The sequence below is a fragment of the Pelobates fuscus genome, chromosome 6 (assembly GCF_036172605.1).
Source record: "Pelobates fuscus isolate aPelFus1 chromosome 6, aPelFus1.pri, whole genome shotgun sequence".
In the NCBI taxonomy this organism is placed as follows: Eukaryota; Metazoa; Chordata; class Amphibia; order Anura; family Pelobatidae; genus Pelobates; species Pelobates fuscus.
The window spans coordinates 258045774-258189952 of record NC_086322.1 but is presented as its reverse complement, the minus strand read 5'-3'; the positions used below and the strand labels follow the sequence as shown (position 1 = coordinate 258189952).

At 43.8% G+C, this 144179-nt stretch overlaps 3 protein-coding genes across 6 annotated transcripts in view; 1 reads left to right on the top strand and 2 right to left on the bottom strand.

Moving 5' to 3' along the window:
• The window catches only part of ACOX1 (acyl-CoA oxidase 1), a 45497-nt gene extending 42998 nt beyond the window's left edge, over window positions 1-2499 (bottom strand). For all 4 annotated transcript variants that reach the window (XM_063459027.1, XM_063459028.1, XM_063459029.1 and 1 more), the window contains exons 1-2: window positions 2356-2499; window positions 1423-1582 (exon numbers count right to left, since the gene is read on the bottom strand). In XM_063459027.1, the coding sequence (XP_063315097.1) occupies window positions 1423-1582; window positions 2356-2464 (269 nt within the window). In that variant the 5' untranslated portion in view covers window positions 2465-2499. The remainder of the gene's footprint in view (window positions 1-1422; window positions 1583-2355) is intronic.
• A 126-nt stretch (window positions 2500-2625) lies between these two features.
• On the top strand, window positions 2626-31270 carry TEN1 (TEN1 subunit of CST complex). The gene is made up of 5 exons (XM_063425412.1): window positions 2626-2681; window positions 3924-4099; window positions 22040-22144; window positions 30724-30875; window positions 30956-31270. Exons 3-5 carry the CDS (start codon window positions 22056-22058, stop codon window positions 31084-31086), a joined length of 372 nt encoding a protein of 123 aa, XP_063281482.1. The 5' UTR covers window positions 2626-2681; window positions 3924-4099; window positions 22040-22055; the 3' UTR covers window positions 31087-31270.
• An 11207-nt stretch (window positions 31271-42477) lies between these two features.
• Window positions 42478-115609, bottom strand: EVPL (envoplakin). The gene is made up of 23 exons (XM_063459023.1): window positions 115386-115609; window positions 102665-102805; window positions 98175-98426; window positions 81760-81859; window positions 77462-77616; window positions 77088-77211; window positions 76004-76126; window positions 73743-73772; window positions 71544-71705; window positions 70520-70627; window positions 69745-69840; window positions 58957-59220; window positions 58226-58380; window positions 58005-58102; window positions 57501-57703; window positions 56935-57113; window positions 55954-56092; window positions 55365-55558; window positions 54260-54410; window positions 53779-53862; window positions 48774-48884; window positions 46593-46685; window positions 42478-46057 (listed from the first exon to the last, which is right to left on the bottom strand). The coding sequence occupies exons 3-23, from the start codon at window positions 98249-98251 to the stop codon at window positions 42608-42610; spliced, it is 6096 nt and encodes a 2031-aa protein (XP_063315093.1). The 5' UTR covers window positions 98252-98426; window positions 102665-102805; window positions 115386-115609; the 3' UTR covers window positions 42478-42607.
• Window positions 115610-144179: the final 28570 nt, after the last annotated feature.

Genomic DNA, 144179 nt, shown 5'->3' with positions numbered 1-144179 from the left:
ATCAGTGTGGAGACAGACTGATGACTGCATAACTAACATCCCTCGTCAACATCATCAAGATGATGATTCCTGTTCAAATCCAATGCAATGTTCCTCATACAAGCACAGTAAGAGCCACAAAATGAAACCAATGACTGACAGTCACTAGGGGCATGGGTATTGAAACGTGTGATTTCTCAGGAATTGCATCGTTTTCATCTGCAAAGGTGCAGCAGGATTGTCCCAAAATGAGTTTATTAAGATGAGGCAATTTTGGAGCCCAGCGTCCATAAGTACCATAACCACTGCATCTCAATGTAGGGCTTACTCAGCACTGTCAGGTGGCACCTGATGTATTAATTGAAGTGTACCCTGCTAAAGAACCCTAATGTTAACAAGTCACAAAACATGATGATAAATGAGATCCAACAACTATAGCCCGTTGTCAACACACCAATTTCAGAGAACCCAAGACACGATAATGATGTTTATGAAATAAATGTCTCTCAGCATAAAGTCAACATTGACTTCTAATATTTGATGATAGTGACAGAAACAAGAAAGCGTTTAGGTTTTGCTATGCCCACAGACATGAAAACAAGATTAAGATTAAACAATGGCAACTTACTGAACCATTTAAAAAAAAAATTATTTTTTTTAGTAAGTAGAAGATAATTTTAGTTTAACACATGTGACAATTTAAATAGGAATCTTAAAGTTAAATTGTCACAAATTCCAAGTGATTTTTTATATTTAAGGCCAATATGGTTGAACCATACTTACAATTGAACTATTTTGGCCTTAAATTTAAAATCCACTTAGAATTCTTAGCAATTCTCACTTTATGTTTGGTTATTGTCACATGGGATACAGAAATAACACATGTGGTGGAGATTCAGAGACGTGTCCCACTTATTCTGAATAACGTATGGAAGTAATTTTACAGGTTTTTAGAAAAACAGGAATTCAAGTCAAAAAGCATAAAAATAAAATCTAGGCTTCACACAAGATTTCTCATTTAAGAAACTCATACAGCTCTTTAAGTAGAATTGGCAGTGACATTTTAAGGGTAAGAGGACAATCTAGTTGAACGATTTGACCAAATATATGTGTGGCAAGGCTGTTCAACCTTGGTTTATCCAGCTATTGTGTAAACTGCAATTTAACAAAAGCTGGAGGTCCAAGGTTGGACACGCTTACTGTATGACCTTTTACCTCTAGAATGTGCTCACGGACTATTGATCTGTATTCATTTTTCCCCAATATGTTTATTAAAGACGGGTAAAGCAATAACACTGATGTGCATTTCAATACACTGTTTGTCCAAAATCAGTTTCTTTATATCCCTGATTATGATGCTTTATATCCCTGATTATGATGCTTTAGTCAAAAAGTGGGTATATCATCCAAGTACTCAGTATATTCATTTTGGAGTCCTGTTACCTCTTGAACCAGTAGATTTCTTCAGGGTCCGATATCCCATGCTCCCTCATCTTTTGTATCATTTGTGCACTTTTCTTAATGGCCACTTCGTAGCGTTCGCTGCGAGACAGGAAATTGGGGTCCTCATGTTGAAAATCGGGGTCGTTGAGCACCAGACTTTCTGTACGGTTAAAATAACACCAAAATTACAGTAGATAGAAATATAAGCTACTTAGAAGGTCTAAGTGGGACAATTGGGAAAATTACACAAAACCTCAAATGTCAAATTGAAGTGCAGTGACGTTGTTTATATAAATACATAGTACATTCCCTCAGACAAAAAAAAATCTATACGATAATCAAATCACTTTTATATTTTGGCACAACTGTCACCTGGTATTTAATAAACCAATTACACATTTTCTCAATTTTTTTTTCTTATCCTGAACACCCAATGTACAATATTCAAGAAATGCAGTTCTGAAGGTGAAGTTTAAACCTGGAGTAATCACTATGGCAGGGGTCAGCAAACTTCTGCACTCCAAATGTTGTGACCTACATCCCCCATAATGCTCTTACAGCCATAATTCTGGCTCAGCATCAAAGGGACATGTAGTCCAGAACATCTGGAGGGCAGAATATTGTCTTCCACTGGCACTGTGAAAATCAACAATATATTTGCAGAGATAACTTCATATTTATTACTTTATCATATAACTAATATTTAAAACCTAAAACTCGAAAGTTTTAGCATCAGATTCTAAATTATTTAAGAATATGCCCCAGTCAAGTTTGTCCCAGTATTTGCTGTAACTCTATCTGGTTCACTTATGGTTAACTTTGCATAGACTACAAATCTCATCATGCTCAGCCAGCCTGATAGATCTTAGTCCACATCAATTGGTAAAGGTTAACTATCCCTGATTTAAGGTATCTCCCCACCCTGACACTCACCAATCTCTCTCCTTCTCCTGGTTCTCTCTGGGGACCCATCCAGGATGTATGTGATGGTTTCTGGGTTGAATGAGGCTGCAGCCCGCTCTCTGCTCAGATCTGGGTTCATGGCTGAACTGTCACCTGGAAGTGGCCAGAGGAACCTTTGCCTTGACATGTGATAGCATTAGCCACGCCCCCGTTTCTGCCATAGAACTGTGATTGGTTGTTCAGGCCTGGGAGCTGCGGACTACATCTCCCGGCGAGCCTAGCAGCCAGGTACTGGGACTGACAACTCCCGGCATGCCTTGCGCGCTCATTTTCACACATTGTATGAATATGGCTGGGTGAGTTACAAGAAGGGAACTGGGAGGCCAGAAAAAAAAGCAGCTTGTAGTACTTGCCTCAATTATTATTATTATTATTTTTCTTTACAGAGACAGTAAACAGAAAACTTATATTTTATATTATTTCAGTGTCCAAACAATGTCTATATGCAATCTGTGTCAGTGTTTCCAAGTACAGGTATCAATTTACTTAATTTCCAAGAAATAATGTCATTTCACATGTGTATCTGCCATTTGTAAGGCTCATTGAGAAGGGGGGGAGGCAGGCGCATTCCTAGTGGTCCTTACACTCTGCGCAGCTAACGAAAGCAGAAGAAAACCTCACCGTCTGTCTGATTTCACGCCAGGGATGGCGTTTCTTCCCCCAATTATAAGAGTTCAGAATTGCATAGAAATCGTCGCTTTTTATAAACTGTCAAAAATATGACGGACATATTTTTGTGTCTGGAGTGTTCTTTTAAGGGACACTATAGTCACCAGAACTACAGCTTAATGTAGTTGTTCTGGTGAGTATAGTCAGTTCCTGCAGGCCTTTTCACGTAAACACTGGCTTTTCAGAGAGAAGACCGTGTTAACATTGCTCCCTAAGGACACCTCAGGTGGCAGTCACTCAGACGGCCGCTAAAGGTGCTTTCTGGGTCGTGCATTGATGCATTGATTTGATTAGATGCTGATTGGAAAGGGTTGTGTTAGGCTCCGCCCTCCACCTCCTTGGCTGAGATCATCAATATTGACGATTTTATCCAATCCAATGCTTTCCCAAAGGAAAGCATTGGATTGGCTGATATAGTCAATACTGATGTTCTTAGCCAAATAGGCGGGATGGGGACCAAGCCAGTGCCGGGGGATCCTCGCGGTGCTGGAATAAAGGTTAGTTTTACAGCATTTTAAGGTAGGCAAGGGAGGGGGGGGGGGAGGGGGCAGTAACTTAAATAGTGTTTTTAACACCATAGGGTCAGTAATACACATTTGTACTCCTAATCCTATAGTGTTCCTTTAATGTACATACTGACTTTAGTGTGGTTTACATTAGATGTATTCAGCAGTATGCCTTGAGGACTGGGTTGAGCCCAATTGAGCTGCACCTTACTGATGAACAATGAATGCTTGCAGTGAACATGTCAAGCACCATAACTGCTACAGTGGTGCCTCTCGGTGTAATTTGTCAAACCGTTTTAGAACAGTTTGAAAATGTATCTGGGTTCTCTGGTCGCCAATGACACATTCGATCTTCTCTTGTAGGTGAAGAAGGGTGTCTTCATAAAGCTAAACCTATCTAAACCAGGACCGTGCTCAACTGGCACTCTCAGCAAATGAACACAACCCTGCATGGCCTTGCCTTGCTCAGTGGAGCTAACTGGATTTTACTGTAAGGAGAATCCAGGAAGCAGGAGCTGCAGGTGCCAAGCAAGACCCAGGTAAGTGTTCAAACTGTTCTTATTGACAAACTATAATGAGAGGGCAACAGAGAACTTGCACTGTAACCACTACGGATTCTCTGGGTTTGCTCTTTTATGCAGACTTGCCAGCATTTCAGGTCCAGACTACCCTCGTGAGTGGCATTGGGCTTTTATGCAAATTACATATTTTCCTTCTCTGTTGGCACAAGTAAGCTAAAACCGTGTGTGGTACCTGAGCTGGTACTAACCAGAGGTCAAGCTACAGAGTTTTTGCCAGTTGCCAGTATTTATGAATTCTGTTTTGACTTATGTCCATATCACCAAGATTACCATGAGTTAAATGGGTAAATCAGATGTGAACCCCTTGCTTACTATCTCCAGGATGGTATTAGCTCACTGAAGAAGCCCATAGAAGACCAAAAAGACTATCTCTGTATCTCCTGTACAGACGGCACTTACTGATATTTTGTGTTTATATTGCTCATGTGGATGGGATCATTCCAATATGCAAATATTTTACACTAAAATATCCAGTCTGTGGCCCACTATTCACATTAACTACTGGCTATTGTAGTAGTACAGTTAAAATATACTATTATGCTGGCCTTATAGTAGAATGCCTCAGATGCCCACAATATCTCCTAACTTCTTTTATCTCTGCCCGGTGCTCCACCTTGAGGCTTTCCTGTTGTCAAAAGTATAATTTATTTCTCAATAAATCAATGATGAGACTCTGTCTTAGTAATTTGGTGCAGTTTTGGATACACGTTTTAAAGAAGGATTTTACAGGAAAACATAAACAAACTTAGTATAGAAGAGTTTAGTTGGGGGCGTGGCCTGACCAGGGATCGAACTGGACGTGGCTGTGTAGAGCTCCGGCCCCAACGCACAATCTAAAGCTTACTTTAGCAGTATTTTAGATACTATTGCCAAGCATGGATAAACGGAACCTCAAGAAACAGCCCAGGAAGGGAACCGAGGGGGGTACGTCGGTCCTGGACCTGATGACGGCCCATAAAACCGGGTCTCCGGATCCCCAAGATGGCGCCGGACGGAGCCCCTCACACCGACCATCCTCACCACACGAGGCACTGGGTGAAAAAAGAAACAAGGGCGAAACGTCGCAAATCTTGGACCGCCTCGCTGAAGTCCAGGCTTACCTGGCAGGCGAAATCGTAAACTCCACAGCGGTCCTCCGAAGTGAGATTGCGGCCTTGGGTACACGCACCGCCCAACTCGAGGAGCGGATGGAGGCCACAGCCAAGGCCCATAATGCGGCGGTGACCCACCTTAATGGCCTGGCGGCCTGGATGACTGACGCAGAGCTGGCTATCGAAGATATGTCCAATAGATCGAGGAGAAACAATCTCCGTGTTCGTGGCCTACCGGAGGGTGAAAAGGAGGGCATGCTGCCGACCATCCTTATGGCGTTGTTTAGACCCCTTTTGCCGGATCTCTCCGAAGATAGATGGCACATGGAAAGGGCTCATCGTGCCCTCCGAACGAGAAGAGCTGAAATCAACTCCCCTCGGGATGTCATTGTCCGCTTTCTGTTCTTCCAGACGAAGGAAGCACTAATGCGCAAAACCAGAGAGGCCAAGTTAATGCATGACGGCAAGGAACTACAGGTATACCAAGATTTAGCCCCCAGCACGCTGCAGAGGAGGCGAGAGTGGAGGCCCGTTACGGAAGCCCTGCGAGGGGCGAACATACAGTATGCTTGGGGGTTCCCATTTCGCCTGATGGCTTTTAGAGGGGGGAAGACCCTTACCCTGACCCCTAACGGAGACCCGAGAAGCTTCTTGGATGCCCTGGGAGTAGCTGCACGAGGGGACCTGCCAGATATGAGGCCTACGCAACAGGGGCTGGACTCTCTTCCGATTGAATGGCAGGAGGTGGGAGCTCGTCGGCGATGACTTCGGAGGCCGGTATAGTATGTTGGCCCTGGGATAAATCTCCTCGAACCAGAGGCCCTGTGGGGGGGGGGACCGGGACTGTGCTTGGGTGGGTTTTTGGGCATGCGGAACCCTGGACCTCCCTGGTCTCTCGGTGCTGGATTGGTGAGCGGGGGGCTCCTGGCGGTACTGGGGAGGGGGCCCTGGGTGATTTGTTACGGCCATCCAGGCAACTGATGCGGGGGCTGGGGACTGTCTCCCATATATGATCGCTTGGCCTCCCAGTGTGTGTGAGAATGGGAGCGAAGTTTCGCAGCAGGGAGCCTCGGACTCTTCCATACAGGCCCCCGGGTGGCTTACAGTTGCAGGACTGACACAAACTCTATGGGCTCTTTGATAGCTTTATCGCCCAAGCAGCCCCCTAGCCTGATGTACCCTGTTTATAGTTTCACTCTTGCTTGTTTTATGCACGAAGGCAGGGGTACGGGATTTTCCTACCGCTTTAGGGGGGCCGGCACGCTGGGTAATCTGCACGACAGGTTGACCGGGCCCGGCATACTGCCGGGAACCATGTCTTCTACGCAAACCTGTGCAGAAGTTGCTGTTATTTTTTTCTTCAGTTTCGAATCAAAAGAGGGGGGTATGTCTTAGGAAGGAATAATGGTGGCCGGGGTACAATCGTACCGTCGGAGATAATGGGACAAGGTGACAAGAAATAGCTAATAACCGTAGTCGCCTCCCGACGACGACTATAAGTATTCACAGAATTTTACACGTTAACACAAAAATGTACTTAAAAAAAAAAAAGGGGGAGACGGTATAATTAAAACGCAAAAAACAAAAAACAAAAAAAGGGAAAAATCACCATTACATTAAAAGTTCTCTTTGCACCATGTATGTAGATTAGTTACAAGTAATGTTTATCTCATGGAGGGAAAAAAGGAGTAAAAACAGAAAAATTTAAAATATTAAAAAAATATCGATTTCTAATTAATAACGCAGGAACTAAAGAAAATAAGTGAAATGTTAAACAGATAAGATCGCAAAGGGCAGGTTGAATGCATGCCGCCATTATTGTATAATTAAGACCTGAAGGCGAGAACTTAGTGTGTGACCCTGCCTGGGACGTCGACGGAGACCCCGGACACCCCAAGGGCCGTAGGGGCATAGTTGCAGTGCCTATCCCATGTGGATAGCCGCTGGGGGCTGCATAGCGGCACTAGGATCCTGGGGGGTCGAGGGGGGAGGATGAGAGTAGAAAGGGACACAGATTGGAGGAGTGAGGGCTACAGCCCTTTTTAGGGATAGGAAGTCCCAAGTCGTACGGCCATACCACTGTTTTTAGTCCCCTTTCTTTTGAAAAAAAATTTCTTTGAAATATTATGTTGTCAAGTTGCTACATGCCTAAACGAAAAACAAAAAATGGGAAAAACAACCAGTACGTTAAAAATTCTCTTTGCACTATGTATTTAGTTTAGTTACAAATAAAGTTTATTTCATGGGAGAAAAAAGGAGTAAAACAGAAAAATGTGAACTATTTTAAAAAGACTATCGATTTCTAATTAATAATGCAGGACCTAGGAAAATATGTGAATTGTTAAATAGATAAGATCGCAAAGGGTAGGATGATTGCATGCCGCCATTATTGAAGGCAATTATTGAAGGCAAGAACTTAGTATGTGACCCTACCTGGTACGTCGACGGAGACCCCAGACACCCCAAAGGTCGTAAGGGCATGGTTGCAGTGCCTATCCCATGTGGATAGCCGCTGGGGGCTGCATAACGGCACTAGGATTCTGGGGGGTCGGGGGAGGATGAGAGTAGAAAGGGACACAGATTGGAGGAGTCAAGGCTACAGCCCTTTTTAGGGATAGGAAGTCCCAAGTCGCACGGCCATACCACTGTTTTTAGCCCCCCTTCTTTTGAAATATTTGTTGAAATATTTGTTGAAATGTTATGTTGTCAAGTTGTTACATGCTTACACACTTTGTTTTACCTGTCGCAGAGCCTTAGGGCGGGCGAGCACTCTGTACGGCGCCCTAGTTGCTCCTATTGGAGAGCAATTTCGTTGCCATGCTGTGTATTTTACAATGTCTATGTACAATTTCTGTAAACACCATTGTGCTGAGGGGGATGGGCTCGTGATCCCGCATCTTCCTCCGACGCTGGACGCGGTTGGAATGCGGGGTCTTGACCCCACTGACGCCTGGCGGAGAGTAAGACCAGGCAATATTGGTGGAGCGCCAGATGTGCACCACTTTCTCTTATTTGATTCAATTTCCTTTTTTTTGTTTCCCTCTTATTCTCTCTTTCTTTTCTTCCTTTTCCTGAATTTCATTTTCTCTCTTTTTCCCTGTTTTATCCTGGGGGCGTCGCGGAGGAGATGGAGGGCGGGGGCGTGGAGGAGACAGAGGTGGGCGTGCACTGCAGCAGACCGAGTGGAACGGACTAATGGCAGTTAAAATAACTTCCCTGAACGTTAAGGGGCTTAACTCCCCAACCAAACGGAGACTATTATTTAGAGAAATTAAGAGAATGAGGACAGACATAGCTTTTATTCAAGAAACGCATCTTCCCCGACAGGCTAAATTTAAACTTAAAGACCACACATATAGCTCGACCTATGAAGCCAGGGCTTTATGCAAACGCAATGCAGTGGCGATCCTGATACGGAATAGCTGCCCCATCAAGGTAGTAGCCACTGAATCCGACACGGAGGGTCGTTATGTGATAGTCTCAGGCACCATGCTTTCCCACCATGTCCATTTAGTTAATGTATACGCTCCAAACCGCCCAGAGGCAGCCTTCTGGGAGTCACTACAGTCCAAACTGCAGACACTACCTCATGGGATGATCATTGTAGGGGGTGACATGAACGCGACACCTTGTCCAGCAGTGGACAGGAAGACAGACGGTGGCATGCATAGGTCCCAGGGCAGGGGGAGCCAGGACAAACTGCTACAAACTTTCATTGCGGGCTCGGGGTTGGTGGACGCGTGGAGAGCACATCATCCAAGTACAAAAGACTACACCTTCTTTTCGGCCCCGCATGGATCCTACTCCAGGATCGACATGTTCTTGGTCAATACCGGGTGCCTACCGAGGATACTTGGCACGGACATTGGGACCAGGCCCGGACTGGCCATCGGGCACACCGGGCAAATGCTGTGTGTCTCCATCAAAGATCTCCCTCACCGGCCCAGAGACACTGTAACACTGCTATGCCGTGTGGGAGGGAGGAGAGAACCGGCGGAGCTCTAGCCAGCAGGATCCTCTCGCGAGGTCTGAGCGTTGCCGCGGTTACTGCGGCAACGCTCAGATCTCGCAAGAGTGAACTCTAGTCTGCAGGGGGCTAGAGTTCACTCTCACCACTGGACCACCAGGGAAGGCAGCATGGTCCCCCTCCCACGCAGAACGGCTCCCCACACCCAGGCAGACCGCGCCAGGCTAAGGTAAGGAGGGAGGGGGATATAATTTTTTTTTTTTTACTTATTAATAACAAACATATTTAAATTTAAATTAAAAAAAAATCCCTAAGCCAGGGGGTCCCTCAATCCTTCCTTAAACTGACCCTTTAGCATACTTGAGGCAGCAGTTTCCTTATGTTTCCCCATGTTTTCTTTTATGCTCTTGTGTTTGCTTATGTCTGCTCTCTGCATAACAACAGTATTCCAGTCAGTACCAGTGGTATTATCTCTCCTGTTTCATATAACTACCTAACTATTGTTCTATCTGAAAAAATATGCATCCAGATAACATGTCTAGCTTGTATATCAGCTTTTCTATATACACTGTTATGTCTGCCTTTACTCATGACAAAAAAAAAGAGGCTGTTTGTTCACGGAGCCTATCTTACTTGACTGCATTTAATGTTAACGTGCTGATTGCTCCTACTGCTATTTTCTGTTGTTCATAACGTCTCAAATAAAATAAAGAATTAAAAAAAAAAATCACACTAACAGCCCCCTCACATACACACACACACACACACATCACCCCCAGACACACACAGCACCCAGACACACACATCACCCCCAGACACACACAGCACCCAGACACACACAGCACCCCCAGACACACACAGCACCCCCAGACACACACAGCACCCCCAGACACACACAGCACCCCCAGACACACACAGCACCCCCAGACACACACATCACCCCCAGACACACACACACATCACCCCCAGACACACACACACATCACCCCCAGACACACACACATCACCCCCAGACACACACACACAGCACCCCCAGACACACACAACACCCCCAGACAGTGGTGTATCTTGGTTTTGTGCTGCCCTAGGCAGGACAAAACTCAGACACCCCCCCGCGCGCGCGCCACCCCCACCCAACCCTTCCCCGCCTTCTAAATACACACACATTCACTGACAGATACGCATACACTAGCTAACAGACAAACACAGTCAGACACACACAGTCGGACACACACACACTAACAAACACACACAGTCGGACACACACACACTAACAGACACACACAGTGAGACACACACACACTAACAAACACACACAGTCGGACACACATACTAACAAAGACACACAGTCGGACACACACACACTAACAAACACACACAGTCGGCCACACACACACACTAACAGACACACACAGTGAGACACACACAGTCGGACACACACTAACAAACACACACAGTCGGACACACACACACTAACAGACACACACAGTGAGACACACACACTAACAGACACACACTGTCGGACACACACAGTCAGACACACACAGTCAGACACACACACAGTCAGACACACACACAGTCAGACACACACACTAACAGACACACACACTAACACACACAGTCACAGACACACACTAACAGACACACACACACACACACACTAAAACACACACACACACTAACAGACACACACACACACTATCAGACACACACAGTCAGAGACACACACACACACACACACATTAACACATTTTTTTTTTTTTATTTACTCCCCCCCCCCAGCCTCCTTACCTTTGGGAATGCTGGGGGTGGGGGGGTTCTCCCATTCCCTGGTGGTCCAGTGGCTGCAGGGCGGCACTGGCTGGCAGGCTGGGCGGCCGGCGAGGGAGCTCTTCCCCTGAGCTCTCTGCTCAGCTCCCTCGCGCGCCGCCCGCAGAGTGAGACTGGGAGGCGGAACCGGAATATGACGTCATATTCCGGCTCCCAGTCTCACTCTGCGGGCGGCGCGCGAGGGAGCTGAGCAGAGAGCTCAGGGGAAGAGCTCCCTCGCCGGCCGCCCAGCAACCAGCAACCAGCCTGCCCGCCCGCCCGCCCGCCCGCCCAGCAACCAGCCCAGCAGCAGGTCTGTTAGCCGCAAGGCTAACAAGACATTTGCCCTGGGCATTTGGGGGCGGCGTTTTTTGCCGCCCCCTGGAAAATGCCCCCAAGGCAAATGCCTTGTTTGCCTCGCGGATAATACGCCCCTGCCCCCAGACACACAGCACCCCCAGACACACACAGCACCCCCAGACACACACAGCACCCCCAGACACACACAGCACCCCCAGACACACACAGCACCCCCAGACACACACAGCACCCAGACACACACAGCACCCCCAGACACACACATCACCCAGACACACACATCACCCCCAGACACAGACAGCACCCTCAGACAGACAGCACCCTCGCTCACACACACATATATATTTGTCTGTTAACTCACTGAGGGTTATTATATATATATATATATATATATATATATATATATATATATATAAAATAACCCTCAGTGAGTTAACAGACAAAGAAAATTAGAAACCTAGAATGTGACGGCAGATAAAAACACCCTCAGACACAGCACCCCTCTTACATACACACACACTGCACCCCTCACACATACAATACGTCCAAATATATATATATACACACACACACACACACACTACAGCACCCCACACACTGCACCACTACACACATTACGCTCCAGATACACGCTAGATCCCTTACCCTATATGCACTCTTAATCCTCTCCTACACACACACACACAATCTCCTATACACACTCTGGGTCCTTTACACACTAGATCTCCTACACACACACACACTGCACCACATACACACACACTACATTCCTTGTCCGCAAACACATTCAACATTCTCTAAACACACCCTCTCTACAACCCCTACACACACTACGTCACCTATACACACACACTACAGCCCGTATGCACACACTCGCTACATCCCCTATAACACTATGCCCCCTATACGTACTCTCTCTACAGCCCCTAGCCACACATTACACCACAAACACAAATTTAATTGACCTATTTACACAATACCACACCACACTCTACACACACGCAATCCCACAAGCAGGCTCCAAACGCATGCACCATACACTTTCCTGGCCCTTTTGTCCTCTGGTATCCCACTTGCGGAGACACCAGAGACAATTTATAAGCAAACACAGCGCAAGCATGTTATTAAATTTGCTTGCGCTGCGCAGCACAAATACAGGGCCTTTTTCTAATGCCAGAGCTCTTCAGCGGGGCTCTGCGCATTGAACCAACTTGCTCACTTTGAGAGGGGGCTTGCTTGTCATTAGTGATGACAAAACACACCCTCTCTGGCCCCGCCCCCTTCTTAGGGGGCCGCTCTGATTGAAAAATGCCCGGGCCTAATTTTTTTCCCAGTCCGGCCCTGATTGGGACTATCTCCTGGTCGGATCATGCCGACATCTCACTAACCCTGGGGAGGCTATGCGAAGCGACCCCGTGGACGTGGCGTCTCAACACATCTTTGCTGAAAGACCAGGATATAGCAAGCCAGATTAGGGCAGAGCTCGATCAATTTTTCGAGACCAACACAACCCCAGATGTGACACTAGCCACCGTGTGGGCGGCCCATAAAACGGTGATAAGAGGCACACTCATAAAAGTAGCGACAGCCAGAAAGAAATTGAAATTCCAGAAGCTGGAGGGCCTCCTGATAGACCTTAAGAGGGCGGAACAACAAAACCAGGGTAACCCGACGGAGCGCACCGCAGAGCGCTTGCGAGAGGTAAGGTTGGCAATACGCCAGCTGCTCCTCGACGACACGGCTAGATCCCTTACGTGGTCCAGAAGGAACTTCTACGAACATGCGAACAAAATGGATACCCTATTAGCCAGGGTCCTGAAACCTAGACACTGCGGGGGACACATTACGTCCATAAGACACAACGATGGCTCGACTAAAACTAGTCCACGGGATATCGCAGAGGTCTTCACGGACTATTATAAATCTCTGTACAATCACTCCCCGGGATCCGAGACGCGGGAGGCTGGGGACGAGGCTCGGACGCGGCGTTTCCTGGCAGACTTAGGGCTGCCCAAACTAGATCAGGCAGGGGCGGACGTACTAGCGGCAGAAATCACAAATGAGGAGGTAGCACAAGCTATAGCCGCCCTAAAGGGGAAGAAAGCTCCGGGACCTGACGGGTTCGACGGGAGCTACTATAAGGAATTCCGTGAGGAGCTGACCCCTCGCTTAACGGCTCTTTTCAACTAATTTAGATTGGGAGGCGATCCAGATTTAGATATGTCACTAGCGACCATTGTCCTAATACCGAAGCCGGACAAGGACCCGGGCCTCCCGAGTAGCTATAGGCCAATTTCCCTTATTAATCACGGCATGAAGATTTTAGCAAAAATTCAGGCGACGAGACTGAACCCCTATTTGACCACTTTGGTGGACGCGGATCAAGTGGGATTCGTGCAAAACAGACAATTATTCGAGAACACCCGCAGGAACATTGACATCATTTGGAAGCAGAAAGTTGCACGCACCAAAACTATGCTAGTATCTTTGGACGCTGAAAAAGCGTTTGACAGGGTCACATGGACGTACCTATTCACACTACTATCTCATATTGGTTTCCCCGATCAAGCGATGACCCTGATCAAAGCCATGTATAGCAATGCGCGAGCGCAAGTAAAAATTTCTGGAGCCCCGCTGACCCCTTTCAGGCTGTATAATGGCACCAGACAGGGCTGCCCCTTGTCCCCGCTCCTATTTGTACTCTCCTTGGAGCTGTTGCTCCAGGCCCTCAGGAAACACCTGGACATTCAGGGGGTTCGAGTGGGGGGCAGGGAATTCATAGTATCGGCATATGCGGATGATGTGCTCTTGACGCTCACTGACCCCATCCACTCGCTGCGGGCCTTGCAAAGGGTCCTGGAGGACTTCGGAGCTGTGTCAGGCTTCAAAGCCAACATGTCCAAGTCTAGCGCCCTTCCTATTGCGATCTCAGAGGTAGAGTTGGCTGCTCTTCAGAGGGAACACCACATACACATAGAGCGACAGTCGATTAAATATCTAGGCATTAAATTGACAGCAGACCCGGACCATCTACTGCAACAAAACTACACACCACTCATAAAACAACTCATTAGGGAACTGGAGGCATGGAATGAAAAGCCTATATCTTGGATAGGGAGAATACATGCAGTCAAAATGAATATACTACCTAGGATTCTATTCCTTTTTCAATCTCTGCCCATACATCTCTCCAAGTCGCACCTTGCGCCCCTGCAGCAGGCGATAGGGAATTTCGTGTGGCAAAATAAACGTCACAGAATCTCGAGACACACCCTATATAGGCCAAAGAATAGAGGAGGCCTGGGTCTACCTAACTTATATGGCTACTACTTGGCAACACAATTGTCGCAGATAGTTTTATGGCACTCTCCGCCTGGAGAACGGAAATGGGTAGACCTGGAGTCGCTGATGGTGGGGGCAGATATACTGCAGCTACTAATTTGGGTTCCCAAAGATAAAAGACCAATTATTAGGGCTACGTGCCCAGCTATATTGAATTCTATGCACGTATGGGATAGGACCCAGCAGAGGTATGGTCTAGCGTCTGCCCCGTCTCCGTTGATGCCTTATTTGCGAAATAGGGCATTCCCGCCGGGTATGTTGGCAAGGAACTTTAGGAATCTAGAACGCATAGGCCTGCAGCGCATTCACCAATTAGTGCAGGGCTCAGAGGTGATAACATTTGACGACCTACAACAAAGGGGTCACCTCACACCTGCAGATTTCTTCAGATACCTTCAAGTAAGGGATTTCGTAAGACTCCCATGGGTCCGAGCTGCGGCCCAAACACCCATGACTTTTTTTGAACGAATCTGCCTTCGAGACCATATGCCTACGGGTCTGATAACCCAGTTGTACGCTCACCTCTGCTCTGTGTCCACTGTAGAGGGCGACATGGCCTATATCGACCAGTGGGAGAGGGACTTAGGGGAGCACCTAGAGGGGGTGGAATGGCAGGAGATCTGGGAAGCCAATCATAGATCTTCTGTGTGCGTAACAATGCAGGAGCAAGCAGTCAAGACGATGTTTCGTTGGTATACAACCCCTGTTAAGCTATGCCACATGAAAGTGTCCTACAGACTTCTGCTGGAGAGGTTGCGGGATGAAAGGGACCTATATCCACATGTGGTGGGAATGCCCCCTGATGGTACGCTTTTGGCAACAGGTTAGAGATATGATGGCCCAGGTATTTTCCAGACCCCCTCCCCTGGACCCGTGGCTTTACCTGCTCAGTCGAACGGTAGAAGGGTGGACGAGACGTGAACAAAAACTCATTCATAAATTTACGCTGGCAGCTAGGAGAGCAGTGGCGGTTGATTGGCTTAAACAGACCACGCCGGCCATAGCGGGGGTAATTAATAGAATAAGAGAGGTATACGTGATGGACGACCTGACGGCACGGGTTAGAGGAACACAGACACAATTCCAAAAAATTTGGGCGCCCTGGGAAAATAGCCCCTGGTGTTAGGACCAGCAGCGGTATCGAAAACTGTACTTACTTAGACAGACGACAGTGAGCCCCTGATGGCTCCCTCCCCACCCCGCCCCCCACCCTACCCTTCTCTCTTTGACCTCTCTCTTTCCTCTTTTTCTTGTTTTTTTATGGTTAGCATATATTTGCCAGAGGCTGCTGGGTGGGATCTACCCGAGAGACGTAGTCACTACTGTTGTGCCTGGGCTAGGCCCTATCGGGAGCCCCACTTACCACAGGGGCCTCCTTGCTAGGGGAGGGCACGCGCTACTGCTGCTCTTAGGCCCGTATGCACTAAAGATGCATGATATGCCTCAGACTTCATGTAGCGTTCTGATTATTTCTGCGAATTGACAAATGGCTGCTGGCATTACCATCCAGATCTCGGGGGATCACTACAACAGCCTCTGATACGAGAGTGGGTTGTCATTGACCACCTGTATAGCTCATGTTTACAGATGCAGTTAGGTTAAGGCTACCTGTGTATGCTAGGGGAGTCGCCCTTGGCCTGCCGACAAGAAACACTGAATGCATAAATAAATAAAGGGGATGGTCGGCCAGGAAAACTCAACTACAGAGGGTCATACACACCCGCTGTCTATGCTTTTTCTTTTACTAAAATATAAAATTGTGCAATATGTTTTCCTATGCCATGTATACATTGTTTTGATGTTTGCCGCCTACGTCAGCTGTCATGGCTACGTAAGCTCGTTGTTATATCATGCACAACTATAAATAAAGAATGATAAGAGATAAATATTTCCCTGGATTCTATGCCCAACCATCAAAGGAGGTCTAGAGTCAGGGGAAAAGGTCAGGGTGGTGGTACCAGTTCCACCTAATATGGGCTTGAACCCGGAAAATGTGAGTACAGAAAAAACACTGAAATCGGGTAGTACCCCTTTAAGGAGTACTCCCAATTAACTGGTATAGATGTTAGTGGACATGCCTAAAACAGACAGGAAAAGGTAATAAAAAGATATACCAATAAGCTTAATATGAGAGAATTAGGAAATAGAGGAAAGGGTTGTAGCAACTATCAAAAACAAGGTACACTGAGTGTATGATAAGCTCCCAAGTATCATGGCCAAACAAATGTTACAATTAAACTTTATTAGCTGTTGCCCAAATGATACAGTTGCCTCAGTGTACTTTTGCAGATATTGCTGCTAATCCCTATAACGTTACTGGGAGACTGCTTCAAGGGCTATAAAACGGTAAAATTAATTGTCCTTGGTATTGGAGCGATTTAACAGCCGAAATGAATATTATGACCCTATTGAAGCAGACATGCCAGTAATGCAGGTGTAGTAAAGTGGGGAGAGAATAAGGTAATGTTTCCTCCCCTGCAGCCACCTATAATGAATATACAGGTAGATAAAGGGAGATAGGGGGGGGGGAACCTGTGTGAGATTGTCCCTTAAGTGCATAGTGAGTGCACGGTGAGTGCTCTAGTGAGGTGTAGGGATATCCTAAGGCAAAGGGCCTTTGCCTTAGGATATCCCTACACCTCACTAGAGCACTCACCGTGCACTCACTATGCACTTAAGGGAATCCGTTATCGCACTTATGTTTTGTATTATTTTGTAAGCCGATCATATTATGCTTTATTGAGAATAGGAATTTCAACAGGTAGTTCATCTTTATAGGGACTTTACTCCTAGCGCTAGTGTTAGCATAGAACACCCACGAAGGTGTTACAAGGAGTTTGCAGGGAACCAGCATAGTAGTGCTTTCAGCCATTATAGGACTCAGATAGATATTCCTCGGCTTTTGAGTTAGCACCTTTAGCTGCCCTCATCGACTAGGGGACAATCTCACACAGGTTCCCCCCCCCCTATCTCCCTTTATCTACCTGTATATTCATTATAGGTGGCTGCAGGGGAGGAAACATTACCTTATTCTCTCCCCACTTTACTACACCTGCATTACTGGCATGTCTGCTTCAATAGGGTCATAATATTCATTTCGGCTGTTAAATCGCTCCAATACCAAGGACAATTAATTTTACCGTTTTATAGCCCTTGAAGCAGTCTCCCAGTAACGTTATAGGGATTAGCAGCAATATCTGCAAAAGTACACTGAGGCAACTGTATCATTTGGGCAACAGCTAATAAAGTTTAATTGTAACATTTGTTTGGCCATGATACTTGGGAGCTTATCATACACTCAGTGTACCTTGTTTTTGATAGTTGCTACAACCCTTTCCTCTATTTCCTAATTCTCTCATATTAAGCTTATTGGTATATCTTTTTATTACCTTTTCCTGTCTGTTTTAGGCATGTCCACTAACATCTATACCAGTTAATTGGGAGTACTCCTTAAAGGGGCACTACCCGATTTCAGTGTTTTTTCTGTACTATAAATAAAGAATTATAAAAAATAAAAAAAAGAGTTTAGTTGAGGTGTAGATAACATGAATTTGGTTACTATAAAAAGAATGTGTTTCAGAAGTTATAGTATTATATCCTGGTCTTTAACAGGACTATGCAAATGACAAGTGGTCATCCATCGAGTCTTGAAGAAAGGCAATTGGAACAGATTTTTGATCCCAACCCTCTCATCTCTGCTATTATTGGGTCAAGAAGGAAAACTTAGCATTTGAATTTTTTAGCACAATCAGAAATGCCTCAAATCAAGGGTTTTCTTTATCAATCAACAGTGAAAGCAGATGTTTCCAAACCAGGCTTTTTTGTAACTTGTCTAATATAGACTTTTTCGTTTATTAATTTGTAAAGGTAACAGTAAAGTTAAAGGGGCACTATAGTCACCATAACAACTATAGCTTATTGTATTTATTCTGAGTTTAATCTGTCCCTTCAGGCTTTTTGCAGTAAACACTGTAATTTCAGAGAAAAGGCAGTGTTTACATTACAGCCTAGGGATACCCCCACTGGCCACTCCTCAGATGGCTGCTAGAGGTGCCTCCTGGGGCCATTCTGCACAGTTTGACTGACATTCTGTGTCTCCACCCTCTACATGGAGACACTGAACTTTCTTCATAGAGATGCATTGATTCAATGCATCTCTATAAGGAGATGCTGATTGCCCAGGTCTGTGTTTGGCTTGTGCTAGCTCTGCCCCTGATCTGCCTCCTTGACAGTCTCGGCAAATCCAATGCTATGGGAAAGCAAATGTAGAACAAAATACAAAATCCTTTCACTGTATAGCTTTGTGATAATACAATTTCACCAATGTGACATAACACCAGGTGTTGTAAATGAATAAAAAGACTTTCCTCTAAATAGTAGATTTTAACCCGAAGATATCCTCAGATCTTCCATATAAACATGAAACCAAAATATGGGTCAATCCAACTATAGGGAAATAAAAAGTAGCATAGTGCAACTCTGTTTGATATATGTATAATAGTGATATGTGCCAAATGGATCACTCACACTTTTTCTGTGAAAACAGGGCGTATCACAACTCCTTGTTGTTCTCAGGTATTTCTCTGATTTCAAAATTATTCAATCTCATTAATGGAGAAAAATACAAGAAGAAAAGACATCCAGAATGAAAAAGTAGAAAGGCTTGTGTAAAGTACAAAAAGCATTTATTACTTACACATAGGTAAGAATCAATCAGCATAGGATAAAAACTGCCCACAATGTGTCCAACGCGTTTCTTCCCACTTCAGGGACTTCCTCAGGGACCTTGCAGCAGTGTGACAGGTTTAACAATGAATAAAAAACATTCCCTCTCCCTCCCTCTTAAATACACCCCACAATCAATAAGTAACGTTCATTCATAGGTTCCACCGATGAAGTTCAGCTGTTCGCAATCGGAATGCGATCACTTCCTGGTTCCGGGTATATGACGTCATCACGTTCCGTTGCGTTTGTGCGTTCCAATTGCGTTCCATAGATGTTTTTCTTGTTTTTTTCGATGGATCTTTATTACTTATGTTTCACAATCAGTCTGTCACAGTGGGACCGTTCGAAATCGATATTTTATGCATAGTATAAGCATGGAGGGGAGAATGAAACCATGTTTTAAAAGATACTTTGCACATTTCCCTTTCTGTACATAAAAATATGCAATAAAAGTATGCAATATAAAGTTCCTACAAGTAACCACACATAAACTTACAAAGAGCAATTATTTTATTATTTAAAGAGATATACTTGATATATTTCTGACATTCAATTTATTATGATGTAAATAAATTTTTTTGTCTGTATCAGTAAAGTTGTTTAATCTATAACCAGAATTATATATTAGTTTGTTGATTCTTTTTTGTTTTCTTTTTCTCATGTGTATATATATATATATATATATATATATATATATGTGTGTGATTGTAAGGCGGAACTCTTTACATTAAAAAGAAGGACTGAAGCAAGAAAAAAGTATATGAAAATAAACATTCAATACAAAAAAATCCCCACACCATAGAGATAAAATGAAAAAAATAAAAATAAAATAAAAATAGAATATGAAAGAGACAAAATTGGAGCAGACAATTCGTGTCTACCCACAATAAGCTAATTCTAATCCAAAAAACACCATAAATCAATGTCTAGATTTAGTCCCCTTGGTTGTAGGGTTTTAAGTGTATTTATCCAATATGTTTCCCGTTGAGACAGTTTTTTAATGAGGTTGCCACCTCTCCAATAATTATCTATTTTTTCTATCCCTATGAAATAAAATTTTTGCCAGTTAAATTTATTACAGGTATTACAATTAATTGGGACTATATGTTTATTGAATTTTTTTCGAATGTTATTTTGGTGTTCCAAAATGCGTTCCTTTAATTTCCTATGGGAAAGCATTCTGATTGGCTCAGATCAACATTTCGGATGATGTCAGCCAAGGCGGCAGAGTACTGTATCTGCTTGATGCCCTTACTCTTGGGAATGCCAAATTATGGCAATTTATTTCCCTTTCTTCTACTTTTATCCATTTTGGATTTCTTAGATTTTCTGCTGCATCTCTCTAGTTCTCTGTGCATATCCTGACAATATTTAAGTTTTGTCCTTCTGTTCTTTGTACTCCAGCTGTCATTCAATGGAAATCCTATGCCTGAAACAAATCTGACCTTACCGGTGTATAATATTAATTACCTGGTGTATAAGGCAGCACATTATTAAGGTGGATGTCCTCCATCCCTAACTTACCCTCCATATTGTTATATAATGTTTTTAAAATAACTAATGTGACCATATATTGCAAAGACCCCAATGGTGACATTGCCACCAGGGGTGCAGTAGAGGTGCTGATCTCCATGGGCACCGCCAAAATTGATCATCAACTCCTGACATTTCATCGGCCAGGAGCCGACATCAGTACTGTGCTCTTGCGCATGCGTGATAGGACAACACTGATGTCCGTGGAGGAACCTGCAATCCCGCGGGAGTCTCCGTAGATATTAACTTATGAGTGTGACAATACCTTATTTCAACAGCTGTGGCTAGCGATGGCTGTAAGAAGTGACGAAACTTGGCGGTGTTAGCTCTGCCATTTCTCAAGTTTTGCCAATAAAACTTATGTTTTATGATAGCTTTTGACTCAATTGGAATCTCAATGAAATTCAAACAAAGTTATGAGCTTTACATTTAAGCTATACATTTTATCTTTATGAAACGATAACATTTTATTGGGGGTGGGGGAGTTCCAAAGCCACCTTAAGACAACATTTTACCATTTCAGGGGCAAATTGCTGGATTTGGAGCAATCTATATACCATCTATTGAAATATGTAACTGGATTACCCAGCATAAACTTACCCTCCAGTTTTTCCTTGATATTAATTATTTAAAAGGTTGCTTTAAGCACCATTACTCTTGCAGTGATTTGAAGTGGTCATGGTGTTGGGAGTCTGTATGTTCAGGATTTTACTATGAAAGGCTGCCCATGCCTCTGCTGCAAAAAAGTGTAACACTATTATTATTATTGTATCTTATTGTATAAATGTTTACATTGTTATTTGAAAAATCTTCAATAAAAAATATTTTAATAATAAAGTATGACACCACCCCTGGTAGCATAGGGCATCATTAGCCAGCCTGTAATAAGAGTTCCATGTAACTAATATTAATTATGTGCATATTGGACATCTGACGTCAGCATACTGGTAGCAGGTGACCACTGATGAGATGCCCTCCCTGACATACCTCCAACAAGGGGTAACCCATCTGATAACATGTTCAGAAAAATGGCTCGTTTGGGATACAGGTGTCAATGGAAATAAACCTAATAATCAATAAATAATTAAACTCTGTGTTCTAACTTTTTTTCAGAGCCCCCTGACAAAAAATGCTTCCAGCAGCTGCAGAATATAAATACCTTTGGGAAATAAGTTCTGGAAAAGTGTCTGGCGGAGCAACTGTGCGAACGTTTGGCAGGTTTGTGCCCTAATATTTTCCAAAGCTAAAATGTCTTTGCATATTGATATAGAGATATCTGTTTAGGTTTATTCAACAATACACAAACAGTTCCATAATGGTTTACCCTTTGTAGATATATTCACTAAAAAGCCAGTGCTAAAATAAAAATGAATTTGCATCATTTAAACCGAAATAGCAGAGTTTGGAAAATGCCTCACCGTTTGGCATAAATTAGTATTTATTGAATGATTACAATTATTTATATAGCACCGACACATGCTGCAGTCTGTACTATAAGTAAAGAAGACAAATTTTTGATTCTAAGAAAACCTAAGGGAACAGAAGGTGAAGGAGGCCCTGCCCAAACGAGCTTACAGTAATGTCTCTATTAATATGTTTTTTTCATAAATGTAAACTGATATCTGAAACCATGAACGAATCTATACAAGTCAGTAGGAGTTTGCATATCATCACAAAAAGAAGTGAAATGTCCAACAATCCGGATAGTTTCAGTGATATACCTTTATTTGTGGTCGTATACAATAAGCCAAGTTATAGTAATGGTGTAAGTCCGGTGTGCCGGAACCAACGTTCGGGTAGTCCTGTTAAAGAGGGCCCCACAAGATGAACTACAGGTTTTGCCTAACGGTTCAGCCTTCTCATTTGTGGTCGGATACAATAAAAGTTATAGTAATGGTGGTGTAAGTCGGTTGTGGTGTGCCGGAACCGACATTCGGGTAGGCCTGTAAAAGAGGGCAAAAAGTTTAACAGTTTAACACTGAATACGTGTTGACAATACATAACCAATACTTCAATGCATGTCTCAATTCCTCTCAGGTTCAGGGATATATATGGCATATGCAGATGACTCTACTGTCCCAGCCATTAGGTGGTAGGAACAGCGCATATTCTTTTAGAATGACCTGAAAATGTTAACGGTTGTATTCGAGTAACTTTAAGGTGTTGTGAGCTCGATAAAGGTTGAGGTGGCAAAATATATGTGAACGCCTTCATGGAATCAAATGAGTATGGTTTGATGATTTCATATGTGGAAGTGAGTTTATTAAAAATGGCCAGAGCCCAGCGTATCAACAGGTGGCATTGACAGAGAGTGTTGCGTGTGCCAGCAACTAAATCCTGGAATGCAGGGGCTTGGTAGCACAGTTGGCCACCGTGGGAAGAGTTTAGAAGAATACGAAAAATTTAAGATTATGTTAGCTTTAGTGTACTAATAATCTTAATTTTAATAATGACAGGAGGTGAGTATTTTGCATAATCTTTCTTTACTAACTCTATAGCAGCAAAGAAAAGTAATGAGAAAACTGAGAACCAATCACAAACAAGCATAGGTTATAAGAGGCATGTCTCACTGAAGGGCTTCCTCTTTAAACTGCGACATCACAAGTTCATTAATCAACAAAACAATAGAAAAACACGATGTAATATACTTCTAACACGAACATGATGAATAAGGTCCCATAGAACAGGCATCTTGGGTTTAACTGTAGGTTACAATTAAACTGAAAAGAGAATATAAAACGTTTTAGTCTCCAGAAAGGGTTGTATAAAAATGTTCACCCTGACTGTCTATTCAAAGTATGATACATATAATACAATCCAGTCCTTCCCCAGGTAGTGTAACTAACTAAAACAAACAATTCCCGTACAAACCTAACTACAAAGTCCCAAGGGGAAAAAACACCGTTAGTGTAGGCAATAAATAGTACAGACATATAATATTATGATAAAACTATATACAAAAGTAGTAAAAAAAAAGTGGACGGAGAACAGTAAGAGAAGAGAAAAGGAGGGAAAATACTCATTATTAAAATTAATATTATTAGTACACTACAGCTTACATAATCTTCAATTTCACCACATGACAGGAGGCTTCATATTTTGCAATTTTAACGCTGAGATAAGAGAGAAAAGGCTAGAAATAGAACGTCCAATCCGCAGCCCGTAAAATGTCAGGAAGTGAGGCCCCCGCCGATGAGGCTGCAACCCCCTGCACGAAGTGTGCTCCAAAGGCCTGATCTATCCCAGCGAGAGAGAGCAGCCAACGAACCCATCTGAAACTATAACCATAAGGGCAGACGTAAGAGATGAGAAGTTGTCAGGACGAAGGAGATCGCAACGTCACAGTAGCTTCCTCATAGCAACGTAGGGTTAATACCTCACAAAGTTGTTGGCAGAAGGGAAAAAGGGCTAAAAAAAAAAGTGGAAGAATTTGATTTGGTATGGCATAAGACCTGAAAGGTAACCCCCCCCCCCCCCCGGGCAAAAAAAAAATGCGTCGGAAAGTGCGGACATCCGAGACCCATCGAAATGAGACCAAGCAGAGGAGAAAAGTGAATTTGGCCATAAGCTGGCGAAGGAACAAATTATCATTTGGAGGCCAATCTCGCAAAAATTGTAGGACGATACTGACGTCCCAGAGTCTCTTGTATTTGGGTTCCGGATGGCAGCATAGCCTCATGCCCCGAAGAAGTCTACAAATGAGGGGATCTTGTCCAACTGGAATCCCTTGGAGTGGGATATGAGCCGCTGAAATGGCTGACTGTACCACTTTAATAGACCGATACGTTTTTCCAGGCAAGAAAGTTTAGGATAGAGGGAACAGGCGCAGTAAAGGGATCAAACACCAATTGGCCCAAGATTACCATGCAGATAGGTAACATCTCCTAGTTCCCGGTGCCCAGGAGTCCCAGAGGAGGTCCTTAGCCTCCTGCGATACGTCTCCAACGCCCCAGGAACCCCAGAAAGTGTCCAGGCCACCAGGGGGAGGCGATCTTCCACGACTAGAGGATAGGGTTGTCCCATCGGGCTCCTGAAGATCCTTGGGTCGGACAGCAGGAGAAGTGGATCCCTGCATGATAGTTCCGGGAACAAGGGTTGGCCTTGCCATAGAGGTGTTAGGAGCGTCAGCACCACTCTCTGTAGTCGGGTCCGTTGAAGAACTCTCGTTATCATTGCGAAGGGCGGGAAGGCATAGGCTTCACACTTCGGCCATTGTTGCAGAAATGCGTCCACTGCTATGCTCTCCGGATCTGGTAGCCAACTGTAGAAGTCCTGTGTATGTCGGTTGTTGCGAGAAGCGAACAAGTCGAGGGAGAAGGGACCTCGTTCAGAGAAGCAAAAACTGCCATTTGCTGGCGTCTCGCCAGTGGCGTGAATACCAATCTGCTGTATGGTTGGATTCCCCCGCCAGATATTCCGCTAGTAGCGTAATGTTGCGGGGTAGGCAGTAGTCGAAAATCTCTTCTGGGAGTTCTACTAATGCCTGAGAGCGTGTGCCTCCAAGGTGGTTGATATAACACATTGCCAAAATATTGTCCATCTGAAGCAGGATGCAACAATTGGATTTTCCTTTTGCCAGACTGCAGAGGGCGAATGAGCCTGCTAGGAGCTCCAAGCAGTTTATGTGCAACGACAGTTCTTTGGAGGTCCAGACTCCTCCCGTGGAGGTGTCGCCGTCCGTCGTTCCCCACCCTTACCGGCTGGCCTCCGATTCCAATACAAAGTCCGGTTGGCTTCCGAATATGGCTTGGCCATTCCAGGCCTGCATGCAGTTCAGCCACCAGTGCAGTTCCACCCGAACGTCATCTGACATCGGGACTGGTAGAGCGTAAGTTGGATTTTGTCGTAGGAATTTGATCTTGAGGCGTTGCATGGCCCTGTAGTGTAGGGGACCCAGGAATATAGCCTGCATGGATGAGGACAGAAGACCTACTATATGTGCCAGTAGGCGCAGATGTATGGACGTCATGTGAAGAACCTTCCAGATTTCCCTGCGGATGGAGGTGACCTTGCGGCTGGAAGACGAAGAGTACAAGATCTGGAGTCTATTTTAAAGCCCAGAAATTGGACTGATTGTGCAGGATCCAGTGCTGACTTGACGCGATTGATCACGAAGCCTAGTGATTCCAGCAGGTGTACTGTATAATCAGTGTGGTTTCGGAGTTCTTTTGTTGAAGATCAGTATGTCGTCGAGATTATGCTACATCTTATGCCGCGGGCCTGAAGATGCGCCATCGCAGGCTTCAGCATTTTGGTGAAGCACCTAGGGGCCGAGCTGAGGCCGAACGGGAGGCAAGTGAACTGCCAAGCTGTTCCGTTCCAGTGGAAACGGAGGAAGGAGCGGCTTTGCTCGTGGATCGGGATAGTCAGATAAGCGTCCTTGAGATCAATGTTGGGTGAACCAGTCGTTGTCTCGAAGCAGATCCCGGAGGAGGTGGATGTCCTCCAGTTGATAAATGGGCAAAATTCTCCAGTCTTCTTCCTGACCAGGAAAATGTTGCTGAAGAATCCGGTCGAATTTGGGGCCGGTTGAATAGCGCCCTTGGTACGCAGGTCCTGCATTTCGGAATCTATCAGGTCCGCGTGCGTTACGTTGAGCAGCGCGCAGTGGAAACTGTCAGACCGGGGTTGTCTCAAATGCAATGCGATAGCCTCGTACAGTTTGTAGGATCCATGCGTCCGTGGAGAGGTCTGCCCAGTTCTGAAAGAAATGAGAAATAGGGCCTGCGATCTGGAAAGTAGTTAGTGGAAAGGTAAAATGGTGACTTATCTCGCTCTGGAGCATCCTCTGCCTCCTCAACCACGGTCTGATCCCCTGGAGTAGTGGAATCTCTGGCAATTAGCCATTTCCAGTTAGAAAGGCTGTGTCCTGGTAGTGCGGGGGCCCGATGGGCAGAAACGGCTGGTGGCACAGCCCGCAGAAGACTTTCCGTGCTGATAACTGAGCCTTGTTGAGGGATGTGAAGATGCTGATTTGTGTGTTTGCGAGGGTGCTGTTAGTCTGCTGTGTGTGAGGATGCTGTGTGTTTGTGAGGGTGCTGTTAGTGTACTGTGTGTGTGAGGGTGCTGTATGTGTGTACTGTATGTGTGTGGGTGCTGTGTGTGCTCTATGTGTGTGTGTGCTGTATGTTTGGGTGATTTGTGGGGGTGGAGGAGGGGGCAGATTAGTTAATAAATATCCCCCTTCCCTTCTTACCTTTTGTAGGGAGGGAGGACTGCTGGCTTTAGCTCTCCGGGTCCTCTCCTGCCTCCCTCCATGCTGCTGTGGGCCGGTGAGGTAGATCTTTGATCTCCCCACCGGCCCATGGAGGCTTAGAGCAGAGCCGGCGATCTGATAGCGCTGGCTCTGCATTAGCCGACAGGGGAGACCCTGAGATCTCCCCTGCCGGTCTCACTCCATAGGCGTGCCGCGGGATTATGGTGTGCCCAGGCACACCCGGCACTCCCCGTGCGCACGCCTATGGGTGTATCATGTACTTAACTTAGCTTTGCTAATATTTCATGCAATTCATCTATTACAACATTTTTTTTACATAATTTCCCTTTGGAACACTTTTGTATTGATTAGAGAAGCATTCACTATACATAAACGCTTGATTGGACAGGATGAGTACTAAAACACATTCTCAAGCAAGTGACTAACAGACTAATTCTATACATAATATTAAAGGGACTCTCCAGACACCCAGACCACTTCTGCCCATTGGAGTGGTCTGGGTGCCAACTCCCATCACCCTTAACCCTGCAAGTGTAGTTATTGCAGTTTTTAATAAACTGCAATAATTACCTTGCAGGGTTAAGTTCTCCTCTAGTGGCTGTCTATCAGACAGCCACTAGAGGGAGTTCCGGGTTCTTTTTGGTCGCTTAAACAACGCTGGACGTCCTCACGCTCTGCACGCTCGCTCTTCACGCTCTTCACGCTCTGCACGAGGACCTCCGTCGCCGGAATCCCCATAGGAAAGCATTGAATAATGCTTTCCTATAGGGAGGTCTAATCCACGCGCGCGGTGCCATTGCCGTGCATGCGCATTACGTCTCGAAAGGAGCGAGGCGGAGCCAGACCTAGCGCCAAGGGACATTGGTGCTGGATTCAGGTAAGTGTCTGAATGGGGTTTTACCCCCTCAGCAACATGAGATGGGGAGCAGGAGGGACGGTTCTGTAGGGTTCTCTAGTTCCAGGAAAACGGGCCCTGGAGAGTCCCTTTAACATATACTTATGGGGATAATTCCCAATAAAACCTTAACCTTCACAAACATGTAGTTTAATTTCAATCAACTTTAAAACTCATCATTTTATAAACCATGCTTCAAACATATTTATTTGCAAGTGTTTTACAATCACATATGGTGTCAGCGCTAGGAATGACATGTCTGTGCGGTTGTGGTCCTCACTCACTGGTTTTATCCTTTGTGAGTTTTTTTTTCACTGTGAGTTTTTTCCTGGCCCCAGATTACCAGGCAGACAAGGTAATACTATACCCTGGTTTATAGAGGAGGGCTAGGTACCATTCCCAATGTGTATTGTGTGTTCACATGTGTATTGGCTGTATTGTAAACACAAGAGGGATTTATGGAAACAAATTGTTTTACCTATGCAATGCTGCATGAATATTCCCCTAGACACTACAGAGCTATATATATATTTTATGTTACAGGGTGTCATTTTCATGTCCTGCTCTCTACTTCTGTATCTCTTATTACGTACCTAAAGTATTACTGTATACAAAGCTTGAAAGACCAAATGGTCAGTAGGCCTGATTATAATACAAGATACTCCTGCATTGAAAGGGTTAAACTCGCATTTTTTTTTTTTAAAACATACAATAGGTTTCTGTTCTTGCATCCTTGAGCCTCACTAAGATGAAGTGGTCTGGGTGCAGTGGTCCTGCCATTTTAACCCTTTTTGTCGAAACTGCATTGTTGTCAGTGACGGAGACGCTTCCTACTCCAGAACCCAGTGAAACACATTCCTGTAATCAAATGCTGCTGGTAGAAAAAGTGCAAAAAGGCCTTGGTCACAAACTCACTGATTGCAAATGTAACCAACGGGTTAATTTTTTCACTTTGTTTTTTCATACACAGATTTACCCTTTATTTTCATTTGGGCTGTTTACTTTCCAGACGACCATACCTGACAACATAATGGCGTGGATGTTAAACTGGTGGCACTTGGCACAGATTGGTGGCACTCGTCACATTCATCAATGACAGAATTCTGGAGGGACTTATAATTCTCATGTTTACTAAAGCCAAATTTAGTCTAAATACGGTCCTACTGACCAACTCTGCACAATTTAGCCAGATGTATTCTGTCTGGTTTTAGAGAAACAAGAAAGAAGATAGGAGGTAACACCTGTACCGCTATAACGAAGGGATAGCGTCCAGGTGTATCCAGCTATCTAGAGTACCAAACCAAGACTCCAGGGGCTTAACCCCAATATAGTCTATGCAAAAAGTAAAGAAAGTAGATACATGTAATCACACCACCAAAAGTGTGATAAAACAATGTATCACCTGGACATATGAATAGTGATGTCCCGAACAGTTCGCCGAACACGCGCAATGTTTGGTCCGCCCCCTATTCGTCATCATTGAGTAAACTTTCACCCTGTACCTCACAGTCAGCAGACACATTCCAGCCAATCAGCAGCAGACCCTCCCTCCCAGACCCTCCCACCCCCATGACGAATAGGGGGCGGACCGAACATCGCGCGTGTTCGCGACCACGAACACGCTATGTTTGCTGGCGAACGGTTCCTGGCGAACTGTTTGAGACATCACTACATATGAATAGTCAGGTATTATTATTATTATTGCAATTTATATAGCGCCAACAGATTCCGTAGCGCTTTAAGGTATGCTCCTATGAGGTGGTTATTTAATTTTTTTATTTATTCATTATTATGTTTACCAGATCTTCTTGATATATACTAGATACTCTGACATTAGGTATTTTGTATACTGTTATCTGTGTATCCATGTCCAGGTGATACATTGTTTTATTACACTTTTGGTGGTGTGATTACATGTATGTACTTTCTTTACTTTTTGTGTCTGGTTTTAAATCAACGCATCTGAATCCTGTAGAATGTATAGGATGTGGAAAATTAACAAAGACTAAATGTATACATAAGAATTAATAAGCTAATTATTGTTTGCTTTTTGCAAGCAACAGACACTATTTGCAAGCAACCGGTGGGCAAATAGTTAAAATAAACCCTCAGAGGTGCAACTGCTATATAGCAGGGGACCGGTGCTTGGTATCTAACCACCACATTAAAATATAAATAACTGATTTTTAAAAAAGCATATAGCGGTCATTGTGTCCCTAATCTTACTATAGAGAGATTTAAATTCCCATATGCCCCTCCTCCCACCCACCATGACACCATAAATGCACTTGCTTTGATGCCATGCATCCTATCAGCATCAATTGTGATACAAGCCGCTCCTCTGTTGACTAAAGGAATGTTGTGCGTTATTCCTGACGCAAGCCACTCCTCCTTCAACCAAAGCCGTACCGTGTTTTATTCCAAAATCAAGTGAGGCGGTTTATGCCAATATTATGCAAGCACAGCGTAATTTCAGCAACGCTGGCCAATCACATTTTGGTGTCGCTTTAATGATGCTGGCATCTAACATGAGACTGCTCATGGAAAATTTAAATAAGGCTGATTGTGAATGGCAACTATTTCACATGTATAGAACTTTTAAAGTAAATAATATTTGGCTGTTTTGTGCCATCAGACTGCATTCTTGATTATCTTTTATTTTTATTTATTTTTCTTTCTATTCAGACTTAACAGTTATGATATGGCTAACTCGGAAGCCATACTTGCAGTACAACACGCTTCTACCCAGCACCAGCTACAAGTGCGCACAACTCTTGTAGAGCCCTTTTCTGCCCACTTAGGATCATATTACATGGCATTGGGGGAATTGGAGTCCGGTAAGTTGAAAACATAGATTTCAACAAATTACCTATTTTGCAGATACTGAAACAATTGCTGCTACTTTATCTGTTTCCAGATGCCAGTCCCATACTGTGTGCGCGCTTGTTGGTTTGCATTGATGGTGCTGACCTTTCTCTTCTCCAGCAAGCAGTGGAAGAACAGAGAAGTTATCTTCAAGGAAGACATGAAGACACTGGTGGGAGATGACAAATGCCCAAATCATTTATGTATTACTTGTCTATACACTGAAGCTGCTTTTAAATATGTGCAGCTTAAATATAAATGTGCAGTCCTCCTCTAATACATACTCCAGACTGTGCACTTTATCTTGTGAGGCCATAAACCCAGATTCGGAGTAGACTATTTTGTGTTTTCTCTAAATAACAATTAAAATGAGGAGGGGGGGGGGGGGGGGGGGAATTGGAGTTATATATAACTTTCATAAACTGTTTCTGAAACCTATAATTGTGTTACTTGGTAAATTGTTGCAAGTTATTATTGCCATTTGTCTTTATGCATCCTACACTGTCTGTCTGTTCCTTCAACCGTGCTGGGAAGTAAATCTGATGATTAACATTTCAGTTGGGTTATGATCAAGATGTTAATTTGGTTGTTTCCAAAACACAACTCTCTTGATTTTGTCATTCAGTTACAAATTTATTTCATGAAAATGACAGAATTTTAGACTGACAGGTAATTTTCACGTTTACTAAAATCAAATTTAAATGAAAAAAAAAATACAACCCTACTTAACATTCTGCCAGATGTACTCTGTGCACCCCAAAACAAACAAACCACAGTTTAGTAGATATACCTCCAATGAATGCATGCATGCTCATTTTCATGTACGTATTAATTGGGAGTGTAGTCTAAAAGAGCTAACAAAACGCTGTGGGTTACGAGGTTGGGACACAAAGTCTAGGTTTATGGAGTTGTGACATTTAATGAACACTATAGTCGCTAGAGCTTAATGCAGTTGTTCTGGTGTCTACAGCCTGGTCCCTACAGGCTTTTTAATGTAAATACTTATTTTTCAGAGAAAAGGCAGTGTTTACATTACTGCCTTGTAACACTCAGATGGCCACTAGAGGTGATTCCTGGTTGCAGCACTGACGCTGAATGCTCCTCATAGAGATGCACTGATTATGCGCAATAACCTCCAAATGCGTTTTTGTTTTTTTTTATTCTTTATTTTTCACTTGGTCCCTAGGTACATTTACCAGCATGAAGGAAGTTTTTTGAATGGAGGAGATGCTACAGAAGAGGCAGAATGTTCCAAAACATTTCTGTTTTTGCAAAAACTTTATAAAATAGAGCGTGCACAAACCTCGACTACTTATTTAGGTCAGACACTATGCAAGAAATTTGTGTTTCCTTTTAAAATATTGTTCCCAGAAGATGTTCCTTTTATCAATGCCAAATGTAATTACCACTTTTTTGTCATTAGACTGGAAATTATTCCTCATTGTTTAATGTGTGTTTAATACACAAAAAAAGGAGCAGCATGCATTCCCATCCCAAAGCAGGAAGTGACTCTACCTCCCAGGAGGGTATTTTTTTTTCTCCCATAAACCCCTGGTTAGCAATGGAACACAGCCCCAAGCCTAAGTTCCAGTGCAGGATATTGTCCTGCTCCATTTACATAACATGAAATGACAAAGGAGGAAGAAAACATACTACTTAGACATTCCAATTCCAGAAGAGCTCCGATATTCCAAGTGAATATCTGTGCTGCATTTCCCTGTAGCTGGATGTTCTGTTCTGCCTGTGCGGTCAGGTAAGCATTGACCTCTGTTATATTTTTTCTGACCTTTTCTTAGGAAGGATGGATGAGCTTCATAGAGGGCCAGTCGGATTCTCACTTCCCACTGGAATTCGGTCTAGTCCGTGGATGAGTGGAAGGATGCACTGCTGGCTCTGTCACCCTCCATGAGTTTGACAAGGATAGCCTTTGACTTGTTGCTGGCTATCTTCCCCTTTGCCTCTAACAGTTCCTTATTGGTGCTCCTTTTCAGTGTTGCGTAGTGTGGCGAAAGTAACCTCGCCACTGGTTTTTGGAGGGGCCTGTTTGCCAGCCTCCTGCCCTGCGACTATGGCCCTGGGATGTATTGCCCTTCTAGGAACTAATTTGGGCATATTGTATTTTATTATGCTGCTGGCCCTTTAAGAACCATCTGGAGACATACTGTGGAGTTACTGGGTTGCCACCATTTCATGTATCAGAGGCACATGGTGAGAACAATGGATGAAGCACATGGTGAGAACAATGGATAGCGGCCATTTTAACTCACAGACACTGTTTGGACTTTTCTACACGGTGTCATCTCGCCGGTATTTGGTGCACAAAGACATCGTGCAGTAGTTTTAAACTATACAACAGGGGGCACATTATACAGTAATTATTTTTCATATCGCCTGTATATGTTCTGCATTAAACTGTATCTTCCAAACTACTGAACGGATCTGGGTGAGTTTTGGATATGTGGTTCACCCAGATCCCCCGGTTCCGAGGATATATGGGGTTATTGCATGTTTTGGGGTCCCTGTGATAGGTTTTATAATACTGTATTTCTCTGCCTGTAATAATTATATTAACCATTGTGTTCAGTAATCATATCACAGGCAGAGGGGAGGATTTTGTGTGGGAGAGTCTGTGTGTATTGTACGGATTGATTGGTTGTATTTTAAAACCCTGTGGGCAGTACTATGTTTGTGGATTGTGAATAAAATAGGCTGTATGGGCCAGTACAGTCAGTTCTTCTTCACCCTCAATCTAGAGTCCTGTCTCTTATTGGGGGAATTGCTATGCTCTGCATGCTCCCTTGGATAATCACTTCTATGCTCTTTTAAGAGCTTGTTCCTGTTTTGCTCTCGGAAGGAGTCTACGGGGGTTATGGTGTCGGCTGGAGTTCTTGCAGCACTCAGGAAGCGCTAGGAGCATCCAATAACGGAGGTACCCAGTCGGGGTGCCAGGTGATCCGTTACACGTTGTTTGTCTCCATTCACAGCCCATTCGTTGTTCCATTGCTCAGCAGGCTGGGCCTAGCTCCCTTCCACTGCAAAGGTACCATCCCACTGCTGTCACCAGATGTAGAAGAGTTTCGATATCCAGACTGGATATCTCAGCTGAATTTCCTGGAAGAAAAGCTGTTTTAGTGTTTATAGCCCAATTCCCCAAATGCCAGACGATACATAGTGTAGGACAGAACAACAACCTGTACTGAAAACAATGCGGGTTTATATGCACAGTCCCCCAGCATGGTGTCTCCATCAAAGGTATAGGTGATCCCTCCCAGGCGAGTCTGTGTCTGGGAGAGGATTCCAACATACCCCACTTAATTGAATTATCTCCCATACACAGAGCCTCACAACACAAAACATGCCCAAAGCATCAGTTTAATCATGAACAACCCCCCCCCCCCCTCCACACACACACACACATATATAAAATCCACAGATAGTGCATACTTGAGTGCCCAATTCAGTGAAAACACCACTCAGCTAAAGTTTTGAAGCAGGTTAAAGTTTAAAGCAGGTTCTTCACATAGCCCCCCCCCAATAGCTTAATATATGCAATACTACATTATGAATCATATGTCGATGGACAGGTCTCTTTTCCCCAAGTGTAATGTCCAAACAGCGACTGGATCGGAAGTGCCAAGCCCTAGGGATATTCAAGTAAAGTCTTGACCGGAGTCTGAGGGACTTTGACAAGGGGCAAAAAGTGATGGTTAGACAACTTGGTCAGAGCATCTTCAAAACGGGAAGTCTTGTGAGGTGTTCCTGATAGGCAGTGGTTAGTAACTACCAAAAGTGGTGCACTAAAGCAGTGTTCCCCAACCCCCCGGGCCGCGGACCGGTACCGGTCCGTGGATCAAACGGTACAGGGCCGGCCTTTGGGGTGTGCGCATTGGCGGATCCAGTGGTATTTAAACTCCCCACTGTATGCTGTTTTACTCAGAGCTGGTCATAGCTCTTTAAATTGTAAGTTGGCACTCTTAGGACCTCAGTGTTGTCTGTTGTTCCAGTATTACCAAAGTTATTGCACCATTGGGTTTTTCCATCTTTTATATATTTTATATGCTGACGTCTGTCTGGGATGGTGTAAAGAATCTTGTGAAGACACCTCCAATTGTCCAGCAATATCCTACATGTGGGGAGTACTATATACCACTGTATGCTGTTTTACCTAGAGCTGGGCTTAGCTCTTTAAATTGTAAGTTGGCACTTTTCCACGTCTGTGTTGTTCGTGATCCTTTCCGCATTACGGTTTTGCACTATTGGTCTCCCTTCTCTGCTTTTGTATTCCATATTCGACTACTGAGATCCCAAAGAAAGAACCCAAGAACACTCACTCAAGGTCCACATTGTACCTAAAGACTTTTTCATCTCCCTTTATTATATTTAGCGCACCCTGTATTTGTTGTCTTTTGTTCTCTCCATTCTTTGAAGGGTTTGAGGGTTACCCTTCCTTTCAGGTGTGCAGCTCTATCCCCCCTTGTGATCAGTACTGTAGCGCTGTTCCCCTCCCTTTCTATTTACTTTATGTGACTGTGTTTGTGATTTTCTGACTATGTATGTGTCTGTGTGTTTTTTTAATATATGTGACTGTTTTTTTTTTTGTCTTTGAATGTATTAACTGTGTTAATGTGTGTATATCTGTGACTGCGTTTTGTGATGTGTCTGTGTACATCATGTGTGTTCATATCTGACAAGCTTCTTCACTAAATTAAAATTATTAAATCAAAACAAGCGGGCCACGGAAAAATTATCAAACGTTTACCGGTCCGCGGCGATAAAAAGGTTGGGGAGCACTGCACTAAAGGACAACCAGTGAACCGGTGTCAGGGTTATGGGTGCCCAAGGCTCATTGATGCATGTGTGGAGCAAACGCTAGCCCGTCTGGTCTGATAACACAGAAGAGCTACTGTGCATCGCATGTGGGACTGCGTAGTTACCGACCAGAGTGCACATGATGACCCCTGTCCACCACTGAAAGTGCCTTCAATGGGCACAGGAGCATGAGAACTGGATAATGGAGTAATGAAAGAAGGTTGCATTTTATTATATTTTTTTTTTAAAATTATATTGTCACAAATAAAGTTTGTTTTTATCCTGCGACTGAGTCTTCATCTGCCTGTGATTACGCTTCATCTCCAATATCCTTGGTGGGGATTATTGTTCACCTACCCCAGGGGTAGGCAACCTTCGGCTCTACAGATGTTTTGGACTACATCTCCCATAATGCTTTTACAGCCATATTGCTGGCAAAGCATCAAGGGAGATGTAGTCCACAACATCTGTAGAGCCGAAGGTTGCCTACCCCTGACCTACCCCATCAGGATTGAGTAATACCATATTGCTCAGGAATATGTAAGTGGACCTTTATTTTACATAATAAAACTCAGATAAAAATTGTATCTGTTGTAACTCGAGAGTCTCATTGTTCCAGCCACCCTCTGCTGCCAGGATACGGAATTCACTGGCATATTTGACAATTGTTCTCCTGCCCTGTGCATCAGACATCAGTTGTTTGGCAGCAGAGGTGGAACGAGCTGGAATATCAAATACCCCTTAAGGACACATGACGTGTGACATGTTATGATTCCCTTTTATTCCAGAAGTTTGGTCCTTAAGGGGTTAAGGACGCAACAAATTCAGGGTAATTGTAAACAATGGGTCTCCTTGCCTCCCAGAGAGGATTTGCCCAAGCTAGGGCTTTATCAGACAGCAAAGAAATCATGAACCCAACTTTGCTTCTGTCAGTTGGAAATGCCTGGGGAGCCATTTCAATGTATCCTCCAACCTGGTTTAAAAATCCTCTGCACTGAGCTAGGTTGCCCCCAAAATACTGAGGAAGCGGGACAGACCCAGCCATTCCTCTAGCTGCAACAGGTTCGGAGGCTACAACCGATGCTAGAACAGGAAGTGAGGCAGAGGCGGCCGCAATCGCAGGCTGGCCGGGTGCTGGATCCAGATGTGCAGTACGAATCTGGGGTGCATGCGCACACTGGTCCAAACGGTGGTTCTGCTGGTCCGAACGAGTAAATAGGTTAGGTATAGGGTGGATTGCCTGTACCATCTGTATTCATGGCCCTTGCGTAATGTTAGGGACCAGGAACCCGACAGAGACAGAACGTAGATGCAAAACACCTTTATTATAAATGGCAAATAATGACATAAACCAAAAGTATAGTCCAGGAGGCAAGCAGGAGTCAGGCACCAAAGCAGGTAATCAGACGAGCCAGGATCAGGAGAACGAAGAGCAGCGGAGTCAGGAACAAGGCCAGAAGTCAGGAACAAGGAATACACAGGATACAGGAAGTCTTCTGGGAAACAGGAAACCATGCAAGGGCAAGGAGGTGCTGGAACTTTCTGCTTAAAAACGCTGCACTGATTAGCAACAGGGCTGGTTACTACATTCAGGTGAATAACCATGGCCACATTAATAAAGGAGCTGATTGTTAAAATCAGCTGAAGGATCAGACACAGAGAAAGGAAGGGTTTCTGTTTAAAACCGCAAAGAAACCCTGACACACACTCAGTCACTCACTCACTTTCACTCACTCATTTTTAAAATAAGTTTACTTACGGTTTGGATCCTCCTGCTGGGTCTCTGGCCTTCTGTCTTCAGCCTGTCATCCCGAGCAGACGCAGTGTGCAGGAGATCTTTATCTCCCACGCTGTCGGCTCTTACTATTGACAACCTTCTGGGTTACTACAGGACACAGGAGGAGCGTTCACAGTGCCTCCTGTGTCCTGATAGCACGTTTGATGTCTTCAGCTAAGTGGGAAGACGTTAAACATGAGTCCTGCGCATCAGGCAGGACTTAACTCGGAAGTCCCTCTGGTGGCCGTCTGGAGGTGTTCCTAGGTTCTAATGTAAACACTGTATTTTCTTTGAAAATACAGTGTTTTACATGAAAAGTCCTGCAGGGATCTATTGTACTCACCTCAACAACTACATTAAGCTGAAGTTGTTCAGGTGACTATAGTGTCCCTTTAATATAAATTTAAGAGAAATGCATCTCATAAAAAGGTTAACACAAGTCAAAGGTAATTTTCAAGATTTAATTCAATTTGGCTAATTCCGGTTCCCCTTTACTGTAATATCTACATATACTGAATTACTATATGAGCACTGTGCCCATAGCCCATCATTACGTCTTCTATTTAAGGGAAACTCCAAGAGTCAATACAAAAAAAAAACCTCCATTTATTTAATTATGCATAGGGATTTGGGGTAACTCTTTTCTTGGTTTTTATTGTATGTATTGGGGCTGATGTGTACTATGGTCATTCCTGACCCCCAGGAGCCTGAGTGCAGGACTTATTTTTGTGTATGTGTATTTGCTTTTGTATCACACAGCCATGTTACAATGTTGCCGTCCACCCCATGTGTTCCCTATTAAGGGTTAATACGTATGTAGGGGTTTAGAAAGATACCCCTCTCTGTCTCATTAGAGATTTTTTTCCCCACTTAACTGAAGGAAGCAACGTGAATTGTTAGCGTAGGACTCACCTAAGAGGTTTGCTTTGATGTGCCAGGTGGGCTTACACCCAATGGCCATTGGAGTAAAAAAAAAAACTAAATTTATTTAAGTATTCATAGGGATTGCAGGTAACTCTTTTATTTTTGTTTTTATTATTATTATTGCCATTTATATAGCGCCAACAGATTCCGTAGCGCTTTACAATATTATGAGAGGGGGATTTAACTATAAATAGGACAATTACAAAAAACTTACGGGAACAATAGGTTGAAGAGGACCCTGCTCAATCGAGCTTACATTCTATAGGAGGTTGGGTGTAAAACACAGGAGTTTGCAGTCAAATAAGGTGGGCTGCCCTTTAGGAGAGAGCAAGAGAGAGGTATGTGAGGTAGAGGTTAGTCTTGGAAGCCATAAGCTTTCCTAAAGAGATGGGTTTTAAGGCAAGACTAGGGGAGAGTCTGATGGCGGTAGGCAGGCTATTTCATAGGAAGGGAGCCGCCCGCGAGAAGTCCTGCAAGCGTGAGTTGGCCGTACGGGTGCGGACAACGGACAAGAGGTGGTCACCGGCAGAGCGGGGAGACTGAGAAGGGACATACCTATGGATCTGTGAGGAGATATAAGAGGGGCTAGAGTTGTTCAGTGCTTTATAGGTGTGAATTAGTACATTGAATTGACTCCTATAGCATACAGGAAGCCAATGTAAGGCTGGCAGAGGGGTGAGGTGTGAGAGAACCGACTAGAGAGGAAAATCAGTCTGGCAGCAGCGTTCATTACGGACTGTAGAGGTGCAGTACGGCTTTTGGGAAGACAGATCAGGAGAGGGTTACAATAATCCATGCGGGAAATTACTAGAGCATGGACAAGCTCCTCTGTAGCATCTTGTGTAAGAAAGGGGCGGATGCGGGCTATGTTTTTAAGATGGAATCTACAGGATTTGACAACATGCTGGATGTGAGGCTCAAAGGTGAGGCCAGAATCAAGTATGACGCCAAGACAGCACGCTGGCAAGGATGGACTGATGCGGGTACCACAAACTTGAAGGGAGAGCGAAAGAGGAGGATCAGTATTAGGAGGAGGAAAGACAAGGAGCTCAGTTTTAGAGAGATTGAGTTTCAGAAAGCAGGAGGACATCCAGTCAGAGATGGAAGAAAGGCAAGCAGTGACACGTTGCAGGACGGCAGGGGAGAGGTCCGGGGAGGAGAGATATAACTGGGTGTCATCAGCGTACAGGTGGTAGTGGAATCCAGAAGAGGTAATAAGTTTGCCAAGAGAGGCAGTATAAAGAGAAAATAGAAGGGGACCAAGGACAGAGCCTTGGGGGACTCCAACCGAGACAGGACGAGGGGAGGAGGTATCATTAGAAAAGGAGACACTAAATGAGTGTTGAGAGAGATAAGAGGAAAACCACGAGAGGACAGAGTCACAGAGACCAAGTGATTGAAGAGTTTGAAGAAGGAGAGCATAATCAACGGTGTCAAAGGCAGCAGAGAGGTCAAGAAGAATTAGTATGGAGTAGTGGCCTTTGGATTTAGTTGCGATTAGGTCGTTAGTAACTTTGATAAGCGCAGTCTCAGTAGAGTGGAGAGGGTGGAAGCCAGATTGAAGAAGGTAAAGGAGAGAGTTGGAATTGAGGAAATGAGACACACGGGTAAAGACAAGTCTTTCCAGAAGCTTTGAGGAAAAAGGGAGCAGGGAAATGGGACGATAGTTAGAGGGGGTGGACGGGTCGAGGGATGTTTTTTTTAGTATAGGTACTACAGTGACATGCTTAAGGTCAGCAGGGACAATGCCAGAAGAGAGAGAGCAGTTGAAGATGTGCGTTAAGGAAGGCACGAGACAAGTGGAGAGAGATCTAATAAGGTGAGATGGGACAGGATCGAGCGGGCAAGTGGTGGGGCGAGAGGAAAAGAGAAGAGCAGCCACCTCTTGGTTAGTAGCCGGGGAGAATGTCTGAAGGGTAGGAAAGGCATGATCTATGTGTGGTTGAGAAACAGAATGGCAAGGAGGGGAGAATTATTTCCTTAGCTGTTCTATCTTGTCAGTAAAGTAACATGCAAAGTTATCAGCAGTAAGGTTAGTTTGGGGGGGTGGCCACAGCAGGGCGAAGAAGAGAATTAAAGGTGTCAAATAGATGCCTGTGATTGCGGGAGCATGAACTAATGAGAGAGGAAAAGTAGGACTGTTTGGCAAGGGCTGCACTGTATGAACACAATATGAATCTATAATAGAGAAAGTGTGACTTGGTGCGAGACTTTCTCCAGGAGTGTTCAGCACAACGGGAGCATCTTTGCAGGTAGCGTGTTGATTTAGTATGCCATGGTTGGGGGCGGGTCCTCCTCGAGGTGCTTGTTTGGAGCAGTGCTGCAGCGTTCAAGGCAGAGGTGAGGGTAGTGTTATATGTGGAGATGGCCAGTGAAGGACAGGAGAGGGAAGGGATAGACAGCAGTTGTGAATCAATTTCAGCTGACAACTGCTGGAGATCAAGAGAATTAAGGTCCCTCCTGAGTTGAGAGGGGTTAGGCTGATGTTGTTGGTTGAGGGGGTACACGAGAGCAAATGATAAGATGTATTTATCAATACAACTTTATTTGATTGGTTTTGTCCTTGTTAATATTCTGTTTGTTTGTGTTGTTGTTGTTTTTTGGGGGGGGGGGGTTTGCATGCGCGGATCTTTATAGTTTTTGCTCAAAAAAAATTGTTTTGCAGAAAATTGCACCACAAGCCTGTCTGTTTAGCCACCACACACCTCACTCCAGAAAAAGACTTCCTTATCAAATGTATGCACACCTTTAATGCAATCTACATTGGAAGGAGAGGACACTCAGGGAGACATGTTGTAAGGCTACCTGTTTGTAGTTTCTCTGACTATTTGCATCCAGGGTGTACATTGAAAGCAGTTCACTCAGTGCTATTGGGGCTAAGCTGTGTGCATATATTTGTTATGGAAGTGTTTTTCTAAAGTTAGGGGTTGTGGCTAAGTAGGTAGGCTTATGGTGCAGCATTCCGAATAACATTTAGATTTTTGTGCAAAAACTATAAAGATCAGAGCATGCAAAAAATACACCATATTACTTAGGCCAAAACCTTTTATGACATTTGTATTGGTGCCTTTAGTATTCATTTAAGTATCAATAAGGTTTTTAACATGGATATTGGATGTTTAATTATAACTAATTTGTCAGTGTAAATAAAAGTTTGCCCATGGTCATGGCTCGATCTTACAGACCTAAACTGTTGTCACCTACTGATATTATTGGTGGTAGTCTCTCAGCTGTAGAACTTTTTGGTTCATCTGCCATGACTCGGAATATCATCATGCTCAAAGAATGAACACAAATGTGGAAGGTTGTGGAGCTCTTTCTCATCTTGAGCTTTAGCATTCTCTTTGACCCGTTCACCCAGGACAAAATATTACTCCCAGGAGTTCTATGATGCAGGAGTCATCAAAATGCTATATTGTGCCTATTTAGGGCTGCCTAGGTTTTTGGGACAGCATATTATACATGATTTTAGTAGAACTAGTACCATAAGGACCTCCACCTTTTTCTTGTTTGCATTAATTACCGCACCAGATTTCTATTTTGCCTTGTGTCAATTTTTACAATAAACCCAATCAAACCAAATGCCACTTGAGTAGCATGTATTGTGAGGCATTCCTGGAATTGTGATCAAAGTACCTTTCCTTCCCCCTTCCATGGGGTGTTTCTGGATTCCCTAATTCCACCAAGCTGGGTTTTACCTATTAATTTGTAAGGGGATGCCTATCATTTCTGTAGTTTATGCTTTGAGTTTGGTCCCTAAACAATATTTTAATATATTGAAATCTAAGAAGACTATGATTAATAAAGATGTTTCAAAGTAAAAATATCCAATATATAAGGTTTTAGATGTTTTTTTCAAGGGCTAATTTTTTGGCTTACATTTAACAAAGCGTAGGACAGCATGTGTTACTTATATATGTTCTTATGTATTCTTTATAATAATTCATGACTGGTGTATGATTACTCTGCTAATATGTAACCCAAACTATTTAGTGTTTAAAATTAAGATTAGATTGAAATCATTAACTAGAAAACTCAAGGCCAGTTTCCCATTTATTAAGAGAAAAGGAACACACGCTATTCAACATAGACACAGTATTTCCATAACAGCAGATGTATTCATTCTAAAACAGGATACAACAATACAGCTCAATTACAATACATTAAAATAGATATCGGACGTTCCCCTTTCCCCTAGTACTTGTAGGATTTCAATGATGGGATGGTGTTCACAGGACGGTAGACAGCAGGCTGGTAGCTTTCTGAAGCTGCTTGGAGCAACAGAAGTCCACTCCCTGGGTCTTTCCGACATTGAGCCATGGCTTCCTTGTAGCTCAGTTTTTCTTTAGTGATTGGATCTGTGATGGTCTTCTCATAGTTTGCTTCATCCTGTATTTGCTCAGCCAAATCTTTGCTCACCATTCCCTGCTCTACAGCATCTGAAACTGGGATTCTGCCTGTCTTCTTTGTATCAATAAGACCCCCTGTAAGATGCTGTACAACCAAATAAGGTAACGCTGTTTCTTTAGACATTAATCCTTTCTGTACAGCCTCTCCCACTGACAAGCGTTTCTTTGTTACTGGGTCCTCAACTCCTGTGAAAGCTTTCTGGGCATTCAGTAGACTATGTAGGTTGTTACCATCAATCATGCCTTTGTCTATGGCTTTATGAACTGAAAAACGTTCTTTATTTATAATGTCGATAATACCTCCAGTAGCAGCCTGGGCCTCCAGCAGCTTCTGAGCTGTTGCTGGATCAATCATTTTTCTTGTTATTGCACTTCTGATTGGACATTTGCTGTCAACAGTAGTGTCATAAATTCCAGCAATAGGAAAGCTGTCATCATGGAAAGTCTTGGGAGCATTATGGCTAACGAATGTGCGTGTTTGGGTTTGATTGGGTGGTGGCGATTTAGGTCCAATAATGGAACCAATAGACATTGATTGGGGCCTGTTTTCTCCAGCAACGAGAAGGGCAAATTCTGATATTGGGATCCTTCCATCCCTATACATCTGCAGTTCTTCTTTGGTAATATTCTTAGTCCTTAGTGCTTCTTCAATGGAATACTGCTTACCACTCTTTTTATCCAAAAGAACAGATATTTCACCACTGGATCCTGTGGTGGATATCTCCTCCCAGTCACACTCTAATTCCTGCAACTGGATATACTGACTCCTGTCTATAATGTCTCTCTTATAAGCTTCGTAGGGTGACATTTCCTTCCCAGTGTCTGGATCCAGGATTGAAATTTTTGTGGAAACATTGGTTTCTCTCATTTGTGTTTCCTGATTACGCTCCTCTCGGTTAACGCGAGATTGTAGATCACGAATGTGCCTTTCCTTCTCATAAATTTTGTCTTTTTCACCCAGAATTTTGGTTTCTAAGCGAGAAAGCTCATGCTCCATCTGAATCTTCTTCTGACGTACATTCTCTGCTTTCTGTGTTAGCAATTCTGACTCTTTATTCAGGAAAACACTCTTCTGCTGCTGTTGTCTTCTGAGTCCAAGCAGTTCATTTTCTATTGCTGCTTTTTCCTGTTGGGCTATAGATCTAGCTCTTTGAAGCTCTTCTCCCTCCTTCGACCATGTCTTCTTTGTTGAGTCCACCTTCTCAATCTTCTCCTTGAGTCTTCTGTTCTCATCTTCCTTGAGTTGCCTGGCGTTACGCTCTTTATTATAAAGTTCTCGCAGCTTGGCCCACTCATTGTGAAGTACCTTATCTTTCTCTACTCTGATAACATCCTTGTAGATGGTTTTTTCTAGTGATTTTTCTATTTGCAAGATGTCTACTCTTGACTGTAGGTTTTTACATTCTCTTTCTATGTTCATAATCTTGCTCCTTTCTGTATCTAATTCATTGCGCAGTGAATTGGCTGATTGCTCCATCACAGGATCCTTTTCCACTTTTACCACTTCCTCCATCACAATCTTCTCTTGCACAGGTGGAGGTCGCTCTTCAATCTCCTTGATTCTCATTGTTATCTGACGCAGCTCCTTCTCTGCAGCCAACTTTTTATCTCTCTCTTCTTGGAAGTTTAGTCGTTTTTCTTTTTCTTCCACCAGATTACGTAAGTGCTGCACCTCCCTTTCCAGTCGGCGTCTGTTACTCACTTCCTCATCCAAAGTTCTGCTAAGTCTGTAGTGTTCTTCTGCTATTTTGGGATCTTTCTGCAGGTTAACTACTTCTTGCACTACCACTCTTTCCTCTGGTTTCCTCCTTTCCAGAAGCAGATACTTGCTTTGCAAGTCATATACTACATCTTCTTTTGCTCTCCTTTTCTGTGACTCATCACGTACTTCCTGACGCAAGCGCTCTGCCTCCTTTATCAGTAAAGGATCATTTTCATACTTGACCACCTCCTTGTTGACAGTTTTCGTCTCCACTTTTGACCTTTCCTTTTTCCAGTCATCTCTTTCTTTAGAAAGTTTCGACTTCTGCTCCAGATATCTATTGTTGTTTTTTTCAAGTTCATCGAGTTGTCCTCTCAGCCTCTCATTCTCCTTTAACACCTCTGGGGTCCTCTCAAGCTTCACTACCTCTTGAACCACTTCTTTATATTCCACTACAGGCTTCTGTGACTGTAAAAGAATCACATCATTGCGAATTGTGCTCACCTCTTTCTCTTGGAAAGATTTTTTTGAAGCTATATCTTGCAAGGCATTCTTCAAACGTGCAATCTCTTTCTCAGTTTCAGGCTCCACAACAAATATTTCATTGACCCGTTCCTTGATTTCCACCTTGGGTTTCTGTTTGTCCACCACTACATACTTTGACTGAAGTTCTGTCACTTCACGAGTTAGGGTCACGCTCTTTTTCTGCTCTTCTTCTATGAGAGTTTTAAGCCTGGCAGCCTGTTTTAGTATTTCTGGGTCCTGCTCCACCTTTTTTACCTCCTTTACTATGACCTTAGGTTCCACTAACCCAATTGTTCTCTCCAGTTCTTCTGTCCTCCTCTTCAGCTTCAAAATATTGTCCTGAAGAGACTTTCTTTGGAAGCTTTCTTCATCAATCTGCATTTGTAAAGTTCTAGTAGCCTTTACTATCTCAGGGTCTCTCTCTAGTTTCACCACCTCCTTTACAACCACTTTTTCTACAATATTTGGTTGTTTCTTCTCTAGCAACAGGACCTCTTTCCTTAGACTTTCTAGTTCCACAGTAATTGAGTTGTTCTCATCTTTCATACTTTTGATGTCTTTCTTTAATGTTGTTGCCTGAGATTCTAGGCTAGGGTCCCGCTCAATCTGTGTGACCTCTTTGGTGAGAAGCTGAGGTTTGATGCTCTTTCTCTGGTTCTCCAATGTAACTACCTTTTTGTTAACCAATTCTATCTCTGTTTGTGTTATTTCTCTGCCTTTATATGCTTGTTCTGCTTGGCTTTTTAGTTTTACCAACTCACTTTCTAGTTTTGGGTCTCTGTAATACTGCACCACCTCCTTCTCCTCCAGTCTTTCTACAGGTCTTTGAGTCTTTAATAGCAGAAGCCTCTTTCTGTTTTCTTCTAGTGACTGTTGCACTTCACCCACTTTTTGTTTCTCTTCTTCCAGTTGTTTCAAAAGGGTCTCTGACTCTTGAACAGATCTCCGTGTATTTTCTGAGCGCAGGTTGTTCTGTGTTGTTACTTTAACTCCGTCCTGAGTATCTGACTAAAAAAATAAAATTTAAAGAAATTAAATTAGTTTTGTCTAATAGTGCAAAACTAGAAATCATAAATTGCATTTTTGTAACCTCTTAAAAGTTGAAGTTTACAGAAGGTAATTATGCTTAATTTATTTTTCTCTGAGATATGTCTATATGGGAACGTTCTTTACACTTTAAATATTCTATCACCATGACAAGCCTTCACATAGAAGGGCTCACACATCATCTTTCATGGTCCTAGTGCTAGCCACACTTAGATGTGTCATTGATAAACTGAGAATTCAAAGTGAACTTAAAATTTAAGGCAAAAAATGCTAAAGAAGTAAAATTCTCCAAGTCATTGAAATTCACTTTCAATTCTCATTCATCTCTAGTGAATAGCCTTGTTTATATGGAACTGTCATCCACGCAATGTGTGAATTAAAAAGTTTATGACCCATATTGTTACAGACCAACTAAAAGGATAATTTATTGCAGAATAAAGCCGTTCGTAGGTGCATTGGGTGGTCAGTACAAAATGAGCCAGAAGAAATATATTACCTTGTCTAGAATATTCTTTGCAAATGTCATCTGGTTCAGCTGTTGCTTGCTTTCCACCTCAGTCTCTGTGTAACGCTTCACTAAATCCTTTTCCTGTGGACGCAAAAGAATACATAAGAGTCTGCCATTTTATTATAATAATGTTATATCCAAATGAAGCTGTGACCAATATAAAGGGTGTGTATGTATATGGGCCTTCTTAAAGCTGCTGTCCAAAATTGTGTAGTTCAGGATCTACTAATTTCAGGGGAGCAATGGGATTACTAGACAATGAGATTACTAGACAATTGTCACTATTTAAAGGGACACTATAGTCACCAGAACAACTACAGCTTATTGAATTTGTTCTGGTGAGTAGAATCATTACCTTCAGGCTTTTTGCTGTAAACACTGTATTTTCAGAGAAAATGCAGTGTTTACATTACAGCCTAGTGATAACTCCACTGACTGTCCAATCCTCAGATGGCTGTTAGAGATCCTTCCTGGGTCATGGCTGCCTAAAATGCATCCAAACATTCAGTATCTCCTCCCTCTGCATGCAGACACTGAACTTCCTCATAGAGATTCATTGATTCAATTCATCTCTATGAGGAGATGCTGATTGGCCAGGGCTTTGTTTAAATCATCCTGGTTCTGCCCCTGATCTGCCTCTTTGTCAGTCTCAGCCAATCCTATAGGCAAGCACTGTCATTGGATCAGGCCACCACTTCTAATGATGTCAGCAGACTGCTTGTTTTTTCTGAGTCTAACAGCATGCAGAGTTACATCTTCAGGCTTGAATACAGTAAGATTTTTCTATATTTATGGAGGTATGAGGGGTCCAGGGGGAGTAGATGGTGGTGTTGACACTATAGGGTCAGGAATACATGTTTGTGTTCCTGACCCTATAGTGATCCTTTAAGTAAATGGAAATGATGGACCTGCAACACCAAATTATATTCCAAAAAAAGTGTTATTCCACCAGTGTATACCTGGTAATTTTTCTATCCCACCTGAGATCTTTGTCAATCCGGATTCTGATATTGGAGAAGAGGAGCTGAGGAGACAGAAACAATGCCATTTTTTCTCCACAGCTCCTCTGCTGGCATATCACTATGGGATGAGGGACTGAATTAATGGCAGCAAATTCAAATAGTAGCTGTTGCCTGGAAGTGTAATGAAGGCAGATTGGGACATAGATATCCTGGTGCCCTAAGATAAGAGCTCTAGCCCTAATTAAAACCCTAGTGCTAAGCCCTAAAAAAATTATGTGATATAAAATAAAATTACAAAAATAGTGAATTGCATAATAATAAAAACTGATGCCATCTTCTGTAGACCTTGGTTTGTTTTGATGTCTCCCAAGATTTGTGGATTATAGGCAGCGTGACCACATCTGCTTATTTTGATTACTATATAGTTAGGGTGCCTTCGTACCATTCTTGCATGATCTACTTTTTGCTAACTTGTCAAGCTAACAATTAGGGCTATAAATACCAGGCAATCAAAGAGCCAGTAGTTGCACCTTCTAGGTCTCAGGGTACATAGCAAGACTGCTTATGTCTTTGTGTTGAGTGGTGTTTGGTACACATGCCACCAATGATCAATTTAGGGGCAGCCATTGAATTTGCAAGCACTCGATCCTGAGAGCAGCCCTGGCATGAATTGGTATGAAGTGTAATTAAGCTCTGTTTTAAAGCCTAGTTTTATCAATTTGACAAATTATTCAAACATGGTATCCTGGCTTCATAACCTTTTCAAAAAGCCAAAGTGGTTATGGTGCTCATAATGTCTCTTTAAATTGATAAATGTGCCCACTCGAGGGAAAAATTATACTCACCAGAACACATACAATAAACTGTAGTTGTTCTGGTGACTTGTTCTGGTGTCCCCTTAATTCTAATATTATATTTTTTCTTACCGTAACTATGTATGGATAACATTTCTACTCAAAACTTAGTGGATGGTGAGAGTTAGCAGGAAGCTTTAGTCTAGTCTTCCCCAATTGAATATACCTACTCTCACGCTGGGCAAATTGTAAAGCAGAAGAAATTAACAAATCACCTTTACGTCTCTGCATTCTGCAGTGTTTATTGCTATACTTATGTTGACACATAAATATCTCTTTAAGATACAAAGCAAAATGTTGCTTCGCAAATAATAACTGAACATCCTGTTGACCTTAACAACTATGAATTTCACCTGATTTAAAATCCCATCTTGCAATGTTGTGATCCGAGTCCTTTTAGGATCAGTAGCTTCAATGTTGGGATCTAGAGTTGAGCGATACCGTTCATTAAGTGCGCCATAATCCTGGGAAAGAGAAATAATGTTAATTATAATGGATTTTTTCTAACTGTACCCCAAAATTGGAATTTACCGGTACTTGCTGAACTAGGAGTTGTGGAGAACTGACAAGGGAACCTGAAGGCCAAAGACGAGACTAGGCTTGAAAAGTAAGTGCATTTGACACTTTTTCCAAATATGACAATTTTAGCCTTAACAGTTCCAGTTTCCTTGTCAGTTCTACAGATTTCTTGCACTGGTGAATACGCCTTAAAGGACCACTATAGTCACCCAGACCACTTCAGCTCAATGAAGTGGTCTGGGAGCCAGGTCCCCCAGGTTTTAACCCTTCAGATGTAAACATAGCAGTTTCAGAGAAACTTTGCAGGGTTAATCGAATTCAGCGTGCAGAACGTCCATTGGAAAGCATTGAGAAATGCTTTCCTATGGGTGTTTTTAATGCGCATGCACATTCCGCTCAGGAGCTGACGTCGGAGTGGGAGGAGAGGTCACCAGCGCCGAGGGAGCCTGGCGATGGATTAAAGGTAGTAGCTGAAGGGGTTTTAGCCCCTTCAGCCCAGTGGGAGGGGGGCCCTGAGGGTGGCGGGGGGAACATACCGTATATCTTCGAGTATAAGCCGAGTTTTTCAGCACATTTTTTGTGCTGAAAACCCCCAACTCGGCTTATACTCGAGTCAATTGTCTGTATTATGGCAATTTGCATTTGCATTGCCATAATACAATCTGGGGGCTGTGGGGGCTGCAGAGAGATGTTACTTACCTTTCCTGCAGCTCCTGTCAGCTCTCTCCTCCTCCGCCGGTCCGTTCAGCTCTTCTGTCAGCTCACAGTGTAAATCTCGCAAGAGCCGCGGCTCTCGCGAGATTTACACTGGGAGCTGACCGAGGTGCTGAACGGACCGGCGGAGGAGGAGAGAGCTGACAGGAGCTGCAGGAAAGGTAAGTAACATCTCTCTGCAGCCCCCACAGCCCCCTCCTACACAGTGCCCATCCACTTGGCCAGCTAGCAAGCAGGGAGGGGGGACGAAAAAATGTATATATATTAATAATAATAAAAAAAAAAAAAAAAAATAATAAAATAAAAATAATAATAAAATAAAAAATAATAATAAAATAAAAAAATAAAAATAATAAAAAAATGTAATGAAACAAAAAAAATATTAAAATAATAATTAAAAAATAAAAATGCCCACCCCCCACCAAGGCTCTGCATCACACTCTGCATTACACACACACATACACACACTGCTTTCATACACACACACTGCTTTCATACACACACACTGCTTTCATACACACACACTGCACTCATACACACACACACTGCATTCATGCACACACACACTGCATTCATGCACACACACTGCATTCATACACACACACTGCATTCATACACACACACACAGCATTCTCATACACACACACTGCACTCATACACACAGCATTCATACACACACACTGCATTCATACACACACACTGCACTCATACACACACACTGCATTCATACACACACACTGCATTCATACACACACACTGCACTCATACACACAGCATTCATCCACACACACAGCATTCATACACACACACTGCACTCATACACAGCATTCTCATACACACACACTGCACTCATACACACAGCATTCTCATACACACACACTGCATTCATATACACACACTGCATTCATATACACACTGCACTCATATACACACTGCACTCATACACACACTGCATTCTCATACACACACACTGCATTCTCATACACACACACTGAATTCTCATACACACACACTGCATTCTCATACACACACACTGCATTCATTATATACACACACTGTAAATAAATATTCAATTAATATAATTTTTTAAGGATCTAATTTTATTTAGAAATTTACCAGCAGCTGCTGCATTTCCCACCCTAGTCTTATACTCGAGTCAATAAGTTTTCCCAGTTTTTTGGGGTAAAATTAGGGGCCTCGGCTTATATTCGGGTCGGCTTATACTCGAGTATATACGGTAAGTGTTATATAGTGTCAGGAAAACGAGTTTGTTTTCCTGACACTATAGTGATCCTTTAATATGCAGCTGCACTGTCAAAACCAAACATTTAAAGGATGTAGACTTTCAGTAGGTTACGTGCAATAAATTCAAGGCTCCAGTATTCAGATTCACTTAAAGTTCTTTTAAACCTAAATTAAATTAGTAACGGAACTGTAAGTGAAAAACAACAATTAATTAATGGATGTGCATAATCTAAATATTGTTACACAACAAGTCACATCAAAGACTGAAACACTTTAGGTAGTCTGCACATAAAAGGACTCGAGGTATTTCAGGGTCCTACTTATATCCCATCCCCTATTTTAAAATTTAGCATTTTTAATGCACTGTATTTGGAGGTAATTAATATTACCTCCATTACAGTTTTTAAAACGATGAGCTACAAGGGGTGGATTTGGATTCAAATTGCCCATATTAGAATGAATGATTTTTATTTTATTTTATTATTCTCATCTATTTTTGTCCTATATATCATTTCCTGCAGCATGTGCAAGGGGCAGTGGCGTCGCTAAGGAGGGGGCAGAGGGGGCCATGCCCCCCCCCCCCACATCTTGCCATGACCCCCCATGTGCCCCCCCAAATGCAGGCACTGTTTTAAGGGAAATGTGTTTGATTTTTTCTAATAATCCCTGGTGGAGAATAATGAATCCTCCACCTGGCATTATTAAAAAATCAAACACATTGTGCCAGGGCTGGGGTTTACCGTACGGCAGGGCTAAATGTGTCCATAAGACATCGGTCGGGGTAACTGCTGCCCAGGAAGGGGGAAGCCGAAAGGAGTCCCTGCTTCCCTAACATCCAGACTCCAGGAGCTGCACTGCCTCCACTCCAGCCCATATAGGACATAGGTAAGTGTGTGTGTGACTGTGTTTGCCTCTGTGTGTGACTGTCTGTCTCTGTGTGTGCATCACACTCTGCTTGTGTGTGACTGTAAGCCTGTATGTGTGATTTTTTTGCACAGGGTGCCTAAAGGCTGTAAGCACATCAGAGGCAGCAAGGAAGCTGGCTTCTGGCTCCCTCTCAAGCCATCTACTGATGCTGGGAGCCGGAATATGACGTCACATTCTGGCTCCCTGCATTGGTAGACATCCCGAAAGGGAGCAGAGCAGGAGCATTACAGCATAATATTAGTCATTTGTGAGTGTGTGTGAGAGAATGTGTGTGTGTCTGCCAGTGAGTGTGTGTATTTCTGTCAGTGAATTTGCATGTGTTTGTCTGTGAGTGTCTGCCACATCAGTGAGAGTCTGTGTTTGTCATTGAGTGTTTTTGTGCCTGTCAGTGAATGTGTGTGTGTCAGTGAGTGCATCTATGTCTCAGTGAATGTGTGTTTGTCAAATCAGTGAGAGTCTGCGTGTTTGTCATTGAATGTGTGTGTGACCGTCAGCGTGTATCTACCAGTAGGTGTGTCTGTCAGTAAGTGTGTCAGTGAATGTGTGTGTCTGTTAGTGAGTGCATGTGTCTCTGAGAGTGCATGTGTCTCGTTTCAGTGTGTGTCTGTCAGTGAACCTGTGTGCTAGTTAAACAGTGTGTGAGGCAATGACTGTCAGTGAGGGCATGTTGTCTGTTAGTCTGCCCATCCACACTGTCAACCCCACACCCCGCCCCCCACACTGTCACCTTCCAACACACTGCCACCCCACAATGTCACCTTCCTACACACTGCACCCCATGCTGTCGCCTCGCCCCCCCCTCTCCCCCCCCCCAAAAAAAAATTATCCCAGAGACGCCACTGGCAAGAGAGCGATCAGGCATCCGATATTACAGGGGCCTGATCGCTCTCTTAATGGACCAAGGTGTCCAACCAGGCCCCTGTACAGCAATACCCATTGGGTGACCCTAAGTGCATGGCCAACCGATGGGCGTAACCAGCATGCAGGCCCCAGTACAGCCGCACTGGCGGAAGATCTGTCGCTTCTACCAATGTTCTTATGTACTGGTACATACTAACATGAGTTTAGTAGATTATTTTGCAACTTGTTCACCTATTCAAGTGCATACAGGAACACCAATATTTATAACCCAAATTACACCAGCTGAAAAACAGGTGTCATGCAGTATGAATATTGAATGTTAATTTTATTAGGCTCCATTATATGCAATTTTAGTATAGTAAATACTGTAAATTAGCTACACTGGGACCAAATGAAATTATTATTGCGCATATATTTTTAAATGGACATCTTAATTATTGGGATATGATTAGGGTTGTGGTCTGACGCGGGTTGTTCTGAGAAATTTTAGGTGATTTACTAATAACAATTTCTGCATCTAAATGTAATTTAGAACAAGGACACTGTATCTTATTAACACAGACTGATTTCTAAACACATTTATTGTAGTTTAAAACACATTACTGTGAGTATTATTGCTGTGAAGCTCTGTTATACACTCAGACACACCAACAATATAGAGTCCCTTGAAAAGTGAGACATTAGGATATAAAAGAGAGACAGAAGGATTTGTGTCAAAAATAGGATATGTCACTTCTAAATAGGAACCGTTGGGGGGTTTGTTAAAGGATCACTATAGTGTCAGGAAAACAAACTCGTTTTCCTGACACTATAGCATCCTTAGGACCCCCCACCCTCAGGGCTATCCTCCCTTGGTGCTGAAGGGGTTAAAACCCCTTCAGTTACCTTAATCCAGCGCCAGGCTCCCTTGGCGCCCTTTAATATATGATGAACTGAAAAGGTCCTCATTGTAATTCAATGGAGAACTAATGTTTTTAATATTAAAGGACAATATGTATTCAATTTCTATAATGTAACAATTATTGTGGAAATTATATAAGTCCTAACAGTAAATAGACATTAATTTGACATGGAAGAGTAGCATTAACTTACTTCTAGTGTATTCACAAGGCCTTGGGATAATTTCACTATGTTGTTTTTCTCTGGCTCTTTTCTATGGATCTCATCCACCAGCCTCTGCAATGAAACAAACGAGGCTACAAATGAACAACTCTGTGATATACAAAAACTGCAAAGGTCTTTATCAATAAAAGCACATGCTGTAGTCATATTATGGAGCAAAATTCAATGAAGAAAAAAAAATTACAGATATGACATATCTAGCTAGTTTAACTATGCTCCAATATTTCATAGTTTAGAAAATGGAGCCCATCAGCCTATACTTCTCAAAAGTCAGTGAAAAGAGGCTGCGTTAAGGAACTTTTCAGTTTACTTCAATGGCGTGAACAATTCCATCAGAACTCCACACTCCAGATTAAATTGTTATAGTATACAGAAAGGCAGAATTATTTTTATTTTTTTTTGTTCTTGAATGTAGTCCTTTACACACATCTTCCGTACGTGATTTGCTCACCTTTTGGGACTGGAGTTTATAATTGACCTGGCTGGGACTATCCGATGAGTTCACTTGATTCCTTGGGAGACTTTTAAGCCAGGTGTCCAAGCTGTCGCTGGAGGATTTAAATTGCTGGTACGGCAAATTGGCATCTCTCAAAATCTTCTCTCTGGCAATAGATTAAGATGTAATGTCACTCACCTTACAGTTCCACTCAATGAATACAAATGATAATATTTCTTTAATCATTGTCTAGACAACAGGTTCCTTTCATATTAGTTTCTGTCTAAATTCTGTATAATCACCAATGTTCTGCTTTCATAACTTGTAAAGATCTCTGGACAAGAGCACTACATAAAAACCGTTAAATATTCATGCAGGCCGATTCTGAGTTTTACATCACATTGACTTGGCTGCTTCTTACCAACATCATGATGAATATTAAAGGGCTTCTTCTAGCATCATGACCAGTTCAGTGATTTGATGTGGTGATGGTGCCTGGAGTCTGTATGTGCTGCATTTTGCTTTGTAACGCTGCACGTGCTTAGATTAACCCCTCTGCTGCCGGAGGCATAACTCCACCTCCAGCAGTATCGCAGGGCTGTTCTCAGCCAGCCTGTTCTCCGCCAGCTGGCTAATGTCAATTCTGTGCAACGTCTATTGCACAGAATGACAGTCATTGGCTGAGGGCAGTCAGCTGACACCCTCAGACAATGAATGTCGACCACCATGGCTTCTGCAGAAGCTGGAAGCATGTCGCTGGACCACCAGTAGGCATCAAAGCCCGGCGGAGAGCCAGGTAAGGGGGGCAAACTGAGAAAACCAGGCCAGGGCACTCCTTGCATCATAAACGCTACAGCGAACTGTAATTTTTATGATGCTTGGAGTAACCAATTAAGACAGTTATTCAGCTAATAATAATGTGCCTTAACCTATAGACTGTTGATGAATACAAATGTCAACTATCCAACTAGCAATATAATTCCCTACCTTCTGTTCACAAAAAAACCCAACATGTTTTACTGTTTACACCAAACTATGTCAGTAATAACTAAGGTTTTAATTATAATTGGCATTACTTCCACTGTTTATATTAGGCTTTTTTTGTTCAGCCATATCTCACCTCTGATCAAGCTGGTCAGCAATAGCATGGTAGCGATCATTTAATCTTTGGACTTCTGCTCGTTGGCGGGGGAGGTCGGGGCTGTGCTCTTGCGTGTTGCTCTGTAATGCGTTGCATGCTAGCTCTGTGTCTTTTAAACTCCGATTCAGCTTCAAGAGATTGTCTTGTTTGCTCACAAGTTCTCGCTTAGTTTTCTATGTGATGAAGACAGATGGATGTAAAAATTAAAAATGAAAATACTCTGTGTGCATACCAATAACATACACGGCTCATCTGCACCAAACGTCTTGAGTACCTTAAATATGTTTGTCATCCTTGGAGTCAAAATACCAACTATGACCTCGATTTAATATTTTTTATAACTGAAATAATTTTTGAATATTTTAATATTTTGATATAGTCATTTTAAAAATGTATCCAAAAATAATAAATAATTTGAAAAGCTTATCTAAAAATTTGTTTCTGGTTTGTGGGAATTCTTAAAGTCAGACGCTTCTGAATTTCCAAATTCATCCAAAATTCAACTTGGAACTCAACTAATTGCACTTGTTTGCTCATTACAGAGGTCTACATTGCTCATGGCTCTTACCTGGATATCAGTGACTTTGTCCTGCAGGGCACTGGGAGAATATTGAATAACGCCATCATTTGCCAGCCTTCCTTCAAATCCACTGATCATTTCATCTGTCTTCTTGATCTGATTCTCCAGGTTTAGGGATGCCTTAGCTCTGTAGAAGAAAATAAAATCATCTTTAAATGGAGTATGATGGATGATAAGGCCACCTTGAATGTGAAGTTGACAATGTAGATGCACAAGATGTACACACACATCATGGTTGAAAATCACAATTTCCTAACCCTGGGTTATTGCCAGAGTGAGAGAACATTCTGAAGCAATGATCACTATTCATTATTATTATTATTCTCTAGATTGTAAGCTCGTTTGAGCAGGGTCCTCTTCAAACCATTTTTCCTGTAACATTTTGTAGTTGTCTCATTTATGTTTAAATTACCCCGTTTATGATATTGTAAAGCGCTGTGGAAAAATATATAAATGCCAATAATTAAAATAATAATAATTTGGCTGACTGTAGGTCGTATTAACTGTAGTTCATAGTTAGGAGGGCTGTTGCTTTAATACAGCATACTTTTTACATTTGGTCCTTGGACACACCCAACAGTGAAGGATCTACTTATAAAATCTCATAAACAAAGAATGCCTATTATGAGCAGAAAGGCATCTTCTGAAAGTTGAAATCATCTAAGAAGTTTTACAGGGTTCATTTGACTAGACCCTTATAAAGCGCAATGGACCAGATTTAGTCGGTTTCCCCATTGAAACAAAAATGGAAAATCACTAAATATAGAACCAATAAGGGGTATGTTCACTGGTTATAGAACCAATGATCCTATGGCAAGATTGTCAGCTCATGTCATATGAACTACAAGTTTCTGTATTCTTACAGAACATAACACGTTTCTGTATTCTTCTTATTCTTGAGTTTACAGACTACCAGCTTCATTCTAGAAACAGCAAACATAACAAAGCTTTTCTTGTCCTCTTACGTACTCTTCTCCATAGAAGGATGTCAGAGCCTTGACATCGTTGTATTTGTTGCTGACTTTTGTCAGGGAGCTTGGGAGCTGAGAGGCTACCGGGCCCGATGGCTTCTTAGACAGGAAGCTTTCACATTCCTTCTGAACTGTATCTTTATCGGATGCAATACCCTGCAGCTTCCGAGCAGTTGCCTAAGAAAAAAAAGAAATTACTTGAGATTACAATGACAAACTCTATGATAATTCTGAAATTTCATTTCATGGCTGACAACCAATTCAAAATATATACAGATTTGGGGACATGTGTAAATGAATTCCTATTTTTTTCTTTCATAGTTTTGTCTTTAAAAAATTATCAAAGTCTACCAGTCCCGCAAGAAAGTCATTCAAAATGTGCAGGGTTTGCCCATGAATAAAAAGAGCAATACAGCATGGTAGATGTACTACCGTAACTTCCTGAGAGCTACCAGTAGCTACCCCTGAAAAGTCTCAGACACAAAGATAGCATTTATCGATATTAACCCCAACATTTTTACTTCCCACACTCTACTTCCTTTAAATCCTATTTGAATATCTCACCTCTTGGTCTTTCAGCCTCCCAGTAATGTCCTGACTAGGCGAAGACCGGCTGACAGGTGAACGCAACCTTGACAGTACATCCTGTTCAGTATCTTGTAGGTCTCCATAGATCTTGTCCAATTTTTTGAGAATCTGTTCACTTTGAGGGTCAGTGGGTACGCTAGATGTCCTTGCTGGAGGTATCGGAGGAGCGCTTACAGGAGCTGTACGGACATTGCGAATAAATTAGCTCTCAGATATATCTCAAGTAGGGATCATAAATGTAAGCAAACCTGAACTTAACACCATCTTCCATGTGGTAATGTGCTGCTAGCCCACCATTACACAAAATGTTCCAGTTTCCCATCATTTCAGCACCACACCATCTTGTAAACCTGTTTTTCTCCTATATTGCAAGTGATTTTTGCCATTATATCGGTCCCTTTACTGAATTTCTTTAAAATAGACGACCTAGGTTTGTGTTTTAACAAAAAAGGAATTTGCAGATTTGCTCTCATATCTTACCCATCTGGTTGGGTCTAGTAGGCTCGCGAGTGCTAGATTTTAGGGTATTTTGCACTGCTGCTGTTTTCTTCTTTACATCACTCAGATCTCCTTCCAACCTGAGCATTAAAAATATTAGACATCATAATCCAAAACTCACATAGAATACAGAGAGGAATAACATCCCCCAATTAGCAGAGTAAATACGTCAATCTCATCTGTCCTCTTCCATAAATGCTTACCTCTTCAACCTATCAATCGACTCCAAGTCTGGGGGTGGAATCACGAAGCAGGTGGCTGGGGCATTTATAGTCTTTCCATCAGGACTCTGCACAACCCAGCTTTCTTTCTTGCTGTTGTCTTTTAGAGTGTAGGTGTCACCTTTCGTAAGCTGGACCTGTTGGGAGTGCTCGTTGGTTATTTTGTGGATGGTTGCCACAACTTTATTGACAAGTTGAGATTAGATTACCAGTGTCGCGAGATGAGGAACTATCGCATTTCAAGGCTTATATTGATGACCAACAACAGGTATTACTGGAGAGCATATGCATTTTTTGTGCTAAATATTATTTATTCTACCTGTGCAACAGACATGTTTCATTTCCTAAAATAAAGCCTTTGGTTATAACATTATAAGATCATCTTTTTAAACCTAGCTAACAAAGGCCTGGATTTATTATTGTCGGATAAGCTATTAAAATTATTTAATATTTTGAAAAAAATATTTTACATTTGTAATTTTTTTTATATATTGATATGTTGATTACATATGATATATTTTTTGATATTTTAACTTTTTAAAAATAAATCATTCTAAATGTTTATCCAAAAATATTATATCATTTGGAAAGCTTATTCAACAATATTAAATCAAAGCCTAAGGGTCCAAGTGTGCACTTATTAGAATGTGTATGTCATTCATTCAGTCTTTGAAGTGAAACTAGTAACTTGTCACATCATTTCATGAACTTACATCTCCCGAGTCCCAGTCACATATTGTGTCCACTTGCGTAGGTTGTTTTGGCCTGATCCTTCTTTGTTTAATAGGCACAATCTCTGGGCTCTTCTGTTTGAGGCCAGCTAAAGTTTTCTCAGCTTGTATGAGCTGTTTCTCATCCTTGCCCAACTGTAGCTGGAGCTCAGTTGGGCTGCTAAGGTTGGGTTGACTGTATTTGGTTTCAAGATTGTGGTTGGTGTTTTTTATGATCTCGGAAACAGAATCAGCTTCATCCTGGAACTGTTGAAAGGGTAACGGATTATTGTCTGTATTCATTTATTGCACCTTCACATTTCACAAAAATAATTGCCACTTTGATTGGCCGTCACATTTCACAACTTGTCATCTTCATACAATCACTCTGCTCATTGTCAGGCTATACATTCCCACACAAATAATCACTCAGAGATGCTGGTCAAACCACAGATTGATCATCATAATGTGCTAAATCATATTAAACCGCTGATAGCCTGTTACTTGTTATTGTACTATCGCATATCAATAAACAAAAAGTTCCACCATGGTAATTTAAAGGGCATTGTGTAGTTCTCACTTTAAGCACTGCCATTCATCTGTCAGCATGGGGCTACTAATTCTGGCCCCAGCTTATAGAGGGGAGCCCCCAGGTATCGAGTGATAGCTGGTGTACTGTACTCTAGTACCAGCAAGTAAACTGTTCCTACTGGTAAAAATTCAGCCTTATGGATTATTCCTTCATGAAACTGCGAGGCAACCTTGATGAAATAATTCCGTCACTTGGAGTTAAAAGGTTGATCATGTGGCACTTTTTTTTGTCATTCTCTTTTTTTTTAATTGCAGCAAGATTGAAATAAATGACAGGTAAGTACATATGAGTCATAGCATATTACGCATGCATAGTTAAATTCAACGTAAGTGACACACAAAAAGAGAACATAGATGAATAATGCAAGAAAATAGACTCCTAAGAGAATCTGCCTAATTTTTGGAAATTAGAAACATGCTGGATTACATTTGCTAGCTAAAATGACAGATCAAATTATAGATTAAAGGTTAAACTGTGACTCCTAAGGCAATTGTCTAGGCATGAGGCAGGCTAGGTAAACATAACTATTGATGTTGCATAGGTATGGCACATAGTGAGAAGGCAAGCTTTAGACCGGGTGAGTATCTGACAAATAGAGGTGCCCAATTGCCCAATGTCACGCTAGCTGCAACTGCTTTGTATGAAACCTTTACCAGTGACTGCAGATACCATTATAAATGTTAAAATACCTGGCAAAAAAAAAAACTAGGTGGCAGGTATTTTGATATTTATAATTGCATCAGCAGTCATCTGGTGAGAGAGTGACTCAAGCGACAGTCCTTTCAGCAGATTCAGCCGACTCTCATAAGTGGCAACGCAGTTGCATATCTAGGGAAGACAATTCTTGAGGCCAAGTCTATGCCCTTCTGGAGGAGGACACAGAATTTAGGTAATGGTCACCGCTTGATGCGGGTACTCTTTCGCTCGTGTAGGCAATACAAGGAGGGTAAGCTTCAGGTAGCACTCAGCCTATGTAGGCAAGCAGAGGGTCTCGGTTGCTTCCACAGAACCTTGTTGAGGCTGGGGGTGCCTTACTGTCTCCGGCCGAGGGTGCCTTACTGTCTCCAGCCGCACGCTTCCATGGTGTTCCTGTCAGAGAGTAGGTTTGTTGGTTGTATCTTGGTTTCACAGTGTTAACCAGAAGCTCTGAATAACCTCATCAAGCTGCGACAAGAGGTACACAACCCTCTGGGTTGAGTGCATGCCATGTGAGGTTGCAAGAGGGGTGTCTGCCATTTTGGAGTTCCGAAGAGCGGTTTGGTGGCAACTCTGAGTATGCGGTAAGGATGAGTAAGACAGCTTAAAACTTTCCAGAGGGGACCGTGTTATCCATCAGAGGGAAGGGGGGTTTGGGATGCAGCGGGTCTAGCCATGAACTGGAGGGTAAGGAGATCGATCACTTCTCCCTTGCTCTGTCCCCAGGCCGCAGCAGAATTTCTCCGGCTCGGGAGAGGTGTCATACAGCTTGCCCGGGAATCCCTGACCTGAGATGTGTACAGAATGTAGCATGGTAGCGAGCTGGCCAGGTAAAACACCTGAAATTCAGCCAAATATGAGAGAGCTCAAGTGCCTCACGTCTGGACAGCTTGAAGGTTAGGCTCTACCCCCCATCATGTGGTACTTTTAATATTTTACTTGTAATATTTTACGGTTACTGGCGGCCAGGAATAGGAGGAGGGATACCTTCCACCTTCCACCTTGCCCTAGTACCATCTAATACAAATCTGCTCACTAACAGACATCAAAACATACAGTCCAGTACACTAGACTTGTGCACAGTAGAGAAATTCTGCAAATTCACTTAGTCTGAAAATAAAATTTTGTTTGGATAGCCGTTCATGTGGTCTGACTATTGTCCATCCGAATAATTCAGATGAACGAAATTGAGCAAAAATTGGCAAATCAGTTTACTGCAATGTATACACATAATATAAATATTATGTATATATTTTGCAGTACACTAATAGGTGCATTTGTGCGCCACTGGGTTTACATAACAAGTGGGGAAAAAGGAGGAGAAAAAAAACATCTCTATATATTATATACACTGATCAGCCACAACAATAAAACCCCTGACCGGTGAAGTGAATAACATTGATGATATAGTTACAATGGCACCTGTCAATGGGTGGGATATATTAGACAGCAAGTGAACAGTCAGTTCTTGAATTTCAAGTGTTGGAAGCAGGCAAAATGGCCAAGTAAAAAGATCTGAGTGACTTTGAGATGAGCCAAATAGTGATGGCTAGACAATCTGAGCATCTCCAAAACGGCAAGTCTTGTGGGGTGTTCCTGGCAGGCCCGGACTGGCCATCGGGTACACCGGGCAAATGCCCGGTGGGCCGCGGTGGCCAGGGGCCGAGGCCGGCAGGGGAAGTCCCAGGATCTCCCCTGCCGGTCTATGCAGGGCCGGCACTATCCGAGCGCCGGCCCCGCTGTTTTCAATGAAGAGCCGGTGAGGAGATCAGAGATCTCCCTCACCGGCCCACTTGGAGAGACATGCGGCTGGGGAGGGAGGGAGAGGACCCGGCGGAGCTCTATCTTGCAGCTCCGCCGGGTTCCTCTTGCGAGATCCGGCGCGTTGCCATGGCAACGACCGGATCTCGCGAGAGTGAACTCTAGCCTCGCAGGCTAGAGTTCACTCACCCACTGGACCGCCAGGGAAGATACCAGCGTGCCGGTCCCCCCCTCTCACTCACCAGCGTGCCGGTACCCCCCCACCTCCCAGGCTACAGGTAAGAAGGGAGGGGGGGCATAATGCTACATTTTAATTTACCCCCCCCAACACTCAATCCCTTCTAACATTCACACACAGCACACACAGCACTCTCACTCCCATCACACACAGAACTCTCACTCCCATCACACACAGCACTCTCACTCCCATCACTCTCACTCCCATCACACACAGCACTCTCACTCCCATCACTCTCACTCCCATCACACACAGCACTCTCACACACAGCACTCTCACTCCCAGCACTCTCACTCCCAGCACTCTCACTCCCAGCACTCTCACTCCCATCACACACAGCACTCTCACTCCCAGCACTCTCACTCCCATCACACACAGCACTCTCACTCCCATCACACACAGCACTCTCAAACCCATCACAGCACTTTCACACACAGCACTCTCACACACTCAGCACTCACACTCAGCACTCTCACACACAGCACTCACACACAGCACTCACACACATCACTCTCACACACATCACTCTCACACACATCACTCTCACACACATCACTCTCAGGACTCACACACACATCACACTCAGCACTATCACAAAACACATCACACTCAGCACTATCACAAAACACATCATACACAGCACTATCACACACATCACACTCAGCACTCACGCACATCATACACAGCACTATCACACTCAGCACTCTCACACACATCACACTCAGGACTCACACACACATCACACTCAGGACTCACACACACATCACACTCAGGACTCACACACACATCACACTCAGCACTCTCACACACATCACACTCAGCACTCTCACACACATCACACTCAGGACTCACACACACATCACACTCAGCACTATCACAAAACACATCATACACAGCACTCTCACACACATCACACTCAGCACTCACGCACATCATCCACAGCACTATCACACTCAGGACTCACACACATCACACTCAGCATCCATCATACACACATACTGCACCCCTCACATACACACAGAACCTCCCCAACACACATACACAATACTTCCAAACATACACACACACATATATATATATATATATATATATATATATATATATATATATATATATATATACACACACACACACTCTGGATCCCCTATACACACACTAGATTCCTTGTAAGCAAACGCATACTACACCCCTAAACACACACTCTCTACAAACACTACATCACATATATACACACACCCACACACACACACTATAGCCTGTATGCACACACTTGCTACATCCCCTATACACACATTCTCTACAGCCCCTAGCCACATATGCATTACATTACACCACAAACACAACACGACTAAAACCGACCTTATTACACAATACCACACCACAATCAGCTCACACTATACACACACACAATCCCACAAGCAAGCTCCAAACACATGCACAATACTCTTTCCTGGCATTTTTGTCTCCAGGTATCCATTTATAGAGACACCAGAGACAAGTTGCAAGGAAACACAGTGCAAGCATGTTATTAAATTTGCTTGCACTGTGCAGAACAAATACAGGGCTTTTTTCTCATGCTAGAGATCTTTAGCAGAGCTCTGCGCATGGTCTGCCCTGGCCTGCACTTTGAGAAGGGGGCGTGTTTGTCGTTAGTGATGACAAAACACACCCTCTCTGCCCCGCCCCTTCTTAGTGGGCCGCTCTGATAAAAAAATGCCCCGGGACGAATTTTTATCCCAGTCCGGCCCTGGTTCCTGGTATACATTGGTTAGTACAGTTAGGAAGGACAACCGGTGAACCGGCGTCAGTGTCATGGGCACCCAAGGCTCATTGATGCACGTGGGGAGCGAAGGCTAGCCCATCTGATCCAATCACACAGAAGTTCTACTGCAGCTCAAATTGATGAAAAGCTTAAAGAGACACTATAGTCACCAGAACAACTACAGCTTATTGTATTTGTTCTGGTGAGTATAATCATACCCAATAAACACTGTCTTTTCAGAGAAAATGCAGTGTTTACATTACAGCCTAGGGATACCTCCACTGGACACTCCTCAGATGGCCACTAGAGATGCTACCTTGGGCAGTGCTGCACAGCCATTCAGTGTCTCCACCCTCTACATGGAGACATTGAACTTTCCTCATAGAGATGCATTGATTCAATACATCTCTATGAGGAGATGCTGATTGGCAAGGCTGGGTTTGGTTTGTGCTGGCTCTGCCCCTGATCTGCCTACTTGACAGTTTCAGACAGTCCAATGCTTTCTTATGGAAAAGCATTGTGATTGGCTCAGATCATAACTTTAGATGATGTCAGCCAAGCAGACAGATCAGGTCAGAGCCAGCAGCAGCAGACTGTAATACAACTAAGATTTTACTATATTTAGGGGGTAACGGGGGGTCGGGCAGAGGGGATAGATTGTGTTTTTAACACTATAATGTCAGGAATACATGTTTGTGTTCCTGACCCTATATTGTTCCTTTAATGCTGGTCATGATAGAATACACACAGAACACCTAGAACATTGCATGTTGCTGCATGTGGGGCTGACTAGCTGCAGACTGGTCAGAGTGCCCATGATGACCCGTGTCCACCACCGAAAGAGCCTTCAAGGGGGACGTTAGAAATAGAAGAAAGTTTCCTGGTTTGATGAATCATGTGTTCTTTTAGATCAGGTGGATCGTCGGGTGTGTGTGTTCATTAAATGGGGAAGAGATGACAACAGAATGCATTATGGGAAGTGGGCAGGCCGGCGGAGGCAGTGTTATGCTCTGGGTAGTATCTTGCTGAGAAACCTTGGGTGTTGGCATTCATGCGAATGTTACTTTGACAAGTACCTAGAGATTGCTGCCGACCATGTACACCTCTTCATGGCAATGGTGATCCCTGATGGCAGTGTCCTGTTTCAGCAAGATAATGCACACTGCAAATATTGTTCAGGAATGGTTTGAGGAACATGACATAGAGTTCAAGGTATTGTCATGGCTTACAAATTTCCCAGATCTCAATCAGATTGAGTATCTGTGGGTTGAGCTGGAACAACAAATCTGATCCATGGAGGCTCTACCTCGCATCCAAAGCATTTTCAAGTTTTCCAACAAATTGAGGGTAGGAATCCTTCTTGACTCCAGAATAACAGTAAAATGAGAAACACATTTATTAACTAAATATTACAGCCTTGCCTATCCTGGTTCCATCCACATGTTGTTTAAATGTCTGTACAGAATCTGTTAAAATAACCTCTTCAGGCAGAGTTTCCCCCCCCCCAAACTATTTATTGACTAACATCCTTACCCCTTACAAAGCGGTTTTCCTGACACTATAGTGCCCTGAGGGTGCCCCCACCCTCAGGGTCCCCCTCCTGTGGCGCTGAAGGGGTTAAATGCCCATCAGCAGCTTACCTCTCCTCCCCCGCCGATGTCAGCTCCCGAGTGGACTAGAGGCTGGATTAACCCCAAATGTAAACATAGCAGTTTCTCTGAAACTGCTCTGTTTACATCTGAAGGGTTAAAACTTGAGGGACCTGGCACCCAGACCACTTCATTGAGCTGAAGTGGTCTGGGTGACTATAGTATCCCTTTAAACAAACCATACATTGACCAGCCACCTTTAAACTTTTTTTACACTTTATTGTGTTCTTTCATTCATTTAGTAGCCTGTAACCTTTCACACCTAGAACATCTGCCTAACCTGTCTGGCCAGTAATAAAACAGCTTTGTCAATAATAATCACTTAACTGTTAACTCTGTTTGTTTTCTGGCAAATCTGCAGGGACCGTCTGACCACTCGGGCATGTCGGTCATGGCCTGAGGCAGACAGGCCCCCGGACACCTCAATGTGCACACACACACATGTACTTTCTTAGAGAGACCTGGCAGCAATCCTGCTCTTTCTGTTCCAGGTCTACTCTATGAACTCCTCTATGGTGCTCTGTGTGAGAAGAAGAGGCAGGGTCTGAGGGATGGGAAGTGACATCACTTCCTGTGCCCTCCTCATGCAGAGTGTAGAAGATAAGGAGCAGCCTGGAGACTGCACACACGCGGTTTAATCCTTTTTAGAAAGTGAAAATGGTGGCTGGTGTAGAGACAGGGTTTGGGGGTGAAAAAGACAGAAGCACATGTAGGATGTGTGGGTTAGATAGGACTCCTACCCCCCATTACAGCTCCTATACCCCCCAGCACTCACCTAAACACGTGAGCCCCCTCCCACCCCAGCCCCTATGCTCTCCCCTGCATTCTCTACATTACGTATACAACCCTGCATACACGGCAGCTCCCATGTTTTCTCTGCACCCACAGACCCTATGCCCAATTGAACCCATAGCCCTTTCAGCACCCATTCTCTTCCCTGCACGCAATACATCTCCTATATCTCCCTGTGCCCCCCTGCACCCACTACCAACTTTATGCCCCTCCTGCACTCATTAAAGACCCTATCCCCTCCTTCACCCATTACAGACCCTATGCCTCCTGGCCCTATCTCCCCAGCACCCACTACCCAATCCCTCTGTGCACACACTACAGTCCCTATACCCACTGTACCTTCTACAGCCTCTATACCCACTCACATACAACAGTCCATATCCACATAAACTACAACACAAACAGTCCTCTTCACTGACATACTACAATGCAAATAGCACCATTCACACAAGCAAACACACGAGGAGCCTCACTTTTTGCACACAATCTTATGAGCAGCATCCCCACACATGCAATACAACATGCAGCTTCCCTACACACACATCACAAGCGGCATCCCCACACATGCAATACAACATGCAGCTTCCCTACACACACATCACAAGCGGCATCCCCACACATGCAATACAACATGCAGCTTCCCTACACACACATCACAAGCGGCATCCCCACACATGCAATACAACATGCAGCTTCCCTACACACACATCACAAGCGGCATCCCCACACATGCAATACAACATGCAGCTTCCCTACACACACACATCACAAGCGGCATCCCCACACATGTAATACTGCATCCTTACACACACGCACAGTTATTACAATTATCTATATAGCAGCAATATATTCTGCAGCGCTGTACAATAGGCAAAACAAGGCAAACTATTCATTCTAACGCAACACGATTGATGTACAGGAACACAAATTAACAGGCAGCATCCCACACACACACAAACCCACAAGTAGCCTCCGAGCCAGTGGCGTACATACCAGGGTCGCAGGGGTCGCGGCTGTGACCGGGCCCGGCCCACCAGGTGGCCCGGCTGCCCCTGCGACCCGGTATGTACGCTCTGGGCCAGCCTCTTCTCCTGGGGGGCCCAGGAGCCGGCCACCTCTGGGCCCCCCGAGGCTGGCCCTGCTTACACCCGGCGGGCAGTCAGTCAGGCTGGCCGGTGCGCGAGGGAGCACTCTCTCCTGAGTGCTTCCTCTTCAGCTCCCTCGCGCACCGCACTGATACCGGAGCCGGAAGATGACGTGATCTTCCGGCGCCGGTATCATTACGCAGCGCGCGAGGGAGCTGAAGAGGAAGCACTCAGGGGAGAGTGCTCCCTCGCGCACCGGCCAGCCTGACTGACTGCCCGCCGGGTGACCGCCCCCCCAGGAGCACCACTGGACCCCAGGGAATCCCCTCAGCACTCCAAAAGGTAAGGAGGCAGGGGGGATTAAATGTAAAAAAAAAATGTGTTAGTGTGTGTGTGTGTGTTAGTGTTACTGTGACTGTTAGTGTGTGTGTTACTGTGTGTGTTAGTGTGAGTGTTATTGTGTGTGTTAGTGTGTGTTAGTGTTACTGTGAGTGTTAGTGTGTGTGTGTGTGTTAGTGTTACTGTGACTGTTAGTGTGTGTGTTACTGTGTGTGTTAGTGTGAGTGTTATTGTGTGTGTTAGTGTTACTGTGAGTGTTAGTGTGTGTGTTAGTGTTACTGTGAGTGTTAGTGTGTGTGTTAGTGTTACTGTGTGTGTTAGTGTTAGTGTGTGTGTGTTAGTGTTACTGTTAGTGTGTGTGTGTTAGTGTTACTGTGAGTGTTAGTGTTACTGTGTGTGTTATTGTGTGTGTTAGTGTTAGTGTGTGTGTGTGTTAGTGTTACTGTGAGTGTTAGTGTTACTGTGTGTGTTAGTGTGTGTGTTATTGTGTGTGTTACTGTGAGTGTTAGTGTGTGTCTTACTGTGTGTGTTAGTGTTACTGTGAGTGTTAGTGTTACTGTGAGTGTCTGAGTGTGTCTGTTGAGTGTGTGTCTGCTAGTTAGTGTCAATGAGTGTGTTACTGTGTTTGAGCCTGTTTGATGTCTGTTAGTGAGTGTGTGTTTGTCAGTGAGAGTGTATGTTTTGTAAGTGAATGTGTATGTATGTCTGTCGCTGAGTGTGTCTCTGTCAGTAAATGTGTGTGTCTGTTAGCTAGTGTGTATGCATCTGTTCGTGAGAGTGTGTGTGTGTCTTCAGCACTTACCTTTCTCCAGCGCCGGACTCCCTTGGCGCTGGGGATCCCTCCGCCGCTCAGCTCCGAATGCGCATGCACGGCAAGAGCCGTGCGCGCATTCAAACCGCCCATAGGAAAGCATTACTCAATGCTTTCCTATGGACGTTCAGTGTCTTAGAATCGCGGAAGCTCCTCTAGCGGCTGTCAGTGAGACAGCCACTAGAGGCTGGATTAACCCTCAGTGAAACATAGCAGTTTCTCTGAAACTGCTATGCTTTCAGCTGCAGGGTTAAAACTAGAGGGACCTGACACCCAGACCACTTCATTGAGCTGATGTGATCTGGGTGTCTGTAATGGTCCTTTAAGTGTGTGTGCATCTGCATGCACTGGTGTACATACCGTGGTCGCAGCCCTGCAACCCCTGCGACCAGGTGCCCGCCGCCATTTGTTGCGGCCCCGGCCTGCGCAGAGTAAGCGTGCGGGGGGGGGGAGGGGAGGGGGGGCACACAGATCAATTTTCGCACCGGGGCCCCATTGGTCATGTGTACGCCACTGCTCCGAGCAGATGTGTTTGGAGCCTATTTGCAGGCTTGCACATGTAACGGACTCTGCTTGTGATATCACCATCTCACACAGCGGAATTAATATATGTGTAATATATGTGTTTTTATTTCTTTATTTTAAGGGGAGGAGGCATGCAAGCAAGGGTTACTCCATCCAAAACCAGTGTTTTACTAAAACACTGTTTTTGGTTAGATTAACCCCTTAAAAGTAAATCTCGCCCTATCTGGGGGCCCTGCGGCAGTCATGACTCTGTGACTTTTTACAGAGCCATTCTGGGTGCTGGGTGGCGAACTCATAATATCTGCGTGAGAAACGCACAAAGAAGGATTATAGTAGCCAAAAATCCTTAAACCAGGAGGGGCTGTAATTTCCTATTTCCCAGAGGCCCAGTGACTTGTCAGTGCACCCCTGCCAACATCTCACCTATATAATAATATTTTTTGCATCCATTTTAATTCAGTTGTCTTTCTCCTGTCAATATTAGTGGTAGCTCCATGCATAGAAGTATTTGAAGCCCATATTTACTGAGAACCTTTCTCACCTTCTTGTAATCCTCGGCATTCTTTAGATGGTTCTCCTGACAGATACATAGGTTTAGAAAATTCTGCCACTCTCCTTTCAGAGCCTCATTGTGTGCCTGAAACATAGAGATCATGTGATCACACTTGTTGTTTTCCAATTTATTATGGATTCACACATGTTGTTAACGGGCTTAGCACAAAATGAAATATAATCACATTGTTATTTTCACATACTGTAAAAATGATAAGTATTGACTGATTTATTTGAGACCAGGAAGGTGCAATTTTTAAGCAAAAATTAAAGATGTGTAATGCTTCCTCTTCATCTGCTTTGCAATGTTCCATTTAGGAAGTAACCTTGGCATCAGTGATGTCAATCAAGCATAAAGCACATTTAATCAATGCTACTCGCAGATTCGACACAGTTACATTTAGTAAGTGGCATTAGGAAGTGTAACAGACAATAACATGGAATCAGTTTGGGAAATATTGGCCCACACTATAGTCCAGGGGTAGACGACCTTCGGTTCTCCAGGTGTTGTGGACTACATCTCCCATAATGCTCTTACATCCATAATGCTGGCAAAGCATCAGGGGAGATGTAGTCCCCAACATCTGGAGAGCGAAGGTTGCCTACCCATACCCTAGTATAGTCAATGAATACAAAAACCTAATAAAGATTAAATAAGTAAATAAGCATACAGCGGAAAGCTACAGGGCTATCTGGCAGACTTATTTCGTATGCAAACACCAATCCTACTGGATTGCACGTAACAATGTTTTTTTTTTATATACCAAGATACAGCTGCTTCCTGGGTGTTTGAGTTCGACCATCCTATCCCCGTCATCCAGTAAGTCATTCACTTTTTCCTCCTGGGGTAGCAATTCTTCAGATTTAAATCGCTGCAAAAATAGTAAAAAAAAACAAACAAACAATTGCAGTCAGATATCTAAGACAGAATTCTAATTTGTCTTCATGCAAAGTCAAGGTGGTGGAGCTTAAAGGGACCCTATAGCTTCATGTAGTTCTAGTATCTATAGCATGCCCCTGCAGGTTTTTTAATGTAAGCACTGCATTTTCAAATAAAAGACAGTGTTTACATTGGTGCCTAGTTACATCTCTAGTGGCGGTCACTCGGACGGCCACTAGAGGTGCTTCCTGGGTCAGTGCTGAACGTTCATGGGGCTTATTCACAAATCATTGGTAACTAATTGAATATAGTTTACATTTTGTACCTCCTGGATATAATGGGAATTTAATAACCTAAATAAATCTGCTTTAATTTCAGCTGGTTAGTTACAGGCTGAAATCTGATCTACAGATTCTGAGGCAATATTGGAAAATACTGGAAAATGTCAAGATTTTATTTAGAAGTTATTGTGGACCTGATCCCTGAATGTCTCGCTCATGATAAGTATGTGTGATACACACCCACATCATCATGCCCACTAGTTTATGAGGGAAGACATGTCCCTAATCAACAACCTGTACTGTCTGTGGGTATTTATGTGTGAGTAGAGGCTTGGCTAATGTTTGGGGAGAAGGTGCAGGTTAAATAGGACTGTGGTAAGCAGCAAGCAATACTAGAGGCTGGCATTAATGACGGTTCCCAAGGACTAAATATACTCTTTTGTGTAATACCTAGCTTTTGTATAAAATGTCTTAATGACCCATATGCTACACGTGGGTCATTGGCGCATGTTGCCTCCTCAAATCTCCTTAGTATGAGGAGGGTGACTTTGCCCAGGTGCCCCCTGAATGTCCTCTTCACAGTACCTGAAAAATGATGTATCGTGTAGAGGCTCCCTTGCTACTCACCTCATATTGCCTGCGGGTGCCGGGAAGGTCGGGTATCTGGTCACTCCAGTCCTGTTTTAGGATTCTATTCTGTTCTTCGTTCAGGTAGAGCAGCTCTTTGGTGCAGCCATGGAGGTGGTTATATAGGCTGCTGAGGTACTGACCCCTCCACGTGACAGCCTCCTGTACTCGGGGAAAACACAGACAAATAATCATTATGTCTAAAAATCACCGCAGGACAGACCCAATGCATAAAACAGGGGTAGGCAAACTTTGGCACTCCGAAGATGTCGTAGACTACATCTCCCATATTGCCATTGCAGCCATAATGCTGGCACAGCATCAGGGGAGATGTAGTCCACAACATCTGGAGTGTGTAATTTTGCCTAACCCAGCCTAAAGTATTTTTATTTTTTCACATTTTGCCATCCAATAGTAGGGATGAGTGCTCTTTGGAACTTCACCGCTGTGGACTACGGTTCCCTTGATGCTCAGTAATAAGGAGTTAAAAATTCCACAGCATCAGGAGGGTGATGCTAGATATTAGTCATTACAATCTAATGTGGTTTTGGATGGCTATCCTTACATTTGAAATTCGCTCAAAAGGATCAGTCTTTTTTTTTTTTTAATTTACATTTGAGACTTTTATTCCATTTTTACAATAAGTAGGATACAGCAAAAAAAGCAGATAGTTTAAAATATCATCATGCATTTTTAAAACTTCAGAGCAAATACGTACAGGATTATTCACTAAAGTGAGTACTGTCTGGAATTCAGAGTAAATTTCAAATATAAGGCCAGAATAATTGAACCTGAAGCATAGCTGACTTGGAGAATGTTTCCATTGTGGCTATTTTGTCCCCCATAGAGGAAAAATGTAAACAGAACATACTTATTGCATAAAAGACACTTCATTCTACCTTAAATAAGGGAATAATTGAGATTAATATCTTAATTGTTATTCTCTAAACTAGGAATTTTCGAGAATTTACAAGAGAATTGTAAGTTTTAAGTAAAGATTTTTCCAACTACAGCATATTTTAACTCATGTATTTGTTACATAATCTGCCCGTTATTCCAAAGAGCAGAACATGTACTAAAACACCGCAGTGCAAAGATGGTGATATTATCCATGCAATTATTCCATGTATTTAACAGATAATAACAAATAGACCATCCTCCCTGTCATCCTTGGAACCCAAATCTCAGCCATCTCATACATGTCTGAGATCAGATCTGAGATTAGTAGGAGTAACACGCCCAACTAGCAGCTGTGTCCATTTAAATACTGCTCTTAAAATAAAGAACAGTCTCTCTCTCTCTCTCTCTCTCTCTCTCTCTCTCTCTCTCTCTCTCTCTCTCTCTCTCTCTCTCTCTCTCCCTCTCCCTCTCTCTCCCTCCCTCTCTCTCTCCCTCTCTCCCTCTCTCCCTCTCTCCCTCTCTCCCTCTCTCCCTCTCCCTCTCTCCCTCTCTCTCTCCCTCCCTCCCTCCCTCCCTCCCTCTCTCCCTCTCTCCCTCTCTCTCTCCCTCTCTCTCTCTCTCTCCCTCTCCCCCTCTCCCTCCCTCTCTCTCTCTCTCCCTCTCTCCCTCCCTCCCTCTCTCCCTCTCTCTCTCTCTCCTCTCTCTCTCTCTCTCTCCCTCTCTCTCTCCTCTCTCTCTCCCTCCCTCCCCCTCTCCCTCTCTCTCTCCCTCTCTCTCTCTCTCTCTCTCCCTCTCCCTCTCTCTCTCCCTCCCTCCCCCTCTCTCCCTCTCTCCCTCCCTCCCCCTCTCCCTCTCCCTCTCTCTCTCTCTCTCCCTCTCTCTCCCTCTCTCCCTCCCTCCCCCTCTCCCTCTCCTTCTCTCTCTCCCTCTCCCTCTCTCTCTCTCTCCCTCTCTCTCTCTCTCTCTCTCTCTCTCTCTCCCTCCCTCACCCTCTCTCCCTCTCTCCCTCCCTCACCCTCTCCCTCTCTCTCTCTCTCTCCCTCTCCCTCTCCCTCTCCCTCTCCCTCTCCCTCTCCCTCTCCCTCTCTCTCTCTCTCTCTCTCTCTCTCTCTCTCTCTCTCTCTCTCTCTCTCTCCTTGCCAACAGTAAGTAGAAATTTTGAGCCCTGCGTATATTCTATTTACTTTACAGCTATTTAAAAGCTACTACCTAGTTACGTTTGAGGGCTTGTTGTTTACTACTCTGTGTAGTAAAAACATACTTTGTTATTGCTATATATTATGTATTTGATTCAATTACCTTAACATCTTGATACTGGTTCTTAATTCCCTATTAAATAAAACATATAAAAACAGAACAGGTTATTAGTACATTATTCACTGCTAGAAACAGATCGTCCGCAGAGTTATACAAATACCAGAACCCACGCTGATTAATGCTTTTGGCCAACGTTGTATATGGCAGTCTGTCTACCTTGCTGATGAAGACGTCTATATAGTTACAATCTAAACAGGTCTGTACAGCAGGTCTGTCTAAATGTTTGGAGCACAGGTAGCTTCAAAGATGAACACCTTAAAATTTGCCCAGAGCTTTTAGGAAATAACAAATACTCTTTTTGTATCCCATATACTTTGGAACACGTGTCTCTCCTTCCCAGGTAATTTCTCTTGTGTCCCACATTTAGGGTTCCAGAGAAATGTTCAAATTGAACAGGACAGCTGCAAAACCTTGGTTTAAATGTATACTTTAGGCACCATATTATATTTAGTGTATAGATCATGCCCCTGCAGTCTCTGCCACTAAGGAGTTAAATCCCTTTTATTTCTCTTTATGCAGCCTTAGCCAAATCTCCCCTGGGTGAGACTCACACAGCCTGCATGAAAATAAAAATTAAAGGTTTAATTTTTAATCAGCTCTTTACAGCATTTTGTGTTTATTTTAGAAGCTTTTATCTCCTGCTCTACTAATTGAACTTTAATTACAAAGTAGGCTCTAACATGCAATTAACTGGAGATAAGAAATTCTAAATTTAAAAGTTTCAACTTTAGATCTCTCTTTACAGGAAATATGTAGAGACACTGGGGAGGTGTGACTAAGCTGTATAAACAAAGTGATTTAGCTTGTAAATGGGAGAAAATTGAGCAGTGACACTGCAGTGGCATGATCTATACACCAAAACTACTACATTAAGTTAACATTGTTTGGAGCTTATAGTGTCCCTTTAACCCTAATGTCATCATTAAGGACTCTCAGAACAAGCAATGGGTCACCTCAATGGGTTTGATCGAAAGAATGACTGTTTCCCAGCACGTCAAGAGACCACTGACTCAGCTTCTGACATTCCAAATACTACAACCACAAAGATACATGTGTTTCATGTTCATTTGCTAGTGCCCAATACCATCACTCTGAATGTGCCTGAATAGAGACGGGAGCGTGGCAGAGAGCTCACCGCTATTCTTACAATCTTACAAAAGGTATACAGTAAGTACTACAACCCAGACTGGTAATTAAAATAGTTCTGAGAACATTGGCTAGAAGAGGAAGTCTACAGCATTGCTGAGGTGTGGAGCTTGTGGAGTCATGCACGTGTAAAAATGTGTACATGTCAAAGCTTGAGAATTGGCTTGGTGAAAACAAATAGTTGCATAGGTGCATTACATACAGCCAGTGAACTACCAGTGTTATTAACTAATCAATATAGTAACAATATTCAAACCCCACTGATAAAAACACTATAAAATAAATATTTGAAAAAAATATACAATTTTAACGTTTTATATTGAATGATAACCAGTTTATAAGCAGAGGTTTTGCAAGCATACATAGCTTAGTTCCATCAGAGTTATTTTAGCTCCAAGGCCAGCAACCATGTTCACGTGTCTACTTCCAGTTGCAACATTTTTTACCTTTTTTAACTCTTTAGGTACCAAATATAATGTTCTGTCATCACAACCAGCACCGAAAACAGAATGTGTCATTTTATTTTAATTTATTTGAGAACTGAAGGTTGTGATGGTCATTGACCCCTTCAGCCTTAAGGACGCAACTTCAGAAATAAAATGGAATCATGACAGAATATTTCCGTCATGTGTCCTTAAGGGGTTAAAGGGGTAAATTTTTACGTAAGTGCTCCAAAACACAGATTCACACCTCCCTCCCATTGTGTGTTTGTTCTGTTTCATTCTACATAACATTCGAACTATAATAATTACTGCCCAGTGCACATTTAATTACTATTGCCATTTATAGATGTTACGCCAGTTAATGCTGCTGTAATTAAATATACTGAGTAAAGGGATTAATAACATAACTTTTTTTGGCAGACACAATACAGTGTTGAAGTGGGTATTGAGAGTCCATCTAATAAGATTACTATCTAAAGGGGTATTGGATGGTTAAGACATAAAGTACAGAGGAGGGAACTAGGGGCATTTAAAGTAATTAGGACATGAGAGTTATAAAGGGATTAGTAATTGTATTTGTTTATATTTTTATTTTCAAAGTGCATCTGTTCGAGGTATTTTTATTATTTAGTCTAATAGACAGAATTGCCTTACCTGGGGTTGGTTACGTATGTCTGCGCCATATTCATCAATCTCGTGCTGTAACAGATTATGTTCTGCGATTTGACGCTCCACGTCGGCAAGGCTGGGTCCATACTGACCTTCCTTTACTTGTTGCTGCAGAGGTTAAAATAAGTAGGAGATATTAAGTACCGGTAAATGGAATGTATGGAGTAACAATGTCCTTCCTTTAACGTATCCTTCTTGCAGGTATAACCTCTCACTTTATTTAAGCAAAAGTATCTAAGCTGTATTTGTCTATAAGTATGGGAAGTTGCAAACTTTAGTTCATCAATAATTGGTGAGAAGGACATTGCTTAGCTCTCTATTGTAGGAAGTTTTTTTCTTCTGACTTATGTCGCACATGAAGAGGTTTGGAGAGTTATTGCTATGATTCGAAATAAGAATAACATTCAAGGGAAAATCCATTTCCCAAATAAAAAAAATCAATATACATCAATGAAAACATGCATTCAATTAATTATGCATTTTTTCATTGGTGTATATTGATATATCTAAAACCAACTTGCAAAAGCTGCATATTTCATGTCTGAAGTCTTTGCAAGCCCTCCCCTTCTAACAACGCCCAGACTTTATGTGGCTGTCCAATCACAGACTTCCCAATGCAGCTCTTGTGTTTAGCTTCACTGAGCTAAGGAAACCAGGAAGTAACAGGACCTGTTGTCTGACTGACAGTCAGGGGGTGTGGGGGGGGGGGGGGGGTAACAATGTTAAATGAACACTATAGTCACCAGAACAACTACAGTTTAATGTAGTTGTTTTGGTGAGTATAATTATTATTAGAAAAGGCACTGTCTACATTTCCCCCTTGGGACACCTTCATTGGCCACTCCTCAGATGGCCACTGGAGGTGCTTCCTGGAGCAGTGCTGCACAGGGAGCCGCAGTCTGCTTTAAAAAGTGAGTAATTTTTAAAAAACATTAAATAAATATTGGGTTACATATTACCTAGACTAACTCTTTAAATAATCAGCCTTATTCAATAGCCATATTGCTTTGAAAAGCTTTGATACGCTCAGATCCATTCTTATATCTTTCTTGGACAATCCCAAATGTACCTTTTTACTGTCCAAGATCTGTGGCCAGTTCACTGTGGGCTCTGGAGGGACAAGGTTCAGTTTCTCATACACATCTCTGTATTCGGAACACTCCTGGCTCACTCGTTCATGCAGCTGGCGGATGCTTGAGAAAAATGACAAAAGGAGTCGTAATCATCAGACATATAATGACTGGAGGACATTCTTTGCCCACCTTGTCTGTACATATAATGACTTCCCACACCATTCACTCACATCTATGTTATTAATCTTTGCTACCCTTTCACCCCTTCCCCCACTCAATCTCACACTCGCTTCCTCCTATCTATAGGGCTTCTCTTTCACCCTATTTGACTTTATATGATCACTAGTTTGGGGATTTCAAAGCCACTCACTCGTTTTCTATTTCGCCTGCCTGCGGATGTCCGTATTTCTTTGCTTTGTCCACATCCAAGAACAGATCCTTAAGCAGCATCTCAGAATCCTTCAGACTTTTAGCATTTTCTTGCTGATGCTGAAAAGCATTCTTCATGGCATAATTTCCAGCATCCTACAATCAAATCACAGAGGATTATTAATTGGGTCTTTCTACTGTCCTCTTTGCACTTACAGTACGCTTACCGAGCTAGTCTACACCTCTGGATGTACCCAACACATACAGCCCTGAACTCAAAGATGAGCCCTCGCCTTCTACTACACAATTAGAACCTTGCCGTCTTTGTCTACAGATTATTTTCTACAACTTGTATTTTTATAAATTTGTTGATAAAATCAGATATACGTAAAAGAAATGAACTATTAGATATCCATATTAAATATTAAAACGTCTTACTCATTAAATGGCCAATACATTTTTCTAAGGTATCTTACGAGGTTGCAAGGTAGCTTTAGGATCTACCACCCTAGTAAGAGTTCCTTAGCTGTAAACTGGTTAAAGTTTCCTATAAAGCACATTGACACTTCTCCCAATTGGCAATATTTTAGGTTGCGTAAGTGGTGGGACTAAGGCCTTGGTTTAATAAGCTTTCCAAATGATTCAATACTGTTAGGAAACTTTCCAAATTTTTTATCTACAAAAATTCCTGTAGATTTTAATGGTAGCTTCTGAAGGTAAATAATTTGAATAAAAATTAAGATTACGTTTTTCCAACAGTATTGACTTATATGAAAAAATCGAGGCCCAAGTGTTAGGTCTGTCCATTTTGCTTACGTCCCTCTGCTGATTTTCTTCTGCCTTGTTCTGCACATGCAGCATCCTACGTTTGCCCACCCACAAAGCCACTGAAGTAACTCAGGCCCATAGCCACACTTGTACTTTACATATTTGACTTCTGTCGTTGAAACTCTAGGCAGGATCCTCACTCGTCCTCTGTTGTGTAAATTACTCTCCGTATAAAATCTTCCTATCAATATCATTTTTTATGTGTTGTGTCTAGCACTTTGGAATTTTTTCAAAAGCAGTATTATTATCACAACTCATATAATTTAATTATAAAAAAATAAAATAAGCATATATGAACGTATTGGAACACTGTATTATGGAAATCCCATGGTGTTTTGAAACAGAGAGTATGTAGTGCCTTGTACACAATACACTGCCTAAAGGCACACTGTAGGCACTGTAACTGCTTTATCTCATTGAAATGGCTATAGTGTCTGGAGTCCACTTGCAACATCCTTCTACTCCGTGCTAAATCGATTTTAATGTTTTTATGCTAAAAGTGAGGCTTCACCAGCCCATCTTTCTGTGCTGCTTGGATTAATGAGGAATCATTAGCCTGAGCAGCAATGGGCAGCTGTGATTGGCTGAGAGAGCCAGCTGGCCACATTCAGCCTATCACAGTGCCCACTGCTGGTATGAACTGGTATGACTGCAAGGAAGTGTGTAATCTCTCAGTTAATGCCTTAGCCATACCTCCAGTCAAGGTCAGGTTGTGAACAGGCAGAAATCATTATCTAGTGTTAAATTGCTCAAAAAGGAGTTCAGAAACGGCAACTGGTGACTCCAAGCACTGGCACAAACTGAAGGAGATGATGTGGATTTAAACAGATATAAGCAGAAAGATGAAAATGTAATCTATCCTTACACTGGGACAGGGCCGGCGCCACCTGTAAGGCGACCTAGGCAGCCGCCTAGGCCGCAACTTACTAGGGGGCGCCGGATCCCTGTCCCCGGTGCGCCTCCTCATGCTGCGCCGCCTGAGCGCTTTAGCAAGCCCCAGGCGGCGCAGCACTGCTGTGTGAGGGCGGCCGGGTTTGAGTGACCGGCAGGAGGGAAGCTCCATGTAGCGTGGCCGGGCAGCGCGGAACGGGGACAGGAACCTTTGTTTCCTGTACCCGGCCGCCGGCGGAATGACAGGAAGTGCTCACTCAGTGAGCATTTCCTGTCATTCCGCCGGCGGCCGGGTACAGGAAACAATGGTTCCTGTCCCGCGTTCCGCGCCGCCCGGCCACGCTACATGGGCAGGAGGGTAGGGTAAGGACCACTAAGGGGGGGGGGGGTGTTAAGGACTACTAAGGGGGGGGGGTGTTAAGGACCACTAAGGGAGGGAGGGAGGGTTTAAGGACCACTAAGGGAGGGGGGGAGGGTATAAGGACCACTAAGGGAGGGGGGGGTATAAGGACCACTAAGGGAGGGGGGAGGGTATAAGGACCACTAAGGGGGGGGGGTATAAGGACCACTAAGGGGGGGGGTATAAGGACCACTAAGGGGGGGGGGTATAAGGACCACTAAGGGAGGGGGGGGTATAAGGACCACTAAGGGAGGGGGGGAGGGTATAAGGACCACTAAGGGGGGGGGGTATAAGGACCACTAAGGGAGGGGGGTATAAGGACCACTAAGGGAGGGGGGGTATAAGGACCACTAAGGGAGGGGGGGTATAAGGACCACTAGGGGAGGGGGGTATAAGGACCACTGGGGGAGGGTATAAGGACCACTAAGGGAGGGAGGGGGTATAAGGACCACTAAGGGAGGGGGGGAGGGTATAAGGACCACTAAGGGAGGGGGGGAGGGTATAAGGACCACTAAGGGAGGGGGGGAGGGTATAAGGACCACTAAGGGAGGGGGGGAGGGTATAAGGACCACTAAGGGAGGGGGGGAGGGTATAAGGACCACTAAGGGAGGGGGGGAGGGTATAAGGACCACTAAGGGAGGGGGGGTATAAGGACCACTAAGGGGGGGGGGGTATAAGGACCACTAAGGGAGGGGGGTATAAGGACCACTAAGGGAGGGGGGGGTATAAGGACCACTAAGGGAGGGGGGGTATAAGGACCACTAGGGGAGGGGGGGTATAAGGACCACTAGGGGAGGGGGGGTATAAGGACCACTAGGGGGGGTATAAGGACCACTAGGGTAGGGGGGGTATAAGGACCACTAGGGGAGGGATGGGGGGGTATAAGGACCACTAGGGGAGGGATGGTTGGGATAAGGACCACTGTGGGAGGGGGGGGATAAGGAGCACTATGGGAGGAGGGGGATAAGGAGCACTATGGGAGGGGGGGGATAAGGAGCACTATGGGAGGGGGGGATAAGGAGCACTATAGGAGGGAGGGGGGGATAAGGACCCTATCCTACCCCACAAACCCTCTCTTTTACACTACACACATACACAATGCATCCCCCCACACACACAGAAACAAACAATGCATTCCTACTCACACACAGACACACCCGAAACACACAATTCATCCCTTACGTTCTCTTACATAATTAATGCACCCCTTACAGACACACACTGCATTCAATTACATACACAGAAACAAACCTTGCACCCCTTACACACACACACACACACACACATACATACCCAGAAACATACAATGCATTCCTTACAAGCAAAAACACACTACATCCCCTATAAACACACTACATCCCTTACACAAATTGCACACATAAAACATCCCCAACTCACGGATGGGCCATGTAGGTGGATTTATGGGTGGGCATTGTAGGCGTATGCCCCCTGGGGGCCCAGACCTTGAGCTGTGTAAGGGGCCCTAAAAAATGGAGCTGCTTCCTGTTCGTTAATTGTTGTGAGCACTGTTAAAAACAGTCTCTAGAGAGCCTCTTCTACACCAGACCTGTGGAGCCAGACTGAGCCCATCATCAGCCTCTTGTCCTCATCTGGTGGTAAGTAGGCAATCCAATATATTATTAGTGGCACTAATCTCTAATTTACCTCACATTAAATGGATACTATAGTCACCAGAAGCACTACAGCATAATGTAGTGGTTCTGGTGTCTATAGCCTGTGCCTGTAGGCTTTCTAATGTAAACACACTGTCTTTTCAGATAAGACACTTTGTGAAGACTGGCGTTGGCCCATATGGCAGAGCATATGGGCGGGGCATTGTGATGTCACATGGTGGGCTGGACATATGGGGGGCGGCAAAATTTTTTTGCCTAGGGCGGCAAAAATCCTTGCACCGGCCCTGCACTGGGATAAGGGTGCTGTACTCCTCAGGACTCAGTGAGGTGGACATGATTGAAAGGAAAATTTGTAAGATTGACAGAAAGTAGGATCCTAATGCATTAAAGTGGTTTTGAGAAATCTGTTAGACAGATCTAGGAAAGTGAGGCCAAAGTAGAGGAAAGTTATATATAACAGGTATGACTGGATGAGAATCTGGTAAGTCTCCAGGACTAAATTAAAGCAGTTTGTTATTTTTTTGGAAGAAATTACAATGTACCTACCTGCTTTAGTTTTTGACTCGTTTCCAGGATATTTCTTTCCACTTGGTCAGCATTTTTTTGCATGCGAGCAATCAACAGAGATAGTTCATTTGCAGTCGCCCTGTGGAAATCCATGGCAGAAGTTACAACAGTTCTATCCAAAAAGTATCCTATACCTTTATTTTAGAATGGTTCCTTTAAGTAACTTTCAAACAATTTATGTGGTTCAACATTGAAGAAGCTGCTGCCGTTAAAAAAAAACCATTTAGCCAGATTCTGATGTCAAAAAGAACTGTCCAATATTGGATATGGAGAGGGTGTTGCATTTTAGCATTTTAATGTTTTCTTATCCTCTACATTTAATAAGTATGTGTTTCTGAGGTCTGAAAACTAAAATTAAGTGTAGAAATCATCATCACTATATTTACTTCTGTTCAGGAAGTGATTGGCTGCATCTTGGATCCCCGTCACTCCTTTATATAAGCCTTAAAGGAACACTGTAGGAACTTTAAGAATTTCATCTTATTGAAGTTGTTATAGTGTCTGCAGTCCTGCCCCTCCCTGTTCTACCCACCAAAACCTTTCTATTTAAATAAATAGAAGGCTTGGACGTGCAGCTTCAAGACACACCTTCAAGCCCTCTGAGAACGGGGAATCTTACTTCCCAAGTTCCCAGTTCTCATACCATACCATAACATACAGTGATGTCATGCCCGCATGCGCAGTGCTGTCATGATTGGCCATAGAGCTGCGCATGTGCCTTTCTTCTCTAATGCTCCTTTCTATGAAGAGCACTGGGTTGGTCCACTATACTGGGGGCATGCCTCCAGGTGACGCAACCCGAGGAGGAGGTCACGGGAGTGCCAAGGGAGGAGCAAGGGGGACACACCTAATTGATAAGGGGCTTTAGGGCTGAAGGGCTGTAGCGTTAGGAATACAGATATGTATTCCTAATGCTACAATGTACCTCCAGTTGTAAATGAATATAGTATGTGGAGGTAGAGTAGCAGAGACAATGTTTCGGTTTCTTATTCCAATGCATAGTGTGCTCTGGCCGTGCCAGGACTGAACTAAACTGAGGTGTCAATTGCTAAATCTTTAATATACATTTAAAAGGAAATGCAGTATCACGTGGAGAAAAAAAAAGATAAACCCCAAGTTATAGTTTATTTTCTTTGTTTTATTCAATGGTGTAGCTTTCAATAAAATGATGGCATCACCCTTTAAACTGCTCCACTAAGAACTGGAAACCAATATGTCTGGATATTCAGATTGCAGGTCCATACAGAAGACTTAATGAAAATATCAATAATGTTCGCCTCCTCTGAGCACCATACTAGCTTAGTACAAAACATTTGTCTCCCCATAATTCACCTACTGTTAAGAATGTGTATTTCTTAATGTTACAGAATGTGAAGTCTATATTCTCCATAACTATATATGACATTTTGAATTCTCCTCATCCATACCTCTACCATACAAGTGCAGAATATCTTCTGATTTTGAAAAATAAAAACGAAAAAAATAAAAAATCTTAAACTCAGCATTTCAGGATATTTTTGGCCTCATTCTCAAAATTCAGCTGACATGTCAAGGCGTACCTTCTCAGCCAGGTGTTCCATCTGTGTCTGGGGGGTATATACAGATGGGATGTAATATCCTTCCTCTATATCTATCTATCTTCTATCTGTCTACTGATCTATAACCTATCTATCTATCTATCTATCTATCTGTCTACTGATCTGTAACCTATCTATCTATCTATCTTCTATCTGTCTACTGATCTGTAACCTATCTATTTCTATCTATCTATCTTCTATCTATCTACTGATCTATAACCTATCTATCTATCTGTCTACTGACCTGTAACCTATCTATTTCTATCTACCGTATCTATCTATCTATCTATCTATCTACTGATCTATAACCTATCTATCTATCTATATATCTATCTATCTATCTTCTATCTGTCTACTGATCTGTAACCTATCTATCTATTTCTATCCATCTATCTAGTTATCTATCTATCTATCTATATATCTATTTATCTATCTATCTTCTATCGGTCTACTGATCTATCACCTATCTATCTATAACCTATCTGTCTATCTATCTACTGATCTATAACCTATCTAACTATCTTCTATCTATCTGTCTACTGATCTGTAACCTATATATCTATCTATCTATCTATCTTATATCTGTCAACTGATCTATAACCTATCTATCTATCTATATATATATATATATCTATCTATCTTCTATCTGTCTACTGATCTGTAACCTTTCTATCTATTTCTATCTATCTATCTATCTATCTTCTATCTGTCTACTGATCTATAACCTATCTATCTAGTTATCTATCTATCTATAACCTATCTACCTATCTTCTATCTATCTGTCTACTGATCTGTAACCTATCTATCTATCTGTCTACTGATCTGTAACCTATCTATTTCTATCTATCTATCTAGTTATCTATCTATCGATCTATCTATCTCTCTGTCTGTCTCTTTTGCAGCCTCACTATTTTATCATTCTTTCTGTGTTTCCATCATTCAAATGTTAATATTAATGGTGAACTGTCACTTCTTTGGAATATACATGATTGAATAAAAATAAAAACAATCACATAGAACTCGTGTTAGCCTTTTTTAATGAGATGTGCAATTTTCGTTTTAAATGGTATCCATATCCAAACACCGTTATAATACAGTTCAGACAGGGCAAGGCAATCATTGCAAATGGCAAAGGACAAACAGAGACATTGAGAGAAACTCTTCTCTGTGTATTTTGCTTAGGCCGACTGCCAGATGCAAAAGACAGAGCTTATAAAAAATTATTGACAGGAAGCTAAGATGGAGGCGCCCAGCTACAACATAAAGAGATGTGGATTTCTACACTTGATTTTATTTTTCATTCCTCACAAATAGATATAAGGATACGTGAACTTAGTATATTAATATTCTTGGTAAGCAACAGTTTTCTTTTCAAAGGGGCAATCTAAGCAGTACTTCTTTCTCTTAAATATACCATTAAAAAACACAAAACAGACTTAAAAATTAAAAATTTTGGCATCATGCAAATAAATCTGTATGACTTTGTTCATGAAGTCATATAGATTTACTTTAAATGTATTCTAAGTGAAGTCGTCTAGAGATTAGCATATCTAAGCTGAACCAACTTGTTATGAAAGCTACATTATAAGTAATTTTATACTTAAGTGACTGTAAAAAGATTCCACTAGCATTTAAACTTGAAGTTAAAAAGGACAAAAAAAAAAAAACAGTTTTGGTTGTATCACTTTAAACCCATTGAGCTATCAGATAAAATTCCACTGACTTAAATGAACAAGCGAGCCTAGCAGTTATTATAAAGAGAATAAAACATAATACTTGTAGAGACAACATTTAATACATAAAGCCAGTGATTATTTCCAACCCAGTTGGTCACATGGTGAAGATGGAGATTGAGTGCACTATCTGTTTTTTTCACTAAAGTAAGAATTCCGAGTACATTTTTTTTAATTTTTTTTATAATTCTTTATTTTTGTGTGCACATGTTTTACATAGCATCTTTCAATGCCCCAACAGCACTAATCAGGCAGTTAATTAGATATTTCCAAGTTACAAGGCATTTGAGTATTCAGCAAATTTTTTTTTTGTTAAGCACGGTAGATTACAAGCTATGTGAAGCTAGAGTTAGTTAACAGTAGGTACACTATGCAGATGGCATTCAGAGAGATATTGCCTCTGAGGTCTAACTGATAAGCCTAAACTTAGTGTGAAAAAAATAAAAATAAAATAAAGATAACACATGGAATTCCTACTTAGCATTGATCTGATAAGCAAAGTATAGCGCTGTCGAAAATCTAGACCTACACCGCAGAAAGACAATGCTATTTATGAGAGGCCCAGGCTCTGCTTGAGCGACCGCTCGTGCCTTCGGTTCCAGTTCCAGTTCTGGTCGGTAACGGGATGCCTGGCTGATGGTGTGTGCCTGGGGCTGCGGTTCGAGAAGTGTCCTCAGAGGGCTCAAGACCCAGGAAGGCTGTCGCAGAGACCAGGTCCAGATCCTGGGTACACGAGTCAGGTAGGCTGTGAGTTTGCCGTGGTGTGTGGCAAGGCTCTGCTGCTGTGTTCCCTTGTAGTGAGGAGACAGGACTCAGGTTCTCTTGTTGCACGCCGGCGATGTGTGCACTTGCGCCTGGTGTGGGCCTTTGTGTCACCATGTTGCAGGCCTTGTACGCAGGTGGCGGGCGAGAGCATCCTGTCGTGCCGCCTCAGCTCCCTCCAGTGGGGGCCGGGATGACCCCCCGGCCCAAAGGGGGGGGGGATTGGGGCCCATGAGTCGCGCTGCAGGGTTGTGGCATGGCGGCCAGGCTTTTGAGTAGGTCAGCGGCCGTCTGCCCCGCGTCTTCCCCAGGTAGGCCGCAGGCTCCGAAGTCTCGTACCTCTAGGGCCCCGAAACTCCCGATATCGGAGTCTGCGGTGGTGCCAGCCCTTTCCTGCACGCTTCTGTGGACTCTTCCTCACAGTTTTCGGCTGCATGCCCATGCTTTTTATAGGTTGGAGGTAAAATTAGTTGAAGCCTCAGGGCCATGCGACCGGTCAGCATGGCGGTCAGGCCCCGCCCCCCAGAGTACATTTTAAATTTAAAGGGTCACTCCAGATTCCTAAGCAACTTTAGCTTGCTGAAAAGCTTTATATGTGAAGAGTGTGTCCTCTTTTTTCATTTTGCAAAAAGTGCAGATTTCAATAGAAATGAATACTTTTATAAAGTAACGTGGTTGCACCCACTTGGCTTTCAAGCAGATAACAGATAATGTTACTTCCTGGTTTTATTAGCTCAATGCAGCTGAACTCAAGAGGCAGCAATTGCCCAGAGAACCTGACTTACAGAAACTTCTCATTGAGCTGCATTGGGAAGTCTGTGATTGGACAGCCACAGAAAGTCTCGGTGGGGTTAGAATAGGAGGGCTTGCAAAGGCAGCAGACAAGAGAACTGCAGGTTTTGCAGACTGATTTTAGATATAACACCAATGAAAAAGTACATCATTAAATGCATGCATGTTTTCATTTGGGGTATATCTACTAAACAGTAATATTTAAAAATGTTGTATTTGGACAGTGGGGGGTCCCTTTAAGATCTAAATAGCTGAACTGGAAAAAATATCTAAATCAACTATGCTTTCGGTTTGGCTACTCTGGCCTTTAATTTGAAATATATTTGAATTCTCACTTTAGTAAGTAACCCTGTATGATACATAGAAATCACCAACGTGATCATTTGCACAGTAACCAATCCTGCCCAACATACTGCATCCACCAACAAATGGGTTGGTTTATAACAACCGCACATTCGCACAAAGACAATGAAATTCCTCAGCCAGATATGAATTATTTATACTATAGTTACATCGTAGATTTCACTATATAAATAAGACTGTTGGCAGCCTAAGTTCTGTAAAGAAACCCCAGAGGCATGTAGTCTACGGAAGCCCCAGGAATGTAGTCTGTCAGAGGAGTCAAAGACAGGGTGGCAGCAATACTATCTATTCAGTGTTTCTCACCTTTTATTAACCCCTTAAGGACCAAACCTCTGGAATAAAAGGGAAAAGGGTTAAAACCTTTCAGCCACTTACCTTTCAGCACTGGGCTCCCTCTGTGCTCATGAACTCTCCACCCCCTGCCAACGTCAGATCCAAATGCACATGCGCGGCAAGAGCCGAGCGCGCATTCAAACCGCCCATAGGAAAGCATTATTCAATGCTTTCCTATGGACGTCCAGCGTCATCTCACTGTGATTTTCACACTGAGAATCGCGGAAGCGTCTCTAGTGGCTGTCAGTGAGACAGCCACTAGAGGTTGGAAACCCTCAGTGAAACATAGCAGTTTCTCTGAAACTGCTATGTTTTCAGCTGCAGGGTTAAAACTAGAGGGACCTGGCCCCCAGACCACTTCATTGAGCTGAAGTGGTCTGGGTGCCTATAGTGGTCCTTTAAACATTAACTCATTTGTGTCTTCTTTTCAGCTCTAAAAGTTTGTTTCAGATCTTTTTATAAAAAATAAGTTCACCAACATACAACGTTCATCCCTTTAGATTGTAAACTTGTTTGGGCAGGGACCCCTTCATCTTGTTTTTTGTTAGAATCAAAAGTCTGTCTTGTTTTCTATTGTAAAGTGCTGCGGAATATGTTTGGCACTATATAAATAATAATAGTTATAATAATTAGTATAAATGGATTGACTCAAAGTTAGAATTTAACCATCACCCATTGGCTTTCACTTAAAGAGACTCCTGAAGGCTCCCTGACCACTTCATCTCAGAGAAGTGGTCTGGGTGCAATGTCACTGTAGTTTTAAACCTGCAACTATCAATATTTTCATTTAGCAGTAACGACAGTGTTTACATTGTAGGATGAACATTCCTATTGTGGCACTCTCACTTAGAACCACTAGAGGCGTTTCCACCCCAAAAAAGTTTAACTTGGCTATTCATACAGATGGTCTCATAGACCATCTCATTTTGCTGCACATGCGCACTAACCTCCTAATGATTCCCTATGGGGAGAAATTAGATTGGCTGAGATCATCTACACCACCAAAGAGGCAGAACAGGAGGACCGAGACCAGTGTAAATCTCACCTTTCAAACCCTCACAAGGCCGTGGGGGAACTAAAATAGGTAGATAGGTAGTAAAAAAATGTTTTTGCATTCCTAATGCTATAGTGTTCCTTTAATGTCTAACGTATTTGGTCATTATTCAACTATATTCTTAGAAACAGGAATGGAGGTACCCCAGTCTTTTTAAAATGAGCGTCATTTAAATTCCTCAGTACCAAAATAAAAGCAAGCCCAAGTTTCAGAGGGCAGTATGAGTCATACAAAGCAGGGGTGTGTGATAACAGACAGGGCTGGGTCACTGACTGACACAATGGAACGTTCCTATTTAGAGATTTGTAAAACTGGTTCAAGCCCCTGAAATTCAGGCCTGAATGATGGAACCAAACCACACCTTGCCCTGTTTTACATAGTAGTAATACCATCAGCAGTGACATGATTACATACACCAATAACACCCTCGGTCCTTTTATACGAGAGCTCAGGTAAAAATATAACTCACCTAGGTAGATACTGGAAGGGCTACGTGATCTAATCAAAAATTAAAGATCCCAGCTATTAGTCACTGGAATATTGTTTAGAAGTTGGTAGCGTTTTTATGATAGTCACAAAGTTATTCATTCATCTAAATTTGATACCTTTTTTTTGTGTGTGGGGTTGGTTCCTGGCTGTCAATAAGCCAACTGGCTAGCAGTCATGGCTAGCAATATCAGTTTTCTGCCATTTTTTTCCCAGATGTCTCAGGCGTCTCAATCGTGTCGATTTCAACGGGACAGGTCCAATTATCGGCTCCTGTCCCTCTGCCCCAGCTTAGTTCCCTGGTGTTCTACGTTTGGGGACACCAGGGAACTATCCTAATAAGAATAGCGCGGGCTATTAGACTTGTTCAGGGCTCTAAGACCCTACAAGTGCTCCCTGATGGGTCTGCCTTCAGTCGGCTGGCCTTAAAAGAGCAGGCAGTGCTTTTACTCCAGGCTGAGCTTCCAGGAAAGGGGGGCATGCTCATTTTCTGGGCAGGATCACCCTATTTAGGGCAGAGCCTGTGATGCATCACACCTTTCCCCTCTACCCCTTTCCCATCGGCATCCCGATTCTCTGGACGCCAGAGTAGGGATTTATCTGGCAGGGTGAGTTACACACACAGTGTCAAAGATTCTGCTGCCCGTGTCTCAGGCAATTTAACTGTCCAACTCCCTGAAATGTATTTTTCCAACAATTTAATTACATGTATTAAAACATATATATGAATTTTTGAAGTTGTGCTTTAAAGTTCACAACAATTCTGTGATCAGTTAACAAACCCTGCAGTATATCTTTCTGATCGTTTGCCTTTCAGCTTTCCCAGGTTCTTCAACATGCCTACATTTATATTTCTTTATTTTTTTTATGTACTATTTAGACTCAGATATTGTAATTCGGTGATTAGGGAATCAGCAACCATTTACAATGTTAATTTTTCCTATATTTAACTATTATGAAACAAAAATGAACACATAGATGTAAGTGTCGCTATTTGGAGGGACAGTCCCTATTTTGGGCCCCAATCCTTCTGTCCCTCTCTTCTATCCTAATATCCCTCTTTTCTAGAAGCTCCATATTGTTGATGTGCCTGAGTGTAAAACAGAGATCCACAGCAATAATACACATAGTAATATATCTCTAAACTACAAGAAATGTGTGTAGAAATCAATCAGTGAACAAGATACTGAACATTGTTCTTCTAAATTATATTTTAATTGCATAAATTCTTATTAGTAAGTCATGTAAAATGTTTCAGATCATCCCTGCCCCTAGACATACCCCGCACTTACACCCCTAAAATTAAAGTGTCGTCTTTGTCCATTTGAAATGTTTATGGTATGAATGCATGGCCTTCAGAACAGTCCATGTAATTATGGGGGAGTGTAGCTTGGACCATTTTAAACTGCTCACTCACTGTACCTCCATAGTTTATATCTGTCGCGTTTAAACTCTAATCACCACATCCCTGTACACGAGGAGTGAATATGGCAGGCCCTATCACCCATTAAACAACCTACACGACGATATGGCGGGCCCTATCAGCCATTAAACAATCTATTGAGATGGAGGCCAGATTGTAGGTTCACAAATTAATTTCTATTTATGTTTACAGGTACAGGATTAAGACTTTGCCTCCCCAAATAAAAAAAAAATAAAATAAAAAAAACCAATAATGGAAAAAAGCACAACTAAAATAAACTAATGGAGTCAGTTCACAAAGCACTGATTTGTGCCAGAATTCTGAGAAAGGGTTAGTTCAGAATTCTAAGATGAACCGAGTCACGACAAAGTTAAAATCTGCTTCTAAATTCAGCAGCAAGATCTCTTGGCAGCTAAAAAAAAGGCATGTCCACTTTCAACTCAATAACACATTCCTTTAACACATTCCTATTAATTTCAGATACATTTTAACTTTTGAGGTCTGCCAATGTTTCCTTACATTTTGACTACATGCAGAATACAATATGTAAGTGAAGAAGACTTTTGTGTGCCAGTAAGTCTATTTACAGTCCACTCGTCATGCCAAACAAGACTTGGTGTCAATTTAATGAGCAATACAGTTGAATCTATACACTGTCCTTGCCAAGTTCCTATTAAATATATAGATAGAAATGTTTTATTATATGCATTTTACAACACTTATGCTTTTATTGCTATGCCATTGGCATAGTTATAAAGGCTACAAATACGTAGAACACAAACAAGCCCCCTCAGTAACTTTTCACCATACCCAACTCAATGAGTGTTCCACTAGAAAGTCATGTGCAGGAGGAAACAGATCTTTAGTTAAAGGGACACTATAGTCACCAAAACAACTTTAGCTTAATGAAGCAATTTTAGCGTATAGATCATGCCCCTGCAGTCTCACTGCTCAATTCATTGCCATTTAGGAGTTAAATAACTTTATTTATGCAGTCCTGGTCACACTTCCCTGCATGTGACTTACACAGCCTTCCTAAATACTTCCTGTAGAGAGTCATCTAATGTTTATACTTCCATTATTGTAAATTCTGCTTCATTTAGAATTTCTTATCTCCTTTTCTGCTAATCGCTTGCTAGATCCTGTAGGAGCCCCCTGTTTGAAATTAAAGTTCAATTTGCAAAGCAGAAGAGAAACACTTCTAAAGTAAGTAACGTCTGATTGAAAATAACATCACCAGGGCAGGTGTGGCTAAGGCTGCAAGGACAGAAACAAAAGTGATAGAGAATTGATAGGACAGAGAATTGAGCAGTGAGACTGCAGGGTCATGATCTATACATCAAAGCTGCTACATTAAGCTAAAGTTGTTTTGATGACTATATTGTTCCTATAAGTGCATCATTTATCCTAGACATTAGCTGGCGCTGTACACCATAAAGAAAACTTGTTACGCACACAGAATTCTTGGAATCTATATTTATAGTCATGTTAAATGACCCTGTATCAATATACCTGCTAGCTGTTTGGCTAGCACAATCTTTATATGAAATTATGAACACAGGGAAGTTTTACTCTACATTTCATTCTAAATTATTGTAAATTTTTACAATAAAAATAATTATTCAAAAGTTGTGTCTGCTTTTGTGGTTATATAGGTATGAGACTTTCTATAATACATCCAGGAGTAAAACAAAAATGTCTGTCCCGTCACCTAGGTGCAAGTCTTTTCAGTCCCGTATATAGATGCAACTAAATTGCTGTTTCCTTACCAAATCTCTTTTCTGTCCGTCTATAAGTCTGATCCTTTTATAAGACCTACTCGTTTCACAATAAAGGGTATAATAAATCTCGATTTAATATCGTTGGATAAGATTTCCAAATGATTTCATATTTTTTGGGTAAACTTTTAAAATTTTAATATGATGAAAAATATTTTAATTTTGTAATATTTTGATTTTTATATATATATATATATATAAATACATTTTTTTATATGTTATATTTTTTGTTATTTTAATATTTTTTTCAAAAATCATTAAAAGTTTAGCAAAAAATATTGGAAATTGGAAAGCTTATCTAACAATATTAAATCGAGGCCGTAGTCCTCAAAAATCAAGGAAACAATCGTCACTAGTAATGATGTTAAACCATAACTCGGCAGATGTTGGTGAAACCCACATTCTAAAGGAGAGATTTCTTACAAATGTGTATATTTGATGTCAGATGTAATTTGTGTATGCGCACCTGTATATATGTGTACGAGGACCTGTATATAACGTGTGTATGTGAGCTTGTGCATAATGTATATAGAAATGGTTGGTGGGTATGTAAATTTGGCTGTGATGGTGGATATATACAGGCTGTTGGATGTGAGGAGCTCCACAACTGTGAGGATTGGTCAGGGGTATGTGAACAGGGAAATGGTTGATGGATAAGATGTGACAGGGTGGGGGTTAGTATGGGTAGCAGAATGGGCAAGTGTGGGTGGGTTTGGCTATAGGTAGGCATGTGATTGTATGGAGGTATGTGACTGAATGACAATATGTGACAGTTACAATACAGGGCAATTTAACTAAATGAGGGCTGATGAAAGAGACAGAGTGGGTTGACGTTACACCCATTTATGTTGTTGACAAGCTAGTTAGGTGGGCTACTACATATAAAGAATCCACAGGAGCTGCAGGCGGTGTAAATCCACCTTCAATCATATGTAAGTGGTCTGGGTGCACTTCACACTATGCACCTCCTCAGCTCACCCATAAGTATGTCACTAAAACTAAAAACTAAAAAACATGCAAGTAAATGCCGAAGTGAGTGCTGCTCTCCTGTAACACAGTATGTCTTTTGATCCAAGCTAGCTCTGACCTGAAACCTTTATAGACAAACACCCATTTATATTAACCTCTGTGTTTCACCATCACATCTGAGGAATCTGTGTTATATTAACACACCCTCGTAAAATAGGTTAATGCAATCCAGCTAAAACCCACCCTTTTTTATTGAGATTCAGTCCCAATCCCTGAGACAAGCATTTTGGCACAGTTATGCATTTCAGGACTCTGGCTACAAACTAAGCAAGGGATCTAATAATGAGAATACAGCATTGGTGGGAGGGGGTTGCAGATATTACACAAGACGCAGCAGTATTTGTTGCAACCTCAAACGGATATAAAAATGTTTGAATATTTGATTTCCAAGTATGGTTTACATGCTTTGCATACCACCCTATATTTCGTATGTGACACCTTTAGGGAACATCGCAATGGTGGGGCATCACTAAGTGACTTTGTGACATAAGCCTGTCATACTTAAAAAGACACTATAGGTACCAAAACAAATTTAGCTGTTAAATCACTTATACAACCCTAGTCACATCTCCCTGCATGTGACTTACACAGCCTTCCTAAACACTTTCTGTAAAGTCATCTAATGTTCAAAATTCTTTTGTTGCACATTCTGTTTAATTTATAACTTCTTATCTCCTGCTCTGTTAATTGCTTGCTAGACCTTGCAGGAGCCTCCATTGTGTAATTAAAGTTCAATTTACAAAGCAGGATGTAGAAACTTCTAAAGCAACTGTTTTTGTAGTTCTCCATCATCTGGGGATCTACCTTTTGGGCACCCCTGATCTATACACTAATACTGCTTCATTAAGCTAAAGTTGTTTTGGTGCCTATAGTGTCCCTTTAAACAGATTTAGCGTAGTTTAACCACATGTGCATTCTATTTCTATGTACTAACTATTTAGATCTGGAATTTGGAATTTCCCCAGCTCCCTGTTTTGAAATTCAAGGTAAAAACAGCCAAACTGGAAAAATGCTCTAAGCCAGTTATGCTTCCAGCTCGACTACTTTGGCCTAAAATTGGAAAATCACTTTGAGTTCACTTTAGTTCTAACTTTATTTAATAATCCTGTATGTGTTTTACTGCTGTGCAATGTTCATGCCACATATTACGAATGTTTATTCACTAAACTGGGGACTGGAAAAACTGGAAACTAAACTTTTCATATCTTAGGCACAAAAAGAATACGTGGAAAACAGTCTAATGCTATGGAGCTCTGTGTTTTATTTATTCCCAAGTATCCCTATTTTGGCCCAAATCCATCTTTCCCTCTTTTCTATCTTAATATGTATTTTCTAGGAGCTCCATATTGTATGTGTGTCTGGGTGTATAACAGAGCTCCACAGCAATAATACTCACAGTAATGTTTAGAAATAAGATACATTGTTCTTGTTCTAAGTTACAATTTAGTTGCATAAATTGTAATTAGTAAGTCACCTCAAATAGCTCCATCCCTGGCCCCACCCCACTCACACCCCTAAAATTGATGGGCTCTTCTTTGTCCATTTAAAATGTTGGGAGGTATGCTGTTCATTGTGAATTTTACGCCTGTTGTAGTCTGTGTTACACTCACACATACTAAGCAACGCTAAGTTTTGTTGCTGTGGAGCACTGTGAGTTTTACTGCTGATGAAGACTCTGATACAACAACATACTAAATAACACTGTACGTAGTTGTGGTGTGCACAAGCTTGCTTAGCTCATTGGAGTGGACTTGAATAGGTGGAGACATTTGGGAAGCACTGCTGCTTGTGAGCATGCATCCCATCTGTTACAATGTGATGTATGCCTCCAATCCCCTACCAGTGGGCATCCTGCTTCCGCCCATTGTAAAAGCTGAACTGTGTACCTCTACTGTCTTAGAGGCAATTCACTTAATCACTTCTAATATATAATATATTTATATGTTTATTGGTGCATACAGTAGCTGGTTCTACATTGTAAACTAAAACTACCCTTATGTTCGCAAGGCCCTATGTGGACCGTGTTGTGCCCCCTCTCCTTTGTCTACATATACATGATTAACATTGCATACATAACTAGCCACTCACAAACATTTTAATAACACAACAAACACATACATACAGAATGATCCATCCATACAATCAGCCAAACACACGTACTTACATAACTAGCCACACTCACATACATAACTTTCCACACAGCAATCTAATTAGAAACACACGTGCAAACATAGGCAGACACACACTAGCACACATACACAGAAACACAGTTACACATTGGCATGCGCCACACTAGCACACGCACACTAGCACACAGATACACACTTGCATGCAGACACATACTAGCACACATACACAGACACACAGTTCTAGTGTGTGCTAGAACAAATATACACACTAGCACACACTATAACAAATATACACACTAGCAAACAGGTACACACTAGCATGCAGACACAGTTACACACTAACATGCAGACACACAGTTACACAATAGCATCCAGACACATACTAGCACACATATGAACACAAGCATGCAGACACACACTAGCACAAATATACACACTAGCATGCAGTTACACATTAGCATGCAGACACACACTAGCACAGAGATGAACACTAGCATGCAGACACACAATAGCACAAATATACACACTAGCATGCAGTTACACATTAGCACGCAGACACACACTAGCTAGCAGTTACACATTAGCATGCAGATACACATTAGCACGCAGACACACACTAGCATGCAGATACACATTAGCACGCAGACACACACTAGCATGCAGATACACATTAGCATGCAGACACATACTAGCACACAGATGAACACTAGCATGCAGAGACATACTAGCACATATACAAATATGCTCTCACACAGATGCACGCTAGCACATATGCATAAACATACTAGTAGTCTAGTGCACAGGTATATTAACACCCACTCACACATGCATAAACATATGTGTATACGTTATAATTTTATTGTACATCCCTCTTCACCGCTTGAATCACATTATTTCACAGAGGGAGATGGGTCCATGTGTTGAGCAAGACACAGTACAACCTTCTTCTCCTGCTCCCCTTTGGCATATTGTCCACGGTATCAGTGTTACTATTCGGTGAGTTAGCAACAAACCAGCTTGCACACTGAGGGGCACTGACTGTGGCATTTGGAAGGCCCCAGTTGGTGTGTACCTTAGTGCACGGTCTGTTCACCAATACTAGTATTTGCTGTTAGAGGCCTGACAGTCACTCACATATATTCATTTTCTGACCTCCCACGGTTGAGGGAACGCCAAGCATTGGCCTAACCTTGTGGTCACTTCTGCTACGATGTATTCACTAAACAGCAAATTCTACTGTATTTAAAACCGAATTGCAAAATTTAGGCAAAAACAGCCAAGCTGTGATTACAATTGAGTTGGAGAATTTTTCCGAATCATCTAGTGTTGCCTAAATTCTGCAATTCTGCTTTCACTCTATTACAATTCTCTGTTTAGTGAATAAACTCCTTAAAGTTAAATGTCCATGAATTGCAATTAAATCTTATGTAATTCTCAATTAAATCACATTGCCATCCAGCAATACCAGTGTTTAGAACCCCTGCTGCTTTAACTGTGACTTGCATGGAATTCAGTCTGCAAGTTGACTGTACCTAGGAATGTCCATCCTATGATCCTCAGCCAACACAAACATTGCTCATCCCTTAAAGTTATGTGAGCATCCAAAAATATAAAAAAAAAAGGAGGAGTAGATTCAAGGCATAGCCTCCCAGCTGAGGTGGAAAAGGGCAGTAAGGGAAATGAAAACTATTTATGCAACATAAAGGTGTATCCTGAATACAAAAGAAGGCATAGATTAAATAATGTCTGAGGTTTTACAGCTGGTAGGGAAAATGGCAGGCTGGGTGCGACTTGCTGACTTTGAATCATTGTCTACCTGCTGATCAGGTTTTGAGTGGCACAGGGTCACCGCCTAAAATTTGTCACTTTTTCACCTTATCACAGGCAACACCCAAACTGCCCAAATTCCACTAAACCCAGCAGATCGAGATCATACATGTCATTATATTACCACTGATTAAAGGCTTGAGTCAAAACATTCTGAAAGTTCATTTTTCAGGTTTTTTTTTTCTGCCTACAGCAATGTTTGCTCTGTGTCTTGCAGGGAAACATAGCGCTACTGTGTATAAAGACATTTTTTCTTGCACACGAAAGGTTAAATCTCACTCTGCTTTGAAGAAGGTATTTAACCCTAGATCTCTCATGTCATTCTCCTGACAGCAAAGTAACAGCTAGATTTTAGAACAGGCTAAACAATTGTAGTATCTCATTGCGACCGATCTCCAGTTTAGCAAAGAATTGTATTTTAAATATGGGAAATGTTGGAAAATTAAAAGAAACAATGAAGTAGTTACAACTACATGTCTGTTCGTCCACCCATTGTAAAGCGCTGCGGAATTTGACGGCGCTCTATAAATATCATAATCATAATAATAAAGTGGCCTCATTGGCTCATATTGAAACGAATGCAAGAAAATGTACAGATCTAAGCCAGAATTGCAAATTTTAGGCTAATGTGGCAACAATTTTTGAATTCCTTTGTTGATTATTTCAATGACTAGTTTATTATATAACCACAGTTACTTTACAGACAAGCACTACTGTATGCCCAGGTTAGCTGGAGGGATGATTTCTGAGTGATCACTTTATTTCCAGTTGTCAAATACAAATTCTTCTAGGGAATGTTTGTAGATAATCATGTATTTGAGGTAATTAAAATCAAACGCGGTGTGTCTATAGGAGTAAGACATAATAATAAAGTCTAGGACTGTAAGGGTGGGGGCCTTTTATGCTGTTGCATTCCATAACTAGAGATCAAAAAATTTGAGCTAAACATTTTTTTGATAAAATGTATCTCAGATAATGGATAAAGCTAAGAGGCTGCTGTTGCATGTTCTAAAAGCTTCATACATTGTCTTGTTCCATTCTATCATTCTATGACAGTTATAGATCCATCTCATTCAATGTCACCCACCCTCCATTCTTCAGCACTTACTTGCTGTATTTCGAAGGCGACTTTGTAGGAGACTTTGTCGGAGACTTTGTAGGAGATTTGCTTTGTCCTTTGAACATTTTGGCGTTTACCCCTTCTCGGCGGCTTCTTTTGGGTCCCAAGCCTAAGTCCCTCTGTACGTTGCACCTGAAGAGATGACAGCGACCAGCTGGAGATCTGAAGAGTTGTAGGACAGGACGGTATAGGAGGCGTCAGACTCCTCCCTGGAGATTTTGCCTGTGCGATGGGACCTGACTAAAGACAGAATAGGTGTAAATAACCAGTAAAACCAGTTGGATGGGCCTAAGAGAGGGAGAGACACTAACTTTGTGACCCCACCCAGAGAGACTGTCCCATGAAAACAATTTAAGAGCATTTTTTTTCTGACACTGTAAGTATCTATAAGAAATATGTGCAAATACACTCTTTTGAATTTCTCTGCACACCTTTCTGCAGATGACAATAGCACAGGGGAAATACTCATTGCTGCACTTACCTGTCACTGCCCAGCGGCAGTTAATCCGGGGGCCCAACTTCCGATAGTGTAGGCAAGGTAAACCAGGGTTAAGCTACATCAAGCTATAAACTACTGTGTTAAATAAAATAAAAAACGTAGTAGTGTTTTTATTCCAGTGAATCTACGTGCAGTCTACAGAACCAGAATAACTTTACAGAAGCCGTCAATATTTCGGGCAATCATCACTTATTTTACTTTAGAGTGCTTTTTACGGAAACAAAGAATGATGTCTTTAAAAGGCCAAAATTTATAGAGTAACAAAAAATTAGGTTTTAGTTTTATTAAATTCAAACTGTACTGGCACAGCCTGGCATCATATGCAGATTCAAAATATCCTTGGAATGCTCAAATACATGCAAGGAAATACACACATGGCATGTTGAGCAGATGGTACCACTGGTCACTTACAATGCAGCAAAATCATGTGTTTATGCTCAGATCTGTTACTCACTTCATACATGCACACACCTAAATTAGATTTAGATGGGAAAGAGCGACTGTAATGATCAGAAAGGTAACAGATCCTCCCCTAACCCATGTCATTTGTTGTCACCAAAGTCATAACCCAAATGACATCCTATTACCTTGAACATGCACTAGGGCTGTTTAAAGGACCACTCTAGTGCCAGGAAAACATACTCGTTTTCCTGGCACTAGAGTGCCCTGAGGGTGCCCCCACCCTCAGGGACCCCCTCCCGCCCGGCTCTGGAAAGGGGAAAGGGGTTAAATCTTACCTTTTTCCAGCGCTGGGCGGAGAGATCTCCTCCTGCTCTCCTCCTCCGATCCTCCTCTTCTCCTCCCCGTCGGCTGAATGCGCACGCGCGGCAAGAGCTGCGCGCGCATTCAGCCGGTCACATAGGAAAGCATTCATAATGCTTTCCTATGGACGCTTGCGTGCTCTCACTGTGATTTTCACAGAGAGAATCACGCAAGCGCCTCTAGCGGCTGTCAATGAGACAGCCACTAGAGGACATAGGGGGAAGGCTTAACCCATTCATAAACATAGCAGTTTCTCTGAAACTGCTATGTTTATGAAAAAATGGGTTAACCCTAGAAGGACCTGGCACCCAGACCACCTCATTAAGCTGAAGTGGTCTGGGTGCCTAGAGTGGTCCTTTAAGTGACACGTTCTATTGGCCTGAATACAATGGATTAAAGTAGGCCATTGCAAAAAAATGAAACGTACTATGGACCAAGGTTAGCGCATAACAAGAAAATGCCAATATAAAAATAAAAGTACTCCTCTTTGAAGTTATTGAAACACTGACATGAAAGATGGTTTCTATGAGTCCATCTGATATCTGAAATAGCCAGCTTTTACTCGGCTTCTTCAGAGGAAGCGCCTCTTGTAGATGGATGTCACTAGAGGCATTTAAACCCTGCAATGTTAAGATTGCCATTCCTGCAGAACAGCAATGCTTTACATTGCTGGGTTAAACAGACAGTAGTAACATGGCCACTACCTTGAGATTAAATTACCTGGGTGCCCATAGAGTCCCTTTAAAGGGGTACACGAAAGAAGAAAGGACCACAGGCACTCCAAATTGAAACCGTATGCAGATTTATTAGGAAAAAATGCAACGCCAAGCAACGTTTCGACCAACAAAGGTCTTTTTCAAGCTGGAAAAAGACCTTTGTTGGTCGAAACGTTGCTTGGCGTTGCATTTTTTCCTAATAAATCTGCATACGGTTTCAATTTGGAGTGCCTGTGGTCCTTTCTTCTTTCGTGTATAATTCTGGGATTGCTGGTCCTGATCCGGAGCACCCTTGGCCGCTGGGATTGAGTGCGGTTCCCACCATCTCCTTTAAAGGGGTAGTCTATGTGCAATAAATTCTCTGTTCCACTTTTTGCTCCTTATTTACCATTCTCCACCTCCATAAAGAGGTCGGCTGAGCAGCTTTGTCTTTTAGAGCTCCACATACATGGAATATCCTGCCAGACAATATAAAATCTGTCACCAGTCTGAAGTGCCTGAAAACAGCCCCAACCATCGATATTGAACCAGAAACAGCTGCACTCATTGTTAATTTATAATTGCGTTGTATACATCTATTATATCTATTATACGTGTACCATTGTATTTGTATGCTCCCTGCAGGACATACTTGAAAACGAGAGAAATCTCAATGTATCTTACTTGGTAAATCAAAAATAATTATATACATAAATACAATAATAATTAAATATATAAATCAAATAATTAGCCAGTACTGTAAAAAATGAAACAAAGCATTGAGTAAACTAGATACGATGGAGCTACGCTATTGAAAGCATGTCTCTTGCTTTCTCACACTCAGTCGCCACTTAAATAAAAACAGCACAGCAGAGGTTTTCGGAATCATAGAACCTGTGGCCTGAACGTAGATGTCTAGACAGAGCTGGACAGATATCCCTCCATCCTTTACATAAGCTGTAGCTTTAATTCATCCATCCTTTAGAAGCTTATAAACATCTGCATAACGCTGCTCCTACCTATCTATCCTCGATAATACACAAGTATGTCCCATCCAAGCCACCACCTTCTGTCGAAGATTTGCGTCTTTTCTCTGTTCGTACTCGCACCTCTGACGCCCACCTTCAAGACTTCTCTAGAGCTGCGCCATTCCTATGGAACTCTCTTCCCTGTTCCGTTAGACTCTCACCCATTCTCAGTTACTTCAAAAGATAATTTAAAACTCACTTCTTTAGGAAAGCATATCAATTAAAGTGTTTATAGCTTTCCCTCCCCGTATTTGGTAGCTCACCATGCTTTCTCTCCTGCAACTGTGTAATCCAATAAACTATTTTAGTAAGCTACTTTTTCCCATTCATGAATTACATCCTACCCTTCCTGTGCCACTTTACCCCTCTCCCTCTAGAACATGGGTGCCCAGAAGATAAATCCCCAGATGTTTTAAAACTACAGCTCTCATGGTGCTTTGTCATTCTAACGATATTCTAAATGCTTGCAAAGCATTAATGGGATTTGTAGTTCCACAACATCTGGGGATCTCTTGTTTGGGCACCCCTGCTCTAGAATGTAAGCTCTTTTGAGCATGGCTCTCTACACCCTCTGTTCCTGTGCATCCAACTCGTCTTGTTGCAAATACTTGCCAGTCCACCTGTTGTACAGTGCTACCGAATTTGTTGGCGTTTTATCAATAATATTAATAATAATTCCAGAAGAACTATAGAAGCAATAAGCCAAAGTTTCTCGAACTCTGACCTATCTTTGTGGAACATTCTCTTGTCCAATTCCTTTATATTCTCTGTCTAATGTTTGCCACTTTCTCTATAGCCCAGTATCTATTTCCTCTTTTATTTACCAAGTTGTTTTCTCTTCTGTTTTGTCTATTTTTAGTTGTATCAGTTTTCCTTTCCAAATCTATCTTATCTAGTTCTCATTTCCTTATGCTCTATCTTCCCAGTATTTTCCGTTTATCTTTCAATTTTTTCTCTACCTTCATGCTATGCGATTGCTATTTTGTTTCTGCTATGGCTTTCTGTTCCAATTACCTGTATTCACTGCTGGGGTTTCACCATCAAGGGATCTGTCTTTGCTATCAAACAAATGTCCACCACGGTTCCTCTTTATGATTGTCACATACTGTTCAAATACTTTTAGAATAACTCTCACAGACAGTTACAGAAACACTCTTACATATTTTCATACATTAGTATGTTTATGTATCACCAGCATATTATTCTGCAAGGCTTGACAATTATAAAATTGGGATATTTGAAAGTCCTGCTCAAATAAGCTTACAATCTCTGAGTATTGGGTGACTCTCTCACGTGTCTCTCTTCCATGGGGGTCGATTTAGTGTGTACCCTCAACAAAAAACCCTATTTGAAAAGTTATAAAGCTTTTATTCAGAACTACCCTCGGAGATACCTTAGCAGATTAAATAAAATACATGCCAACCACTAAAGTTTTCCCAAAGTAATAAGAAAAGAAGGACAACAACAAGCAAACAAACAAACAAAATCACAAACCTGCGGAAGGGTCAAGCATTAGAAAATATGATTGCAAAACACCCGTACATTTCTGATCTTACGAAGATCTAGGTCTGTGCTAGCTTGTTCCGCTCCAAATTCTCCAAAAAGGATGTTTTTTTCACATTCTGTGATACAACTCTGAAATAAGCACAACAGATACATAAATAAAGGAGGCCCCATATTGTCATAAGGGATTGATTTATCATTGGTCCCTAGGTCCTCAAAGCCATCAAGATATATACGGTCAAATGCTCATGCTCCCTTACTTCTAGTGGGATCAAGGCGAGGGTGTAATAATATAACAGTGAAGCTAAGAGTCGCCAAGCCCCCTGAATCATATGTTTGCTCCCTGTCCCAATAATAAATAGCCAGGAACACTACTCCCACAACCTGAAGGCCAGTTGCATCCCAGTACAAGGTTTAGAAGAAGAGCAGTGAGCCTTATTTTGCCTGATAATGCGTAGAACCTGCAGAGTCTCATTCTATCTTATTTTAGCAATGTAAGACCCAATAACACAGTGAATTTAAGGATTATTCGGTTTCGTTCATTCTCAATTTTATTCATGTCTTATTCCATTCGTCAGATCAAAAAAAAAACAGTGAATGACAGTCAAACTGAAGGAACTCTATTGGGATTTTTAAATCAAATTGGGTTTTAGTAATATAAACTGTTTTTAAATGTCTTATCTCTGTTGAGCACTGTTCACTAGTGTATTTTTTTTTTCTTTTCAAATAATTTTTATTAAAGTTTTACATATTTGTATAACAACAAGAATATAAACATTGTATTGGGGGTAGGAAGGAAAGGGGAACTTGGAAATGGAAGAGAATAACCATCCAGTATTAAAATAGGCATAACAGTGTATATGGCAAAAAAAATAAATAAAAAATATGTTTTTACATCAATGCACTTTAACCCCTTAACACCGCAGCCAAATGTACAAGTTGTGAACGAAACAAAACGTAAAAAAAACCTGGCATTTGCGCTATATGTCTGTCCAGGGCCGGCCTTAGGCATTTAGACGCCCTGTGCGAAAAATATTCACAGCGCCCCCCCCCCCCCGTCATCCATGTATGCTGTAATGTTTGTGTTGTCTGTGTATGTGATAGTAGGTGTGATGACTGTGTGTGATATGTATGCTATGTGTAATATTTGTAATGGGTGTATTAACAGTGTGTGATATGCGTGTATTGGTTGTATGTGACACACACACACACACACACACACACAGAGTCAGACGGCCATACACACACACAGGCAGACAGTTATACACACACACACAGACACACAAAGGCAGACAGTCTCACACACACACACACACACACAGACACACACAGGCAGACAGTCAGTCATACACACAGACACAGACAGTAATACACACAGACACACACAGAGGCAGACAGTAATACACACAGACACACACAGTCATACACACAGACACACACAGAGGCAGACAGTCATACACACACACACGCAGACAGTCATACACACAGACACACGCAGACAGTCATACACACAGATACACACACACAGACAGTAATACACACAAACACACACACACAGGCAGACAGTTATACACACAGACACACAGAGGCAGACAGTCATACACACAGACAGTAATACACACAGGCAGAGAGTCATACACACACACACAGACAGTAATACACACAGACACACAGAGGCAGACAGTCATATACACAGACACACAGAGGCAGACAGTCACACACACACACACACACACACACAGACAGTAATACACACACACAGGCAGACAGTCATACACACAGACACACAGAGGCAGACAGTCATACACACAGACAGTAATACACACAGGCAGAGAGTCATACACACACACACAGACAGTTATACACACAGACACACAGAGGCAGACAGTCATATACACACACACACAGACAGTAATACACACAGGCAGAGAGTCACACTCACCTGACAATCACACAGTTACCTGTGGAGTTCATTGTGGAGGCAGTGCAGCTCCTGGTGACTGTTTGGTGGGGAAGCAGGGACTCCTTCCTGCTTCCCCTGCAGCAGTTTTCCGGCGCTTTTAGCTCCGCCCCCGCTGCACGGTAAGCTCCGCCCCCGGTGCAAATTTTAAAAAAAAGAATTTTTTATTTTTTTTTAAATCCCGGCCGGCTGTGCGGCCGCACAGCGCCCCCTGCTCCATGGCGCCCTGTGCGGCCGCACAGCTCGCACACCCCTAAGGCCGGCCCTGTGTCTGTCCAACCATAATTCACCTCTTTCATATTAAATGCACCCCCCCTTATTATATATCATTTTATTCAGGGGAAACAGGGCTTTCATTTAATATCAAATATTTAGCTATGAAACATAATTTAATATGAAAAAAATGGGACAAAATAAGATTTTTTTTTATTTTTTTCGTTCTACATGACATTTTAACTGTCAATGTCATAATACTGTTTGCTTTTACTGCAATAAAATACACATATTTGTATTCAGCAAAGTCTCACGTGTAAAACAGTACCCCCTATGTACAGGTTTTATGGTGTTTTGGGAAGTTACAGGGTCAAATATAGCGTGTTACATTTGAAATTTAAATTCGCCAGATTGGTTACGTTGCCTTTGAGACTGTATAGTAGCCCAGGAATTAAATTTACACCCATAATGGCATACCATTTGCAATAGTAGACGACCCAAGGTATTGCAAATAAGCGATGTCCAGTCTTTTTTAGTAGCCATTTGGTCACAAACACTGGCCAAAGTTAGCGTTCGTATTTGTTTGTGTGTGAAAAATGCAAAAAACGCCAATTTTGGCCAGTGTTTGTGACTAAGTGGCTACTAAAAAAGACTGGACATACCCCATTTGCAATACCTTTGGTTGTCTACTATTGCAAATGGTATGCCATCATAGGGGTAATTTTCATTCTTGGGCTACCATAGGGTCATAAAGGCAACGTAAGCAATCTGGCGAATTTTAATGTGAAAAAAATTAAACACAAGCCTTATATTTGACGCTGTAATTTTTGAAAACACCATAAAACCTGTACATGAGGGGTACTGTTGTACTCAGGAGACTTCGCTGAACACAAATATTTGTGTTTCAAAACAGTAAAAAGTATTGCAGCAATAATATCGTCCCTGTAAGTGCTGTTTGTGCGTGAAAAATGCAAAAAACGTCACTTTTACTGGCGATATCATGGTTGTACATTTTACTGTTTTGAAACACTAATATTTGTGTTCAGCGAAGTCTCCCGAGTAAAACAGTACCCCCCATGTACAGGTTTTATGGTGTCTTGGAAAGTTATAGGGTTAAATATAGTGCTAGCAAATTAAATTCCCTATACTTTCGGCATGGGTGGTCAGGCAGGTCCCGCTAATTGTAATTAATTAGGATACCTAATTATGTAAAATTATTACATAAATATATGTGTAGAATTAATATATGTATATATATACATATGTGTATATATACGTATATATATATATATTTTTTTTAAAATATTTTTATTTATATATAGGTATATATATAGTGATATATACGTATATATTTATGTATATAGATATATATATTATTTCGTTCTACGTGTATTTTGATATAAATATATATATATATTAATATCACAATACAGTTAGAACGAAATAAAACACATCTATATATTTTTTAATATTTTATTTTTAATTATTTATTTTATTTTATTTTTTTACGTATTTACATATTAATTTTTTTTATATTATTTATAAATATATATATAACAATAATTATATATATATATTTAATCAGTATCAGTCTACGTGTAATTTGATATTAATATATATATATAATTATATATATATTAATATTAAAATACACCTAGACGGTGTATGTGTGTGTATGTATATGTGTATATATATACTTAGATCATATATATATATAATATATATATATATGATCTAAGTATATATTTTTTTTTTACACTTGTTTAACTCATTTAAATTTTATTTTCAGCCAGCAGGGGGACCAACTGTCATTACAGTTGGTCCCCCTGCTGGCAATGCCTGAGCCAGCTATCCCGGCCATGTGATTGTGAGGTCCTCGCAAGGACCTCACTCTCACATGACCGGGAGGCACCGGAGGAGGAAGATGTGCCGCGGGGGGGCTCCCTGGGAGTCCCCCCAACCGCGATCGCCGGCGTGGGACCACCGGCGACCGGGTAAGTTACTAAAAACCGGAGGGCGTACTATTACGTCCGGCGGCGTTTAGAGCCGCTTTTAAAAGGACGTAATAGTACGCCCTCCGGACTTAAGGGGTTAATAACAAATATGTCAAAGACCATATGCTGTTTTGATTTTTTCTTCCCACTTATCCCAATTGTATTTTAATATTGGGAAACCACGCATATTAGCTCTATGTGATAATTAGTTTGCCTTGTTTTCTAAAATCAAATTAAAAACTTCCCTGAGAGATGGCACATCTTGGGACTTCCAATGTCTAGGTATTTTGTTTGGGGATTTGCTTTTCTGTTTATTATTTTATTACTTTGTTTGCCCTTTATTGATATTGCTAATCATTCACTTATAGAGATCCATTAAAGGAACGCACAAATGAAAAATAAAAATATATATTTTTAGGTTGGAATACAAATCTGTATTTTAAAAACTATAATGCCCTCTGTCCCCCCTCCCCCTCCTACCTCCCTTCCAGCATGTAAAGGGTTAAATACCCCTTTATTTACTCACCTGATTCCAGCACTGATTCCCCTTTGTGCTGGGTTGGTGCTCCGCCCCCTCTGATGTCATCCGATGGGGGGCCTATGGTGCGGCGAGCCCATTAGGCCTTCTCCATAGGAAATCATTGAATCAATGCTTTCCTATGGGAATTTATTTCAGAGCATGAGGACATCCAGCGTAATTAAGCGACCTAAATTCAGGTAAACTCTCTATCAGGAGCACCTCTCCTGGTCAGTGTTTTTTTTTCAGATTGCAATGATTTACATTCCAAGGCTAAGTTGGTCAGGTAGCTGAAGTGGTCTGGGTGACTAGAGTACCTTTAAACGGTTTAGTTTACCAGACCACTAATTTCAAAATTTGTAATGATTACAATCAAGTAAACCCCCTTTTATTTCACGAACAGGAGAGTCTCCTCAATACAGCTCAGCTGCGTTGTGTTTAATCAGATGCTTTTCACGGAGAAGTATTAGGATACATGGCACATGAGTGGTAATCGTCATGAGCTGCGAACAATGTTTCTTATAGTACAGCATTAAAACCAATGATTCTCTTTGAGAACCACCCACACATTGAACTTCTGAGTGAGTAAGGCAGAAAATTAAGGTGGTTTATAAACACTGCCGATTTCTCATTTCACCACTTTAATAAATAAGCCTGAAGGGACATTTAAACCACTTCAGCTACTGTAGTGTCCCTTACATTTAAAGGATCGCTATAGTGTCAGGAAAACAAAGCAGTTTTCCTGACACAATAGTGCCCTGAGGGTACCCCCTCCCGTGGCGCTGAAGGGGTTAAAACCGTCAGCAGCTTACCTTATTCCAGCGCCGGGCTCCCTCGGCGCTGGTGACCTCTCCTCCCCCGCCGACGTCAGTGGAGCCGAATGGCAAGTGCCGCGCACGCATTCAAAGTGTCCATAGGAAAGCATTGATGGAGGCAAAATGTGCCTCCAGCGTCGCAGATGCGCCTCTACTGGCTGTCTGAAAGACATCCACTAGAGGCTGGATTAACCCCAAATGTAAACATAGCAGTTTCTCTGAAACCATGGGCGTAGGAACCCAAAAAAATCTGGGGGGGATAGCATTTTTACTCGCCGGGTATATTCTTATTCCGTAAACTAGGAGTTGTTTATCCCATTGTACAGCGCTACGGAATTTGCAGTCGCTATATAAATGATTAAATAATAACATTAAAGGGTCACTACAAGGAAGGGGTTTTACTTACCCGTATACAGCGCCGGGATCCTCCTGATTAGAACCACCCCTACCCTTCCCATGAATATTAAAACCACCCATACCCCTTCCATGCACAAAAGAACCCCACCTACCCCTTCCACGCATTTTAACCCCCTACCCCTTCCATGCATATTAGTACCCCCTAACCCCTTCCATGCATATTATAACCCACCCTACCTCTTCCATTCATATTAGTACTCCCCTAACCCCTTCCAATAATTTTTCTACCTCCCCCCTCCTCCCATCCATATTAGTAGCCCCCCCTAAACCCTTCCAATTATTTTTCTACCTACCCCTCTCCCCCTATCCTTATTAGTAGCCCCCCTAACCCTTTCCAATTATTTTTCTGCCATGTTAACTAACGCCAGTGCTGGAGTGCCGCCGTGTTTACATTAAAAGGCCTGCAGGGACAGGCTATAGACACCAGAACCACTACATTAAGCTGCAGTGCTTCTGGGGACTATAGTGTTTCTTTAATGTGAGGTAAATTAGAGATTAGTGCCACGAATAATATGCTAGATTGCCTACTTACAACCAGATGAGGATGATGTTGGACTCTAGCTGCAGTCTGGCTCCACTGGTCTGGTGTAGAACAGGCTCTCTGGAGGCTGTTTGTAACTGTGGTCCCAAAAATCAATGTTCTGTGAGAACGGGAATCAGCTCCATTTTTTGGGGGCCCTTTACACAGCTCAAGGTCTGGGTCCCAGGGTCCACTTTCACGTTCCACCAATGAGTTTGTTCACAGGGGGTGGAGTGTGTAGGGGATGTCCTGATATGTGTGTAAGGAATGCATTGTGTGAATCTGTGTTTGTATGTGTAAGGGCTGCAAGGTGTGATTCTGTGTATGTACGGGATGCAGTGTGTGCGTCTGTAAGGGGTGCATTGAGTGTGTGTACGGGGTGCATTGAGTGTGTGTAAGGAATGCATTGTGTGTTTCTGTGTGTGTAAGGATTGCATGATTGTGTGTGTGTGCACGGGGTGCATTGAGTGTGTGTAAGGATGAATTGTGTGTTTCTGTGTGTGTAAGGGTGGCATGATTGTGTGATTGTGTGTGTGTGTGATGGATGTCAATCTCTCTCACTCGTCACTCTCTTTCTCCCCCTCCCTTGTCACTCTCTTTCTCCCCCTCCCTTGTCACTCTCTCTCCCCCTCCCTTGTCACTCTCTCTCTCTCCCCCTCCCTTGTCACTCTCTCTCCCCCTCCCTTGTCACTCTCTCTCCCCCTCCCTTGTCACTCTTTCTCCCCCTCTCTCCCTCCGTCCCCCCCTTGTCACTCACTTTCTCCCCCCCTCGTTTCTTTCTTTCTCCCCCCCCTCCCTCCCTGTCCCCCCTCCCTCCCTGTTTCTCCCCCCCCTGTTTCTCTCCCCCTCCCTCCCTGTTTCTTTCTCCCCCTGTTTCTTTCTCCCCCCCTCCCTGTTTCTTTCTCCCCCCCTACTCCCTCCCTGTTTCTGTCTCCCCCCCTCCCTCCCTGTTTCTTTCTCCCCCTACTCCCTCCCTGTTTCTTTCTCCGCCCCTCCCTCCCTGTTTCTTTCTCCCCCCCTCCCTGTTTCTTTCTCCCCCCCCTCCCTCCCTGTTTCTTTCTCCCCCCCTCCTCCCTGCTTCTTTCTCCCCCTCTCCCTCCCTGCTTCTTTCTCCCCCTCTCCCTCCCTGCTTCTTTCTCCCCCCTCCCCCTCCCTGTTTCTTTCTCCCCCTCTCCCTCCCTGCTTCTTTCTCCCCCCTCTCCCTCCCTGTTTCTTTCTCCCCCCTCTCCCTCCCTGTTTCTTTCTCCCCCCCTCCCTCCCTGTTTCTTTCTCCCCCCCTCCCTCCCTGTTTCTTTCTCCCCCTCCCTCCCTGTTTCTTTCTCCCCCCTCCCTCCCTGTTTCTTTCTCCCCCCTCCCTCCCTGTTTCTTTATCCCCCTCCCTTCTTGTTTCTTTATCCCCCCTCCCTGTTTCTTTATCCCCCCTCCCTCCCTCCCTGTTTCTTTATCCCCCTCCCTCCCTGTTTCTTTATCCCCCCCTCCCTCCCTGTTTCTTTCTCCCCCCCCCTGTTTCTTTCTCCCCCCCTCCCTGTTTCTTTCTCCGCCCCTCCCTCCCTGTTTCTTTCTCCCCCCCTCCCTGTTTCTTTCTCCCCCCCTCCCTCCCTGTTTCTTTCTCCCCCCTCCCTCCCTGTTTCTTTCTCCCCCCCTCCCTCCCTGTTTCTTTATCCCCCCCTCCCTCCCTGTTTCTTTCTCCCCCCCTCCCTCCCTGTTTCTTTCTCCCCCTCCCTCCCTGTTTCTTTCTCCCCCCTCCCTGTTTCTTTCTCCCCCCCTCCCTGTTTCTTTCTCCGCCCCTCCCTCCCTGTTTCTTTCTCCCCCCCTCCCTGTTTCTTTCTCCCCCCTCCCTCCCTGTTTCTTTCTCCCCCCCTCCCTGTTTCTTTCTCCCCCCTCCCTCCCTGTTTCTTTCTCCCCCCTCCCTCCCTGTTTCTTTCTCCCCCCCTCCCTCCCTGTTTCTTTATCCCCCCCTCCCTCCCTGTTTCTTTCTCCCCCCCTCCCTCCCTGTTTCTTTATCCCCCCCTCCCTGTTTCTTTCTCCCCCCTCCCTGTTTCTTTCTCCGCCCCTCCCTCCCTGTTTCTTTCTCCCCCCTCCCTGTTTCTTTCTCCCCCCTCCCTCCCTGTTTCTTTCTCCCCTCTCCCTCCTTGTTTCTTTCTCCCCCTCACCCTCCCTGTTTCTTTCTCCCCCCTCTCCCTCCCTGTTTCTTTCTCCCCCCTCTCCCTCCCTGTTTCTTTCTCCCCCCTCTCCCTCCCTGTTTCTTTCTCCCCCCTCTCCCTCCCTGTTTCTTTCTCCCCCCTCTCCCTCCCTGTTTCTTTCTCCCCCCTCTCCCTCCCTGTTTCTTTCTCCCCCCTCTCCCTCCCTGTTTCTTTCTCCCCCCTCCCTCCCTGTTTCTTTCTCCCCCCCTCCCTCCCTGTTTCTTTCTCCCCCTCTCCCTCCCTGTTTCTTTCTCCCCCCTCCCTCCCTGTTTCTTTCTCCCCCCCTCCCTCCCTGTTTCTTTCTCCCCCCTCCCTCCCTGTTTCTTTCTCCCCCCTCCCTCCCTGTTTCTTTCTCCCCCCTCCCTCCCTGTTTCTTTCTCCCCCCCTCCCTCCCTGTTTCTTTCTCCCCCCTCCCTCCCTGTTTCTTTCTCCCCCCCTCCCTCCCTGTTTCTTCCCCCCCCTCCCTCCCTGTTTCTTCCCCCCCCTCCCTCCCTGTTTCTTTCCCCCCCTCCCTCCCTGTTTCTTTATCCCCCCTCCCTGTTTCTTTATCCCCCTCCCTCCCTCCCTGTTTCTTTATCCCCCCTCCCTGTTTCTTTATCCCCCCCTCCCTCCCTGTTTCTTTATCCCCCCTCCCTGTTTCTTTATCCCCCCCTCCCTCCCTGTTTCTTTATCCCCCTCCGTTTCTTTCTCCCCCCCTCCCTCCCTGTTTCTTTCTCCCCCTCCCTCCCTGTTTCTTTCTCCCCCTCCCTCCCTGTTTTTTTCTCCCCCTCCCTCCCTGTTTTTTTCTCCCCCTCCCTCCCTGTTTCTTTCTCCCCCTCCCCGTTTCTTTCCCCCCTCCCTGTTTCTTTCCCCCTCCCTGTTTCTTTCCCCCTCCCTGTTTCTTTATCCCCCCCTCCCTCCCTGTTTCTTTATCCCCCCTCCCTGTTTCTTTATCCCCCCTACCTGTTTCTTTATCCCCCCTCCCTGTTTCTTTATCCCCCTCCGTCCCTGTTTCTTTATTCCCCCCTCCCTCCCTCCCTGTTTCTTTATCCCCCCCTCCCTCCCTGTTTCTTTATCCCCCCCCTCCCTCCCTGTTTCTCTATCCCCCCCTCCCTCCCTCTTTCTTTATCCCCCCCCCCTCCTTGTTTCTTTCTTCCCCCCTCCCCTACCTGTGTTGTAGCGTGGCCGAGCTGTGTACTGTCCGCGGGTACAGGGAGCTTTTGTTTCCTGTATCCGGCGGACTAACAGGAAGTGCACACTCAGTGTTCACTTCCTGTTAGTCCGGCCGGGTACAGGAGACAGATTCTCCCTGTACCGGCGGACTATACAGGGCTCGGCCATGCTACAGTGAGGGAATGACAGGAGGGAGCGCTGAGCGCTTCCCTCCTGTCAGCCCCTCTCCTCTGGCTGCGCCCGGGCGGTGCGCCCTCATGGACGCACCAGCCCGGGCAGAGCTGCAGCTGCCTGAGGCTCTCTGCAGAGCGCTCGGGCGGCTGCAGCAGAAGGGGGGCCGGCGGAGCTGGGGGGGATTTCCCCATTACCTGTCCCCCCCGCATGATTTGCTGGGGGGGATGCGTCCCCCCCATCCCCCCCGGTTCCTACGCCCATGTCTGAAACTGCTATATTTGCATCTGAAGGGTTAAAACCTGAGGGACCTGGCACCCAGACCACTTCAGTCCATTTAAGTACAGTGACTGTATAGTCAGAAGTAGTCAAGTGAATAAAAATTTGGACAAGTAATAGAAAATATATTTTCATAACTGAACAAACGTTTGGGAATTATGGATGAAGTGCTCTAAATGTATCTTACTATGGGGTGAGTTATTTCAATTGTTTAAAATGTTCCCTTCATTTAACCTAGAAATGGTTTATTATAGTAAAAGACAGAATTTCAACTTGAAAGTATTGTTCCACCTTACATTAAAGGGACACTATAGTCAACAGAACAACTACAGCTTATTGTATTTGTTCTGGTGAGAATAGTCAGTCCTTTCAGGCTTTTTGCAGTAAACACTGTTTTTTCAGAGACAAGGCAGTATTTACATTACAGCATAGGGACAGCTCCAGTGGCCATTCCTCAGATGTTTACTAGAAGTGCTTCCTGTGGCAGGACGGATTTTCAGCATCTCCACTCTCTGCATGGAGACACTGAACATTTCTCATAGAGATGCATTGATTCGATGCATCTCTTTGAGGAGATGCTGATTGGCCAGGGCAACATTTGGCTCCACCCTCGCGTCCACCTCCTTTCCTTTGGGAAAGCATTGTGATTGGCTGAGATTATCACTTCTGATGATGTCAGCCAAGAAGGCAGATCAGGGGCGAAGAATACAGGTAAGATGTTGCTATATTTAGGAGGGAGGAGGGGCAAGGGGCTAGATGGTGTTTTTAACACTATAGGATCAGGAATACATGTTTGTTTTCCTAAACCTATAGTGTTCATTTAACCTTACAAGAACTAGAAGCTAGAATTAGTAGGGCCTTGGAAAATATGAATGGGAGAATATATTAAATTATTTTTTTTTTGTTCATGGTTGTTAAAAATTAATAGGGAAAATATTAAGCAATAATATTTATATATTAAACTGAGTATGGTGAAGCAGAACATAATATGTTTGTAAATGTAATAATTATTGCAGAAATATAAATATTGAGTCAGTGAGGTTCACTTCAGTTAGTTTATTAGCTATTGAAATTACAAGCTTTAACCCCTTAAGGACCAAACTTCTGGAATAAAAGGGAATCATGACATGTCACACATGTCATGTGTCCTTAATGGGTTAAAGAGTACTGTGTTTTCTAGACATTATTTTAATTTAGGATCTAAGTTGTTCTGAAGACTTGCACTCAAATTCAGTTTTTGTACATTCACACTAAAACAAGTCACCCTCTTTTAACAAAGACACTTACAAAAGCCCAATATTGTAGGGAGAGAAAAGAAAGAATCAGAATAGAAACAATGCGGTTGGTGGGTGGTGGGAGACTGACATCCAAGGTGGAATGCAGAACACCAGAACCAAGGAGGTCTTGTGCTTAGAATTTTTAAATCTCTATGTAAACCACAATGTATCTAAATTTAGTATTATATATACAGGGACATTGCATTGCCCAAATAAATAAATACATGATAAATAAATTAAATCACTGTTCTGTAGACATAACTCGAATTAAAGTATGCATGCATACTTGTTATTGGAGTTATATCTAAAAACAGCTTGCAAAAGTTTCAATTCTCTTGTCTGCTGCCTTTGCAAGCCCTCCCATTTTTCTCCAGAGAAGACTTCCTGTAACTGTCCAATCGCAGACTTCCCAATGCAGTTCAATGAGAAGTTTTTGCAAAGCAGGTGCTCTGGGCAATTGCAGCCTCATGAGTTTAGCGCCACTCAGCTAACCAAATTAGGAAGTAACAGGACCTGTTGTCTGACAGCCATTGGGGGTCTAACAAGATTCATTTATAAAAGCACCAATTTCTATTGAAATCTGCACATTTTGTAAAATGAAAAAAGAGGAGACACTCTTTACACATAAAGTACTTCAGCAAGCTAAACCGTATTAGGGCTCTGGAGTGCCTCTTTAATGTTTTAATGGTAATTTAATAAATACAGTAAAATAAATCATAACAAATCCTTTTCACTTCACATATCCTTTTGTCTGAAATATATGTTGTACTATATATTTTTTTACCATTACAAAAATACCTCAAATTAGATAACAATTGTTTTATATTTAGAAAGACATTGCTTTCTGTATAGTAATATTTTGTGCTACCGCTTTTACAATTTACATATTATCTATGCATTGATATTTGTTCTATGAACATACTGTATTCTGCTCTGTACATAGAAATTGGCTTTGTGTACATAGTAAAATGAGCGAGTTTGGCCTTAGCCTATGTATAGGGATTGTACTTTTACTCAGGTAGCCATTAACAGGTATTACCTTGACCCTACTTACATCCCGTGTTTCAGTGCTTTAGGCAGTAGTACTCTTTACCTGTACGGTGTGAGAATCATGTAGTATATGATGTTTTAACCCTACACACATAGCTTCTGCAATGCAGAGAGTATAAGGTATCAGTGAAAAGAAAGTAAAGTCAGTCCCTCCCTGCCTTTACCTGTTCCAATGTTGGGACTTTAGCTTTTCCGTGTCCCTTGTCTCTCCGCCTCCCACATCCTAGCCCACAAAGAAAGCACGCAGGTAATGCAGAATTCGGCTGGAATGATTGGTATGTGTCCAGACCACTGTTCAAGGAGGGAGGGAGGCAAGGTACAGGTGTGGTGTCTCAGGTAGAGAAGAGGTGAGGTACTGGATTAGTGGAGGGGATGGAAGGGAACACAGATTTGGAGACAGGAAGAAAGACCCAGGTATGTGTTGGGAGAGAGGAAGTTCTAACCAGTTTATTGCTACTCTGCAAGCTGGATTGTGAAACAGTTCTATTTAATGATTGTCCTGCCACAGGAATGCACTTATAAATGTTCTAGATAAGAATGCTCTGTCCCCCTGCCCTTCTCTCCTCTGTTATAAACCCATTTTTTTCATATTATTATTATTTAAGCACCAACAAATTCCACAGCGCTGAACAATGGGTGGACAAACAGGCACGTATTTGTAACCAGATGAGTTGGATGCACAGGAACAGAGGGGGTTGAGGGCTCTGCTCAAATGAGGTTGCATGCTAGAGGGAGAGGGGTTAAGTGACACCGAATATTATTCATATTTCTTCTTTACACTTTTATTTTGCTTATATTGTTATTATTATTATTTCTATTCTGTTCTTCATTTTTTAGATTTTAAAATATCTTTAAATTAGGGCATGGCTAAACTGCGTAGACACACCGCTTGTCGGCTCCATTACAGAATCTCTGAATCTATTGAATATCTATGTTTGCACAGCCCGTCCACTCATCATTTAGAAAGGTAAGGCTCAGCTACTTATTGCTGACTTTCTCTATTTTGTGAGTATTATGCAGAGATTATACATGGCTTAATGTGGAGGCCTAGTAGGCCACACAAAGCTTCTTCCTGCGTTGAATGTCACCTAAGGCAAGTGTAGCTATGTTTTCTCTCTGCTGCCTGATTGACTCTGTTAGCTGCGAGCAATCTAACGCTTCTGATTATGTTTCTTTGTCTGCCTGTCATCCTTGTGCCCCCACCCCTTGGGTTGAGGGTTATCCCGGCATGTTCGGCTGCTGCTGGCCCCATATGCTCATTCAGAAGCAGGCAATGGGACATCCAGATGCTATTCTACGTTGTCTGAGTATATTGTGAACTACTGGTCTAGTATTGCCCAATTTGATCCTGGAGGAGCTACAATGTCCTCTGTCCTCTCTTCCATCATTGGAGCATTGTGTCAAGGTTGAACTCCCCAACACGCAAGCTAAAGGACAAGAGAGGCAACCCCAGATAGACGTATTACCGGTCCTTAAAATGGCCGGACTTAACGTGAAGATAAATACAATATAGGAACGTCAGATGAGCCAAAGTCAGGGTTAGAGAAGGAAGAGTAAGCGGTAAACAAAGCCAAGGGTCAAGCAAGATAAGTATAACCAGAAGACAAGCCGAAGTCAGATACCAAAGAAACACAAGTTAACAGAACACACTCTCAGGCTACAAGAAACCACGACAGGGCAAGGAAGTGATGTAAGAAGGAGGTATAAATAGGGCTAGGTGAGATCTGATAGGTTAGGGATAGAATAGGGTAGTATATAAATAGAGAACAATTACCTGGTACTATCCCTTTAAGTATTTCGGGACAAGCCACGCGCACCCATGACGGAAACAGTGCGCGCACGCAACGCCGGCCAGAGGTCCACACATTCTAGCAGAACAGGAGGGACGGCAGGACTGGAGCGGCGCAGGCCGCAAGGAGGTATGACACATTGCCCGGGGTGTCTGAGCTGTCTCCATCTTTTGGGTTTTGGAAGGAGGGCCCAGAGTGCGGTGGTTATCCTGCTTTAAACCCTGCTCTTGAGCAGGAGATCTGGCGGCCCAGTGAGATGTGAGACACTGTGCAGGTACCTGTTAAACCTTGGAGTGCATTGCCTAGGCAGAGGGAGCTCCATTACACAGAGGCCTTAGAGTTCCTAACGGGGTACCCTTCAGACTGTTCCAGTATCTCTGGGAGCCTGATGTGTGGTCGGTATCAACTTCAGAAGCTGCTTCATGAGCTATGGAATACTGAATCCATTCTTACAAAGTTGCCTTGATAGTCATAGAGTAATTTGCTTCTTGTTTATATCTTTTTCACCTCGGTGTGTTTTACTCTTATGTCTTCTTCTTATAGCCAGAAGGCATATGTTTTCGAGATATATATATTTTCTGTATTATTTAGGGCAGCATCCATTCTATGGTGTATGTTTTCACATTAAATGCATCAATGATACATCCCAATTTTATGTATGTATTATATCTTACTCAAATGTAAGCATGTCGTGGTCTTTCAGGCTATGGCTCTCTTCAGTGGAGCAAGGCCTCAGGCCTAGTCATATATGGGGTGAACCCCCTTTTATATTTACATACTACTGGTACGCTGTATCCACTATACTGCCCCTGCTGACTCCCATGCACCTGAGGGCTTACAAGCCTGGCTATGTGCCGCAATGGTGGACTTGCTGGTTGAAGGCCCCCTTGCCATGCACAGGGACACCCCTCCTACCCCTGCAGTACACACACCCGGCACCTTTGGTGCTCAGGTACTTGACTCAGGCAGTTCCCTCCGCTCTGCGGACATGGGCACCACGCGTAAGACCTTGAACAGGTCATGGTGCTGTCACTGGAATGGCCCACTAAAGTGGAAACAAGCTGGAAGGTAACGTGTATTTCAGTTGAATGACCCAGGTGGGTCCTTGAACGAACCTCACGCTACGTGAAAGAGACTATTCTGGGCTCCTCTCTGACTGGTTCGCTGAGGGCTCCTGCGGCTACTGCCGGCACCCCAGGAGAAATCTTGGACCCCTCAGGTCACCCACCCGATCTACGTCATCTCATACATCCTTGCGCCGCAGAATGGGCTCCCCCAGACCGCATCGTAGAATTTCTCAGTTATTGGCTTTGCTGCAATTTGGACAAGGAGGTCCGGGCAAAGCTTTGGGCTGCATGCCCCGTTCGACACTGCCGGATAAGGTGGCCTTACCCCTGATTTTGACCTGTGTTCTGCATGACGAGATCTGAGAAGGAACAGGGCCTACGCTCAGCCCAGGATAGACTGTTCGATCTCAGTGGACTGTTGACACAAGTTTTCCTTAGGGCGCATAATGCCCTAAATGGTGGAGCTCCAGGTGACGCCCATCTCCTTCGGGAGTGGGCTCAAAGGGCTAGTTGTCTCCTGGGTAATACCAATGTGGCCCTCAACTCAGAACGCCGCAAGGCAACCCAGTACAAGCTGATTGGCAAGCTGCCAGATTTGGCCTCCAAGGAATCAAGTCCAGATGCCAAAGAACTGCTCTTCGAAGACTCCATCATGAAGGAATTGGACCGTCACGTTTCCACTTCTACGTCTCGCTTTTTTCCTTAGTGGAAGGCCATCACTGGAAATCTGTGGGTTCTACAGACAGTGTCTGGATTCCGGATCGATTTCGTTGAACCTCCGATAAAGGCCTCCGATCCACGGTCGATACATATGGACAAGAGTACTTCCGACATGGCCCGTCTTGTTTCCTGGGCTATATTTTCCTGATAAGGAAGAAACCAGGAGGCTTCCGCCCTGTGATCAAGCTGCATGCCCTCCGCGCATATATCGTCTCCTGACATGTCAAGATGGAGGGCATCCATCTCCTCAGGGACCTGCTTTGAGAGAGAGACTGATCCTCCCGACTGGATCTAAGGACGCTTATGTCACGGTACCGATCCACTACCAGGACAGGTGTTTTCCTCCAGTTCCTCTGACAGGGAGGCATCTGGCAGTGCACTTGCCTTCCGTTCGGCCTCAGCTCGGCCCTTTGGTATTTCACCTGGGTGTTGAAGTCAGTCAGGGAGACTATGAGGGCCAGAAGGATCAGGTCAATCATCTCTCTGGACAGGGAGGCATCTGGCAGTGCACTTGCCTTCCGTTCGGCCTCAGCTCGGCCCTTTGGTATTTCACCTAGGTGTTGAAGTCAGTCAGGGAGACTCTGAGGGCCAGAAGGATCAGGTCAATCATCTCTCTGGACAATATTCTATTGATGGCACAAGATCCAGCCGTCCTGCATTGGTAGATGGTGACAGGAAGACTCTGGACTCTGGAACAGTTTGTGGGGCCATTCGCTATTCGAATGTTTCACCACAGGGATAAGTCATTGCTTGCTGTTTCTACACATGGACAATGTCTCAGCTGTCCGCTACGTAAACCAGTTGGGGGTTTCCATTCCAAACCTCTGTCGGATCAAACAAGGGATCTCTACCAGTATTGTCTGGGCAAGAACTTATCGCTTATAACGGGATACCTTTCGGGCCGGGACAATCTAATGATGGACAGTTTTTTTCTCGATGGTGGAGAGACGCCAGCGTTTCGCAACTACATCATCTGGCGTTCCAGATGCTGGACTTCCGTTGAGGTCCCCTCTGGGGCGTATGCGTTTTCCCCTTTTCTTCATGACATTCTTCGGTCATTACATTGGATCAAGCTCCTGATTACGCCGCTTTGGAGGAGTCAATTGTGGTTCCCTCTACTGCTGGACTTGTCATGCAAAGACCCACTAGTTCTGCCTGTCTTCAAGTTTCTCCTTCGGGATCCAACAGGGTATCCGTTGGTATTAGAGGGCCGTATGTCGCTGGTGGCCTGGACCGTTTCTCTGGGTCTCTGGGATGTGTCAGGCCTATTGACATAACGGCTAAAGAGTTACTCTGGGACTCTTGGACAGCTGGCGCCAGATGAGAGTATCTACGCACTTGGCGATTCTTGCATGTCTGGTGCCTGGAGAGACCCCTTTAAGGCCCCTATCATGACTGTCCTGAACTTCTTGGCTGAATTGTTTTCTCAGGGTAAGTCACTATTACGTTTTCCGATCGGCTATTTGGGTGGCTTGTGTGCCTTCTAAAGGTTTTGGTGTTGGTAAGGACACCTCGGTCTGCATACTGCGCCGGGGTGTGCCCCTTTCACGGCCCCCTACTTATCACTATTCCTCATTTTAGGATGTCTTGCTTGTATTGCGTTTTCTTGAGGAATGGCCTGATAACGGGGAATTCCATTCCAAAGCTGACTCTACTGTTATGTCTTGTGTCTTTTCATTACGTTTCTGATGTTTGTGTTTTGGTTTTTTTTAATTCTTTATTTTTGGAGTGCAAGATTATGTTTACATTTTTAGGTGAACATTGTAAAGGATAAAACAAGATAAAGCAATGGTGTAACATACAATATCAGGAAAAAGTGCACTGTTTTTTATATTTATACATGACATGGTGGAACAGTGTGTGTCAAAACGATTTTCAGGTGAGCTAGTTACAATTTAGTTAAGCCTAGTGACAACATTATAACGATTAATGATATGGGGTCCACCAGCATTATTATTCCTAAGATTTAGTCAGGCTAAGTAACTGGTGGAGTGTAAAGGTTAAGTAACACAAGAAGTATGCATGCTGATTAGGTCAGGATATAATTACATGTTAGTTGCGCATTTTATTTTATATTGTTTGGAGTAAGCGAAAAATAGCCTTGGCATGGATGAGGTTGATTGTTGTTCAGCATATAACCAACGTTTAACATAACATCAAAACAATATGAGGATGACATGTTTCGGGTAGGTGGCTGTAGTACAGTGTGAGTGTAGCTGGGGTGGTTGTGTTGGGGGGGGGCGATAACTGTCGACTTGGGCATAAGTACCACAGTTTTGTCTTGACCTATAATGTTTCACTGTGAATAAGTTAGCCAAAGAGTTTTCTATGCTGGTGTGAGTGGTGTCGTGTTCTGTGGCAGGCGGTTTTTGCTCTGTGAAGCTTGGTGTGGTGTGGACCTCGTTGTGTGTTCTGTTTGTGTGGTGTCAGTCCATAACAATTAAGTCGGTGCCCCCGTTGGTGTTGTTTAAAGATCCCCTGGGGAGGGGGGGGGGGATTTCAAATGGCTTTACATAAGTGGCTTTAAAATGCCATTGGTTGCCAACACTCGTGTGAGTTCTACCATAACATTTCGGAAATATCCTTTCAACATATATACATTGTAATTGGTTCATGAGTTCATGTGGTGCAGCGTGTAATGCTGCTTAAAGTAGACTGGTCTGGATACCGGGTAGCTTCAGGGCTGCGTCAGGTGTTGGTTGCCGCGGTGATCGCCGTTTCGGCTCTTCTAGGGACGAATGGGACCGCTGTTGCGGGGTTCCACACGGTGCTGTGTGCCGGCGTGGTTCTGTTCTCCGGTGGAGGATGAGCGATCGGGGGAAGTCCCAAGGTCGGTAGCAGTTCATTTGCCTCTTGTAAGTTCCGGATGGTAGAGGTCGCATTCCCGTGGTGGATCAACAGTGTGCGCGAACCTCTCCAATGGTAGGTGATTTTATGTTGGCATAGGAGGGCTGTAAAGGGCTGAAGTGTGCGTCTCCACGCCAGGGTGGGCCTCGACAAGTCCGTGTAAAAAGATAGCTGCATATTTTCAAACAGGTACGGAGATTGGTTCCGCGTGGCCTGCATCACCGCCACCTTGTCTCCGTGATTTTGGAAGCAAGCCAGGAGGTCTCGTGGGGCCTTTGGTAGGGCCTTAGCTGCTCGTGGTAGGCGAAATACCCTGTCGATGGGTACCTGTCTGGCTTGCTTGGGAGGCAAAAGTGACGGCATTAGTCTCCGCAATGTGTGTGGGAGTTCAGTATCTCCTCTCCTATGCCTCGGATTTTTATGTTCCGGCAGCGACTCCGATCCTCTAAGGTAGCTATGCGCTGCTCGTATGTGGAGTGCTGTAATTTGATTTCCTGGACCGTTTGTTGTAGGACTTGAGTGTGTTGTTTGGTGCACTGGGAGTCAGCCTCCAGTGTGCCGAGGCGGCCCGTTAGGCCTTGTAGTTCCTTGCGCAGTTGGGCCATGTCGGCCTGTATTGTCGGAGATCTGCTAGGAGGTCTTTCATGACCGTAACGGTCACAGGTGAGGAGTCTGTTTTCGGGGGTGACTTGCGAGGTGGTATTTCCTCGTGTGGGTGCTCCATCTCAGTCTCCGTGGTGAAATCATCGGAGATATCCGAGCCGTAGTCATTGTAAGCGGCCATGTTGGGGCCTTGGGCGCTAAGTGCCTGCTTCCACATATCTCCGATGCTGTGGTGCTGCCGCGGGTTGTCGGGCTTTGATTTTTTATTTTTGCGGCCCATATCGTTGGTGGATGCCTGCAGGTCAGTTTGGCCACGGTTTTGTTGGGCTGGGTTTGTGTAAGCTGGTCCAAAGTACTCTTTTGCAGCGGAGCTCGCTTGGCGTGCAGCCATTCAGGTCAGTTGCTTGGCTCCGCCCCCCTACACCTCCTTTTTTGCCTACGGACGTATATATCCAGTACCTCGTCCTTTCGCCCTTCTGCTCATGGGCAGCTGTTGATTTAATTTGTATGTCCATTTAGGGCTGTTCAGCATCTACGATCGCTCCTTGGATTAGGTGGATTCTCTCATCGGCTGGCGTAGTGAGTTCCTTTGGGGCACATTCGGTTTGAAACCGTCACCGGGTAAAATCATAACCCGTCCAAATAGCGCTACCACTTACCCTACCAGCGCAACAGTCCCACCAAGACAGTTTCCAGCACCTACCACTGGTCCACCACGGTTCCCACAGCCTAACAACGTTAAGTGCCATCAATGCCAGCGCTGGGGACATTATAAAAGGGACTGTCCACAACCGAGAGATCGCTCAACATGGATCCGGCCTGGTCCACCACCACCACCCAGAGTAGCAGCCCATTATTATCAAGCAGAGGCTGCAATGCCCTGACGCTGGAGTCCGCGCAACCACAGTGGAACAGTGGGAAGTACTCCATGAGGCAGATCCCCTACAGGCAAACGCAGACAACTGCCAACACCATCGGCAGACGGTTTACCTAGAGGGAAAAGTAGTACTAGGGCTTCGAGATTCTGGAGCCACCATCACGTTGGTAAAGAGCCACCTAATACCCACAGAAGCCAGAACCAGCAGGACTGTAGCCGTAAGGGTAGCCGGGGGAGCAGTATACTGTCTACCCACCGCCCAAGTGCATTTGAATTGGGGAGCGGGGCATGGGAACGTGGAAGTGGGATTAATGCCACAACTCCCAGCGGAAGTTTTATTGGGGAATGATTTGGGGAAACTGACTTCGGCATATGACCCTCAAACTACAGCGGTTGGAGAGGCTCACCCCGTGGTCACACGCCAACAGGCCCGCACCCAGGACTACAACTCACACCCGGAGGTTCAGGTAAGAGATCCTTCCCCAAATGTAGAATGTATACCCTGGGCCCCACCTAGTGAATTTGAAGCTGAGGTAGCCACAGATCCTACCCTACAAGTATATAGGGATAAGATAAATACAGGGGTGGCGTGGTCAGATGGAGAGAAATTCCTATGGGAGGGTAAGCTCTTATATAGGGAGACCGAGAAAAGCGTAGAGGGAGCAGACCCGGTTATTATACGGCAGTTAGTAGTACCCCAGAGGTATCGAGCTGAATTACTCCGGATAGCGCATGATATACCGCTATCCGGCCACCTGGGCGTTAGTCGCACCCGGTACCGATTAACACAGAGTTTCTTCTGGCCAGGGATAAGCCAGGATGCCCGGCGGTATTGCGGTACCTTCGATACCTGCCAGAGGGTAGGAAAAAGGGGAGATCACAGGAAGGCCAAGTTACATCCCCTACCCATAGTGGAGGAGCCGTTTAGCACGTAGCAGTGGACATAGTGGGTCCCTTAAGGAAAGCTAGTCCCTTGGGCAAAAAATATATATATACAGTAGTAGATTACGCTACCAGGTATCCTGAGGCGGTAGCTTTAACAAATATTCATGCAGAAACAGTGGCTGAGGCCCTCATGAAGATTTTCTCCCGGGTAGGATTACCCCGGGAGATCCTCTCTGATCAGGGCACTCAGTTCACTGCAGAGGTCACGCAGCAGCTGTGGAAATTTTGTAACATGAGGCCAATAGTTAGTGCCCCATATCACCCCCAGACCAATGGGCTCTGCGAACAGTTCAATGGAACATTGAAGCAGATGCTCCGAATGTTCGCAGAAACCCATCGGGACTGGGAAAGATTCCTACCACAGCTCCTCTTTGCTTATCGGGAGGTGCCGCAGGAATCCACAGGGTTTTCTCAGTTTGAGTTATTATATGGGAGACGGGTTTGAGGTCCCCTAGATCTGATTAAGGAGCACTGGGAGGGAGAGCACAGTGCCACAGGTACTCCCATCATACCTTATGTACTGGAGTTTCGGAACCGGCTGGAGGAACTAACCCGAGCAGTACGGGAGAACCTCCAGGCGGCGCAGACACGTCAGCGCACATGGTATGATCGGAACGCCAGGGACCGTAGCTTTCAGGTAGGACAAAAAGTTTTAATTTTAAAACCTGTCCGGCATGACAAGCTACAGGCTGCCTGGCATGGCCCTTATAAGGTGGTGGAGCAGCGCTGCGACACCACCTATATAATTGGCCCCTGTACTGGCTCAGGGGGGCGACGCATGATTCACGTGAACATGCTAAAACCCTACCGGGAATGCTCTGACGAGGTGACCGCCATTTGTGCACCCCCCTCTGAAGAGTTTGACAACCTTCCCCTTCCAGACTTGCTAGAAGACGAAAAAGCAGGTGGTGACCTAGCTGAGGTTAAGCTGGGGAGCGGCTGAGTCCACAGGAGCGTAGTGAGGTACAACAGTTGTTGAGAGAAAAGCGAGAATCCTTCTCTAATGTACCAGGCTACACGCCCCTGGCGACTCACCGCGTAGAAACCCCAGGTCAGTTACCTATGCGCCAAACCCCATACCGCATACCAGAGGCGGTGCGGGAACACATGCACCAGGAGATCAAGGAGATGCTCCAACTAGGGGTGATTGCACCCTCTGACAGCCCCTGGGCATCTCCGGTAGTCCTCGTACCTAAAAGAGACAGTACCACCCGTTTCTGCGTGGACTACCGGAGATTAAATGAGAAAACAGTATCTGACGCATACCCTATGCCTAGGATAGATGAATTGCTGGACCGGATGGCCAGGGGCCAATACCTCACTACAATTGATCTTTGTAAGGGGTATTGGCAGATTCCCTTAGCCCCAGATGCTATCCCTAATTCGGCGTTCGTCACCCCATTCAGCTTGTACCAATTTAAGGTAATGCCGTTTGGGATGAAGAACGCCCCGGCCACCTTCCAGCAGATGGTAGACCGACTCCTAGATGGGTTCCAGGACTATACTTGTGCTTACCGTGATGATATTGCCATCTTCAGCAATATCTGGCAAGAGCACCTGGCCCATATAGGAGCCATTATAGATAGAATTAGGGAGGCAGGGTTAACTTTGAAACCAGCTAAGTGCAGTATTGGAATGGCTGAGGTTCAGTACCTTGGCCACTGAGTAGGTTGCGGGATGCAGAAACCAGAGCCCGCAAAGGTAGAGGCTGTAGCTCAGTGGCCAACCCCCAGAACCAAAACTCAGGGCTTAGCGTTTCTAGGGACGGCCGGGTATTATAGTAAGTTTGTGCCCAACTATAGCGCCATGGCCAAACCCCTTACTGATCTTACCCGTAAGAACCTTCCCCGTCAGGTCACCTGGACCCCGGAGTGTGAGCAGGCATTCCAACAGTTGAATAACGCACTTGTAAATGCTCCTGTCTTGGCAGCCCCTGATTCAACAAAATGCTTTCTTGTTCACACACGCTTCTATGTTTGGATTGGGGGCAGTACTGAGCCAAGTTGGGGCCGATGGCGGAGAACATCCTGTGGCTTACATCAGTAGAAAACTGCTACCGAGGGAAGTAAGCTACTCCGCCATCGAAAAGGAATGCCTGGCCGTGGTGTAGGCCCTGAAGAAATTGCAACCCTATTTGTATGGACAGCCATTTCCGTTGCTCATGGATCGCAACCCGTTAGTATGGTTGAACCGGGTGGCAGGGGACAATGCCAGGCTGCTGCGCTGGAGTTTGGCGCTGCAGTGTCAGGATCGGGACAGGGATCCAACACGCAGAGTACAAACAGTAGCCAGATACGTATACCGGACCTTAGAATGGCCGGACTAACGTAAGTAGTACAGTATAGAATGGTCAAAGACAAGCCGAGGTCGAGGGTAACAGAAGACAGGTAAGCGAGAGACAAGCCGAATCAAGGGTAACAGAGATAAGCAGAGAAAGGTAAACAAGCCGGGTCAAAACCAAAAGGGATAATAGAATACACAAGCACTGAGTGACTAGAACAAGCTAGAACCACGACAGGGCAATGAGCTAATGAAAGAAGCTCTGTTAAATACCCTGTTCAGAGCAGTAACCACGCCTCCGAGGCGTCCTGATTGGTCCTGCAGCAATTGAGTGACAGGTCGTTCCGGAGGAGTGTCCTGATGACAACTTCCTGCCTAGATGCTGTAAAAGGCAGTCACTCCCTCACGGCCGGCCTTGCATGACCGGATAGACCGTGGGGAAGGGAGCCATCAGGCCGTCTGGATGGAGGAACAGCTAAGTCTCTACCTCTTTCGGAGGTAGAGACCACAGGTACCCTGACAGTATACCCCCTCTCAGATACGCCCACCGGGCGGAATACACCAGGGCGAGAAGGGAATCGAGAGTGAAACGCCCTGCGGAGACGGGGAGCATGCACCTCCTCCTGAGGTACCCAACTTCTCTCCTCAGGACCATAACCCTTCCAATCGACCAGATATTGCAGTTTCCCCCGGGAGATTCGAGAATCAACGATGGAATTGACCTCATACTCCTCCTGACCCTCCACCTGAACTGAGCGGGGAGGGGCGATCGTGGAGGAGAACCTGTTACATATTAATGGTTTTAGCAAGGAAACATGAAATGAATTAGGAATGCGTAAGGCATTAGGCAACGCTAAACGATACGCAACTGGGTTAATTTGAGACAGTACCCTGTAAGGTCCAATATATCGAGGAGCAAACTTCACGGACGGCACTTTTAACCGAATGTTTCTAGTACTTAACCATACTCTATCGCCTGGAACAAACACCGGTGCTGCCCCTCTACGTTTGTCAGCGTGTTTTTTAACCAGCGTAGAATTGTGCAGAAGGATTTGTCGAGTTTGATCCCACAACTTTCTTAAATTGGCAACATGAGCATCCACCGACGGTATCCCTTGAGAAGAAGACTCCGAAGGAAGGATGGAAGGATGAAAGTCATAATTCAAGAAAAAAGGGCTAGAATGCGTAGAATCACAAATGAGATTGTTATGAGCAAACTCCGCCCAAGGAATCAAACCGACCCAATCGTCCTGGTGATCTGAAACGAAACAACGTAAATATTGTTCAACTTTTTGGTTAGTGCGTTCAGCAGCTCCATTGGACTGAGGATGATAGGCAGAGGAGAAATTCAATTTGATGCCTAGTTGGGAGCAGAATGATCTCCAAAAACGGGAAACAAATTGGGAGCCTCTGTCAGAGACAATTTGGGAAGGTATCCCATGCAAACGGAAAATCTCCCTGGCGAATATCTCCGCTAATTCGGGCGAAGATGGGAGTTTAGGTAAGGGAATGAAGTGAGCCATTTTAGTAAATCTGTCTACCACAGTGAGGATGACAGTCTGCTTTTTAGAGATAGGCAAATCAACAATGAAGTCCATTGCCAGGCAGGACCAAGGCTTTTCAGGAACCTCTAAAGGGTGCAGAAATCCGCATGGAAGCGAATGGGGTAGCTTGGTCTTGGTACAAACTTCACATGCCCCGATGAATTCTTTAATATCCTTGCGTAAGTCAGGCCACCAAAAATCTTTAGAGACCAGCGCATAAGTCTTGCGGATGCCAGGATGCCCAGCCACCTTGCTGTTATGGAGACAGCGTAGCACCTCCAGTTGGAGAGCGGCAGGAACGAAGTGTCGATCCCCAGGAGTCTGTTTGGGTGCCAAATGCTGAAACTTCATGATCTCAGAAAGCAATGGAGAGTGAATCCTGAGATTCGTGTTCGCGATGATATTCCCCTTAGGAACTATGGAGGACAGAAGTGGTTCAGTTATAGTGGATGGTTCATATTGACGAGACAAAGCATCGGCTTTAGAGTTCTTAGAACCAGGTCTATACGTAAGTACATAATTAAAGTGAGTGAGGAACAAGGCCCAGCGAGCCTGCCTGGCGGACAAGCGCTTAGCCTCCCCAATATAAGACAAGTTCTTATGATCCGTTAGAATAGTAACAGGGTGTAGTGTCCCTTCCAGTAAATGTCTCCACTCCTTTAAAGCCTTAATGACCGCTAACAGTTCCCTCTCCCCGATGTCATATCTGCTCTCAGGCCCAGAAAATTTTTTAGAGAAGAAACCACAAGGGTGTAACGGTTTATCCACCCCTAACCTTTGAGACAGAACAGCCCCAACTCCTGTCTCAGAAGCATCGACCTCGAGCAAGAAAGGCAGAGTCGTATCAGGATGAACTAGAATGGGAGCTGAGGCAAAAAGTTCCTTGAGAGTCTTAAAAGCACCAAGAGCTTCCTCAGAGCAGAACTTAGTATCAGCCCCTTGTTTGGTCATATTGGTAATAGGCGCAATGATAGAGGAGTAACCCTTAATGAAGCGCCTATAGTAGTTGGAAAAACCAATAAACCTTTGGATAGCCTTGAGTCCTTTGGGCAAAGGCCAGTCTAAAATAGATTGGAGTTTACCAGGATCCATTTTAAAACCTTCCCCAGAAATCACGTACCCAAGAAAGTCTACCTGAGACTGATCAAAACTGCACTTCTCCAATTTGCAGTATAGACCATGTTGCAGAAGTTTGTGTAACACCTTTCTGACCTGTCTATGGTGAGTCTCAATCTCCTTAGAGTGTATTAGTATGTCGTCTAGGTAAACAATAACACAATCATGCTGAAACTCCCTAAGTACCTCATTAATCAAATCTTGAAATACTGCAGGAGCATTGCATAGTCCAAATGGCATAACAGTGTATTCGTAATGGCCATACCGGGTATTGAATGCCGTCATCCACTCGTGACCTTGCTGGATTCTCACCAAATTGTAAGCCCCTCTGAGATCTAACTTGGTGAAGATTTTGGAGCCCTTAAGACGATCAAATAACTCGGTAATCAGTGGGATAGGATAGGCATTTCTGACAGTTATTTTATTCAAGCCTCGGTAATCGATACAAGGTCTCAGCGTGCCATCCTTCTTCTTAATGAAAAAGAACCCCGCCCCGGCCGGAGAAGAAGACCTCCTGATGAATCCCTTTTCTAAATTCTCCTGAATATACTCCTCTAGAACCGAGTTTTCCTGAACAGACAAAGGATATACATGGCCCCTCGGAGGCATAGTCCCGGGTAGAAGCTTAATTTTACAGTCAAATGACCTGTGTGGCGGCAAAGAATCGGCATTCTTCTTGTCAAACACTGCCCTTAAGTCTAGGTAAAGGTCTGGTATTTATCTTTCTGTGGACTGAGTAGGATTCTCCTGTATGTTAATATTAGCTAATGGAGAAACCTTGCACAAACACCGATCCTGGCAGCCCTGACCCCACGAGAGTATCTCCCCTAACTCCCAATCGATAATAGGGTTATGTTCTTTCAACCATGGGTACCCCAGAACTATGGGAACGGAAGGAGACGAAATGAGCAGAAGAGATAAATTCTCCACGTGTAGGATACCAACATTTAAATCAATGGGTATGGTCTCACGAAAGATAACAGGGTCTAGTAGTGGTCTACCATCTATGGCCTCAACGGCCAAGGGTGTCTCCCTTAGCTGGGATGGGAAATTGTTTTTACTAGCAAAGGTTTGGTCGATAACATTCTCAGCAGCACCGGAATCTATCAAAGCCATAGCCTTTACTACTTCCCTCCCGCAAGTTAAGGAAACTGGTAGCAGAAGCCTGTGATCTTTATAATTAGGAGTAGAGGACAAAATAGAAACACCCAAGGCCTGTCCTCTAGAGAGACTTAGGTGCGAGCGTTTCCCGGGCGGTTAGAACAGTTCGAGAGTAAATGACCCTTAGCTCCACAATACATACACAAACCCTCTCTTCTCCTGTACTGTCTTTCCTCCTCAGAGAGGCAGGTATACCCTATCTGCATAGGTTCAGGAAGCAAAGATACCGTGGAGTCAGGATTTGGAAAACCTAAAAGAAGGTCTCCGGTTCCTCTCTCGAGTGTTCTGTCTCTCTCTTAAACGTTCATCTATACGAGAGATGAACGAAATTAAATCCTCTAAATTCTCAGGGAGTTCTCTGGTAGCAACCTCATCAAGGATTACTTCAGATAAGCCATTCAAAAATACATCCATATACGCCTGCTCATTCCACTTGACTTCTGACGCCAGAGACCTGAACTCTAGTGCATAATCCACCAGTGTTCGGTTCTCCTGTTTCAGACGCAACAGTAATCTGGCTGCATTAACCTTTCTACCTGGAGGGTCAAATGTTCTTCTAAAAGCAGCTACAAAGGCGTTATAGTTATAAACTAATGGGTTATCGTTCTACCATAATGGGTTGGCCCATCTCAGAGCTTTCTCAATAAGTAGGGTGATAATAAATCCTACCTTTGCCCCATCTGTAGGATAAGAGCGAGGTTGCAATTCAAAGTGGATACTAATTTGGTTTAAGAAACCACGACACTTCTCAGGAGCCCCACCATAGCGTACTGGGGGGGTAATGCGAGAAGAAGCACCCACTGTGGCTACCTCTAGACCTGAACCGACAGGAGAAACAGGGGTATTACGTATCTCCTCTGGTGGGTTATTGGCACGAGATAATAGAGCCTGTAGCGCAAGCGCCATCTGATCCATTCTGTGATCCATGGCTTCAAACCTAGGATCAGGAGAAGCCAGCTGACTGTTTGTACTTGCAGGATCCATTGGCCCTGTCGTAATGTCAGGATCGGGACAGGGATCCAACACGCAGAGTACAAACAGTAGCCAGATACGTATACCGGACCTTAGAATGGCCGGACTAACGTAAGTAGTACAGTATAGAATGGTCAAAGACAAGCCGAGGTCGAGGGTAACAGAAGACAGGTAAGCGAGAGACAAGCCGAATCAAGGGTAACAGAGATAAGCAGAGAAAGGTAAACAAGCCGGGTCAAAACCAAAAGGGATAATAGAATACACAAGCACTGAGTGACTAGAACAAGCTAGAACCACGACAGGGCAATGAGCTAATGAAAGAAGCTCTGTTAAATACCCTGTTCAGAGCAGTAACCACGCCTCCGAGGCGTCCTGATTGGTCCTGCAGCAATTGAGTGACAGGTCGTTCCGGAGGAGTGTCCTGATGACAACTTCCTGCCTAGATGCTGTAAAAGGCAGTCACTCCCTCGCGGCCGGCCTTGCATGACCGGATAGACCGTGGGGAAGGGAGCCATCAGGCCGTCTGGATGGAGGAACAGCTAAGTCTCTACCTCTTTCGGAGGTAGAGACCACAGGTACCCTGACATGCAGCCCTTTGACTTTAACATTCAGTATCGCCCGGGGAAACAGAATGGGAACGCTGACGGGTTGTCAAGACAGACTGAATTGGAAAAATGATCCGTGAGCATACCCAGACATCCCCAAGTCGATCCGGAATAGATCTGACTGTGTATGCCGGCTTGTGGGCAAGGGGGAGCACTGTAGCGGAACCCCTTTTTGGCTGTCCCATTTATCGTTTTATTTGTTGGCACTGCGGAGGTTTTACATGCCTGGATTATACAGATTGACATTGCACCAGCTATGGACATACTTTGTTCGGTATACGAACAAAGTACCGAACAAACGGACCACCCTGAGGTACATTAATCATGCAATTGACTTCCCTGATCGTTTCTCTCATTCCCTTGGTTTATACGAACTCATTGCTGTATCCTCTGAGTGGCCGCCATTTCGGCAGCCGAACACGTGGTGGCGGCCATCTTAACCCCACGAACAGCGGTGTTTGGTCGTCGAGTGTCTGGAACTCACGAACAGCCCGGCATTCGGTAGGATGAATCCCACGAACTAGGGGATTCATCCGGGTACCGACTCCATTATGTGTGGCATAGCCTTTCGGGAGTTTTTAGAGACCGACCGCAGGGCCAGATTTCATGGAACTAATTTCGGCATCTTTACCCATGCGGTCGGTCAAAACTTTACCTTCTCATAACTCCCGAACCCCTGGTCTGATCTGGGTGATTTTTGGATATGTTGCTCACCCAGATCAGGGCTACCAGGGGGTACCATATTTAAAGGCATATCACATATATTTGGGGTACATCTGGAAAGTGGGGAAAAGTATGTACAGTATAAGAATATTATCTGTTAAGCTAAGTGGAGGAGATGTGTGGGAGGTAACGTCTGTATGATTGGTGCAAAGTGTAATTAATGTGAATCCCTCCCTTGCATGGGAGAATCTCATAAAAGCAGGAATGTTGCCATTAAACTTCAGTTCTACTCCTGATACTGTGTGTCGTCCAGTTATTGGGAAAGGTGATGGGATATACTTGGATTATATTGCTGATTGTGCTGGTTACCCTGTTGGATTTATTACTTGTTCCTGCATCCTCTGGATATACTGGTGGAGTTAAGCTGTGAGAAATCAGCTCTCCGCTACAATGATCATTTGTATTGTTTGAATTATTTAGAAATTTGAAAGAAACACATTTATTGGCAGTTTATTATTCAGTCGGGGTTGTATATAAACACACCCACAAACACACAAAGCCTGTAAACAAACCAAAAAACAGACCCACTGTTCTTTTCTTTTGATACAGATGGACAAGATTAACATAGGTGAACTCTTGTTGATATTACTTTTTTATTTTTTTTATTTAAATCTTCTTTAGTCTGTGTAGGTGACAGGGAGTAGACCTGTTATAGAAGGATTTTGACACAGTCAACACTAACTATCTTTGATATTTATAAGGTGAATGTTCAGACAAAAGGTTTAAGGGCCTTTGAACAGAGTAACGCAGTAGGTGCCAGACAGGCGGGTTTCATTTTTTTTGATGCTTTAGATTTGCTGAGGTTATTTAATCACCAATAAGAATTTCAGATAACAGTCGCCCATTAAAAGAACACTATAATATTAGGAGTACAAACATGTATTCCTAATGCTATAGTTTTAAAGGTGATATCTACTTACTGTCACGGACTGATGATAATTGGCGTGCTACTCCAGAACAATCTCTCCCCAAAAGGACTAAAATCATTTTATTTACCCCTTCACCCTGTGACCTTACTCTGCAGGACATTCAGAACACCTTGTTGTACTGTCCAGCTAGCTCCAGGGACTCTGGGAAGCTATCTAGGCACAGAGCACTTGACAGGGAGATACCCTGACTCAGGGCCGCCATCAGGGGGTGACAACCATGACGGTTGTCACGGGCCCGCCGGTCCTGGGGGTCCCGGACTGCACAGGTAATCCTCTGCATGCCCAGGCCCCCAGCCCTTCAATCTGCATATATACATAGTGAGTACAGCTATGTATATATGACTCTGCGGGCCCTGCTGGCTTCCAAGCAGGGCCCAGGATATACTTACCTTCCCCTCCAGCACTCTCGCGAGCCACAGCAGTAAAGCGTTGCCGCGGGTTGTCATGACAACGCTCCGCGGCACGCAATGCATGCTGGGCTCGCATAGGGCAGTGGTTGGCAGGAGGGAGAATGTGGAGGCAGTCTGCTGGGCTCCTCCTTGCTGCCCCAACAAGCGGAGCCACCGGACCACCAGGGAATCCAGTGCCCCCCTCCCTTGCTACAGGTAACAGGCAGGGAGGGGGGAATACATCTTTTTCTTAATTATACAAATTCTACATTAAAAAAAAAGATCCCAGCAGCATTTGTCACACATCCACCACACACACACACACACACACACACATCAAACAGACAAACTGCATCCACTACATAACCAAACACTGCATCCACTACACAACCATACACATCATCCACTACACAACCATACACATCATCCACTACACAACCATACAAATCATCCACTACACAACCACACACATCATCCACTACACAACCATACACATCATCCACTACCAGGGCCGTCTTTAATATTGATTGGACCCTGGGCAAAGCATTTGCTTGGGCCCCCTGGTACCCTCTCCCCAGGTGTGCAATCCCGTCCTCTACCCCAACGCAGTGGCAGTCCTAATGTAGAGAGGTGCAAGAATTTTTTTGAGCCTCCCTATCGCACGGGTGATTAAAAGGTAGTTCCCCATCTGTCGTGCAACTCCAGCAATGCATTGACAGCTGGGGCTCTACCATTTACCCATGTTTGAAGGTTTGTATTTAGCACTAAGCTGTTTTTATGTGTTTGAATGTAAACAGGTTTTTGTATGGAATGTATGTGGTGTTGGCGTACTTGCATGCATGTATTTATGTGTAGTGTTGGTTTTTGAATGCAGGGGTGTGTTTACATGTAATTTTGGTGTGTGTTTGTACGTAGTGTTGGAGTTTGAATGCAGGGGTGCATTTGTATGTAGTGTTTGTATATGTGCATACATCTCCGCATTCACACACTCACACACATAGATATTTATACACACACACACACACACACACTGAAAAACATGCAGACACACCGATATACACACTGGCACACATGTAGATATACAGACACATATACACACAGGCAGATACACAGACACACACACAGATACACCGAAACACACAAAGACAGCATACAGATACACACTGATACACATACAGACACACAGATATACAGACACATATAGACAGACAAACTGACACATACATACTGACATATGGATACCGACACATACACTGACAGACATGCTGACACACACACAGACACATACTGAGACATACATTCACAGACACACACAGACCTACTGACAGACACACAGACAGACATAGTGGCACACACACACAGACATACTAATACCCAGGCAGACATACTGGCACACTGACACACACACAGACAGACCTACTGACAGACACACACACACAGACCTACTGACAGGCACACAGACAAACTGACACACATACCTACTGACACACACACAGACCTATTGACAGACACAAAGACAGACCTAGTGACAGACACACACACAGACCTAGTGACAGACACACACACAGACCTAGTGACAGACAGAAACACAGACCTAGTGACATTCAGAAACACAGACCTAGTGACAGACAAGACACACACACACCTATTGACAGACACAAACACAGACCTAGTGATAGACAGACTGACACACACACACACACACTGACACACACAGTCCTACTGACAGACATAAACACACACATACTGATGGGCAAACTGTAAATACACATGGGCAAACTGTAAAGCCCCCCTCCAGTTTCCTACCTTCCCTGGGGTTCAGTGTGCTGCCTTGGGTGGTTGGGAGTTGGGGACTGGCTCTCTTTGCTCAGTCCCCCTCCTCGCTGCCTCCTGGCTCAGCCTCCCTCCCGCGCGGGTCATCATCTCTGAGGGAGGAAGTGACTCCCGGACGTCACTTCCTCCCAGGCTGCCGTAAAGCAGGAGGCCCGGTCGTGCTGTTAAACGGCCACAGCATCCGACCGGGCCCGTGCTGAAAAGTGCTCACCGGGTGGCCCTAAGTGTATTGGCCACCCGGTGAGCACCCTTAGAGTATGGGCCCCTGTGCAGCCGCAATACAAGCACCGCGGGCCCATGGGTAGGGAGGGAATTTTTCTTATGCAGGCTATGGGCGGCGGGGCCACGAGGCAGCTGCTTTGGGCCCCCCAGGAGTAACTGGTTCCGGGGCAGCTGCCCCATTTGCCCCGCGTTAAAGACGGCCCTGTCCACTACATAAACACACAAACTGCATCCACTACACAACCATACACATCATCCACTACATAAACACACAAACTGAATCCACTACACAACCATACACATCATCCACTACATAAACAGACAAACTGCATCCACTACACAACCATACACATCACCCACTACACAACCATACACATCATCCACTGCACAAATACACACACTGCATCCACTACACAACCATACACATCATCCACCACATAAACACACACACTGCATTCACTACACAACCACACACATCATCCACTACACAACCACACTAACTGCATCCACTACACATCCACTACACAACCATACACATCATCCACTACACAACCACACACATCATCAACTACATAAACACACAAACTGCATCCACTACACACATCATCCACTACACACACACACACACACACACACACAGCATCCACTACACAAACACACACTGCATTCACTACACACATAATCCACTACACACACACAGCATCTACTACACAAACACACACTGCATTCACTATACACACACTACTTCCACTACACAAACACACACTCTGCATTAACTATAAACACACACTACTTCCACTACACAAACAGCATTAACTATACACACACACTACATCCACTACACAAACACGCACTCTGCATTCACTATACACACACACACTCTGTCCACTACACAAACATACAATCTGAATCCACTATAAACAGCGTATCCACTTTACTCACGCACTTTGTATCCACTACACACATTCTATAGCCACTATACACACACAAACAAATTCAGTACACACACACTTCATCCTTGTGGGTGGACTGAAGATGGGCCCTGTGGGTGGATTTGGGGGCGGGTCATGTGGGCGGACTTGGGGCGGGTCATGTGGACTGACTTGGGGGCGGGCCCTGGGGGGCCCAGACCGTGGGCTGTGTCAGGGGCCCCAAAATTTCTGGTGGCAGCCCTGCCCTGACTCACACTTTTCCTGATCGGAAATATTCGGCCCTGCAAAACGTCAATCTGACCATGAAGCAGATTTGGAGGGGTGATCGTGGAGGAGATGAGACATCCAACACCTTGGACTTGTGGGAGCTCCCTTCTTCAGAGCCACAGTAACATTATGGAACTCGTTGGATTGAAGAATGATCGCAGCCCAGTCAAACTTCATCCAGTGATTGGTCAGATTAGATATCTCAGATCTGGGTGCTTTTTGGACAGTTTGCCCCTTGGAACCAGAGCTTCTCTGGGGATGTATGAGGGATATCATGCAGGGAACACTAGTTTTTGATTAGAATTCAGATAGAATTCAATAGAATTCAGGAGGAACCTTAATTCTATTGACCTCCAGCAGCTATTAGCTGATATTGATGCACAACTGTAAGCCATCCCTTCCCTCTCCTGTTCCTCACTGGCCATCTCCCCATATAACACTACCCTCACCTCTGCCTTGAAACGCTGCAGCCCCGCTCCAAACATGCACCTCGAGGAGGACACGCCCCAAACCGTGGCATACTAAATTAACACGCTACCTGCAAAGTTACTCCCATTGTGCTGAACGCTCCTGGAGAAAGTCTCATACCCAGGGAGACTTTCTCCATTATAGATTCATATTGTGTGTATACAGCACAGCCCTTGCCCTAAACAGTGATACTTTTCCTCTCAAATTACTTTATGCTCCTGCAATCCCAGGTGTCTCTTTGACACCTTTAACTCTCTTCTTTGCCCTGCTGTGGCCACCCCCCAAACTAACCTAACAGCCGATAACTTTGCATGCTACTTTACCGACAAGATTGAACTGCTAAGGAAAGACATCTTCATACCTTGCCATTCTCTTTCGCAACCACACATAGATCATGCCTTTCCTACACTTCAGACTTTCTCCCTGGCTACTGAACAAGAGGCGGCAGCGCTTCTCCTTTCCTCTCGCCCCACCACTTGCCCACTCGATCCTGTCCCATCTCATCTTATTAGATCTCTCTCCCCTTGTCTTGTGCCTTCCTTAACACATATCTTCAACTCCTCTCTGGCGGTGTCCCTGCTGACCTTAAACATGCTACTGTAGTACCTATCCTGAAAAAAACATCTGTTGACCTGTCCTCCCCCTCTAACTATCACCCCATATCCCTGCTCCCTTTTTCCTCAAAGCTTCTGGAAAGACTTGACTTTGCCCTTGTATCTCACTTCCTCAATTCCAATTCTCTCCTTGATCCTCTTCAATCTGGCTTCCGTTCTCTCCAATCTACTGAGACTGCTCTTATCAAAGTTACTAATGACCTAATCGCAGCTAAATCCAAAGGCCACTACTCCATGCTAATTCTTCTTGACCTCTCTGCTGCCTTTGACACCATTGATCATGCTCTCCTTCTCCAAACTCTTCAATCACTCGGTCTCTGTGACTCTGTCCTCTTGTGTCTGCTTTTCTAATGATACCTTCTCGCCTCGTCCTGTCTTGGTTGGAGTCCCCCAGGGCTCTGGCCTTGGTCCCCTTCTATTTTCTCTTTATACTGCCTCTCTTGGCAAACTTATTACCTCTTTTGGATTCCACTACCAACTGTACGCTGATGACACCCAGATATATCTCTCCTCCCTGGACCACTCCCCTGCCATCCTGCAGCGTTTCACTGCTTGCCTTTTTTTCTAGCCCTGACTGGATGTCCTCCCATTTCTAAAACTCAATCTTTCTAAAACTGAGCTCCTTGTCTTTCCTCCTCCTTATACTGATCCTGCTCTTTCGCTCTCCCTTCAAGTTAGTTGTACCCACATAAGTCCATCCTTGCAAGCACGCTGTATTGGCGTCATACTTGACTCTGGCCTCACCTTTAAGCCTCACATCCAGTATGTTGCCAAATCCTTTAGATTCCATCTTAAAAACATAGCTCGCATCCGGCCCTTTCGTTCGCAAGATGCTACCAAGGAACTTGTCCATGCTCTAGTAATTTCCCGCATGGATTATTTTAACCCTCTCCTGATTCGTCTTCCCAAAAGCCGTATTGCTCCTCTATAGTCTGTAATTAATGCTGCCGCCAGACTGATTTTCCTCTCTAGTCAATCCTCTCACACCTCACCCCTCTGTCAGTTCTTACATTGGCTTATTGTATCCTATAGGAGTCAATTCAAAGTGCTAACCCAAAGCTATAAAGCACTGAACAATTCTAGCCCCTCTTATATCTCTTCCATATTCAGATTCCAGATTCCAGATCCATAGGTATGCCCCTTCTCTGTCTCTCTGCTCTGCCCGTGACCTTCTGTCTGCTGCTCGCACCCGTACGGCCAATCTCACGCTTGCAGGACTTCTCGCGGGTGGCTCCCTTCCTATGGAATAGCCTGTCTACCGCCATCAGACTCTTCCCAGTCTTCAATCGTTTAAGAAGTGCCTTAAAACCCATCTCTTTAGGAAAACTTATGGCCTCCAAGACTAACCTCTACCTTACATACCTGTCTCTTGCTCTCTCCTAAAGGGCAGCACTCTACTCTCTCCTCCAGCTCTGCTTCACTCCCACCTTATTTGTGTCAGGATCCCGCGGGCGGCTGCGAGGGGAGGCTGCAGTCCGCTTGCGGCACTCACCCTCCAGCCGTCCGCGGTCCCCTTCCTGGTGTGCGCTCGGTGGGCGGGATCCTCCCAGCCACGGATGCCGCCCGCGTCTTCCTCTACGTCCCCCAGCGGCAGCATGCATGACGCTGCACGCTGGGAGACCGCCCAATTTAATAAACGCCGAGGTCAGCCACCTGACCCGGCGTTAAAGGCACAGTGCCTCAATCACAGTGGGAGGTCTAGATATCTCCCACGTGTGATTGTTAATTCTGATTGGAAATTATCCAATCAGAATTAACCTATGGATTTAAATTCTTACCTTTCCTGTTCCTCTCTGCCCTGTTGTGGTCTTTGCTTGCTAGCATTGCTACTGAACTTGTGTTTCTGGTTACGTACTCTCTGGCTTGTTTATCTGACTTTGTGACTTTCTCCTACCCTTTGACCTCGGCTTGTTTCTCGTTATTCTGTCTTCTGGTTCCCCTTACTCGGCTTGTCTCCTGACTATTCTTTGTGTGCTTAGCCCGGCCACTCTAAGGTCCGGTACTGCACCTTTTCTTTGTGTGTGTTAGCGTGTTTGGTTCCCGGAATTGTGACAATATGATTGCTATTTCCTGTCCTAATGTATTTTATACCCCACCTCCTATAGACTGTAAGCTCGTTTGAGCAGGGCCCTCTTCAACCTATTGTTCCTGTAAGTTTTCTTGTAATTGTCCTATTTACAGGGAGTGCAGAATTATTAGGCAAATGAGTATTTTGACCACATCATCCTCTTTATGCATGTTGTCTTACTCCAAGCTGTATAGGCTCGAAAGCCTACTACCAATTAAGCATATTAGGTGATGTGCATCTCTGTAATGAGAAGGGGTGTGGTCTAATGACATCAACACCCTATATCAGGTGTGCATAATTATTAGGCAACTTCCTTTCCTTTGGCAAAATGGGTCAAAAGAAGGACTTGACAGGCTCAGAAAAGTCAAAAATAGTGAGATATCTTGCAGAGGGATGCAGCACTCTTAAAATTGCAAAGCTTCTGAAGCGTGATCATCGAACAATCAAGCATTTCATTCAAAATAGTCAACAGGGTCGCAAGAAGCGTGTGGAAACACCAAGGCGCAAAATAACTGCCCATGAACTGAGAAAAGTCAAGCGTGCAGCTGCCAAGATGCCACTTGCCACCAGTTTGGCCATATTTCAGAGCTGCAACATCACTGGAGTGCCCAAAAGCACAAGGTGTGCAATACTCAGAGACATGGCCAAGGTAAGAAAGGCTGAAAGACGACCACCACTGAACAAGACACACAAGCTGAAACGTCAAGACTGGGCCAAGAAATATCTCAAGACTGATTTTTCTAAGGTTTTATGGACTGATGAAATGAGAGTGAGTCTTGATGGGCCAGATGGATGGGCCCGTGGCTGGATTGGTAAAGGGCAGAGAGCTCCAGTCCGACTCAGACGCCAGCAAGGTGGAGGTGGAGTACTGGTTTGGGCTGGTATCATCAAAGATGAGCTTGTGGGGCCTTTTCGGGTTGAGGATGGAGTCAAGCTCAACTCCCAGTTTCTGGAAGACACCTTCTTCAAGCAGTGGTACAGGAAGAAGTCTGCATCCTTCAAGAAAAACATGATTTTCATGCAGGACAATGCTCCATCACACGCGTCCAAGTACTCCACAGCGTGACTGGCAAGAAAGGGTATAAAAGAAGAAAATCTAATGACATGGCCTCCTTGTTCACCTGATCTGAACCCCATTGAGAACCTGTGGTCCATCATCAAATGTGAGATTTACAAGGAGGGAAAACAGTACACCTCTCTGAACAGTGTCTGGGAGGCTGTGGTTGCTTCTGCACGCAATGTTGATGGTGAACAGATCAAAACACTGACAGAATCCATGGATGGCAGGCTTTTGAGTGTCCTTGCAAAGAAAGGTGGCTATATTGGTCACTGATTTGTTTTTGAATGTCAGAAATGTATATTTGTGAATGTTGAGATGTTATATTGGTTTCACTGGTAAAAATAAATAATTGAAATGGGTATATATTTGTTTTTTGTTAAGTTGCCTAATAATTATGCACAGTAATAGTCACCTGCACACACAGATATCCCCCTAAAATAGCTATAACTAAAAACAAACTAAAAACTACTTCCAAAAATATTCAGCTTTGATATTAATGAGTTTTTTGGGTTCATTGAGAACATGGTTGTTGTTCAATAATAAAATTAATCCTCAAAAATACAACTTGCCTAATAATTCTGCACTCCCTGTATAGTTAAATCCCCCCTCTTATAATATTGTGAAGCGCTACGGAATCTGTTAGCGCTATATAAATGGCGATAACAATAATAATAATTAGGTTATGTCCTAAACACCAGTTAGACAGCCACTATCAGCATGTTAACCCTGAAATGTAAATATTGCCATTCCTGCAGAACAGTAATGTTTTCAGTAGCACAGTAAAACTACAGGGACATGGCACTCAGACATCTTCATTGAGATGATATGGTCTGGGTGCCTATAGGGTCCTTTTAAGTAATATGACCCTTTTGGGAAAGAGGCCGACTAAAACTGTGCAAAGTGGCAGACAGTACACAGTTAGTAACAAACCAGTATAGCATTGCTATCAATGACCTAATAAAGAATGTATTGTACTTTTATAAATAAATATAACAGAATGCCATTTCTTCCAGGAAGAAACTGTGGTTGCCTTGGGCAAAGTTGTAAAACAACCAAAGTTTGGAATGATTATAACTTGGTCATTTGAATCCTAGTGCCTTCTGTTCTGAGAGAACTTGGAAATGGAAAAAAGACAAGGGCATGCATCTGACATCGATCATTGGGTGGTGGTGTTGATTTGATAGCTTATGGGTGTGTTTTAGTGACACACATTGGGCCCTTCGATAAAAGGAGAGTGACGTTTAAATGAAATCTGATCATTACTCAGGTTCATCCCTTTATGATGATAGATTAAACCATCTCCTAATAAATATTTTCGGTAGTTTAACATCGCATAGCACACAATTAGAGTAGTCCAAAAGGAATTTCATGTCAATTCAGTTATTCAATTATGCATTTGAGTGTCTGTGTGTTGTGAAAAATTATCGATACAATGTAGAGATAACCTACCAGCCTTCTTAACTTAACAGTGGATAGCAGTTGAGTCAGCACTGGCCAACACCCCCAAAATTTATTCTACTCCCACCTTGAAATAGTCTATGATCTGATGAATTAGGGGTAACTGTGGATGCACCCCAGTGCTAGAAAGATATTTGTAATGGGTTTTACACTACAGAATTTATGTAACTGGTGATACTCATGTTCATAAAAGGGGCGTTCCTGTATGACAGGCGACCATAGAAGAAATAAGATCCTAAGCCAGGTACAAGACTGCCGCACTTCACATAGGAATAGTTAATGGGGTCAAGCAATTTCATGATTCTAAAGCCTCTCGGCCCTCACCTTATGGTCACTTTATAAATGTCACGCTGCCCACCTGTCAGAGCGGGTACGTCTCGGTCCGGCGGCATTCCCACACTCACCCCTTGTGGTGGCTCCTCCTCTTCTCACAGCGGTCGGCTCTCCAAACATTAGAGACACTGGCTGCTGCAGCTGTAAAGCATATAAGGGTTTCCACGTTTAATCCTTAAAGGGACAGTTCAAGAAGGACGGAACCCGACTGTTAAGACCTGCAGTGGTTATGGTACTGCGGTCTTCTATTCCTTTCCCAACAGCTGAGCCTAAGTGATTATAGCTACAGCAGAGGGTAGAGTAATAGTAGAGATGAATACAGCTTCTAAGACGATTCTCCCCGGCAAATAGAATATTCCCCAAACATGAGCCTAGACTTCATGAAGGGTGTACCAGGAATGATCTTTATTGAAAACAGGCTGGCTTTTATGAGAAATCCTCCTGCAAGAGGACCTCCCACAGCAAACAAATACATTAGCCAATCATTATACAGTTCTGCACTAATACACGCCCTCCCTCTGCCTGGGAGATATTGAGATAAGTTAAGGAATAAATCAATTATCTCCAGGCAAAGGGCACACATTTTCCCCAAAAGTTAGAACACCCCTTTCCCCACAAGGTATCCCCACAAGATACATATCCCCTGATAGCCCCGATCTGGGGGACAAACATATCCAAATTTCGGTTCAGGGGTTCTTAAAAAGTGTGGAAGTCATGTTTTACCACACACGAGGCTCCTGCCCAAAACAGTTCCACGAATTCAGCGTGTGCGGTCGGTCAATTAGGAAAAAGTCGAAAATTGGGCAAAATACCGAATAGATCCTCCTGGCTCATAGTAGCGATTGTTCCCCTTGTCTGCACGAACATAACTACTGAATGCCGCTCTTCTGGCTGTTCGGTAAGCAGGGCCGGACTGGGGATGCAAAGCAGCCCTGGAAAAAAAATCTATGCCAGCCCCATAAGTCAATGCGACATATATTGTCGCATGTAATATGTAAAGCTATGTCTTGCCACCCCAGATGATTGAGTTATATATATATATATATATATAGGAAATCCAACAAGGTAGCAGCACTCACGGAATAATTTTAAAATCCAATCTTTATTTCGAACAAATTAAAATGAGGTCGACGTT

Bases quoted from the DNA above. Each gene is read 5' to 3' on its own strand.
- TEN1 (XM_063425412.1), top strand. From the start codon at position 22,056: ATGCTTCCAGCAGCTGCAGAATATAAATACCTTTGGGAAATAAGTTCT. The intron at 22,145-30,723 runs GTTTGTGCCCTA...CTTTCTATTCAG, and splicing joins ACTGTGCGAACGTTTGGCAG to ACTTAACAGTTATGATATGG. The intron at 30,876-30,955 runs GTAAGTTGAAAA...ATCTGTTTCCAG, and splicing joins ATTGGGGGAATTGGAGTCCG to ATGCCAGTCCCATACTGTGT.
- EVPL (XM_063459023.1), bottom strand. From the start codon at position 98,251: ATGTTCAAAGGACAAAGCAAATCTCCTACAAAGTCTCCGACAAAGTCT. The intron at 76,127-77,087 runs GTACATTTGGGA...TAACCTCTGCAG, and splicing joins AGATCTTGGACAGTAAAAAG to CAACAAGTAAAGGAAGGTCA. The intron at 58,381-58,956 runs GTAAGTTCATGA...CACTCCCAACAG, and splicing joins GTGACTGGGACTCGGGAGAT to GTCCAGCTTACGAAAGGTGA.